Raw genomic sequence first — 121,896 nt, forward strand, 5'->3', positions numbered from 1 at the left:
GGCTGCTGACAGGGAGATGTTTGGCTGACAGGAGACCACCAGCATGGTGCACCTCAAGGGATGCTGCTGTCCATCTCCTGCTGCCTCTTCAGCGGGCTCTCCATCAGAGCTGGTGCATCTCCAAGCCTGGCAGAAAGTGCACAAAAATGAGGGCTACAGATGCATTTAGGAGACAGAGGAGCAAAGACCAAATTTCTAATAAAACGACTCAGTACAGGAAGGCACACATCAGTTAGTCCCACATCTCTGAGCAGCTCCAAAAAGGGTAGGTAAAGCTTGCACGGATTTTCTTATGAGCAAGTGTATCCCTTCTTCAAAAAATTTCCTTTTAGTTCTTTACAGCAGGGCTTCAATTAGAGAAGAAAGAAAAGTAAACAACAAACCAGAAATGGCTAAGGGTTATCATTTGAGAAGAGGGAGATCTGCACAAATGTTTCCCATCACTGCAAGATGTAAGGCTCTCTTTTACCTAGCTTAGAAGGCAAAACAGATTACAGAGAAAAGCCACCTATTTCACGTAAGACACTTACCCCTTGCTGAAATCCCATGGGTTTTGGTTGCCTCAGACCCCTTGTGGCTCCTTTAAAGTCCTGTTTAGCAACACAACATTGATGTTGCATCAACTCTGAAAGTATAGGCCCTGCATTTTCTTGGAATTTGTAACTCCAAATGAAGCTAACACAACTGATACCCCAGGGAGATATGGGCTGCATCTGCATTGGATGAAAAGAGTGGCCTTGAAGGCTGTTTGTGTAATGAAGATACTTTCTCTCTACATTACCTGGTCTATCCTACAGACCTGGCTTGGAACAGCCATGTCATTCCCAGGAAGCTCCTGGGATGCCTGTGGAAGGTGCAGAGAAGGCTGACAGTGAGGGCCACATATGTGAGAGTGGCCTACAGAGATGGTTCTTCACATCTGAACCGTGTATCTCCTTACCACAGGATCGTGTGGATGCTGACAGCTTATGTGGGCTCATAGGGAGACCAGACAAATTAACGGAGGAGAAATTAAGTGAAAATTGCTAAATGCACAGAGGACACATTCAGCTCAGCAAGTGTCTGAGACAACATGCCTGGGGGCTGGGAGGATCTTGCTCAGACACGAAGCAGCAGGCTTTGCTCTTCTGCCTTTCTCTAGGATCCTGCTTTTGGCCATGGCCAGACACAAGGCGTGGGGTTAGATGGATGTCCTGTCTGACCCAGCACTGCCCCTCTTATTCTCCTGAGTTCCATAGTCCTGCCCCTGTCCAGATGGCTCAGGCAGGATAAATGAAAACACAGATCTGCTTGGGCTTTGCTTCTACAAAGGACTTCAGAGATTATAATGTATATAACGAATAGCAAGACAGAGAGAAGGCTTGGGACTGAGTTTAGCTGGTAGCACAAACACAGCCCCTGGGATTATGGTACTGAGAGGCCTCAGAGGCAAAAGGCAATTGCAAACGATCAGTCTTAGGCTGCTGGTCAGGAAGCAACACATTTGTCAACTTGGTGAAAGCCGGAGCAGGCTTGGTGCGGAGCACTCTTTGCCTGACAGATATTTTGCAGTTAGCAGCAGCTGGGTCCAGGGAGAAGAGTAAAGGAAGAGGTTGCTTTGGAAAATGTTGCAGGTTACCATCAGAATCCACACCCAAAGAGTATTCAGTTCCTTTGTAGGGTGACCTCTGTATCCGCACCACAAGGCACCCCTTGTCCACTCCCTTGCCCCAACCCCCTCCTTGCCTCTGCTCTCCCAGCTGCTGTCTCCCAGCAGAGCCATGGTCCTGACTTCAGGCAGTGGATTTTGGTCTGCAGATCAGGAGGAGAAGCCTTTAAAAAAAATGATGATGTATCTGAAAATTGCATTTTCAGACCTCCACTTCTTGAAGTGAGGATGATTTCAGTGGCCCTAGGTCACCAACATGATCCCACCTTCCTACCTGAGCTACCCCACCTTGCACATACAAAGCTTTGCCAGCTTTTTTGGTCATAGCATCACATTGGGCACTGGGACTTAACAGGTCAACCCCCAAATCCTTTTCAGTCAGTGCTTCCCAGGCAGCATTCCCCACCATACAAGCATGGCTTACCTAATGTTTTCCTGGATGTCCGATATCACTGCTGATGGTGTGGAAATTAAGACTTTTTGGCCATGAGCTTGTATTTCAGAGGCTTTTCTGAGGTCTCTGAGACCAATCTTCTGCACAACATCATGTGCTGCTTTGTAGGACACCAAACTCTTTGTTGAAGAAACTTGTTTCACTCTCTTTGTAGCACGCACCTTCTTGGGCTGGCACAGGAACCTGTTGGGAATAGTAGGGCCACTATGCAGATGCTATGGAAGTCCAAAATGTCTCATGATTATTATATATTTCTTCTGATTCTTTCCTTCTGGGGTAGAAGTAAAGGAGACAGAACAAGATAGAGATATGCTCTTCAAATGGAAGAATTTGATGAATTAAGGGTTGGTTAAAAAAACCCACAAATAGCAATTGCTACTTTTATACCTGAGCTCAGATTATCCTCCACACATATAGAGCATGTGCTCACATTCCCTTCCCCTTCCATGTGTTTTCTCTTTGCTCATCTCTTAGCAGGCATACCTCCTGCTCAGCAAGGGCCAAGCGAAGCATTTTCAGTCCCCAAAACATGCAGCCAGAAAGAGATTTCCCCAAAGCCACATCTGTTCACAGCAAAGCCCTGTGTCTCCCGCTGACAACAGGCTTCTATTGCCAAACCCTGGGAGATGTTGCCCATTTTCTATGAAACCCACCCTGACCCTTGAGCTGAGCTCATTTCGGTACCCCAGAAGAGTGAAAGGATTGTGCAAGGAATGAGGATTGGGGAAAATCCATTCATTTATTTCTCCATCTGAAGTATTCAAACCCCCATGGCAGCTGGGGTTGCAGGACCTCACAGGAAAGGGAGAAGTTCAAGTTCCACTTGCTGGAATTTTTAATTATTTGTTCACAGAAAAAAATGAAAATAAAAAATGTTATTTTCTTGCAAGTGCTCAGCCTGAACAATTACAGCTCTGGTGTATGCACAAGCCTGTCTGTCCTGGGTGGACGCCCATGGGGGCATCCTGCCCTGGATTTTCTTCTTTTTCTTTGGAAATATCCATTGCTTTGTGATATCTGGGAGAAGCAACAGTGCTCGCCCTTGCAGGGGGAGCGGTACGGACCCTGGGGACCGCTTGCTCTGTGGCATGGATGTTGCAGAAACTCTCTGTCCTCCACCTCCCATTGACAGCAGGTGCCCAGGAGAGCGCTAACACCCTGCCGATAGTGGCACAAATTCGTCAGCAGTCTGTTAATTAACTGACAACCAGCCAAATTCATTCCCTTATCTGGCAGCACACAAATGAGGCTGTGAGGCAATTCTGCCTGGGAGGGGGCTTCGTTAATGCAACACTAAGAAGCCAGCCCCGGAAGGAAAGCATCCAAGGAAATAGAAAATATAAATTCTTACCCCAGTGTATGCATCCTTTCCACCTAGGGTGACAAAATACACCTCAGCCGGTGTCTGAAAGATTTATAATACAAGAGATTAGAGATTTAGGAAAGTTCCTCTGTCCTGGGGACCCTCACAAACAAGTCAGCATGGAGAAAATGCCAATTAAAGAAAATTCAGTGCTCTGAGAAATTTAGCAAGTCTTCCTTCACTCTCTTCTCACCTTTATCAAGGGGTTTCTGACCCTATAAATTGGTTCATTCCCCAGCGAACATTTTACCTGCATTTGACACACACACATTCAATATTTTCTTCTCTTTCTGTGGCTACAGAACCTTGTGGGAAAGTTTATTTGGGGCCTTAGCGTAAGTCAAGAATTGCAGCAGAAAGACAGAGGCAACATGCGGCTCCAAACATCCAAATGCTGCGGGGCTGCAGAAAAACATAAAACTACAATGCACATTTTATAGGCATTATGTTCATTTAAAATGGGCGTCAATAAAACCTGCAGGGTTTTTAACTCCCTCATTCAGAAGGGAGACTGGATGAAGAGTCTGAAAAATTGAATGATACGATTAATTCTCCTAATCAATAAAATGGGAATTGGTTTATGTGAAAAAATGCCAAGGTTACAGAGAAGGCTGAATTTGGATAAGGATAGTGGCACTGGATGGGCTGGGCTATGAATTTCTCTGCCTGTAACCTCACAATATTCTGATCTTTGGCTGTTTCAGTTCTACATTTTATTTGTTGAGCCTCTAATTAGGTCTAACCGTCCACAGAGTCAACCCTATGGGCTCGTGCATACCTTACAAGCTGCAAATGCATTGTGCTGGCCACCTCCCATCTCATGTCCTGCCAATAGCTAATGACTTGCACGGTTTGGGGGCTGGGGTTTTTTTTGAGTTATTAAGTCATCTTTAAAATGTTCACATGCCAACATCTTTGCCAAGACTTAGCCTGGAGCAGTTCTTCCCAGCAGCTGCAGCTTTAGTGCTTACGGTGCAGGGGACAGATTAATCTCTGGCTTCGCATCAATAAAATCAGCAAGCGACACAGTGGGTCCAGGCCTGGCCCCTCAAAGACTTTGCTCTTGGAAGATCTCTGAAAAGATGGATATCCTGCAGCTCATTGTCAAGTCTGCTGTGCAAAGCCAGGGTAGAAGTCTGCTGAGGAGGAAGGTGGTTTCTACAGGGGGGTTGAGAGATTCACAAGCTAATCACAAGATTAAGGTTTATCATGACATTTCTTCCTTGCATGCAGCTCATCAGACCTACTGTTGCTCACCGGTACCTGCTCTCCCTCCTGAACACGAGGGATTCAAGGTGGCTACGTTGGTTCTTGCATCCTCACCGTAGACATCGAAAACCAGGTAGGGTGAACCCCAGTTGTTGTGGTAGGAAATCAGTTGTTGCTCAAGACAAGCATGTGTTACCTGACAGCAGGAGCTGCCACAGCTGCTTTCCTCCTATATCTTCTTTGCTAATTTGCTGGCAAAACCCAGTGTTTTCCTAGAAAAGTGAAATATGAGAGGTCTTCTGTCTGAGAACCTCACTGGTCTATTTGCTGACATCATGCCTGGCATCTTAGTTATTCTGTAATGTCCTGAAAAAGAGGATTTGTTTGGAATCTGTGAAGATGAGTAAGCACTAAGCTGAGGACAGGGTGTAGGCATAACCAGGTTTTGAAGGGAGGGGAACCAATGGGTGGGAATAAAGTTTCTAATGGAGTTGAAAGGTGAGATATGGGGCCCCTTTTTAAAAAAATGTATTTTCAGCAATAGTTTTGACTAAAGGAAAAGCAGGGAGCTGATGATTGCTGTGGGTACAAAAAGGGTGGAATTTAATAAGGTATGAGAGTGTATACTGAGGGGATCAAACAAAAAGTTTGACTAAAAGGGAAAAAAATACAGTTTGGAAATAATGGAAGAGGTGAAAATGTGGAGATACAGGATATTTATAACCTAAGTAATTGAGGCACCTGTGGAAAAACGTCATCCTAGTACATACTGGGCAAGAAGTTTAAATGCTAGTATGGAAACCTTAATGTCATTGCATCAGACACTTGTGAGACCACAACTGAAGCATCCTGAATAGTTCTGATTATACGTATTTTAAAAGGCTGAACCCAAACTGTGATGCTTGGAGGAAAGAGGTGTTGGAGTGGTACTAGAGTAAGCAGAAAAAGCTAGGGGACTTGGAGGAGCCTAAAAAAGTCCTCCCTCCATCCCAGGGTGTCTGGCATGCAGGTACGTGCTGCTGGAAGAGAAGGGCACTGACTGGGAGAGGCTGCAAAGCTTCAGGCCAGGCTCCCAGCCTGGATGACCATGGGTCACCCCAAGCCTCCCAAACAAAGACTTAGAAAGGACTGGTTTTTCTCAAAACCATGCAGGGAAGCAGTTCTGTGTCAACTAGGGTGAAGGCTTGTTTAGCTGGGGGCAGGCGGCAGCGCGGTGTGCTAGCAGGATGGGAATCTGCTCAAGGGTAGAATATAGGCAGGAATTTAATTGGCAGGAATTTAATTGGGATCTTACATCGAGAGGAGTGAGGCTCCTTAGCTGCCCTCCAAGCTCAGTGACTCTGGCATGACCTGAGTTGCATTCAGCTATGGCATAGTGCCTTTAAGTTTGTCCAGCACATTTATCTGTGACAGCAGGGTCTCATCCAGACTCACATAATCCAGTGGTTCCTGCGTCAGGGCACAGATATGGGATTGCTCCCTGCTGCCTTGAATGGCAAGGCCATAACGTTGGCACATCGCTGCACCCATTGCCTCCGTTACCTGCCTCGGTCACAGCTCTTAGAGGCAGCAGCGGTTTCTTTCTAGGACTTCATCTACTCTGCAGATTTGTAGGGATAGCTCCCGTACCAATGATTTGCAATCTTCGCAATGCTTTGCAATGACGCGTTGCAGAGACCTATCCTCGTTCCCATGCAAACAGCACCGTTTCTAGCTGCTGTGTCTGTCTCCGCCACAACAAGGCTTTTCCCTCTGTCCCATAAGGGTGTGATTTTTGCAAACCAACGAAGTGGAAGTGCAGCCCATGCCTCGGGGCCTGAACAAGGCGCTGGTAACACAGGTTAAGCAGTACCAAACTCTGCGGTTTAGGGTCCAAGCAGGGCTTTTTTTCCAACACAGGTGTGATCTAGTGAAGTGGATGCGTTCTGGGAGAAAGACATCTCTGGGCACGTAACAGCTGGTGAAGGGTCAGCAAGAAGACAGACTGTTGAGAAAGTGGTAATGCTGCACAAGCTGAGCTTTTGCAGGAGAGGAGCTGCCAGATCATCCCAATTCACAAAACAGAGAGAAACTGGAGATCTTTTTTTTTTTTTCCTCCTGCCATGAAAGACAGATGCGCAAAAGCGGAACCCTGTAAAAACCCCTGAGAAGAACTGGTCAAAGTTTAAATAATCTGTCTGGGTAGCAGTTCCCACAGGCAGAACCAGAGCAGAGGACTCCACAGGAAAGGCAACAAGATAGCTCCCTAGGAGTGGCAGGGAAGAGAGATTACAAATATTTCCTCTGTTTGTTATTCAAACAATATAAAGATACTTGCTTTCACGCCTAGCAGCAATGCACAACTGCCCTCTATTTATGTGCGATGTGCACCCCACTACCCTCGGGTCCCTGTCCCTGCTCCCACGGGGACAACACCGAGCAGGGATGAAGATGACTGTAGTGGTTACATGGTGACTTATGGCCATTGCTGATTCAGCAGAGAGGGACACAGAGCCCTCCGGTGATAACAGCTACTCCTCAGACACCAGCACTTGTGGGCTAAGCATCCTACAGCAAACCTGTCTACATCTGTCAGACCTGGAGGAGCTGACAGGGCAGAGCTCTCCAGTTGCCTTCCCAGCTTCTCCCGTAACTTCCAGCCAAGTAAAACATGTCTGTGCTGCTTCCTCCTACCTTTTTTTCACCCACTCTGTGGTGCCAAAACCCCTCTGACCCTTGCTGCCCACATCCCCTGCACAAGCAGGTAGAAACTATCACAGATTGGGAGTAGAAATCCCTCAAATAATTTCTGTCAGAAAACCTCAACTTGTCCAAAAACAAATTAGCTAGGAAAGTGTGGTGCTGAGCAGAAAGGCTGACAGGCTGTGGGAGTGTTTCGGATCCCTGTCAAAGGTCCACCCTCGCTCTTCCATCTCAACCCACGGTCACCTCTGATGGCTGGAGCAGTCCCTGGACACCAAGGTTCAAGTCCCACCTCCAGAGCAGAGCAGAAGTCCAGGTCCACCTTAGCAAACACACACTTAAATTACTGTTTCAACACAGTATCTACCTTATTATCCTGTTTTAGACCTTTTCCACAGCTGTGTCCCCATAAGGATGGGGTCCTGCTTGTCACCTTAGGGACTGCATGCGAGGTTTGGAGATCCACTGATGTACCTAATTCAGGAATACCCTTAGAGTCTCCATTCACTTGCTTGCCCGTAGGAGATGCTGCTGCTTTGTACATAAATTGTTCTTGTTTTAATTGCTGACTATGTTTAAACTAAAGTGAGAATTTTTTGGAGTAGGGATTGTCCTCTTTGAGTGTTTAGAAAGCTCATGCTCCATAGCAGGAACTGCAGTTCCTATGAGCCAGTGGTTAAACACAGATGAAGATTTGGACCAAGTCACACCTGGCTTGTTTCTTTGTCTGTAAAACGGGCAGAAAATGGATTGTCCCATCCATCTCCTGGGGTTCTTCAGAGGAGCTGCATGTACTCTACTGCAAACGGAGTTTCCCCTGTTGGCTGCAGGTTTATGAGGACTACAGCTGCTCAGAAAAATGAAGTTTGGGCAAGACTGAATTTTCCTCTTGGAAATCAATCAATTTGCCATGGGGGGGGGGGGGGGGGGGGGGAAGAGAGAGGGGAAAAAAAATACACCTAATGGTCTGTCTGGGAAAATGGCTGGGTGCTAACTTCATCTAGGATTTCTCCTGCCTGCCTGCCTGCCAGTCCGGCTCCATATTTTTCTGTTTTTATTTTAGCCTGCGATCAGTTTTCCGTAATATTGAAAGCAGCTACTGCTCTAATGAAACATCTTATCTGCTTGTCTGAGGTGTGTCTTGCTGCTGGAAGGGAATTGTTTGATATTTTGACTTAGATGGTAAAATAAGCTGTTTCACTCAATACTAATTAGAGTAGCAGCTGGTTTGTGGTTTGTTTTTTTTTTAATAGAACACTAAGAGTAAATTAAAAGAAAAAGAGAGGCTGACCTCTCTTCGAGAACCTCAATATGCAGACAGTTTTTGAAATAGCTGAGAAAGAGGATTTCTGAACTTTTATTCCAGGATTCCTATTTACCTAAGAGTTGGTAGCTCTGAGTTGCTGTTTTCCAGAGAATTGGACTTTCCTGCAAGAAGGAATTTCTGAGTTTTGTCCGGTGGTAATTGTAACGCATAGACACTGCTATTAATTTTCATGTACTCCAGGGATCCTACAGATTACAATGGGGTTTAATGGGTCCGTGGAACTCCATGAAGAACGAGAGTTATGATTACAGTGCTGCTTGTTACACCAGCAACAATAATTAACCTAATGAAAATAGTCCTGGGGTGTGTATATCGGATCCCTAGCTGATGCCAGCTGGAATCAGTCTATTGCCTTTAAGCACAAAGTACACACATAGTCCTTCTAAAGGGAGCAAAACCCCTGGAAAAACTAAGCAGGATCTATGGATTCCCATAAACCCTGCATGACCCAAGAGGAAAAGAACAAGGCACTACACTAAACTGCACCTTATTGTATGTATGAACAGAAAAAGCACCCCTCTGCTCAGCTTGTTGGCCAGGAGTTCTCTGTCCCAGATCTCCTGGACACTGATGGGACCATCAGGAGAACATTTCTGTGGACATATCTCAGTCCTACACCCCAGTACCACAACATCAGTAGCATATGTGCTGTCCTTGGTCACCAAACCAGGAGAGGAGCAAGTCTCTGGTTTCAGAGCAAACAACAGCCCCACAAGTGCTGAGCAGAACCAGCCAGCCATGGTTTTTGCTCTTCTCCTTTGCCCAGATACAGCATGAGCAAACCACTTGCTGCTAAGAAATTGCTCTATTTTGTTGCTCTATTCCCCAAGAGGGTTTGACTGAGATGATGTTTACATTGAACATCCCATACTACAGACTGTACCTTTGCCTTATTGCTCTACAACAGAGACAAGACACTTTATTACCCACCTACTCCAGATAGAAGTGAATTTTTGAGCCAAAACAGCCAGTCTGTTTGCGGTGGTGTATCACCCACGCAGAGGAAACCAGCTTGTCTTCTCCCTTCCTACACCTCTCCAATAGATGGCATCCAAGGTACCTTTTCTGTTATTTTGGGACCATCAGGCCACAGAGGAAACTGTAAGTCAACATCACAGTCCAAGTACAGCCAATGCCAGACGTGTTGATGGCCAAGCTCCTGAGGAAGGTGAACATCTCCTCGTGAAGGAGAAGGACTGGATACTTGTCTTAGAGCTTTCTCCACCTGGAGGTTGTGCCAGGGGCTAGAAGCTGTCCATTTTTCTTGCAAAGTCACTTCTGAGCCAAATCAAAGCCTAAAATCCAGGCTTGGTGGTTTTCAAGCACAATCTTGCATTAAAATATTGTTATTTTCTTCCTCCCTTTCAATCTGCAAGGATAGATCATTTGTTCTTCCCACACACTCCATCCTTGCAAAGAAGAGACAAGCAAAAATAAACAACAGCAGCACATTTCTGGGAGCACATCTCGTTTAACAGCCTGCCCAGTCTGCTCTGACTCAGGCATGACCCACAGCAGATGAAAAGGAGACAAGAACCAGTGCAAAACCAGAAGACACGATATGGTGAACATTGCTAGTGCACGCCGGGAGGTGTATTTATCATTACACACCTGCAGGCATCATGCAGCCTCTTCGGCTGACAGATTTGCTGCTGGTGGTACGAGCAGTTTTGATTTGCAGGCTATCACAGCCCAACACCGTGTCTGGAAACCTGCTGTGGGGTCCACATGGACCCTGTGGACTCTCTGCCTTTCTCTGGCAAACAGACCTCAAGGACTCAGAGGTTTGGTCCTTAATCTTCCCCACCTTTTACCCGAGACTCACGTTTGGAAATTTTCCCAACACTGAGAGGCTTGCTAGATACCCAGAACATCTCATGTCATTTGGGATACTGTGCAATCATGAAGTCTTTCATGGTGCACCAGTTCCTGACTGGGACCTGCAGCCAGAGATGAAGGACAGTCATCCTCCCTGGCAGACCCGCAGGCAATCTTAGCACGTCCCCATGCATCAGCTGAGCCATGGGGACTTTTTACATCACCAGGCAAATGACCACAGCCAAAACCAACCTTACTGCTGCGTGTATTGCCAAACTGTCGGGAAATCCCATGTGTCATCATGTGCTCTGTATGGTAAGACGTGATAAGGTAGCAAAGCATGGAAATGCAGCAGTATATGTTCTGTCCTTGTCTGTGCTTCCCCACTACTCCAGCCTCCTCTAAACAAAATGGTCACTTACATTGTTCCTTCACTTTGTCTGCAGCAGCCTAACAGCTTCAGAACGACAGTACCAGGCCAGCTCAGTGATGTCAATTAAATACTTGTCCAAGCTTCAACGATTTTAGTGTCAGATTGGTACCAGGAGATGGGCTTCAAGAGGGGATGGCACTCTGCAGTGTTATTAGGAGCTCATCAAACACATTGTCATCATTGTGAGATGCCAGTGTCGTGAGTTCAGAAAGCAGAACGTGCCCAGTCTCTGTGGGATATTTTGTGCTTTTGATGAAAAAAAAACCCCAGAGTTGACTCATTTCTGGTTCAAGTATTCACCTGAAAGAAAGAACAAAACAAAACAACAAAGAAAAGGAAAGGAAAGGATGACGGAAGGGAAATGTCAAAAGCCCTGTGTTCTTCCTCAGTCTGCGAAAAATAACTATTCATTAAGAGAAAGCACTTGAAAAAGGTCATCAAAGACAGTGATGCATAAGATGAGGCAACTTGGTGACAGATGAGTCTGATGCGTTATTGCCCGTATTGTTCCTTAAAACGTACTTTTGCACCACAGCAGCTCCAGCTCCCTGCCGCAGGTGGGTGAGCTCTACCAAACAGGAGCTCACTCCCATCGAGAGCTCTTTCCACAACACTGTAAATCTGTTCCCTGTGCTGCAGCAGCAGGGAAAGGTCCCGCCCGAGCTCGGGTCCCCATGTGCCGAGTGGTCAAACGCACAAGCAGAGCAGGAGTTCGTGAGCCTGAGTCCCTGCAAGCGTGCAGTGAGAGTGGCTGAAAACATGGGCGTTTTCACCGGTGCTCCCCGTTTAATTAGGAGACACCAAGTCTCTGCGGTTTGTCTTACAGCCCCAGATGAGAAAGCAGGAATCCCAGTTTTCAATTTCTTTTTTCACACCTCTTAATCTTACTTTCATGAAGACTGTAAAAAAAAACTTTAAAATACAGCATTAGAGAGACCTCTAAATCAGAAGACATGCTGAAGCATCACCTGCTTGTCTCCTTATTTGTTTGGTTTTTAAATCTCATGCTTTCAAAGGCCACCCCAGAACACAAACCCTTCCCCACTGCGATTGCTGCAAACCTCTTAGATATGAGCAGCATCACTTAGACACTAACCCCAGCCCAGGAGGTGCTGGACAAACAGAACAACGAGGTGGCCCTGGCCCACAAAGAGTGCACATTTTGGCCAATGGCTTTGGAATCAAGCAGATGGGTGGGTAACCAGCAGCTGTCCCTTGTAGACTGGAAAAGTGCAGACTAAATAAATCAAGGGGTTTTAGCCACAAGAACAACATGGTGTTAGTCTCTGAGTGGCTGGGGTGAACTCAGCCCCTCCTGGATGCTTTGATTTGAGTTGGGGGTCCTGAAAGACACATTGCAAACACAGCTCACTGCTGGTTTCAAAACCAGCTGTGGATTTCCCTTCCTGCTGTGGGCTTAGGATCTGCCAGGCTAGGAAGGCTGCTGGCTTGAAAAGCCAACCCAGACCTACATTAGGTGAAGATGCTTGTCTGGAGGATTTTAAAATACTGCCTTGGCTTTATTTCCATGTATTCGTCCCCTCTTTCCAGGGAAAGAAGCTGGAAAAGCGGCTCACTGCCAATATCTGAAGAGTGAGCAATTCTCTCTTGTCTCTTAAATTCTGGATTCCTGCTGAGTGCTTTATAAAAAAAAAAAACCAAAAAATACCCAAAAACCAGCTCCCGGCTTTCGAGCCAAGAGACTCCCTGAGTCTGGAAGCCTTCACCAGTAAAATAAAAGATTACAATGAAAATTACTTTCTCAACCACGCTTTGTATGAGAAGGCTGCAGAACTGCTGCCACGATCCATACGCCTTGGTCGCGAGCCCATGGCCAGTCCCTCTCGGAGGCACCACGCTGGATTCCAGTCCTGCAAACCCTAAGTTGCTCGTGGCTCTGCAGAGATGAAGCAAACAGCATGAGACCAGCCCCAGTTTAAAGATAGATACTCGTCTGGCTGAAATTTCTCCTTGCTCTGCAATATTAGCAATGCCATGGCTCAGGGATGGGTACGGCCTGGGGGCTGCATCCCATCCAACGGGGGGGTTTGATCTGCTCCCCGCCATGCCATGCAATCAAGGTGGGGACAGCACAACTATATCTACCTTGGCCTGATCTCCAAAAACCCACCTGCAGCTACAACTGAATGTAGAACTAGGCCCTTTCTGCCATACACGGATAATTAGGATCAAATCTGCAGAACCTTAGTTGGTGCGGGCACTTCTTCTTACACAGCTGGAGCCTACACCCCTCCCACCCGGCATTTCAAAGCAATGCCCTCCCCTGCCCACCCACACAGCCCACCAGTTCATCAAGGCCCTTGTCTCCGCACAGGGTTGCTGCCACAGCCTCTCATCTGGACTCGTCTGATGCAAATTTGCCTTCATTGAGCATGCAAAATACCTCTCTGCAAGAGTGTTTTTAGCTCCTTGCCTTGGTCGGGTCAACTCTTTCTGTATGCTGATTCTCTTTGCACTGTTTCCTGCTGTAGAAGGAGGGAATAAGCGATTTGCCTTTATTATCTAAGGCCTCTATGCCCCACTCCTGTCTCACCTCTGATCCCGACCCCATCTCCAGGCTCACCTGTTGCTGAATCTCCAAACAAGCAATCTTGTGCTATTTTCCCTGTCTGCCTTCATGCTGAGAAAAGCCCCCAAATACAATCACAGCAATGCCTTGTCCCTCTGCTTCAAACCGGCCCTACAAGCTCACCTTTTCCTGCAAAACGCCATTGCCTCCGTTAGATGGTCAATAGAGCTGCCCAGCCATGGCGATTCATATTGGCTCAGCACTTTTTCTGGTGAATCCCTTGGTCTCTCTGGCGTGTGTTTTTTTCCTCCTAATTCAATTGCAAAAGCTTTAGTTCGCCCTTCGGACATCATCTAGCAAAGAGTCCCACAGCAAGGACAGTGACAACTTGCTGCGTATCGGATACCAAAGTTCAACCTCACCTTAGTTGTCTCATAGATGAGCCAAATGTGTTTCTGTAGCCAGTGGAAGGACATGGCCAGCACTCAGGTGAGATGTTGCTGATTTCCCAGACTAAAGAACCAAGGTCCCATTGACAGTGGGCTCCACCACAGCCAGACTGTTCTCCTTAGGTCTGCCTAGAGGCTTGAACTCATAACGTGGCTCCAAAACTATGTTAGCCAGGGGCATGTGATGCCTCACAGAGCCTTTTGCAGTGTTTCAGTAGGTCTCTCGATTTGATAGAGACCAGCACAGGGTCACTAATTGCAAAACAGACCCATTAAAGGCCACACGTAACTGGAAACATCTTTGAGCTGTGGGATCTCGTGCTCTCTTCCCAAAGACCCAGGACTTTCCTTTGCCAGCCTCCTGCTGCCAAAACCCACTCGTGGTGAAAATTTCATTTTGAAACCATTTTCTGCAAATTAGGAAGGTCTTGTTGCTGGGACCCAAATGACACGTTGTGCTCTCCAGCAGCCGGGTGTGGTGTCCACTGCATCCAAAACAGAGCCAACCCTGCACCAAGAGCGGAGAACCTGCAGCATCAGGATGCTGTGGTTTCTGAACCCCAGGTAAAGGGACTGAGCCGGGGGGGGGGGGGGGAGAGGGGAGCTAAGATCTGGCGGGGGGAGTTTAAATGAAATGTTTCTCCTCTTTTCCAAAGTAATTTCTTCTCCTTTGGTTCCCTCCCCACTTTCAGCCAAAAGCTGGGAAAAATTCTTCCAAAAATACATTTCCATTCAGTTGGCAAATATTTTTCCTCCCTTATTATTTCCTGTCTGTTTGATGAAGAAAATTTTCAATATTTGGAGACAGAGTCAAGATGAGTGAACAGAAACAAGGGATATGATGCCACTTAGTGGAACATAGTTAGATAATAATAAAGAACAACATTCCAACATCCTTGTTTCAAATTTTTGGTCATCTCTATGAGATGGTGTTCTTAATCCTGATGTGCACTGGCGACTTCCCAGGGTACCAAGCTAAAGACGAGGGTTGCAAAGCAGCCTGTGCTGTGCAAAGCCAGAATAAAAAGTTCCCCTTCCAATCCTGCAGATGCAGCCCAAAGACACAGGGAATTTTGCAGAAGAGTGGGAAAATCAGGGGTGCAATAAATTCAGGGCAGATGCAGATGATCGCAAAGGTGTTGCGAATTGCTCCGTGAGCATCTCATGAGACGGTAAGATCTCTCCAAGCAGTGCTAAAGAGCAGAGATGGAGAGAGGACAACCCACCAGCTCTCTGGATAACTGCTATTGGCTTTCCCCAGATCCCTACCAGGGCAAAGCCAGGATGGTGAAATTCAAAGCGCTATAAGAGCGCAGCGAAAGGTGCCCAGAAAAAAAAAAAAAATACCACAAGGCAGGAGCAACCCTGCAGAATCACCCAAATTGATAGGCTCCACTACCGCCCGCAGGCAGCTGCCCTCCCCAGGCAGGGGGGACGGACTCGAGCCAGCCAGGCAGAGCCAGCCACTGCTGCTCTGCCAAAGCCTGGCCGCTGATAAGGGAAAGCCCCTTATCTCTCCCCTGTCTCCCCTGGAAATACACCCTAGCCCCTACGCTCTGCAGAAGTGTCAGGCCTGCAGAGCCTTTGGTTGGCAGCAGCAATGTTAGCACATTCGCCGGCACTTTACAGTATTTTTAGCTCTCCTGACATTAGCAAGATGCCAAAAAAAAAAAAAAACCCGAACCAACCCCAGTCTCAGTCCTGATTTGGCACGTGTATAAAAGGGCTGGGGGCCCCGGGAGTTGCCTGCCTTTTGCAAACGGTGGGGAGCCACGGCTGCGTTGCGAGGAAGGTGAGTAGGAACAACCCCCTTTTCCAAAGGCTTTGCTGGCTCTGCCATTAGCCCGCGCACATGCACTGCTCTGGGTCTCTCCAGGGACACCCGCCACCGCACAGACCCCCCTGGAGATCATTTTCCAGAGTTTTGTCACCCTTCTGCATTAATTCGCTTAGCTGCATCCATGTCCTTGCCTGTACTATAGCAGGACAAAGTGCCACGTCCCCACGTGGGGTGGCCAGGGTCTGTAGTGGCTCTGCTTTGGTGGCCTCTTCATGGCCCCCCCCATCTCCTGACCACCTCCACCTTCCTCACCCCAAGCCCTCTGCACCCCAACAGCTCTTTCAAAAACTCAGTGCTCCCCACGGCCTTTCCCTTCCCTTCTCCACCCCCTGCCAGGTTCGGTACCATGGGAGGGATGCTGCAGCAATGTCAGACGGTCTCTCTCTGCTCATCTTGGGGAGAATCTTTTTAGCAAGGCCTGTTGTGACAGGACAAGGAATAATGGATTTAAACTAAAGAAGAATAGATTTAGACTGGACATAAGGAAGAAATGTTTTACGCTGAGGGTGGTGAGGCACTGGCAGAGGTTGCCCAGAGAGGCGGTGGAGGCCCCATCCCTGGGAACATCCCAGGCCAGGTTGGCCGGGGCTCTGAGCACCCTGCTCTGGTTAAAGCTGTCCCTGGCACTGCAGGGGCTGGGCTGGGTGGGCTCTGAAAGACCCTTCCCACCCAAACCACTCTATGATTCTATGATATTGTGGAGGTTTTCCATTTGACCCATTACACCTCTAAGCTGCTGCCGTTACAGCTCATAGAGGCAAAGCAATTCCCATACTCCCAACACTGAAACTGCACAGAGCTGCAGGCGATGATGTTGCCCCGGGTACGTTAAAATTGCATTTCTCTGCTTGGAGCGTGGTCAGGGCAGCAAAATGCCTGCCTGGGAACGTGAATCAAGAGCCTGCTGATAGCACAACCGTTCCCGGGAAGGCACAGGGCGCTTCTCCCGTTCAAACCCCAGCAGCAGCCAGCCCTTCTCCCAGCTCTCCCCGAGCCCTCTGCAACAGCCCTTCCAGGCTGAAACATCCCCTCCAGAGCTGGTGTTTTGTGGATTAATGTGTTACCATCTCTGGGGCACTACGGGATGTGGGGAAGGGGCTGGCTGCCCTGCGGGTGCAAGTGGAGATGATTGCACAGCGCTCTCTGAGATCAGTGCTCTCAAACACCCGTCCTTTCCAAGCACGGATGAAATTTGTGGGGGAAAGTAAGAAAGCAGCAGCCCCCTGTTATCTTCTTCTCTGAGTGATTTACAGAATTCTGAGCTAGGGGTTGTGTATTAAGTGTTGTATTTAAGGCACGGGGAGAGGAAACTGTTTAGGCTAATGTCAAAATGGTGCTTTTGCTTAAATTTCTTTTGAAGCCATACATACAGAAGCGACATGGGATTGAAATAAAACATTTGGTTTGAACCCAAGAAAAAGTGCTGAGATTAAAAAATATACTGAGCAAGTGAGGATTTTCACGTTTTCAGTCATCTGGAGAGAACCCCGTTGTTCCAATATTCCTGAGACTGTAGCTAAGTGCCGAGGGTGCATCTTCCACCCTGGTCCCAAGCTACTCCTCTCCCAAATGCCATGTGGGAAGGCACCAGAGATGTGCTCAGAAAGCACAGCTGCAGAAAAATTTGGCTTAGAGCTCCCCAGTCCCTCTGACATAGGCTACACTTTGCAGGAGCAAGCCCTGCCAAAGCAAGAGGACAAAGGCTGGGGTTCCTGGCATCTGCTGGGATTTATTTTTTTGAGTTACCATGCCCTGGTTCATGTCAGGTAATGACTGTGAAGGATTCAGAAGTGGCCTCTTGTTGCTCACTTAGAAAGTGGCAGGCAAAATCCCTCTCTGCCTGTGACAGTGGGTGTCTGTGCCTGGGGACGGGAGAGCAGCCCAGCAGCGACCACAGCTCACATGCACAAGGACAACTTGAACGTGTCAACAGCTGGGCACAAACAATTCATCTCTCTGGGCTCAGATGTGGTCCAGGAGTAAATAGAGGACGTATGGCCTCTGTGGGCCGTGCAAAAAACCCCCGGCAGTGGCACTGTCTGTGGTCCAGTATGGCTGTCCTGCAAAGAAAAACATCCCAAGCACCCAGGACCTATCTAGGGGACATCCTCCTACTGGGGCATCCTCTGGTTATTTGAGCATCCAGCGCTGGATTAACTCACTGGTGCTGCTTGCATCCTCTCAATATTTGCATGTGCATGCATTTGTTAATTAAAAAAAATTGATCAAGCCTGGAGTGGTCACGATCTCTTATCCCTTGTAGACAAGGCTGTCCTACCTCTACAAGCCTCAATCCCAAGCAGGGAGGGAAAAAACAGGGTTTCAGAGAGAGGGATGAGTGACATCCTGCTTTCCTGGAAAAGCGAGGCCAGTGCCCCAGTGCAGCTGTTGAAAACCAGTCTGCCTCTGCATGGGAGAGGCTGGATGAATATGGAGAGTGACATTTCTGGGCTACACTAAGTGGCTCACAGCAGGCTCTGCTATTTGCATTGCACAAATAGTCATTTTATGATTAAAAACAACAACAGCAAATAGAAGCTAAACCAAGATAAACCAGCAAGCGCTGTGCAGATGTTGAGGGCATGCAAGAGCTGGCTCTACCCACAGCTTTAACCCAAAACCCTCATCAATCCTGGATTTCACCTTTCTTTCCACTTTTTCACATATTTTCTTGTGCAAACTTCTCACTTAACACACCTACATTTCAAGTGCAAAGCAATGATACAAAGAATGACATTTTTCTGCAGAACCTGAATGGCAGAAGTGAACTGAGCAAAAAAACCCATACTGGGCGGGAGGTGAGGGTCCTCCTAAAGGAAAGATTTTTCTGGCAGAGGTACCTCTCTGGAGCACCAAACCACTAATTATATTAATTCTTTGTTCTCCTTGGTTCCTGGATCTGGGGGCAAGGAGAAATGCTACGTGATTAGTCCTGGTTTCATGTAGGGAAACTGAGGCACCCAGCCACTTGCATACCCTTCCAACACACATAGAAGTCTCCTTGCCATTTCTTCGTGAAAGGAATAACCCTGATTTTTCCATTCCCTTCCAGTGCAGAGATATAACTGCTGTCAGCCCACCACTGGATCTCCAACTATCCCCCAAAAAATGTATTTGCACTTGGAAACAGGCCAAGGGCTTCTCTGTGGCATTGCCATCCTACCTTACTTCTGGAATTAGGAAAAAAAATCAGTACTTTTGGCTAAACCCAGCTGACCAAGTCCTGATTTGTTGTAATTAACCATACAGACAGGTAGGCTCTGAAGTAATTGGTGCAGACTACATTCTTCTTTTGAAAAAAATCATGTCTTTCCATCCGCAGACCTCTGTGGTTTCTTCACCCCCTTACCCACTGCACGGATGAAGACCAGCTATGACAGAGGCAAGTCATCCAAATCCCAGACTATCAAAGCAAACGAGCTGATTCCCTCCCATTGCTCCAGGCATGGCAACCAACATGAAAAACAAACCACCCAAAGCACATTGAGACAGGCCAATCCCAGGAACCGTGGAGAAAACGCAATGCCATCCCAGGCAGAACACATCTTGCTTGGCTGGAGAGAATCTCAGATGTCAGATGTCTGTAATGGCAACTTTCCCTTGGGACACGTTTCTGAAGAGATCATCTGCAAGACCTCAGAGAAATTCCCCCACCAAGTCACCAACATGAACAGGAACAAGGAGGGGGTGCTAAAGAAAGTCTCAACTACACAAAAAGTAAGAGATGAGCCTGAGAATTCCCCCTCCAAGGCGGTTTTCATGTTTTGGGCAAATAAAGTTAACAACAGCAGCAAAAGGGCCACCTTTCAAAAGCTACTGCAGAAATCATCCGTGACTGCAGGAAGCTGCTCTCCAGCCCTCCTTCCTGAGGAAGAGCTTAGCAGCTTGGAAGAAGAGAAGCAGGCTAAAAATCCCCAGAGAAAGACCAGGAGAGAGCTCTTCTCTGACTCGAAGGTTTTCAGCCACATAGACACCCACGTCCTACACGTGAGCCAGCAGGTAGGTCCTGATGTCCTTCTGTAGGAACACAGATGGTACCACCAGCAGACGGTGCCACCAGCAGATCTATATCATAGAATCATAGAATCATAGAATCATCTAGGTTGGAAAAGACCTTTAAGATCATCCAGTCCAACCATTAACCTACACTACCAAGCCCACTCTGGACTAATCAAGGGTAGGCCATTCAACTTCTTACCATATTCTCTGCTGACAGCAGGGACACGGTGGTGCCTTACAGCAAAACTAGAGGACCTCACAAGGCCCTGGGCTGTGAATTTATCCTAACCATGGCCAAAGATCACTGTGCTACCTCTGAAGAGCTGCTGCCCACCCAGGACCCACTGCTGCCTGTTTCCAGCCAGCACCGGTGTGTAGCTGCATTGTACAGCGCTTGCTGCAGCTCATCATGCAAAACTGGGAAGAAGGGCTGGTTTCATCATGGGACAGGGTTTTTTCAGGGTCCCAAACAGGATTGCAGTGGGGTAGGGGGATCTTGGAAACCCTTCTAGGAAGGTTGCAAGGGGGAGAGGAAGGGACTCAGACCACAGGATGCCCTGAGGCAGCGCAGGCTGTGTTTAGTTAGCCTGGGAGCTGGTGAGCCAGCATGCTTCCTGCATAAAAAGCACACGGAGCCAGCAATAACCACACAGTCTGGCCATGTCCACCAAACCCTTCATATCTGTGGCAGCCCAAGTCCTACTTTTTCTCAAGCAGGAGGCATCAGATGTGCTCTCATTTCAGGCTGTCTGCCCTTATACCATGCTCCCACTTTCTGGATGCTTGGGAGCCCAGAAGGGGAGCGCTGAATTTTGTAATTCCTTCCTGTTACCTGAACCATGTGCTGCTGCTGTAATTTCTCCCCCAGGGTCAGCACAATTTGCCTAAGAAGCAAATGCTGAACCAATGCAGGGTTTGCATCTTACACGTCAACTTGTCAGTGAGAGCAAAGAGGCACAAGGAATAATTGTGCTCTCCGCTATTGTTGAAGCCTGTAATTTGTACCCAGCCTGAGGCTAATCTCCCTTCGGAATAAGGATGCTTGAGGATTTCAGAGTCTACCTAGTCTATTAAAAAGACAAGAGAGGGGGTGGGAGTTGGAGGACAGGAAAAAGAGGGTAATAAGCAACCAAAAATACCTCCAAGGCAACGGGGAGTCATGGGAACAACTTGTTTCCCTGTTTATTCAATGCACTAGCTCCACTAAAACCTGGTGCACTTCATCTCTTCCTCTTAGCCATGAATTATTGGTGCCAAGAGCAGCAGTAGAGTGGTTTACTGACCACCTATGAGTAGGGTATTGCACCTCTGGTGATGGCTACTGCTCGGCCAATGGTGCCATGGGGATACAGGATTGTCCCCTCTCACCATGCACCAAGCCCTGCTGCCTGTCCCCAGGGAGAGGGTGGTTGGTGCAAGAGCCCCAGGCAGTGCAGGCACAAAGCCAAACCTGTTTCCTGACCATTTAGGAGTAGCCTGGGGGACTGTTTGTGTTCATTCGCCTTAACCATGTGAAAAAGTCGTGGCAGGATCATTGCCTGGGTGGTTTTGCAGGAAACGGCTCCATCCTTCAACTCTGAACACTCTGGTGGAGCCAGCAGCTACTGCAACTCAAGATGCTCTGACCCATTTTTTCAGGGTCCTCAGGCATAGTCGGGACCAGGATTAATTGGGAACATTGCAACTCTCCATCCGGGGCCTACTTTTGACCATCTCTGACTGAAACAAAGAATAGGATGGACTTGGGCTGAATTTGCAAGATGTGTCAACAGGGAAGCAGGTAGCTAGATATTTAATGACAGAGTATTATTTATTTTTTTCCTTGGGAATAATTCATATTAGTTGGTTGCCTAGAAGCTGCACATTCATAACAACCTCATGACAGAAATGCAAGGGACCAGAAGGAGGACCATCATTTTGAAATAGGTGCTCTCCTGGCTGCATTGTCATTTTTAAACCTGCATCCCAAGGAAAATCTTCGTCCATTACAAAGGCAACATTTCCCCCAAGCAACAAGAAAGAAATTTCCATCTATGTGAGACTATCTTGCAGATGGTTGGGGCAGGGAAGTCATTGAGGAATGAAACAGCAGGGGCAGGAGTTTGGAGAAACGAGCTGGGCTAAATTTTACTCAGTGAAAGAAAAACCTGCTGCTAAAAATCTTTGTGCTATCATAAAGGGGGTAAGAACCCAGAAATGTGAATGCATGAATGGGAGGAAAGGGGCAGAAAGGCTTTCTTTGGGATCAGGTATGGATTAAAATGTTAGTGACATTTTCGTGGTAGGGGCAAAAATCCTCTTTCCACCCATTTTTTTGTGTGGGTTTGAGTGAGGTTTCACAGCCTCAAGAAGAGCATCTGAGCCACAAGTCTCCTCCTCTTTGACATAAATACACTGGGGTGTTAATCAGCGCAGGGCTGGCAACCTCCTGTCCCTAGTTAAGAGTTGCAGAGTAGCACCACTGGAGAGACCCACCTCTAGGACAAGACCTTCTGGGCCAGAGGACATGTTGGACTGGACAGAGAGGGCACCAGAGCAATGACACTGTATGTCCCAACCAGCTGCTCCAAAGGAATGGGAATTGCCACCTTCATTTCCTCCAGCTTGCAACTCCAGCCCTCAGGCTTTTGTAAAACCATGCCTAGGAAAATGGGGAAAACACCCTGTGCTACCATAAACAGTTTTTTGCATTTTAAATTCGGGGGGGGAAAAAAAAAATGCAAGTTTGGGGGTTTTGTGGTGTACATTTTCTTTCCAGCGAGCCCACCACGTGGAGCGGTCACCCACCCATGCAGTGGTGACACCCAGGTTCCCTTTAACTCACCCGTTCTCTCCATTGCAGCTGAAATCCAGGCACACCGGGCTGTCTGTCCAGGCCATCGTTCCCCTGATCACTGCCAAATCCCAGAGCAAACTGGAGACGGTGCGGGCAATATGGTTCTGGCTCTGCCACAACATCGGTAAGTCCGGTCCCGCTGTTTTGCAGAGATGTGAAAAGCCCTTTCTTCATATGCCACCTCCTGGATTTAGGCTCTTCATGCCCTGCAGAATAGAGACTCCACAGTATTTGTATTGCAGTCATGAATTGAAATGTCCTCCTCTTGAATTCAGGAAAGTGCCTGGAGTAGGAACTGGTTCCCACCACGGGACCCTGCATCCTGGAAATGACACCTGCTTCACTGGCACCCAGGTGCCAGACCCCCAGAGACATCGGTAAAGCCCACCTGCCTCCGCTGAACTCAGCTTCGATGCATCAGAGGCTGTTTCCCTGATAATGCAAATTCAATGGGCTGAGCTATGCCTGGCAGCAGTCATCTGGGGACACAGGAATCTCAGCACAATGCAGCCGCTTCGTGCCACTTTACCCTACTACATCCATGTGTGCGAGACAATATGATTGTGACTGTACCTCTCTTGAATGGCGCAACGGCTGTTTACATGCACTGGGAACCCAATTCCCCCAAGGCTTTGGCAATTCTTTGCTCATATGGGGAATTGTCAGACCCTTGAATAATGATGGATAGAAGAGCTGTCATGGCTTCCAGGGTGGGTAGGCAGAGAAATAGGGTTGGGCAGGAGAAGGAATGGGATCATTCTGGAAATAATAAGCCCTTACGTTGGCCTGAAATTGCATGGTATTCTCCCTTTTCTAGAATATGATGTGGACGGCTTCTTGGGGCTGTCTCAGAAGATCCACATGCCAGAGCAGGTCCTGCAAACAGGAAGAGCTGTGTGTTCTGGTTATGCCCATTTATGCCAGGAAATGTGCAGGTAAAACTCACCTTGGGCTTTCTTCTCCTGTCCCCTTGAAGATCTGAGGTGGGGACATACATCTGGCATGGGGCTTGCCACACAACCAGCATCATTTACCCACCAGGTCCCTGGGCAGAGCAGCTGCCTCCCTCCTCCTCTACTTGGATGGAGGAGTATATATGGCTTTGACAGATTAACCAGAACCAGAGATATGAGGGATGAGGGTTGGGAGTAGCTGTGGGGAAAGCAGGGGGCTGAATGAAAGCTAAATTTGGCCAACAGCTTGCACGAGTGATGTCCTGACTTTAAGAAGGAGGAGGTTGTACTAACCATGCAGGTTGGGTTGCTCTCCAAGACAGCAAGCACAAAGCAGTGTTTGGTTATCTGCAGTTACCTCCCCTCCTGGCTCTCCCTGGACAGGCAGGCAGGTTTGAGCTGCGTGGAGGTCCCAGGGTTTGGCCGGAGCCTGGGTTCCCGCAGAGGCCGGTGGTGCCAGGAGCAGAAGACCAGCCACATGTGGAACGCAGTGGAGCTGGAAGGGCAGTGGTGCCTCCTGGACGTTTGCTGGGGTGCAGGGACTGTGGATGCAGAGAACAGGTTGTTCATGCCCAGGTGAGTCTCCCCTTCCCCTGCCATCACTGGAAACATGGTCCCCAACACAAACGGACAAGGCTCAACCTGCCTTTGGAGACACCCCGGAATGGCCATCCCAACCCTTCCAATAGACCCCTTAAAGTCTGGGTTCACCAGGCCTCAAGCCCCTATTTCAGGTACACCCCCCAGAAGCTACGTGCAGAAGGTCCAGAGAACTATTCTGCTCCTCCTCAACTACGGTGGGTGCTCAGGGATGTCATGCAAATGTGGACCCTCTATATGTAAACATCTACATTAAGTGCCTTATTCCCTGAGCCGGGGCAGTAGCTTTTCAGATGATGCCTTCCCCCTGCAACTTGTTTTTAATCTGTAATGAGCATCACTTATGAAGTAACAAATCCTCATTTTCACAGCATCTTTGCTCTTATGTGGTTCCATATGTAATTACTTGAGATTTCTCAGCCCATGCTAAGCAAATAATGACTCTCATGAAAGTTATTTGTACAATTTTATAATTTTCATTAACTGTATTATGGGATTGCATTTTTAATTTTTTTTTCTCTAATAATGCATAATGAAATAATTGTGGAATTTCTAATAGGTAATTATCTTGCTGAGAACAGTTTAGAACACCAGTGAGTATGGGTTGTTCTTAGCTGAGCATGGGGAAAAGAGGAGAAGGAGAATGAAAGGTCACCTAGAGCAACTGGCAAAGATGACAGCTTCTTGTGGGTCCAACACAGTGGCCTCAAAACTTTCACATCAACAGATGCAACAGGGCTTCACAGGATGACCTCAACACAAGGCTGAGCACACATCTGCAGGTTGACCCACTCAGCAAACACCTAAGCAGGGGCGATGTTTGGAAAGTCAGGTTAGGCACATCCAAATTGGAACCAAGATGCTTTTTTTAATCATACCTAAATCCTTGGAAGAGCTTTAAACCACGATCAGATGTCATATTTCAATATATTCTCAAGCAACAGGCCTTGGTAGAGGAACCAAGAGTAAACTGAGAGTAAAATTATTTCCTCTGCAGCTCATTGGGTCATCTTAACTGGTTGCTGGAAGAGGTCTGTTACAGGGCTGGGAACTGCAGTTTCAGCTCTGGGTATCTCAGGAAAAACAGAGAGAAAATAAGGGAAGCAGAAAATGAAATGCCAAATGAGAGGTCGGTCCTCCCTTACTGAAGGTGGTGTAGCTCTGATGGTGTGGAGGAAGCTCCCTTCCCTTGCAGCGGTGTATCATGACCACTCAGGATGCTAAGGGTTTTCTTGCTGCTTTCATAGTGTCTTCTCTCACCTTGCAGGCATGATGATTTTTTCTTCCTTACTGACCCTGAGCAATTCATTGAGACCCACTGGCCAGAGGATCCCCAATGGCAGCTTCTGCAGCCCCCCGTCTCACGGGAAGATTTTGAGCAGAGAGTTTTTAAAACTTCAGAGTTTTTCAGACTTCAACTCTCCCTCCTTTCTCCAAACGCTTCCCTCCTCAAAACAGGTAAATGCAAAGCAAGGGCTAAATCCTAGTAATCTAAGAGCTCTCTTGCTTTTAAGAAGTCAGTTTGGGTTGAGGATAACATTTCTCCTTCAAAAATGGCCCATCTGTCTATTTTTAAGCATGTTTAACACCTGGTGGAGCAGAGGCACATATTCAAGCAATTTCTGGAATCAAGGCCATTGTGTGATATAGTGATTAGTAAACTGGGAATTAGGATTCATAAATTATAGTTAATTGAGCCAAATCACTAAAGCCCTTTTGTGCCTGGCTTTTCCCATCTAAATTCACCAACAGTAGCAGAATAGCTTCAACGTACCTGAGACACAATCCTCATTGTGTTCATAAGCTGGGGAGGGAGACTCCCAGATAAAACATGGCCTGAAACATTCGTGTCCCCTTTTTTGAAAAAGAAGGGAGAGGGCTGGAGTTGTTTTTCCTTGATTGTAGTTTTATGACAATTTTTCAGGATGGATACCACATGATCTTCTTTTTCCCTGGACACCCTTTGTACATCCATTCCCCTGGATGGTCCCAAGAGTACATGGATTTTTCCTGCAATTTATTTTATCGAGACAGCAAGCTAGGAGATAAAGCAATCTCAGATTGAGGGGAGTTGTCAGGCTTACAGAAAATGAATGTACCACAGACAAGGCACATTGTAAAGCTTTTGACTGAGAGAGGTTATTACTTTACACAGAAATCAAACTCCTCCAATATTTTCAGGGTGCTGGGGCTTTGCCGAGATGGGCTATCATGTGCCTTTTGAGCAGCAAGCGGCCTGTGCAAATCAAATTAAATCAGGAATAGCTGAAAGGTCGATGCTGCCTTCTACACAAAGCTCTTGTGGTGCTTCTCCACTGCAGAACCTCAGAGCAGGTAGGCTTTGTCTACCTCTAGCCAAGGTCACACAGCACCTACGTGGCAAATGCAGGAACAGAGACTTGGAGAAAACCCTTTCAGGTCCAGGTCACCAGGGAGGCTCCAAGGCATAAAACCAAACAACGCAACGTCTGTGGTCTCAGAAGAAAAACAGGAGATCAATAGTCCAACCATCCCTTCATCTGGGTGCCAAAGCGATAGATTGCAAAACATAGACTCTCACCAAGTACCATTAGTGGTGGTACAAAAGCCCAAAGGGAAGAATGAGGAAAAACAAGTATTTCATTATTCTCTCCCCTCCCTCCCCCAGTTTTTGATAGCCAAAAGACATCGGGATGCAGCCCAGAAGCAGCTCAGGGCTTTGGGTCCTCGCTGGCCACTAGCTGCCATGAGCCAAGACGGCCCTGGGGAGAGACGTTAGGGAAGCGAACCTGCCTGGCACATCCCAGCTACATCTCCCCTTTCACCCCCTTGGCTGGAGGAACTCCTGTCCCTCAACCACAAAACTCACTGGGTGACCTGGGCTAAGGGCACAGTTTTCTTTTTTCCTCTAAAACTGAGATGAAAGGAGATATGTTCATTAGGACAGGAAAAAAAAAAAAAGCCAACACTTTTTTTTTCCCTTGTGAATTTCTCATCTTGCGGAGGGAAAGAACTTTACTCCTGGACCTAACCTGAACAGTTTAACCACTGCAATTAGCCTCAACAGCCAGTCCCATATCAGAAGTGTGCTTAAAACACCGAATTGCAAAGCCAGATTGTGAACCAAAGCAGATGTCTGCTTTTGTTGATGCAAAATTATGGTTATATTGATCTAGGTTGATGGAAGTAAGCCATCACCTTACAGGGTACACTTAAGCATCTAAGGCAATCCCAGTGCAAAAACACTTGAGATCTTCGGTGCTAAATCAGCCCATTTTCCCTCTTTGGCTACTGTTGATCAGTTCCTGCTCTATTATATTTAAGCAGCTCCTATCTGCTTAAAACGCTTAAAAGCTTTCAGCCAAGATTCCTCCCATAAATCACTGTCTGATGGGACCTGAAGGTGGGACACCTTGCAAAGGGAGCTGATTTTCAGGAAATACCTGGCACCCATCCTCTGAAAACTCAGCCCTTTTAATTGCTAACGTTGCCCGGGTGTTAGGGTTGGTAACCACAGTGATGAAGGGCATTCAGTCCTATGGAGTTAAGACTTTATAAAATAACTTTTTTTGTACAGAAAGGCAGTCATTGGTGGCATGCTGTAGATACAATAGCTAGGGTGGGAGAGGGGAAGGGAAGCCTTTTAAACAAGGCTTTGAGAAATTAGAAACATGCCTGCACTTTAATGATGTTTTTTTCCCCCCCAAACAATTAATGCAACATACGTTGACTGAGCGTGCTGACATGGGAACACATCCCCAGCTTCACCTGGCTTCCCTGGAAACCAGGAATCTTTAGCGCATGGCTTGAATTAACTCAATAAAACAAACAAATGTTTGTTTTAAACGTAGCCATTAATTATCTCCTTGGATCTCCTTCCCAAAGCAAAATGCATTGCTGGCTTCCCTATCTCATCATCACTGGCTCCACTGCATACAATGTTCTGTTCTGTTCTTTTCTTTCTTCCTAAAGATCCTAATACGATGCAGCCGGCCAGGCCAGCAGCTTCGGAAACTAGCATAGAGCGAATTTAATAACAAGCAAACCTGCAGTTAATAAAGTCTGTCATCAGTAATGTCTCCACTGAACACTTGCCAGGAGAGAATTGTTTGCACTTACTGTGTGAGCCAAGTCACAGCTTTAACAGGCAAGGCACAAATAAAACCCAGCCTTCCCATTCTTTTCACATCTCTGTTTCAACCTACCAACAAAAACTGTGGGGCAAACAATGAAAAAATCCAGATTCAAACAGAAAAAAAAAAGTCATCCCCCCCATTATTCATTAGATTATGAAACATGTTTCATAATCTAATAATTAGCAAGGGACAATTTTTTCAGCATGAATCTGGAGTCTTTTGTCATTTTGTGTTAGCACCCAAAACAAATGAACATTGTGCACAGCGTGGGTGCTGATACCAGCCGTGGGCTCCCGCAGTGCCATTGCTCGGTACTCCCCTCTCTCCAGCAAAAACATGGTAAGGATGGGATGATGCAGAGCAGCCACACTCTGGATGTGAGACAAGCCATCCCTGGGCACTTAGGGACCCTGGGTAATGAAGAGCAGGCTTAATTTCCACAGACTTTGAGGATGGTGGGTTTTAAGTATGCATCTCAGTACGTCTGTGTGCCAGCACCAGGCTCTGTGAAGCGCTCTGGGATCCTTCAAGGGCAAAAGGATTTAAAGTCTTGTTCTCTGTGGCCATTTTTCTCAGGCTTGCACTGATAGCTGGAGAAAAAAAGGTATAAAATACCATTAAACCAGGGTTTTCTACCCAGGCTGCCCTGGTACCTGTGGCTTCACATGGAATGATGTAGCTCACCACATGCTGAAAGCAGCCTGCTGTCTGCTGGTTAGGCAGTCCCGTCTTCTTCAGGGCCAAGACTTCAGGGCTTGCGAAACCTTGCCCTGTCCCCATTGCAAAATCCACCAACCACCCCTTCTGCCCCGGCGCAGCTGGAAATCCCTTGGGAGGGCTTGCTGCGCTGAGAAGTGCCCTCTCTGACTGTGGTATGGGTTTACAAGCAGCAAGATGTGGTGCATAGGGGGTGGGGGTGAAACCAAGGCCACCGCGTATCTTCTCCATGGTCTCCCCCGGAGGTGCTTCCTTTCTGGCTGTGAAGGTGGGATCAGACTGGCTTTCAAGCCGCCTGCTGCAGCCTGCCTGGGGGAGCAGGTTGGTTTGCTGCTGGGGAGGAGTTGGGTGGTGACCCTGAGCAGGAGGCTGCTTCTGTCCACCAAGGAGCAAAAGTCATTGGGAAAGAGCCCCAGCACTTGTCTACCAACCATGGTTCCACCACCAGCTACCTGTACCAATGCACCTCTCCTTTGGACCTCCTGCTGTCTCTTCCTCCCCAGTTAGTATACACTCCAAGCCAGAAGCTTCTGGATTTTTGTGATTTCGTGAGGCCAAAAGTTAGAAAAAATATTTTAATAATAATAGTCATGGGGAAAAAAAAAATCATTTTTAAATTGTGGTAGTGATGTGGAATTTGCTAGCAGCCAGGGTGGGATATTTTCATCCTCCCAGCTGCTTTGCTGGTTTGACACCATGGTATAAGACCTGCAGCTTAGAGGAATGACTCCAGCTCCGGAAGTCATACAAGAATTATCCCCGTATGGGACATCATTAGCTTAGTTTTGGGTGACTCAGGGCCCAAAGGATAACTATTTCTACCTATCCCTTTCGTCTCCAGATCTAGTCGTATCATCACTTCTCTTTCAGCAAGGAGAGAAAAATGGTAAAAGGTGAGGAAGGGTCTTGCCAAGGTCCTTCAGCAGGTAGAGGCAAAAAGAGAAGGAGAATCAGGTCTCTGTCTCTCATGCAGATGATTTGGGTCAGCACTGAAAAAGTGAATGCATTACACTGCTGATGAAAGGGTTGTAAAAGGTATTTTGTTCACCGTTCTGCAGCCCATGGGGAGGTGTCAGTGATGCTGGGGAGCACCCACCCAACAGAGTTCACCTACCAGCTCTCCAGACTCCAGGGCACCACAACCAGAGAGGACATAGGCGCAGTTCACGGGATGATGATGGTGTCCGAGAACAACATGACCATCAAGGTGACTCCCCCAACCGAGGGCTTGTTCGAGCTCATGATCTTCGCACGCCATGCCGACTCTCAGGACCCATACAACTGGGTGTGCTCCTATCAGATCCAATGTCTGGAGCCACACAATGGAGAGACACTGCCTGAAAACCCATTTCATTTCTGGGGCCTTCACCAAAAGGTGAGAGATTTTGGCATCAAGGAGAGCAGCCACAAAGGGGAGCTTCTTGTTGCTCCACAGGGAACTTTGCTCTTGACTCTCCAGACGTCCCGACCCTTGCTTGCCATGTATGAGCTAGTTAATAAAGATTTAGATGCTGCTCTGAGCAAGAAGTGCTTGGCTGCTCAAGCTGAGGAGGAGAAATTGAGTTGCCATGTGCTCTGCCCTTTCCAGGGTTACTACTGGCTCTCTGTATTTGTGAAAGATTTAGGAGGCAGCACCTTCAGGAATGCAGCAAATTTCCTCATTCGTTGTTTGAGACCTGTCAACCAGAATGAACTCTTCCCCTCAGGGCTGAGCATGCACTGCGGGAGTGGGCTAAGCTCCAGTGGCCATGGCCTCTCCAACCCCAGCCACTCTGCTCCCATCATCACCACCAAACTGGGGAAGTGCAACATCACCTTCCACACACCCGCCAACGTCGAGGTGACCGCCAGCTTGACTAAGGACAAAGTCATCAGTGCCAAGTACCCCCTGGATAGGTATGTCCTGGTCACCCACCTGAGGACTAAAGTCAGTGTGTGCGTTGTGCTCCCCGAGTCGGGCGTCTACAAAGTGGGGCTTTTTGGGAGAAGCAAGGACAACGAGGACTTTGTCCATATTTGTGACTACGTTATACGCTGCTTCTCCAATCCCAGCTGGCCTCCCTTCCCCAGGGTGTACAGCCTGTGGAGGAGAGGGTGTGTGTTGCTAGAGCCGCGCACGGGGGTGCTCCAAGAGCAGAGCTGGGTCCGGTTCAGGGTCAAGGTGCCAAAAGCCTATCAAGCTGTCGTCCTCGGGCAAGAGAAGACGGTGCTGCAGAGGACCCCGAATGTGGTCTGGGAAGGGGACGTGTTCACCGGGTCTGCAGGGACGCAGGTCAAGCTGGCAGCCAAGTTCAGCCAGCAGTGCTCCTCCCTGGAGGTCATCCTGGTGTTTGAGGTGGAGGGTGGCTCACCTGCCTCTCCGGTGTGTTCGGGGTAAGCTACAGAAGTGCTGGATGTGCTGGGAAGGATTAAAAAAGCCGGGGAAGGAAGCAAATGCTCTCAAAACTGGAGGATGTTGAGGAGACACAGAGAAAACTCCCAGAACTTTATGGCATGTCGGGGGGAGTCTGGGTGTTACCCACAGAGCTTTTCTTCCCGCAGGATATCCAGATACTTGCTGGGGCCTCCTATCCCACTCAGAGATGTTGCCGCCGTTTAAATCAGCACCAACATATGGAAGGCTCCTAATATTTTGCTTCTGTCAGAGGAAACCATTGTTCAGCTTCTCTACAGGAAGGATGTCTCACTGCTTATTACCAGCTTGAATAATTGTTTGGAATGTTTTATTTGACATTTATTCAAGAACTTGGAAACCCACATAGTTTCTTTCTCTTGAGAGGATAACAACAACAACAACAACAACAAATGAAAAAAAGCCCAAACTGGAGCCAACAGCTTCAGATAGTAGCAAGATTTTTAAAGTGTAAATATATAGTAAAGCAAGTAAGACCTCCATGCAGAACAGCTCTGTGCTTGGGCAGAAGAAAGGGAAAAGGAAGTAAGGAGATGCTGTATTTTATCATCTATGTCTTTAAAATATCTTCCAGGTCTTTGTTATCAAGGATGACATGTAGATATATACTTAAGAGCACTGAGGGCTTGAAGTGAAGAGAGGGAACAGGGAAGGAAGCAGCTCTGTAGCCAAAGCATCTAATCGCTGAGCAAGAAGCACAAGGAGCTCTGCAACTCAAGAAGCACAAGGAGCTCTGCAACTCAAGAAGCACAAGGAGCTCTGCAACTCAAGAAGCACAAGGAGCTCTGCAACTCAAAAAGCACAAGCAACTCTGACACATGCCGCAAGGCACCACAAACATCGACTTACCGAAAGCAAACTCAGCATTCCTACTTAGGTGGCCTAGAAGATAAACAGTGAAAATACTTCTCCATGCCTGCACTGGATTGATGCTTGAAAGGGGGATTCTGGTTGCAGTAATGAAGAACAAGAACTGTGGGTTACTTTCAGATGTTGCACAAAAGATAGTGAGGGAACACGGTCTGCTTTCTTTGGGTTCGGCAATTTAAATTTGACTTGTAGCAAAAATTCAAGATTCGAATTTTTTCTGGGCCTGGAAATGAGTTAATGCAGCTAACGTATCGGGATCCACATTTCACAGCAAACTTGCTGGAACCACTCTGACATGTTGGAAGATTCCCCTGAAGAACAAAGTACAAGGACTACTTTGCACTAAGGGAAGCACTTGCAACGGTAGACATAGGCTAGACTCTTGCTGGTGGTGCTAGAAACAGTTTAAGAGGTATGGATCCCTAGATCTTTCTCTTCTGACCCGTGTTCTGGCTACTCCATATTGGGCCATCCACTTGGGTGGATAAAGGAAAGAGAAACACAATGTGACTCAGCTCCCTTGTGTGTCTTTCAGAATAACATAGACAAAAAAATAGAAAAAAAAAAATTCTGCTCCCTGTGAGGCTGAGCAGACAATCCAGAGCTCAGCCTGAAAAGTCAGAGCCTGTAAAGCTGCTGGCAGTCAGCGTTGTCCTCCCGACTCCCCCCGTCAGCTGAGTACATCTGCACACACCTTCCATGACCAATGGTCTCCTCACCACGCCGTGCTCCCTGAGCAATGGGGATGCTGCTGTGCAACCCTCCCGATGTCCTCGGTGCTTCCCAATCTGTGCAATGTCAACAGGTAGCACTGGCAGTGAAATTATATCTGCAGACCCAGCAGGCTCCCAAAGACTGTATTTTTTTGCTCGTGTTTTGTGGAAGCAGTCCAGCTAGGCGAACAAAAATGACTGACAAGTGAAATGACTCTCAGTTCCCACTGCCATCTTCCTCTTCATGTCCTTTTCCTTTCCAGTCAGTTCTGCTGTTAACTTTTCTGAGCTGTGCCCCTCTTGAGCCACTCTACGTATCTGTGTGCACACACACATTGTTAGCTGAAACTGTCCCATATTTGCCCAAATTTAAGCAGGCAGGTCATGATCACATGGATTTTCCTCCAGGGAAAATCCAGCTTCCAGCTCAGTGATTAATTCCTCTTCATCCATCATAATGAGGTCCAGATTAGAGTTACCTTGAATTGGGGTTCAAACAACTTATGTCAGAATATAATTACCTGGAGGTGCTGAGAACTTTAATGACTCTTCCATGGGGGATTTTTTACTTCAAGGCTCTGAAGTCAGTCCACTCATGTTACCTCTCTGTGCACACAGGAGTACAGCATGTAACCTATTTTAAATCTCATTCTTGTTTAGATTTACATACCTCGAAGCCTGCACCCAGGGCTCTAGGAGCCTTCACAATAAACACGAGCACCAAGTCTCCAAAAATAACAGCCCTGGGGCAAGCGTCACTCATGAAAACACAATTATAAGCAAAAGAACAAACCCGTATGTCTCTCTCCTCCTCTCACCCCCTCTGCCCAGCACGATTAAATTAGGTAAAGACAGATTACAACACATACCTGCAGCTATAAACCACACCTAGTTCTGAGCAAACTTAGTTCAAAAAGTCATTAGGAAGCCTCCAGGCATGCATCGAGCTGTGGACAGCCAAAAGCTGAACGGGCGTGTGGTGGGTTTACCCTGGCTGGACACAGGGTGCCCACCAAAGCTGCTCTGTCACTCCCCTCCTCAGCTGGACAGGGGAGAGAAAATATAACGAAAGGCTCGTGGGTCGAGATAAGGACAGGGAGAGGCCATTCCCTAACTACCGTCATGGGCAGAACAACTCGACTTGGGGAACTTAGTTTAATTTATTAGCAATCAAATCAGAGTAGGATAATGGGAAATGGAACCAAATCTTAAAACAACTTCCCCCCACCCCTCCCTTCTCCCCGGGCTCAACTTCACTCCTGATTTCCCAATTTTCTCTCCCTCCTCCCCGCCAGCGGCGAAGGGGGACGGGGAATGGGGGCTGTGGTCAGTCCATCACGCGTTGTCTCTGCTGCTCCTTCCTCCTCAGGGAGGACTCCTCACACTCCTCCCCTGCCCCAGCATGGATCCCTTCCCCGGGGTGCAGCCCCTCAGGAGCAGCCTGCTCCAGCGTGGGTCCCCGCGGGGTCCCAATTCCTGCCACCAACCCTGCCCCAGCCTGGGCTCCTCTCCCCACGGGGCCACAGCTCCTGCCAGGAGCCTGCTCCAGCGCGGGCTTCCCCCGGGGTCCCAGCCTCCTCCGGGCACATCCCCTGCTCTGGCTGGGCTCCTCCCCGGGTGCAGGGGGATCTCTGCTCCCCGGGGGTCTCCGTGGGTGCAGGGCACAGCTGCCTCGCCATGGGCTGCCCCAGGGGTGCAGGGGAATCTCTGCTCCGTGCCTGGAGCCCTCCTGCCCTCCTGCACTGCCCTTGGGGCTGCAGAGCCATTCCTCTCACATATTCTCACTCATCTCTTCAGCTGCAGTTGCACAGGGTTCCACCCCCCCCCTTCTTAAATACGTCGTCGCAGAAGCTCTACCACCGTTGCTGAAGGGCTCGGCCTTGGCCAGCGCTGGGTCCATCTTGGAGCCGGCTGACATCGGCTCTATCAGACACAGGGGAAGCTTCCAGCAGCTTCTCACAGAAGTCACCCCTGTAGCTCCCCCGCTACCAAAACCTTGCCACGCAAACCCAATACAGGGACACTGCACCCAACTCTATGAGCCATCTTGGTTGAGAGACTCCCTTACAACCAAAGTCAAAGCATGCAAGACCAGGAAGGTCTGAACCAGAAACCTGCATACTAAAAATGCGGGCCTTTCCTAAGTACAGTAAGATGGCAGTCACCAACTGGACTGAGCTTTTATCTTCCTCTACCTTCCTACCTTCCCATCCACATACGCGATGTCCACCAAACGTTGTGCCCAGACTCCTTGGCTTTATGTATTTCCCTGTGCTGTGCTTGTGTTTATCTTACCATTAGTGTAAATTATGTTAATACTTGTTTAGGCTGAATTTATCCAATGAGGCTGTACTGTTGAGGTGTCCATGCAAATTTGGTTTTCTTCGGCTTCTTCTTGTGCTTCCTAACTTCAGTGTTATTAAAACCCAAGATGGCCAACCTTTCCAACCTGTATTTGGACTTCACTGCGTGTGTTGGGTGGGGAGCAAGGGTGTTGGAGTTTGCAGAAACAGAGATGTGTAGTTAGCTGTCAGGCTGCAGCAAATGAGCAGCAGGACATGAGTTAAAAGCCTTCCCGTTTGCACGCTACAGTTGGGATGAATTGTGTGCTCAGGGCACAGCTGTGCCCATGGGTTTTCTACACCAGGAGGTCATGCCAAGGCTGCAGTACTGCACGTTGGCATGGCAATACAACAACGTTTCTTCCACCCTTGGAGCAGGTCACGGCTGCATACATACACCTACGTGTGCACTGCATGTTCATGCACATCATGAACCACTCTGGCTCGGCTCCAGCACGGATGTCCTTGTATCCTGTGCTGCTCTTACAGCTTAGGTATTGAGGGTAGGATCCAACCGTGGGGATATCTGCACTGGGGTGGGTTTCACTGACTTTGAAAGACCTGACCAGATTAAATACCTGCACATGATAAAGTAAGTCCCACTACGAGTATGAGAACAGCACAAAACCTGCTGTTCTTTGGTGAATCAGGTCAGAGAATATGCCAGGAAAAACAGTCCTTACATTGCCCAAATATCTTCAAAATACGGAAAGATGAAAAAAATAAGCTACTTCAACTAAAAAAATCAAGTAGATTTCAAACTTTTCCTCTTTGGCTTGAAAACTGGGATTTCATGGCAAAGATGCAAGAAAAAAATGGGTATAGACAACAAGAATATATGTAAGAAGCTCAAAGCAGAGCTAAGCTCCTTCATACAGTCACAAGAGGCGTGTAAGTGAGAGAACAATCTTGTTCAGCAAGTCCCCGGGGATCTGGCTGGGAAGACGAGTGGGAGGGAGGAAGGGTTAAAAATATTTTTCAAAGAAAGCTTGGCTGCGGCTTGTGTCTCCGCAGGCTGGCATACAAGAGGGACTGGAGATAAACAGACGTCTGCTGAAGGTACCGTTCCTCCTCTCCAGACTGGCAACATAATATTGATAACACAGAAAGGATGAATCTGGAAAATCCCTGAAGACGAGTACAAGGATATAGCACAAGTGACGCTGGTTGTGGAAGTCTCACTTTCCGCAGAAAAGGGCTGGAAACGATGAGCAGGCATTTCTGCACACAGCAGGAGAGAGACCTTCCAGAGCCGAAGGCTGGTGGGAAAGCCACAAAGGGCATTTCTATAACAACAGAACGGAGAGATTAGCTTCTGGGTAGGCTAAGCACCAGGCAAACATATCTCCCAAATCCCGCATTATTAAGGATTTAAGCTACAAACCCATTTTACAAAGCTATCCGACCATGGACACCTTGTTAGCATTTTGTGACTGCAGCCAAAGATGTTTCATCTCTAGGAGCTGCAAAAACAAATCGCCACAGGACATAAGTTGGGCAAGAACAAAAGAGAGAAGGAACAACTTCCCGTTGTATCCAAGAGCCGACCTCCTTGGGAGAGACTCGCCAAGAGCACTGGAGTGATGAGAAAACTGTGACATCACATTTACAACATTTTGCTTGCTTTACCAAAGTCTTCCTTGCCCTGGCTCTGCTGTTTTCTACCCGTGGGTACACCGCGTACTCAGTACGTACATAAGAAAAGGACTTCTGCTATCAGCCGTTCTGTTTACCACGAATAAAAGCGTGGTAACCAAGGTTACTTGGGTTTTGCTCCTGTGATTTTTGTTCCCAGAAAAAGCAATATACTCTCCTTTCGGTGGTGCACTGACAGCAACTCCTCAGATGAAACAGGGCTCCATTGTACTAAACCAAGAGTGCAGGAAGATGGGGCCCCCCCAACAGAGGTTGCAGCCAAGAAATAAGCAGGTGCCCTGGGGTGAGATGCTCCAGGGGTTGGCAGCATTCACAAGGTGGCCTACAGGAAGGATGGGGACAATCTTTTTAGCAAGGCCTGTTGTGACAGGACAAGGAATAATGGATTTAAACTAAAGAAGAATAGATTTAGACTGGACATAAGGAAGAAATGTTTTACGCTGAGGGTGGTGAGGCACTGGCAGAGGTTGCCCAGAGAGGCGGTGGAGGCCCCATCCCTGGGAACATCCCAGGCCAGGTTGGCCGGGGCTCTGAGCACCCTGCTCTGGTTAAAGCTGTCCCTGGCACTGCAGGGGCTGGGCTGGGTGGGCTCTAAAGGTCCCTTCCCACCCAAAGCATTCTATGATTCTATAAGGTGGCTGTGGAGGCCCGTGCCTCCTGGGCAGTTACCTCCAGGACAAGCTAAGCTGTCCCAGCTGTCCCCCAGACACTGCTGCAACATCTCCAGGAACGGTGTCACAGCCCTGCAAAAGTCCTCTCAATTCTTCCCAGGACCTGCATTTGCAGAAGGACGCCTGGACTGCTACGGCCATATCGCTAGTTAGCTTTTTGTCTTGAGGGGTTTCTGATGCAACAGCTGTCTTGGATCAGAGCAGGAGCTCACCAAGGCCAGGCAGGAGCCAGAACCAGTGCTAGGGGAAAGACTGCAGCCATCAGTGATGGTCACCTTGCCCTACCCTTCTAGTTTCCAGCAATCTGCTGTCCCCACCCTGGCAGACACCAAGTTTAGCTCGCCGTTACTCTGCTTACTAGCTCTCGATGGAACATTTCTTCTACAAATCAGGCTTTCTAGACCTAGTTATACTTTTGGCTTTGCCCCCAAGAAAATGTAGCAAGGAGTTCCCAAGCTGAACTGCAGATTGCACAGAGGAGATCTCAAAGAGGATCCTGATAGCTAAACCCAGCCCTGCCGGGAAATACTGCGTTGCTTCTGCAGGTCAACAGCAGCGAGGTCTTCTGACCTCAAGGCAGTTCCTGCTGCAAGGAGCAGCAAGAACTGGCCTAGTCCTTGCGTGCAATGATGGATTAATGGCAATGCTGACTATCTGGCTGGAAGACAGTATGTTGCGTTCTCGCTACTCGGCATGACAATGAGCTCGGCTACTGACGGTGCTCGGCCCCACACAGCCGAGTACGATCTAGCCAGTAAGGACCAAGCACCTGCGAACCTCATGGGAAGAGGCTGGCAGATCTCAAGCAGCAACAAGGGAGCCAGTGGTGAACAAACCTCCTTGTCTGGCTGCTTAACCCTGACCTTAAATTCCAAGGACAACCGAGCACATCTCTGGTTTCCCATTTCCAAGATACAAGAGAGGACTTGAGGGAACACCCTGCTTCTGCACACAGACCTTTTATGCACCTATGCATTATAATCACAGCAGAAAGGTGTGCTTTTTAAATCATTGTTGCTAGGTTTTTCTTCTCCAGAAATACTCCTTTCCTTGGAGAACTTGCTCCCCTGTGGTCAAGGTGGCATCACAAGATGGGACAGCCAGGCTTCGGGTCTATTTTCAGGTCATGTTACTGTCACAGTCCCAGCTCCTGTGTAAGATATCTTTTATTTTTTTTTTTTTTTTTTTTTTATTTCACTATCTCTTTGCTAGAAATGCGCTTAATCTGTTCTTGTTTTTTCCCTAAGCCTTCCCCAAAGACGGTCTGATTTGAACATTTCAGGTATCTCAAAATGGGAACAAAACATAGCTCAGATCCCCAAAATAGCTGCCATCAAAGAGGCAACACAGAAGGCAGGAAACAGCTGTGCACTTTGTTTTCTTTCTCCTACCTTCTTTTTATCTTTGCCTGAGAGGACAACAGAGTAACCTCTGCTCCTGGCCTTGCAATGCTCTGGTAATTTGGGGGATGGGCTCCATGCAGGGATCTGCAGCCCCACATGATTTCAGACACATGCTAGGATCTCGTGAGTGCTTTGACCTGGATTTATCACACTGAATCAAGGCTATCCTCCTCCTTACATCATTTGCAGGGGCAACTAGAAAGCAGGAAAGCAGCTGTTTGATGCTTAGAGTCTTCTTTAGCTGAGCTTTTCCTTCCAAGCCAGAGCGGAGATTCACTCAACGTCTTTTCCCCATTATTTTGCTTTCTTTCCTGCTTCCCTCCTACGGGTGTCAGCTCTACTACAGCATTTGGGCTAAGAGCGTATTATTTCTAACACAGCAGAGGTCATCTCTGTGTGGCACGGCTGTCTGAACACATCCATGGAAGGAAGGATGCGTCTTCACGTGCAGCACGGATGAGGGGGAAGCAGAGAGGGAAGGGTGAAGCCAGAGGGTTGCAAAGCCATGAGAGCTAAGGGCAGCCTTTGGCAACCCTGGTGCTACCAGGCAAGGTGGGCAAACCAGGCATGATACAGAGGCAAAAAGCTGGTGATGAAGCAAAGGTGCGAACAACTCAGCACCAGGATTGTGCTTTCAGTCAGCAACCATCATTTCCCCCAAATGCTGGCAGCATTTCTTTCTGAACAGGGTTTACCAGCTCCCTTTTCTTCCATTGGAAATGAAAGAGGAAATCTGGCTGCATATGATACGTAATTAATTGAAAGACTCTGACTTAGAGAGACAAAAGAAAAAAAAAAAGAGAAAAAAGCCAATTCAATTAAGTTACAAAAATTAATCCGTAGTGTGATGCCCTAGTTGAGACCAGTTTTCTATGAGCTTAAGTCTTGTACCGGTATCAGTTAACTCTTCAAGAGCTGACTGACAGCCTCAAGGCTTGCTGCACCGCATTAAGGAATGCCTGCCCCGGGTAAAGCTAAGAGCATCCTTCACGTCTACTGAGCTCCCCTTTTGCCTTCAAGCATGGCCAGTTCCAACAACGCCCATGCCTCACGGCAGGGGACTTCGGGGGCAACGGTTAGGAAGGAGAACATGGGTAGGGACAGCATTGCATGGACAACTGCACATCCACAGCAGGAAAACAGGGAATTGAACAATTACAAAACCTCTCAAATGTCCAGATCACAAAGAAAATATTGATTTGCTCCTCACCATCCTGTAAGCAGGATACAAGTGTAGATCGCTAGCCTGGACAGCAATGGGAAAACTGCCAGGAGAAGACTCAGGCAGAAGACCGTGAGACCTACAACCAGCAGCTTCACGGCTCAGCCTTTGAAGGCTCAGCCTTTGAAGGCTGTCTGCAACAGTGCACAAATTGTGCTTGAAGTGTCAGATGGGCAGGACTACCGAAGGCAGAAAAGGGACCAGAGCACCTCCGCGGTGAGCAAGAGACACTTGGCCACGGCAGACTTGCTGCAGACAATCAGAAACGTTCACTTACAACAAAGAGGTTGGCCCAGGGCAGGGGGAAAATGCCTTCCTGGCCCACTCCAGCGGCTGTCTTCCCCCGCAGCAGTCTTTGCCAAAGGAGTCCTTCGGGCTGCTTTTTGCACACATTAAACTTTGATTGAAAATGATCGTTATTTTCCTACCCTCACCGGCTGCCAAGAAAGCGGCAGATGGGTGAACTCAGCGCTGTCTGCGAGCCAGCTGAATCAGAAGCTCTCCGAGAAGTGAACTCCTCCATGCATCCCAAAGGGACCGGCGAGTTCAGGACAGAGTTTAACATATCCTGGATGACGCTGGTGCATCCCTCCTCTGTTACCACGTCCCATGGCATTGGGTAGTGGCCTGCCATCTAGATCTGTAAGGAAGGAAACTTGCAGTTTGAGTCTGGTTGAAACGGAGAGAAAGAAACCCCGTGGCTCTAGCCACGTGAAAAGACATTCACCCTGCTTCCCAGTACCATAATCCATTCCTAGATATCAGCACCCTGGGCTTGCAACATTTCTGGTTTCCCTTCCTCCTACTAGGGATGAGCTCTTGCCCTTCACCACTGCTTTGGGACATCCAGCCCATCCCAACAAGGCACCGCCAAGGGAGGCTCCCACCAGGGAGATGCTGCACACCTCAGTGCTTCTCAGCAGTGAAGCCCAACACCTTTCTTCCACACACCCAGCAAAGCAGCCCCATTGGGTTTTCCTGCAAGAGGAATCAGAGCAGAGACTTTCCATGCTTGGGTGCATTGATCTGGGCTTGGCCTCATGCTAACATCGTTGCAAGGCACTGGGTAGATGCAGTTATGCAGTCATCTCCAGATAAGACCATGAAAACACCAGTCCCCCGTGTCTCATATTACTCCAAAGAATCCTAGTGATACTTGACCCCCACGGCCAATCTGCCCCTCTTCACTCTAGGGATGCTGCTCTCATCTTTTGTCCACTTTTAGCAGTTCTGCACCAACCACGTTCTCACATCTGGAGCATATTTCCACTTTGTTATTGAATCAAACAATAGTTTGCTTGTTCATGCCGAAGTTGGCAGGAAGCAGGAGCCTGGCGCTCCTCAGGGTCCCCGGCAATGACAGCAAAACCTGACTGACAGCCCCGTCTCCGGGGGCTCAGAGGGATCACACCACCCTTCCCCAACCTAGACAGGCGATATTGCCCCAGGGCTGATCTATGGGTGTTTGTCAAGGAGCGGCACGAAGGGTTTGTTATTGGTTCACGGGATCTGTGCCCCTGCATGCGGTGGGGACTTGGGGTCAAACTGCTTAGCTGAACCAAAAGGACCCCCTCCTCCTGGGGTCCCCATTCAGCTCCACCATTCAAGAGAGGTGTCTCAGACACCAAAAAAAGCCTTTTACAGGGAGGAAGAAACCAATGCTCGGTTCAGGTGGAGAAGACTTCATGGTTGGATGCCCCAAGGAGCAGCAGTGACCTCGTCTTGGCGCAATGGGGATAAACAAGATGACTTTTCATGGGTCTTCCCACCCTTCTTTTCATCCCTTCTCCTCTCAATCTACACTGCCTTAAGCCCTTTAACGATCACTTAGCTTGGAGGAAGAGGCTGAAAGGCCCCAAGAGCCAAAGCAATGCCCATCGCCGCCTGCAAGATGGGCGAGACAACAGACAACGCACAGGGATGGTGGGAAGGAGCACGGCACACTTCTTTATGTGCCCACCCCATCCTCCCATGCTCCCCACAGCGTCCCATCCCGGCACCGGTGCTGCTTTGTTCCTTTGCTTCGACCTCTCTGTGAGCCATCATGATCCCAGGAAAGTTTATTCTTAGAGCTTGCACCCACCTAACCTAACCAAACAAACAGCCACTAGCGGAAGGGACACCCTTCCCAAACCAAGCCAAACCTAAAATGGTTGTGTTTCATTTGCTTTGCAGCAGTGATTTTAATCTGCAGCACAGACCAAGCAAGTGCAGTCATCCCTTCCCTGCTTCCCTCTCCCATTTTAGGGAGGGGAATTCAGGGATTTTACTTATTTCTCCAGTCTTGCAGCCAGAAAGAGAAGAAAGCCATAGGCCTTTGCTTTGAGAAATCTCTTATCAGCCCCACTTTGTCATGACCATGTCCCACTGCCAGGAAGCAGGTCCTTGGGCAGGGGGACAACATGGCCTTTTAGCAGATTTATTTTAAGGGGGAAAAAAAAAGGGCATAATTCAAGGAGCTTTTTAACCCCATCTCCTGAAGAAACAAAGCTGCAGGGACTGCAGGGAGTCACGGAATAGTTTGGGTTGGAAAGGACCTTTAAAGGTCATCCAGTCCAGCCCCCCTGCCATGAGCAGGGACAGCTTTAACTAGATCAGGTTGCTCAGAGACCCGTTCAGCCTGACCTTGAATAGGGATGGGGCATCTACCACCTCCCTGGGCAACCTGTGCCAGTGTTTCATCACCCTCATCACAAAAAATTTCTTCCTTAAAGAAAGGGAGTGGCTTGTAGTTTTGCCACCCTCCGTTAACACCTTCTGAGCTCCTGGCCAACCTGAACTGGGTATGGAGGAAGGGCTCAGGGCTCACGTAACTAAGCTGTTTCTGCAGAGGAAAGAGATCTGAGCCATGCCCACCACTGGGGATGCGTCGCTAAACAGCAGAAAGCCGGAGCCGGCCACCCTTGCATCCCTGCCCCAGGCTGGACCGGCAGCTGAGAGGGGTGGGAGGATGCGAAGATGCTTCCCTGCGAGCAGGATGGCTGCTGCCTCCTCTTTCTGCCGTGCTCAGGACCAGCAAGCAATTTCTTCATTTTCTTCCTAAAATTTAAAGCAGAAGTCTTCTGTTCTCTCCATGGCAACTTCTAAGAGCATCTGTAGTCACTAGTGCACATGAAGGCGTGTGGTAGGTAGACACATGTTGTCCTGGTGGTCCGTTCAGGGTGGAATACACCAAATAGGGACAGGTCACCTCTGACAGCACAAGGCATATAAGAGGCACCGTAATTTGTAATTCTTTGTGTTCTTCCTCATGCCAACAAAGGGAGAAGGGATGTGTCTGCTGGTACAGGATGAACTTCAGCCCTTATCTCAAGAGGTCCACAGGGAAATACAACAGAATTCTCTATTGTTGCACAGGAAGCACATCTTTCAACACTGTGGCATCAAACCTGCCTCTAGGACCTTCCCCGTCTGCTGGGGACATCCCTTCTGACCTCGAGCAAAGCGCTTCCTCCCCATTTCCCCACGACGAGGCGAAGCCTGCAAATAGCCTCAGAGCATCGGGAAGGCAGCGACCCCCAAACCAGCACCAGAGCCGGGAAAGGTGCGTGAAGCCTCCGCGTCCTATGCTGGGTTTTAGGAGAGAGGAGACTGAGGGTGGGCACATGGGGCTAGGACCCACTTTCCTTCCTGTGCTCGTACCGCCCAAGCTCCAGCAGCAGGACACTGAGCGCATCCTGGCTGTTTGCAACCCTTTGACTTCAGAGACAACCTAGACAAAGCCACCCAACTTCTGATTTGATGCACACAAGCCACCTTAGATATTCTGCATCTTCTCCCAGAAGATCCTGCAGCCCATCCTTACCTTATGTCTCCTACAGCCTCCCCTCTTTGCCAGCTCCTCAGTTATTCTTTCTCCGGGGCTTCACAAAACAAGCAGAGGCACAAGGAAAGACTGCGGACAACACCAGCTCTTAGGTTGACAAGATAAAGAGTTAAAGCGGGCGAAGCCAAAGCTTTGGAAGAAAAACGGTTATGTAATAAATCAGATATTAGAAGGCAGGAAGGTGCGCTATATAGAGGAATCAAAGTCCGGAACAGGATGTATATAAAGCAAATATTGAACTAACTTTGATAACACAGAAAAATAGAAGATTTTTGGTGGGGTTAACTGAAGGCTCAATTTTAACTATTATAAATTTCCTGTTTTACTCGTGTCGGGCGGTTTTACAGTGATCTATACAATACATTGTGTGCCTAATGATTTCCTAGCCATGAATGGGTCACTCAGATTTTACTTTCCATGCTTTTTTTTTTGTCTGTCCCGGAGCAATAAAGCTATTGAAATCCTCCAGGCCTTGCCCATTGGGTGTTTTCTTTCCTACCAAGACATCAAACTACCCTGAAGGTTTATTTTAAGCAAATTCAATAGGAGGGATCACACAAGCACCTTGTTGCAAACGTACAATGGGAGCCGAACCCAGGGCTATTCAATTAACAAGCGCTCCATTTTCATGCAATTCCTGTTGTGAATTCATTACTTTAATTAGGCTAGCAATTTATGAAGCTAACAAGGCACCATCTGTCTGCGGACACGTAGGCGAAGAAATTCCAGATCAATTCACACTGGAAGGCAGAGGAGCTCATGAAAAGCGAAGCAGAACTGGAAACCTCTGCAGATACTACCAGACTCACCAAAAATGAGAGAGATAATTGAGAGCAAGGAACAGGACTAAAAACCCTGACTCAAGGGATGCGTTTGGATTTATCTAGGAAAATGTAATTCATCTCTTTTAGGAAATGAAACTCATGTAGTAGGCATCTCCATTATCTACTCCCTTTCAAAGCATTTTAAGCTTTATGTTAGTTGAGGGTTTTGCTCTTCAGCTGCTCCTATTAGTAAGGGAGAACGATGCTCCCGCCGGCCATTTGAGACCTTCCTCCCAGCATCTAATCCGCATTTATCCTTGGCCACCGCATGCACTCTTTGTTGTCAGGCCAAAGCAAGGCTCATTTTTAGTGTCCCTGGATGAGACAGGATCTCCATCCACCCTGGTCACTCTGGCTTACATGTTTTTGGAGTATTTATTTTCTGAGCACAAGTGACCAGAAAAGCACAAGTTATCCCAGAGATCTGCAAGTGTCTAGGTCATCTCCTACCACACTGGAAATATCAGTAGCATTCACATCCCAGAACCTATTTGCATTTTTCAGAGATGCTTTTGCACCAGCCTCACATTCAGCTTTTCTTCCTTGGTTCTTTGAGTGATAGGAGCTCAAATCCCTCTACCAGTATCTTCATTATGTGATTTTCAGTGGTAGGTGCTCCACTTCATTCTCCACCACTTCTTGACCCTCCTCTGCCTATAAAAGTCCCCTCTACTTTACATCCTTAGTGAATTTACTGTATAAAAACTTTTGTGACTAAGATAATTTTCATAAAAGTATTCACTGCACACGTCCCTCATGAGCTCTACCATGGAACCTTCCCTTAGCCCAATTCTCTTTGCAACACTGACCACTCTCATCAAACCTTCAGCCAATTCCTGACTGACCTTGTGACTCTTCCACCAACCCCCCTGGCCTCCAAATTAACTGCTTCCCGTCTTGAAAAAATACCCAATATATTGCCCAAGTCCAGGTAGATGAAAACTTCCATGTTTCTTTTGCCTAGAAAAGGAGTTATTGAAGGAGAAACTCAAGTTCTGAGTTGGTAAGGGAGACAAACCAGCCAACCTCGTGAGTCCTTCCCAAACGAGATTTTTGCAGCTCCTAGGACACCCATCTGTGCATCCCTTCCTTCCATGCCTGTAGGCAGTAAGAAGTTATTCTGGACCAGAAAAAAAACCAAAACCAAAACAAACTAAATTTTAAGATTTTTAAGGCAGAAAAGATCTTGAGAGTCTCAGCTTGATCTTGCCTGACCTGCCACAACAGAGATTTTACCTGTTATGTTCCCCATGTCAGCAGTGAAATGTGGGTATAAGACATGTTACGTACATTAACATCCCTCAGTTGGCCAAATTTGGAAGCAGCTGAAGCCCAGGAACCTGGGGCTCAGCTTCTGGCATCCACGGGTTAGGCACCCTAGGTCCTCCTGCAGAACCCACCAGGCGAGATGACCCATCTGAAAGGGAAAATGAAAGGACAGAGGTTGAAGCAGGGAGATGCACAGCTACGGCCTGAGATCCTCCTTTGACAGGAAGGGGAGGAAAGAAGAATGTCCTCAAGATGAGGGGGACTGGAAGAAGGATTTGGGGAGGAATGGGACTTAAAGCAAGTGAAAAAGGATGCACCTGCACAGCCCCTTACAGGACAGGGAGAAGGGACATTCTTTGACCTCTGTATTTTATTCTTTAAAAAAACATGAGACCGCAAAAACTACAAGCTTATGAAAGGGCTCACAATAATAAATGCATTGCACGCTCTCCCTCTAAAGTTTTGGCTGCTAAAAATAAATCAACGTTTCAACAGTCTCAGCCTGAAGAAGAGAGCTGCAGATTAGGGTCCAAGGCGAGGGCAAGAGTGGAGACGGCAGCGGGTGAGATACAGCACCCAGTCAGCCGCCAGTTTACCCAGGGGATGGCCAGGGGTTTTAAACATGGGAGCAGATAAAACAATCACACCTTGTGTACTCTCCCGCTCAAAGCTTTTATTGCTATGTTTTGCTAATGCACAAATGTAAGGATATTTCCTCTGATCCTATAGCACAGGAATTTCCCCCCCAAACACCATTTTCTTGTAAGATTTGTTGATGTAACTTCATACTTTCACGGACACCTTTGCAGGAGCCAACCTTTGCAAGAACACTTCTGACATTTCCTCAGCCGTGTTAGCAAATGGCCACAAAACTGAGGCCACCGGGAGCAGAATCAAACTTGAGTCTCCATGGAGAAAGCACGGCTGGCCCATCGGGCGATTCAAAGCTGATCAGTTATGACTGCCACTGTCAGAAAATTTTAAGTTAAGCATTCTTGTGTCCTGGCTTTGGCTGGGATAGAGTTAATTTTCTTCCTAGCAGCAGGCACAGTGCTGTGTTTTGGATTTAGTAGGAGAATAATGCTGATAACACACTGATGGTTTAGTTGTTGCTCAGTGCTGCTTATGCCAGTCAAGGACTTTTCAGCTTCCCATGCTCTGCCAGGTGCACAAGAAGCTGGGAGGGGGCACAGCCAGGACAGTTGATCCAAACTGGCCCAAGGGCCATTCCATACCATACGGCATCATGGGCAGTACAGAAACTGGGGGGGTTGGCCAGGGAGCAGCGATCGCTGCTCGGGAACTGGCTGGGTATCTGTCAGCGGATGGTGAGCAATTGCATTGGGCATCACTTGCTTTGTATATTATTATTATCATTATTATATTGTTACTATTATCATTACTATTTTACTTTATTTCAATTATTAAACTGTTCTTATCTCACCCCAGGAGTGTTTCTCACTCTTACTCCTCCGATTCTCTCCCCCATCCCACCAGGGCAGGGGCAGTGAGCGAGCGGCTGCGTGGTGGCTGGGGCTAAACCACATCTTGGGATGGAGAAAAATGGTATTTTTGTCATGGAAAAATAATGCAATAGGATGGAGCACATCCGGACTACCATACAGGGGGCAAAAGCCGCAGGGAGGAAGGCACGTGTGCGTCATACGGAAGAGCCATGGGAAGCCCAGAAGTGGGGGGACCGGTAGCAGAGCGCATCAGGAGGCACTTACAGCACTTGCTTTAAAAGCTTCCCCACAGCAAATTTTACAGTACATTACAAGCGTATACAACAAATAAAACTGTAAAGACAGAAATTGCTACCTGCAAAGGAAAAAATAATTTAAAAAATCAACTTGCCCTGTATTTATAGGTGAAGTTTCCTCCTTTTAAGCGCTCCAGACGACGCTGTTGCAATATGCCTTCGTTAAGCCCAGGGCTGATGCCTGCAACGCGTGCTTGGAGAGAGGCACAAGAGCGACCGACCCGAGCTCCCAACTTTGTTCAGCACCCAGCGCGGCCGATTGCACCTCTAGCGCGCAACCGAAAGTGTGCCTGGTAGCACATCGACACGCCAGGGAGCTGTAATTCATGTTTTTGTGGAGGAGAGCATCCTGAATTCAGCCCAAAACGACTGCTTAATGCTGTGTCGTGTTGACGGAAGGGACCATAATTAAGCCGGTAGTCTCCACCACCAGATGTTCCAGCAAGTCTTGGTAAAGGACTTGTCCCTCTTCTTGAAAAAACCCCCAATACTTCAGTATTGGGATAATTTCTAGAAATTCCCAAATCACAAACAGCTCATCGCTTGTCACAGAGGTTTTTCTCTTTACAATCAAGCTAAAACAAGGGCTGTTACGAACAGAGCTCTACAGACGTACTCCTCCCGGCCAGAGCTCCAAAGAACTACGTGTACCGAGCTGACAGTCTCATTTCTGCAGCCTTCCTGTAAAAGCATTTCTCTGCAAAGAACATCTCTTACAGTCCTAGTAAGATGATGACTTTTACATTTTAATAGTCAACCACAAACCGATCTCAGGTTAAATCTTGAAAATCCAAAGGGAATGGAAGATGCAGAAACCAGGGCACAAAGGCAGCGAGCAGAGTTACGCACCAAAGAGCAAAATTCTCACCTGAATGATAATCCAGGCAGGCTTAAAAAAAAAAAAAGTAATAAAGAAGTCGCTTTTCTTTCATTGACCTTCAGCAACTTCGCTGCATTTGAAGAGCATCTGAAGAATAAACTCATGGCAAGACATGAATCAAGGCATGGGCCGAGACTCCAGATCTCCCTACCCAAGCACCCTGAGGGATGGTGGAACCCTCCCCCAGATCTCCCTACTCAAGCACCCTGAGGGATGGTGGAACCCTCCCCCAGATCTCCCTACTCAAGCACCCTGAGGGATGGTGGAACCCTCCCCCAGATCTCCCTACTCAAGCACCCTGAGGGATGGTGGAACCCTCCCCCAGATCTCCCTACTCAAGCACCCTGAGGGATGGTGGAACCCTCCCCCAGATCTCCCTACTCAAGCACCCTGAGGGATGGTGGAACCCTCCCCCAGATCTCCCTACCCAAGCACCCTGAGGGATGGTGGAACCCTCCCCCAGATCTCCCTACCCAAGCACCCTGAGGGATGGTGGAACCCTCCCAGCCACTTGGCCAGCGCTGCGATCTGGCCCAAAGGCTCGTATCGAGCTGTGCCCACGTTAGTAGTCACAGGACCCAAATGTCTTGGCAAAGCTGACACGTCAATGATGTTTTTTGATCTCTAGTCTAATACTGAAGCGAGAAGTGGCTGTTTCTCTCGGACGAGCACTATAGGATGATACAGAAGTTGTTTACTGTCCTGTTGACAGCATGTTCCACAAAGTCAAAGGCAACGACAGGTACTCAGCGGTTCAAAAGCAGCGGCTGCAGCCCGAGTGTATTTACAGGTTGATGTGTCCGTGCTTTCCAAAACTAGCTGCGTAGCAAGGGAAAAAATCCTGGATTTCAGTCAAAAGTCCACGCTTCAGAAGCTTCTATTTCTTGTGTGCGTATCCGGAGTACACAAAACACGCCGAATTTAACGTGCTGTTTTTACATAAACAGTTCATAAAAGTCAATCGAGTGCAAAACCTTGCTACCAAGAAAAAAACAAAGGCAAAAAGCATTCTCAAACTGCGACAGAAATCATCTGCAGATTTAGTTTAATCAGCAAACTGATCTGAATCACGCGCAGCCTCCCACTCAGCGACCGAAGCAGAAAAAAGGGTAAGGTGGGATTGCCCTCTCCATGGCAGCCTGATTTTAGTTCAGCCGAAGCTGATCTCGAAACTGCGGCCAATTTGTAAGCATACAAGGAGCAGGATTTAGCTCCTGCGTTTGTGTATATGCCGCTGTCAACTTACGGTTAAGCAGAGCTGTTGAAGGACAGAGATGGCAGGCGGGAAGCCGATTAAGCTCCTTCATCCTACAACTGGTTTTAGATTTTACCCAATTAGAAGCCCAAGCAAGAAGGTCTAAACCTAAACCAGCACTTAACCCCCCACAATTTCCTTAAATCTTTACATTGGAGTGTGAATATAAACTAGTCATCTTTCTGCCAGTTTAGAAAACTAACAAATTTTAAAAGAAAACTGCTCAATGCTTAAAAATTGAAGTTTACGACACAGTGAGTTTATTAAAGAAGTCAAAGGCAGACAGCAGATGGATACTGTTTATTGGTTCTTTCCATCACATCCGAGTTACAGGTGTAAAAGTCACACGAACTGCAGGTATAAACATGTAAAACAATACAAAAATAAATGGAAAGGTAATTTCATATTTATGGAATCAAGTTGTGTAATAAATACAATAGGCTAAAAGCTTCAATCACACAATTCAGTTTAACTGAAGTTACAGTAGTGTTTGTAAATACAAGTTTTTAACTTAAAAGTTGCAAATATTAAAGCATTGAGAACTAGTATAAAAGTGAATTTTGGCACATTGTAAAGTGAGAAGTGTTACATTAGTATCTGACCGTCAATAAACAAAGCAATTTCTCACTAGCTTTCTGAGGTACATTTTTAAACAATCTAAAATTAGATCAACAATGTGGTTCTAACAACTCACAGTTTACAATTCACTATACTAGTTACAATTTTTCCCTTTTAAGAATACCAAAGTATTCCAGAGCTTAAATCTGTGCAAATTCAGAAAAGTTTCAATTAAAAAATAGTAATAAAAAAAACTTATTAGGGAACTTTAACGTGCAACTTAAATCCTCCCTGCAATCAGTTTTGTTAATCACGAAAGTGTAAAATTGGACTAATACGAAATTGCACAGCGTAATATAAAATACTCCGAGATTGCAGCGCAGTTCAAGTTGCAGATGTTCCTCTCCTAAGTTTATCACATTTTTCTCCCTATAACTTCAGTAACTTCTGAGCACACTCATTCTCGGTGAGGGGAAAAAAAACACCACCACAAGCTGCTAACATGAAGGTCAGCAAAGCGGGTAAACCCCTTGAGGACTCTCAGCACTTCTTCACGGTATCAGAAATGCCTGGACACAAAGTTACTGTTATCAATTTTCAAAATACAGTAAAAGATAAAGGAACAGTGTAATGGCACTTTTTCTGTATCCAAACATTTGTGGTTGAGAAATGGTGCTTTTTTTTTTTTTTTTAGTTTCACAGTAGCTAAAAAAATTTTCAAAACTAAATCCTTAGAAGTATCTCAATCCTCACCTCAATGTCAAAAGAGTGAGGAACCCAGATTACCCTACAGATGGGGTTTGATACAGTACAAATATCTCTGACCAGAGAGTACAAAAGTTATGCTCTTCTCCTAAAAAAGTGCTGCTGATCGTTAGAAGGAACTCCAAAATAATCAGCAGCTGCTATTAAACTATCAGCAGCATCAGGCATTTACACATTTTAGTCCTCAAAGAGTTTTCTTTTAAACAGTTTAACCATTTGTGCTAATATTCTTCACTAGGTTAATTTTAAGTCCTTTCACCAAAACCGTTTCTCCTTTAAAAAAAAAAAAAGAGGGTGCAAGCAATACAACCCATGACATCCATTTATTTTACGCTTTGTGAATAAATGGTGTCATCTGCAAGGCACTACTATGTTTAAAGGATACCATTGTCACAGTTTCACTATTTCGGTATTTTTTTTTTCCTGTTTTAAAGTCACAGTTAAAAACTAAAAAAAAAATAAAATTGAGGTAATCAAATTATTTCAATACCAAAATATATTAATTGAAATAGTACCAGTATGGTGAAAGGTCTTTATAATACACAGCTATTACCACATAGCATGCAGTACAGTATATAAGTATACTAGGCCTTTGTTCTGAGCTCTTCTGCTTCAGTTTTTAAGGAACAGCTCAATTTGCACAGTAAGCACGCCAATTTTGAATACTTATTTCCTTTTTCTTCACAGGGCGTCTCACTTGTAATTACAACTCGCTACGCCAACCCCAGATGAATCAGCCCCATCGACATTTATTTTCGAGAGCTGCACAAATTGGAGTTCTTAAAAAGAGTTCAGCAGAGCAAAATAAGCTACAGTATCTTCATCTATCGTTCAATCAATTGCACTTAAACCTACTCTGTTATTGACTTACAGGTTGAGACGAAGCATCGACGAAGTGCCTGCTGCCCCAACCCCTGGTATTTCTTCTGACATTACACAGTCATACCACTAGTCTAGAAATATGGCTTTGCAGATTAGATAACTTGTACTGAAAAGGAGCACGCTGGGTTTACACTAAGTTTATTGGCAAAGAACTATAATTTGCTAAGAATTTTCTAATGCCCCTTTTTATTGCGGTGTTACGACCGGAATTTTCTACTCTAATAATCCCGGTCTGATAAATCGTTTCATGCAACCAACTGTACTTAGTTTGTAAACACCCGCTAGCCCCCCAAATCCACTGCTAGCTACGTTTCCTCTACCAGGCACTACAGTATATTAAGACTAAAGTATAGCCATGCATAGATAAACTCACGAGCCTTATCACGATGCTCTATACCTGTAATATGGGTTACCCCAGAAAGCCTAGAAACACAAACTAATCGCTGGCTTTTATTGTACTTTAACAGGATACAAGGAGTTTATAAAGTCTCGTGGTGTGCAAAAAAAACAACAAAAAAGATTTCTTAAATTCAGACAGCTTTTTAAATCTAGTAAGAAAGCTAGTAACGAAACCTTATCAACATCTATATCCCAATCTGCAGCACCTGGAATTCCACCTCTGCACTGTATAACCACCACAGCGCAGGCACCGAGCCAGCTAGTAGCAACGTGTACTGAAAGTCTACCTAAAAGGTGTTTCAGTTTTTGACAGGCTTATTATTAAATTTCAGCTATTTCAGATTCCAAAGGTAAAAAATGTATTTCTTAAGTAAGGCATAAAAATGGATGTAGCCTTAGCTTTGATGGCAGGAGTTAAATCTCATTTTCCTGCCACAGAAAGAGACTGCATGGACATGTTATATGTATTTTAAGTGTACTGTAAGAAATTATTCATTCAATTTCTTACTGCATTACATACATCTAACCAAAAAGAAAAGCTGCGGTTGTATTAAAAGATTGAGCTGTTCTTAAGGCGAAGGAATATGAAAATAAAAAACTCCTCCTGCACTGTTTTCACTTGACTAAATTCTGAACACACAGCAGGCTACAATAATCTGCTTATTCAAATAAGCTTCAATAAATACCTTTAAGTAGCTGCTAAGGTACCTTATAGTCCTTCAGTCAGTGAAGTCTCACTTAAAATTGTACTAAATTAAGTTAAAGGACAAGTTGCCAGAATTCCTGTTCTGATACCACTTAGTAACTATAAAGGTTTTGTTGTGAGTACTTAAAACCTGGTGTATCAGCTTAGTGAAATATTATGGCGTGCAAATTCTTCTGAAAGCTTTACAAACAAGTTCTGCCATATTTCAAGTATATCTTTTGATATTTTTTACCTTTGGAAATAAGTCATTTTCATGAAAAGGAATTCTTTAGCTAAAGAATCTTCCTCTTCTCCTGCTTTGCTTAGTTTTTAGTACTGAAATAAGAAATCCTTCCGAAATAATCTTTTAAGCAACAGCAGGTTGCAGATTACCGCCATTCATATCATATATTTTCTAGAACACCAATAACAACACTGGGAAGAAAGCAAGATATCTCCACTTATCTCGTTTCACCCTGAAATGTATAAACATCTTTTCTTTAGAAAAGTCAGAATTTCAACTGCAGATTCAAGCTGTGCACAGGCTATGAGACATGCTGTCCCCTTAGAAAAAAGCCGATGCCTAAGATGTTCCCCATTTCTCGCTTTAGAACACCCTAACAGCAGTAGCATTAGGTACTCTTCCGAGTTTTTGAAATGCTCCCCCATTTCTCGCTTTGGGAACACCCTAACAGCTGTAGGATTAGATACTCGTCAGAGTTTTTGAAATGTTCCCCCATTTCTCACTTTGGGAACGCCCTAACAGCTGTAGGATTAGGTACTCCTCCGAGTTTTTGAAATGTTCCCCCATTTCTCGCTTTAGGAACACCCTAACAGCAGTAGCATTAGGTACTCTTTGAAGTTTTTTTTAATTGTCCCCCCATTTCTTGCTTTATGAACACCCTAACAGCTGTAGGATTAGATACTCCTCCGAGTTTTTTAATTGTCCCCCCATTTCTCGCTTTGGGAACGCCCTAACAGCTGTAGGATTAGGTACTCGTCAGAGTTTTTGAAATGTTCCCCCATTTCTCGCTTTGGGAACACCCTAACAGCTGTAGGATTAGGTACTCTTTGGAGTTTTTGAAATGTTCCCCCATTTCTCGCTTTGGGAACACCCTAACAGCTGCAGGATTAGGTACTCGTCAGTTTTTGAAATGTTCCCCCATTTCTCGCTTTGGGAACATCCCCCAATCCCACATACTGAAGTACAGCACTGCTCATCAATGCTCCTGTGCAACAAGTTTCAAGGGACATCCAGAGATTAAAATGGTTTGATCATCTGCACGACGGACCAATTCCACGATTACATTCTGACCTACTAGGAAATAATAGTTTTGCTTCTTTTTCTTCTTCTTTTGAATAAGTTTCCACTACTAGCCAGAGATTCCAGGTGATGCTTTTTACAGTCTGGAATTAAGGTGAAGTGGAAGCAAACCTGACAGTACAAACAGCTAAGCAGTTACCATATTAAAATGCCAACCTTACAGGAATGATCTCTTATTAGTTTTAAAAGGAGTGCTGAAAACTGACATTTCACTTAATTTTCTAGTTAACCAGCAAGGACAACAGCATTTTTGGTTACTGACAGCAGGTGGTTCAGAAATGCACAGAACGCACGTGCTTATGTCTTCTGCTCAAAGAGATCATGATACTCTTGTTCTTCGAGTTCTCTGTTGTACTTCTCTATTTCCCTGTTGGCTTCTTCCAAGTAATCATTCATGAATTGGTCCATTACTGATTTTGACAAACTAAGGAAAAACATTTGTGCAAATAGAGTGTATTAGAAAAGAATCATAGAATCATAGAATCGTTGAGGTTGGAAAAGACCTTTAAGATCATCCAGTCCAACCATTAACCTACACTACCAAGTCCATCACTAAACCAATTAAGGGGAGAGTAGCAACCCCACGCCTCCTGGCTTGGTGGCTGGATCATTTATAATGAAAGTAAAAACTAGGAATCATTAAGATTGGAAAGGACCTCTAAGATCATCAGCCCAACCATCAACCCAACACCCCCATGCCCACTAAACCATGTCCCCAAGTGCCACCTCTGCCCGTTTTTTGAATGCCTCCAGGGATGGGGACTCCACCACCTCTCTGGGCAGCCTGTTCCAATGCTTGACTGCTCTTTCTGGGAAGAAATTTTTCCTAATATCCAATCTAAACCTCCCCTGGCGCAGCTTGAGCCCACTTCCTCTTGTCCTAACATACAGGTTTCAAGGATGTGCCAGTTCAGGGACACTTCCTGAGAGCAAAAATTCAATATACTACCTGCCCAGAGTTCCGCAGACAAACCTAACCCCAACTACTACTCTGTATTACTGGGGAATAAAGGAGCAGCACAACAGACATTTCCTAATCATGAGGAAGAATATAAAACCAGCAAAACTACAGCAGGTTTGCAGATGTTGACAGCTATTTTGGTTCAGTGGAAGTCTAAAACACTCTGTCCAAAATTCCAATCATCCCGAAGTGGTTAACCAGTGCCTGTATCTTTTATTACCAAACACCAAGATGGTGGTGGAGTAAAGACCCAGTGAATACTGAAGTCCAAATCTGCTGTTAAGGTATACTGGCAGAAAACAGCCTAACTAGGAGCTTACCCTGCAGACAGAAGTCTGTCGGTTTAAAATTTTAAAGTTGTCCCATAAGGCAGAGAAAATAACTTTGTTCTTATTCCAAAACAGGCTCACAGAACCCACTTGGATTTTTTTAAAGTTTGTCAAAGTTAAAAGTAAACTGGGAATATAAAACTAAATTTGAAATTTCAGTAATAGAACAAAGATAAAAGCAATAGAAAGTTATGGAAACAAGAAAGAACGGAAATACACTGGAACATTAGTATTAATCTAGCGTTTCTTGCCAAAGACAAAAACATGATCAGGTTTAAATTAAAAAATAAAAATAATTTCTGGAAAGAAATCCAAAGGACCCTACTTCAGCTGTAGTTCACGTTCTGTAACTGATACCAAACAAGACCAGCGAGGACAGCGCATTTACAAATGTGTATATGCCACAATTTGATAAGTAAATCATACTGCTTGCTAAGCTGAAGTAATTTTAAAATAAGGCTTTACTTGCTTAAGTGAGTTTAAAAAGTGAATACAAAAAAATGCACCTCCATGCCTAATTCTGAACACCCTGTTCATATTACTGCATTGCATCCAATAAGGTTTTTCTCGTACCGAGTTACAAAATGAGAGCGATCATTTAACATCAGCTTCACCGCAAAGATACATGGCAGAAAAAAGGATGCTGTAGTAAAATCTAAACCAACCCTGATTGTTTTTACTTCAGTGTGTGCATGCACAGGCATGCACACAAAATTATATTCATTTGGAAGTTTTATCAGTCATGACCAGGCATTAAGCAATAATACAGCACTATTTGGTTTGAAAATTATTTCTTTGACAAGCTGTGGTCCACAAATTACTCTCTGCGTGAGCTCATGTACAGTTTTGGGATTGTTTTGTTGGTTCTATTCTGCTTCTTAGATCGTATCTCTGAAAAAGTGTTCTCATAGTAAGCTTTAAATGGCAAGTAGCCATGCACAGATTTAAGGAACAAAACTTTTCACTTCATATTACTACCTGCAAATCAAACTGGCTCTTCACCATGTCACCTGCTTTGACAGTACATTTCGGATATGCATAGCCTGTTGCCTACCTAAAACCTTCACCAAAAAAACCCCACATTTTAAAGGATACATGGATGGTAATCCATTTTGTCACCAAAAAAATTCACAAATTGAGTCCCGTTGTAAAAATAACCAGCTGGAAGCGGATCCAAGTGGCGTTTCACCTACATTAAGAAAGAATATGCTGTACATTAAACATTTAAAACTACTGAGAGACAGTCCTAACAAACTTAAATAGAAAAAAGAAAAATTCCGTCTGCTGAATTTAGCAGCCGAGGAGGAAGGTATGGCTCCTGGCTATGAAGGAGCGCCCTGAAAAGACAGTATGACAAAGGACGTCCATATAGACTAGGGGAGTTAGCTACAGCAACGCTACTCATAGCCATGCCAAACTTCTAGGAACCCAACTCCAAAGATAGCATTTACAACCTAAAGGTAGTTGATGAGGGCAGGATTAGGCATTTGGGATCCTAATTTGCAAGTGACAACCTGCACAGGACAGAGCAGGGAGAAAAGATGGGGAAAGACCACTACAGTAACCAAAAGCATACGTTTGTTCAACATCGGACAATTCCCTCTGCTTTTCAGAGTTAACTTGAAGCCCTGAGACAACACCAAGATTTATATCTCAAATCCCCCCTGGACAGTCTCAGTTGTGTTTCAAGCATATAAAAAGACAGTAAGTGCCACAATAATTTAGTGCTCAGCACACTTGTTATGGCAAGTATGAGAGGTGCTCTATCATACAAATGGATATTTAAGAAAATCAGCCAGACGAAGGACTTGCTATTAATTGCTTCTACTTACGTGAATGTTCTTTATTTCCTGAAGGGTTAGCATTCCTCTGGTTTTCAGGGCTTTCCTCTGAGGTTTCTGTATGAAGAATTAGACCCCAGTTATATACCTACTGAGTGACAATGTCATATTACAGCTTAGTTGCATTAAGAAAAAAACCCCTTAAACACAGAAAAGTAAGTTCTTCTTGAAAACGTGGGTAAAGGCAGTGAAATCCATGATCACATGCTATCATGCTCAAGCCCAGCACAGAAATGCTCCTTTTAGAAGCATGTATTTTAAAAATTAATTTCTAGACAGAATTATTCAATTATATTAAGGCACTCACAACTATGTTCTGAAAACAAAAGTAAAAATTAAGTGATCTTACATAAGGCATCGTTAGCGATGACAAACCTAAAAGGATTTTAAATAATACAATTTTAATACAGCTCTACCGCAAAAAAAAAGAAAAAATTGGCACATGAACAGAAAAACAATCTCGTTTTTAGTCTGAAAAGTTTTATAATTCGTTTCTTCCATGCAGCATACAGTAACTCTCAGAACTATCTGAAACCCTTAATTAACCGTGACTAGGAGACTGTACAAAGACTATTTGTAGTCTTGAACTGCTCAAAGAGGAAGCACTTCACACTTGAGGTAGCGTTTGTTTTTAAGTTCCAAGTTTTCTAAAATTAAAACAGTATTCCATACAGTGCTTTCTTACATATCAAAAGCGTTTGTCTCCATATATTACCCATGCGATATACACAGAGCATGACATATCATCACCAAAAATGTGTACTTCACGGAAGTAACACAACCTGCTAAGAGAATAGGGGTGAGAACCTGAAGATCCTTAGAAACAGCTCCAACAACGGTCTGCAGGAAACTTGTTTCCCTTCCTACTTTAGAGATACTATGCAAATCCTAAGCCATAAAGAAGTAACCACGAGTATTAAGTAACAAACGTTCCAAAACGGGCATCACGAAAGGGCACAGTTGGAGCTATAGGCTCAGGTTCCAACTTGACTGCTAAAACACGCAATCTGTATGGTTGAACAGTTTCTGTCCAAGTATATTTCTGAATCAAACCTCAAGACTCACTTCCTAAGACATTAATGTGCAGCCTGGCAAAAGTCATGCCTACTGGTATTACTTAGTTGCGTAGCAGCGAACCATCTTGTCCTGCACTCCTGGTCAGGTCATGCCAGTCATTGCAGGAAGTTAGCAAGACACCACAACTGCAAAATGCGCCTTCTAGGCTCCTTGTGACGCGCATATTCCCTGTTCCCTACTCCGACTTCTATTGCATAGGTACATTAGCCATGCAGAAATACATGAAGTCTTACATAGCTGCACACTTGACAAATTAAGCAAGACAAAATGAAAAAAAAATTATACCCTCCATTTCAGTGGATTACTTCCAAGGAGGCTTAATTTAGTGAATCAAAACAAATTTTCAGCTTTGCAGTGTTCAGGTACTTCAAGAAGATTTATTTCATACTACACTTTAGCTTTTGGCAATCATGCCTCTGCTAAATCATCTTGTGTTTATTCTGGACATACTCCATTTGCTCAAGCGTTCAAAAGCAGACCGATCCATGAATATGCTGTAGCAGATATTAAAACAATACACAAATTACAATACACATTTGCAAGTTAGTCCTCTGTCTGAAATACATTTACACCCTGGCATGCTAATACCTTGGTAGAAGAGAAAGGAGATTTAAAAAAAAAAAGTTTCATCAAGACACTCAGATTTCTCCTTTTGTCGTTGAGCAATGCCAAAACAGATCAGACTGAACAGAAGTAAACATGCCCACGAACCTGTTTTGCAGTTTCTCTGAGCCAGTCTTTTATATCCTCTTCCTTAAGAGAGCAGCCAATGAACACAAGGAAGCACTCCTGTTGACTGCTGCAATCTCTGGTATCGCTTCTTGAATCAGGAGGAGTTGGCCCCTCCTGAACAGGCACCAGGCTTAGTGAATTAGATGATGTGTTGTGACACACTTCAATTACTTTATCAGAATCTAACAAGGAGAAGACAGAAGAAAGAAATGTCTTGATAATTGCTAATCTAATTTAACATCAACACATTGGTGTAGGCAGAATACAGTACATAAAAAGGTTTTCAAATAAACAAACATGCAGTGCAATCACAAGACAACACACAAGCAGTAATTTGCCCTTACCTGAAAACTTAACTTTGCCCATGATGTGATAAATATTTCCAGAAAATGGACTTGGCTTGAGCAATGACTTAATTGCTGTTTGAAACAAAAGACAAACAGATTCTCTCACTTTTTTTTCCTTCTTGGTGTAGCTTCTGGTCAGACCTATGCTACAGGTCTCTAATCCACATCTTAGTGCTTCAGGGGAAAAAGCTGCAGTGTCCCCCGGAGCCCCACTACATAACATTTCTATACGTTCTCATTTCTTTGCTATGGGGTAGGTGGGAAATAACATGTGTTTGGCATAATGAATGCTTACAGCGGGTGTGGAAAGTAAAATGGTGCTCCTTAACCCTGTTTTGCTAAGGAAAGAAGGAAAGGTATGATTATGTATCTGCTCTAGTAGCCTAACACACAGAGTTGAGCCTATTTTCTAACAACTACAAAGAATTATTTGGCATAAAAAGTAGAAGCTGATGCTCACTTATAAACTGTATTTCAACACTACTAAATAAAATCAAACATAAAATGAAAAGCAAACATATAAAGATAAGTGTCTCAGCCTCCAGAAACCAAAAATTAAATTAGATTTTCATCTGAACAAAATCATGGGCCAGTTTTCCAGAGCAGACACTAAAGAAGATGATTTACTGTATTTTAAGGAAGGAAAGCTGAATTTTCAATTAAAAGTTTACTTCAGCGATAATTAAATAACTGTGCTACGTCAATGCCCACCTTCCCCTCTATTCCTCAGTATTTCAAACCTGGATTTATATCAAGGCAGTCAAAGTTCATTTGTACCTTTACATTTGGTCACAAATCGTGTTTTTTCTAGAGGACGGTTAAACCATACACAGATCTGAACCATCGGAGGGAAGACCGACCCAGCTCCATATTTACCTTCATACCTTAAACCAAAAAACAAACACACACCTTCAGCATAGAGAAAACACACACACTTGTGCTTTTCATCTAACAAACTTCCTAAAAGGAAGAGCTATTATTTCACCACAGGTAAGCCTTGCTCATAGGAAGAAAAACACAAAGCTTTCTTCTTTAAAACTTCCATGAAAATGTGGTATTCACAGTATTAGGTTGTTCAAAGTGCTCAGGACTCCTTTTGATGCTCTTCCTATTGCAATTGTTTTTTTCTTACATACTCTCTACATGCTACCCTTGCATACTATCATCAAATAGATTAACAGTTGTCCAAAAGTTTTAAATACTTGCTTTTCCTCCTTTCTCTCTCCCCCTTTGGCTCCATGCAGTCCACAAGCAGCTCCGACATCCCAGGCTTTGTGCCAGCTTACTTTAGGAGCCTTACTTGCATCCAATTTAGAGCAAGAATTATGCATAAACATACATACATACAGGACTGGCAAGGTATGGTAAATAAACCGTGCGTCCAGCACTATAAACCTAACTAGAAAACAGTCTGCCAGGAGTTATAATGGCTGACAGGTTTACATTTTCTGCCAAATAGGTGCAGCACAGATAACTGCAACAAGATGTGTACAGAACCCTGAACCGTGAAAAATATCCCTCATTATTAAATGGAAAGCTTGGTATCATGTATTATCGTGCCCTTAGCCTCTGCCAAGACTGTCAATAACGTTGCTGGGTTTTATGAATAATTGTTCTGCTAATAGCTAGACTGACATAGCAAGTTCATTCCAGTAAGGCTGAATAGCTGTCAGAATGAAATTACTCCAGTCATTATTGACCTCACCCATCCCAAGCCTTCCCAGCTTACTCCCAGAGGGTTCTTTTCTATTCTTCTGAAAAGCAACAGTAATCTTGCCATTGATTTAAATGGTGTCCAGAAAAGATCCTTTTCCCCATAAAAGGACGGCAAACGTGTATCTACTAAGAATACTCATCAGCTCTCTTTTAAAAATGATTTACAAAGCTATTGCCTGTTCCAAATGAGTAGTCTTGAAAAAATATAAATTAAGTTAGTGAGACTTTTTAATCTTCAAGTTAATTAGAAAAATAGTTTTAATATATCTCAGTCTAGATACTTGCCAGCCAGGATACATTAAATACCGAGCTCTCATCATCTGAGGATTTGAAAAACTGCTTTCTGAAAGAATTAATTCAATATCCTCGTTCCTAGGAAGAGATAAAGATGAAGATTTTTAATTTTTTAAGTTCAATAAAATGGCTACTATCTGTATGCTACTTACATAAACCAGAATGTGTTAGTGACAGTAAAATTAAGAGTATTTTTCCCATAGTATGACAGTAACAGTAACATAAGTCATACTCTGCAAACAAAACCATACATTTCCTAAGCCATATATTTATATGACCATAAATGTGAAGGGAAGATGACTTTTGCATGAGAAGCAATTAAGAAAAATCTGCATCTCCTTTGTATAAGTTATGAGAGTAAAAGAAGAGAATACAAGTTTCTAAGTGCATGTGTCCCATCTGACAAAAGTGACAAATACCGGACAGTGATTAACGTTACCTAGTTACAACTCCATTTTCTGCCAAGATGAATGAAACAGCAGGATTTGCCGCCCGGATAAGGCTCTGCAGTTGCATAAGGAGTGGATGCTTCTGATCCGTAGCATGACTTGTGAAAACCACGTTACTCACTAGTCCTGCGTAAGGAAATCAGAGGATAGTTCACAGAAGCCAGGTATGCAACAGTGACTAGTAAACAATTAAGTAATATAACAGCCGTTCTTCTCTTATTTTCCTTCCATCTCACTACATTAACGTGACTAAGGAAAAAAATCCAACAAAAACACACAAGCAAGGAACTTTTCATCTCTTGCCTGCCCAGCAAAAACCCAGAAGCCCATCTAACTTCACACATGAACACTGTGGAATAACCAAATGCAAAATTATCGTTAACTATTTATTTTGCAGCTGCATCTAGAGGGCAGCCAGCTCAGAAGCCCATTCTGTCACAACCCGTAGACACGCAGGAATGACACGTCCTGATGGAGACAACGCTTTCAGTCACTGGAATGACTCAAGGGGAAAGAGGCAGGATGTTGTAATCTGTGGGTTCTTATGATTCAGTGAAAACAATCTTACAAAAAAAAAAAAAATCAAAAACATGAGCCTACCAGTACAGTGCAGTCACTGAAGATGACTCAACTAGTGAGGAAGACCTGCTTTGCCAAAACACAGCTATACCAGGTCAAGGCATTTTTCTTTCAATTAGACAGTCCGTGTAACAGAAGCAATTTAGACTCAATTAATCAAAAGAATCAATTACTTAAAAGGATAAATTCGTATGAGAACCAATTTGAGAAGGACTAGTTTAATAAAAAACAGTAACGTTTAAAGCCTCTTGGCAAGTTCAGTGTGTAAAAAGATAGGCTAAACAGCTAAAAAAACCAAAACAAAATAAAAAATCAGTATTTCAGACTGTGACAGTTGCCACTTCCAAAAACAAGAAGAGTTTGGCGTTTTTTTGTCTCTGTTTTTAAAGAAAGACCCTAAAATGGTATTCCGACAGCACATCTGAACCCGCAGGGCATCAAAAAAAAGACAACAAACAATAGGATAACTATTTGTCCTGAGCCCCAATTCCCAAAAACACTCAGCTGTGTCACCAGAAAAGCAATTCCTTTTTCAGACTTAACAGTATCCCTTCACCTTGCACCTAGTGCCACCAATTTCACTGAAGAAACGGTTACTCTTCTGAAGAAAAAGCTTTCCGAGATTTGAAGATGGCAATAGAGTCTTCATGTTGTACCTGCTGTCTTGCCAGGTATAAGACAAGTTTTGCGTTAAGTGAGAACCAGCTGCTGCTACTGCCGATGCCTCTGAAGGCAATCAGAAATAACACACCAACCATCCCAGCCATCAAGCCTCGGGCGCTGGAAGGGACCTCATTAAGGAAAAAAACGCGAGATGACATATCATAGAATCATTGAATCGTTTAGGTTGGAAAAGACCTTTCAGATCATCCAGTCCAACCATTAACCTACACTACCAAGTCCACACTAAACCAATCAAGGGCAGACTAGACTAGACCATGTCCCCAAGTGCACTTATCCAACTAATTTCAGTGTCACAAGATCTCTGCTTTCCAATTAGATCAAGAAGGCGTTACATCAGAACGAACTTCAGCCTAGCTCCTCAGAGAGATTGTAGTGCCAACTCTCCGGCACTCCCTGGATGTCAATATTGTCCCGAATGTGTAAGGAATGCTATTTCTTTGCTCAAGATGTGCAGCTCATTTCAGACGCTTTCCTGTAACTACAGGTACGGTGTAGGACAGAACAATAAATCCTTGACTATCCATGAATGATTGAACGGGGATGCATTTCCCCTGCCCCCAACTCGTCGCTATTTGAAGTGGAATACGTAATGAACCTCACACCGTGACCTGCTGCCTACAGTTATTCCTGAGCTTTACAGACGCCTTTAAAGTACGCTAATCCTTGCAGTACCTTCTTTACGCAGACATTTCTATACCAAATGTTTCTGGGCTACTTATGCCATACGCTCCCAGTCACCGTTACTTGCTTCACTGACCCTTTCAAATGAGAATTTTAATAATAGCCCAAGCAAATTTCCATCATTAGTACTTCTCTTTTTTTAATCCCCCACAGAACTTTCCACTCCAATTTCAGAAACATCTAAGTTTTCTCCAATACGCAGTTCTCGAGAGAGACGGGGAGGGGGGACGGAACAGCAAGCACGCTTAGAAATGTAAGTCACATGCATGCTTGAAATTATTATGTAGATCATGCAATTAAGATGAGCAGCATGAATAAGCTAATCAACAACCACCACATTGCGGGTGTGCGACGCGCAGAGGGTTTTTTCCTTAATATCCCCAAACTTGATATTGATTTAAAAGTCAAGTTTAATTAAAAACACAGTTATACTTTCTGTGAAGTTGGCACAGAACAATAAAAAGGCTGTATTACATGAATGCAACGAAGCATATATTACAGTTAGAAGCGCTATGCCTTGGAGAGAATAGGTAATCGTCAAGGACTAAGCTGGCAAAGCTTAAAGTTAAGAAGATTCAAGGAATAAAACATCTAGCAAACCAGAAACCTATGCATCTTCTCTCACGTTCCTCACCCATACTCTTTCTCCATCACTCCCCACTTTTGCGCTTGTCTAAGGGGAACAGTTTTTGGGCACTGGCTGTCATTCTTGCTTGTAAACTCCCACGCAACCTCGGCAGTAACAGAGGACTGCTCAGAGCCGGGGAACCTGCAAGCTTTGGCTCTGCACACACCTGTGCGTAAATCTTGTAGGTGCCGGTATCCCACAAAAACTGGCCCTGGGTTAGCAGGCAACAGACCACGATGCTGAACTTATTGTCTCCCAAAGGGAGTTTGGTACCTGGTGTGCAACACTCCACTCCACACGCTGAGTCGAGATACCGGTTTTATTTCATTTCTGTGCGGAGATGGGTGCTAGGCGGTAATTCCACAAAGCTAGCACACCAGACGGGACTTTCTCTGCCTTATTTATACACAAAACTTACAGAGTGAGTAATTGTCCTTTTTACACTGATTGGTTAGTCATTACCATCCTATCTAAATTGAGTCGGTGGTTGTCATCTCCCCCTGCAGGAATTACCTTTCCCCCAGTTACTGTTTTGGGGCAATTGTCCAGTTTTTCCAGCACCTTCTGGGGTAGGATGTTCCCTTTTAGCAGTTTCTCAGTACTTCTTCAAGGTCCAGCTGCTCCAGGATGTCTTTGGTTAAAGGATACTGAATGTTTGTTCTTCTGATTAGGGATTATTAAGTGTGGTGGTCATTCCACAAAGCTAGCACCCATCTCTGTGCAGAAATGAAATAAAATCGGTATCTCTGCTCAGTGTGTGAATTGGATTGTTGCATACCGGGTAACGAACTCCCTTTGTGAGACAACAAACTGACCGACAGGTCGTGTAATCCAGAAAAAAAATTAGCTTTCTGAGAACGGGGAACATGCCTACATAGCTTTAGTAACAAATAATTTTGACCTTTTCTATTTAAATTGTCGCTGCCATCTCTGTTTCTACTGCATTTTGAAGACCACCCAGTTTTGTTTAATTCCTTATTTATACACTCATGTAAAGAAAAAAGAAAAAAAAAAAATCTTTGCAGCTTGGGGAATAGCATGTTCAATAGAAGCAGCAATGAAACAGGAGGCATAGATTAAGAATATGTATGCTTTACAAAAATAATGGATCCTCTTTGCTCCCAAACGTACAATGGGCATATTTAACAATGGTGATGTTTTAATCTGTAAAACAACTTCATGTAAAACACAAGAGATGCCAACGTGCCCTTAGACTAGTAAGGTGTCATTTTACAGCTTCTGTGCAAGAAATTAAAAAAAAAAAATTTAAAAAAAAAAAAAAAGAAGAGAAGCATATTTGGAAGGAGCGAGACAAAAGGAAATTACAGCAAGGTTGGTTTTTTTTTTTTGAAAGTTTACACGAGCATGCAAGGAGAGAAAACAAAACTGCTGAAGTTGGTCACTCTGCTCAAGGCTTTATCAGTTCTCCCTGATCTTCACCTGTTTCCATTAGTCTTGTGGCTTTCCAAGCAGAAAGTGTCATGTCATGCTGTCAAATGATGTCACGTTGACAGTATGCACAGGGACCCTTTCAGAAAGCCACATGACAGAAGGGCCCTGGAAAGCAGCAGCAAAAGGCTAACCCTACTCACTCCAAAATGTGCAAGATAGCTACGTGGACAAGGTAAGCACCCAAAAGCCTAATTCCTACTTGCTTATAGCCATACTTGTCTTATACTGGCATTGCAGGTTTCTGTTTTCAGATTTCTACAACACCCGGTACGACACTGTCTTGGCCCACTGATGCTGCAGTAACACAAACAATAATATTGGGGTGCATGACACAAAAAAAAGTAGGACAAATATCTGTCAAAGCGAATGTCTCATTAAATATTACTATTATTGCACTAGAAATGAATTCTCAATTATGCAGAAGTAAATTCTCTACTATACATGTGGTACAATTCTGCATTTGTCTGGAAAGTTTAACAGTGTACCACATCTCAGTTCAAAGCATACTTTTCCTCCTAAAACTTTTTTTACACAGAAAATGCCCCTGTTCATGGGAAACAATTTGCTTTACACAAACAGACCTCTAGGCTATCTAATGTCACATTTTGTATCTGAAAACTAGATGACAAAACCTTGCAACATGCAGAAGTAATTCACCGCCCGAAGAACATTCTTCTAACCTCCGGTATTTTCCCTTCTTTCAGCATTTGGACCATAGGAAAATTAACTATACTTGTCCTAAGCATTTTCTAGTTCCTCCTTGAACTATGACAAATTCTCACCCAATCAGGTCTGTACAACTGCACTTTAAAAAAGATAGCTTTGAGTATTTTTTTTTTTTATTCTGTCATAAAACAAAAAGGCATGCTTGCACTCTTCTCAGTAGTTACTGATACTTCATCATATTCTTAACTCTTAACATTCTCCTGCTCTCTTCAATTTCACCCATGGCTATAATCACGATAGCTATCTATGGCTCAGTTCCCCAATTTGTAGCAGCAACCTTTTTCTCCAAATAACAATAAAATGCTGATTTATACAAAAGCACCTACATACTTTGCAGCTTGTTCACAACTTCCTTCTTTTGGATTTTATTCTTTTAGGCTTCCTTCACACATGAGTAGAAGCTGGCATAATTCTGGCAGCAAAACAGAGCACTACAGAGTCTAAACAGTCACAACAGGCGTGCAGCATCCTACTCTGACAACTGTATTTAAATACAAACATAAAAATTACAGTCCTGCAGTTCACTTGGGAAGACATGAGTGTAAGATCAGAAAGTCATGCTGCAGTAACTGCAGGCCAACAGCAACAAAAAAAACCCCCAACCACAAAACAATCTCAACCATCAGTGGTCTACCCAATTTCAGGCTGAGCTTATAGTCTGCCAAAAATAAAGATTATCTGACTGGAGAGATCTGTTCTCATAATGTACTCATACGTACACACCACATGTACTGGTCTTAATGCTGTGAATCACCTATACAACTGTTAAAAACAACTGTAAAGGTGCTATAGCCACATTTGCTTCTGGTCTTGAGACTTAAAGAACTTATTTGATGGTAGGTCAGGAAGGATGGCATCCCATTTACACCAACAAGTTCCAAGCCTGACAAGGAGGACGATGCATTTCAGAGTCAGGATACAAAACTGAATATACAGGTAAGAAACAGTTCTTTTGCAAAAGTGAGCTTTTTTGTCTGCTGCAATGTCAAATGAACCCTGCAAGGATCCTCCACACTGCATTAATGTCCTGGTTTCGTGGCTAAACCACGACAGTTAAGAAGAGGATATGGGGAACAAGGTAACCAGCTCATTTTCCCCTTTCTAAAATAGCAGAAAGCAGAGCTCCATTTCCTCATGCCTCCCCAAAAGAAGATAGAACTCAAATCCAATCGATTTTGCTCCTACATTAACAACACAGCATGAGTTACAACAGTTCAAGGTAAGCAGTTTAACTCATGGTATTAGGAAACCCATCCTGCAGATGAAGACAACCAGAATGCACCTTGCTCCATATTCTTACATCTTCTCCAGGCACCTATGGTGTTTCATAATGTAGGCAGAGAGAGATTGTCTGTTCTGCACAGATGGTTCTTACCTCCAAGAGTTTATCAAGATCCTTTGACTATATGTATTTACAGTGTATTTATTTGGCCATATGGCTCAGCTACTTGTTCTGTACAGCTCAAAGTCAAGAAAAGTGACACATACCTTGTGAACACTGGTCCAAGAACTTGGGAAAAAGAAGCCTAAAAGAAACCAGAAGTTTGTATATCAAGAGTGGATATTATTATTTAAGTAAAGCATTTACATTCATTTGGACACTGACAGCTAGAGTCTTACTATCCAACCCATTTTCATGTTTTTCCTCAATCCATATAACAAACATCCCCACAGGTTATGTCTTTCAGGTGTTCTTCCCCAAAAATTAGTTTTGTAGATGGTTTTAATTCTTTAAGAGCTAATTCCCACCACGCAGTCTATTCTGTATTCTAGGAAGTCAGAAAAGCTTCAACATTACTTTAATTCCTATTTAAGCAATAGAAATGTTAAGCTTGCCCTAAAGAATTGTGCCTTCCAAATGCGGTGGGAACTCTTCATGGAAAGATTGTACGTACATAATGCTTTCTGTACATATCGCACCGATGTCTGGTACTGTGTCAGACAAGGGACAATTATTTTTATAAGCTTTATCATGCACACAAAAGCTCCAGAGATAGTACTTTATCTGTCCCCCTTCAACTACCACCCCCCTGCCCTGGCTTGCTATTAACACGGGGAAGAACTTCATCCTAGGCTCACGAAAGAGCTAGGTCTCTACGGTAATGAACTTTCTGAGACAAGAAATGGTTTTGATTTTCTTGACTGCAAAAGTTTCAAGTCAGACATTAAAATCACTCTTCTCGAGTTTCACAGTGAAACCACCAAAGCTTCCCAACTGAAAGATTTGTCACTGGCAGTACGTGGCTACTTGGTAAGTTCTTATCAGAAGAAACTTCAAAATGAGACACAAATAGTCTGCAGCATAGGCTAAGCCTCTTCCTTCAATTGCTACTGCACTTCAGGAGACAAACAATGTTAGTCAAAGGATTGCAGGCTACTGCTGCTATAAATACTACTCAGTACCATGACCAGTAACACATTAGTAAGTTAAAAAAAAAAAAACAAACAGAAAAAAACCTAGGAATGGAACTTGTCTTTCCTATAATTATGGAAAGCACAAGTTGAAACCATACTCCAGCATCAATTCAACAATATTTTATGTAGTCATTATTTATTTACAATCTTTGTCACTGTCCTGGTTTCAGCTGGGATAGAGTTAATTTTCTTCCTAGTAGCTGGCACAGTGCTGTGTTTTAGATTTAGTGGGAGAAGAATGTTGATAACACACTGATGTTTTTAGTTGTTGCTCAGTACTGCTTATGCCAGTCAAGGGCTTTTCAGCTTCCCATGCTCTGCCAGGTGCACAAGAAGCTGGGAGGGGGCACAGCCAGGACACTGCCCCAAACTGGCCCAAGGGCTATTCCATACCATATGACGTCATGGGCAGTACAGAAACTGGGGGGGTTGGCTGAGGAGGAGCGATCGCTGCTTGGGAACTGGCTGGGTATCGGTCAGCAATTGCATTGTGCATCACTTGCTTTGTATATTGTTATTATTATTATAATTATTATAGTTATTATTATCATTACTATTTTACTTTCTTTCAATTATTAAACTGTTCTTATCTCAGCCCAGGAGTGTTTCTCACTCTTACTCCTCCGATTCTCTCCCCCCTCCCATCGGGGTAGGGGGAGCGAGCGGCTGCGTGGGGCTGAGCTGCTGGCTGGGGCTGAACCATGACAGTCACGGAACAAAAAGAAGCAGTAAGGTAACATCTATTTATTGACTAGTGCAAAGCACAAGAAGCGTATTGGTTAGCGTTTTAAAAAATAGCTAGGAAGTTTAAGGAATGCACTTCTTTATAAAATGACTGGGCAGTTCACCTCTAAGCTTTGATGCAGAGAGTTTTATCACAAATAGCAGCAATGCTAAGAACTCTGAAAATTCTAACTGCTTTAACTTGCTTTTATCAAATGAGCTGCAAGGCATAATTGAAAAACTTAAGCATCATAATTTTACAGGTAGGTCTATGAAATTAGTTCCATGGCTGCTGAAGTGTGGAGTGCATACATATACTATGAAACAGCAACCGTACCACACTATTTTAAAATGTCAGTGACTTGGCTTTGCTACCGTTTCCTCCCCACCCTGCCTCTGCAGTAACCCAGGATATCAGATTTTGATACTTGCAATGCTTTTGCTTCCGTGCTTTGTCATTCTCTTCCACTACATTTGGGACTGCTCCCCATAAAATCTGTATTTTAAATCTGTAAAATCTTCATTTAATATCCAAAAGTAGTGACACAATCAATAACCCAAACTGAGATGCATATCTCAATTTTTAGTCACATTCACAAAAAGATCGTAAGAAAAAGAATGATTTAAAAAGCACGAGAGGACAGTGGACAGTCAGGATTTTACAAAGTTCTTAGCCAGCATATATGTATTTAAGCAGTATGCTAATGACAATCTTTGTTTATTCTTCCACAAGCTAAAATTTTATTAATATAATTATATACCTAGTGAAAACCAAGTACCATCCTTATAAATCAAACAGCACTTCAAAGTTCATCCAAGATGGATGACCTAGCAGTTTTATGAGATTTAAGACAGTTCAATGGCATTTAACCATCATAGCGCTCTAATTATTATAAAAGCGATCTCATAAACTTACATATCAATTTCCAAACTAGTAAAAATATTTTAAAGTATACCTGTGTTCCATATAGCAACTCAGTGGCTCTACACAAGTGTTAACTGCTCCAATGATGAAAGCTGACTTCACATCCGGGTCAGGATGAGTTTGCAGAGCCTGTACAACATCAATAACATCAGTATATCTGTAAGAAAACAAAATGAAATATGGCTTCAGAGAAACAGAATGACACATTTCAACATCTAGTAAGAAATTGGTTGCTTGCAAGAAGGTTAGAGTTCTAAAAAAGCTTACCAAAATAGTTATAAAGCAGTTCAAAACTTGGCAAATCAAGACAAATTAAGCAGACTGCAAGTAACATCAGAAATAAATTATTGACAACTACAGAGAAAAGCAGTATAAACTTCGCACCGAACAACTGAAAAGTCCAGCTTTCAGGAAGCACAAGAAGTATAAATACAAGCATGTTACCCCCGCTGCAAAGCATATTAAGCACTAAGTATGATTCAAGTAAAATATGAAATTAAAAAGCAACACCCTTCCCTTCTCAGCATTCCAGTTTAAATGTGCTTCTGTAATTAATGCATCCATTATTTATCAGCACTGCAGACACTGCTGTATTATACTTCTGTATGATAGCAAAGTTTAGGTGAACCTGAGTTTTTATTCCAGATGTTTATTTCTCAGCCAGTCACAACCTTCTCTCAAAACTGTATTGTCATTTATCGGATTATGTCAAGAATTCCAACTACTTTAAAAGCTGTCTATACCAACACTCGACTACTCAGAAGAGAATGGAAAACCTGTAATTAACCATTTCTGAAGCCAGTGCTGCTACCAGAATATCAGTTACTTCGTACATCACTGGACTTTATACCACTCCTACTAACTTTAAGAAAAAAACCAAACAAAAAACCAAACAACCACAGAAACCAACTCACTCTAACATGGAAAACACCCATGCTTTGTAGCACTGTCAGAATGGATCATATTGAAGAAGATGCTAAGCTCCATATACGTGCCCTTAGTGAGCAAGATGAACGCTCGGTAGCCTGGGAACCACAACCGTACTTCCCCCCAGCTAGTCTGTTACCTGCTCATGACTCCGAAACAGAGCGGGCAAACTGGCTGTAGATGACACCAGTTCAAGTGCTGTGTGTGAGATGGAAATGTCAAACAGAGATAGCTCACAGTCTTCACCTTTATACCACAAAACCCTGGCATTTATCTGAAACCTGTTCAATCGGCCTTACTTCAGTAGCTCCTGCTGTCTCAAGCAAACAGCAGTTTTTGACAGCCTGCTTCCTGCTAGTAGTGCAAGAGGTCAGGATCTTTACAGAGCTGCTCATTCTGAAGTATGGAGACTCAAAACATACCATGTAAGAAGTGTTGTGCAAAAATTGTGCAAATGTTTATTAGGATAACAACTCACGTGCAATATTGCCTCTCTTTCTTCATATCTTAGATCAACTGGAACTTTGAAAGTTTGTGTCACATTTTTTGTAGCTACTAGTACTGAAGAATCAAAGCAAGGACTACCAGAAATGCCAAGACAAAGCAAGCATCTATGCACACAAAGATGCTAAATACTTGGAAAAACGCAAAGACTGGTTTTTATGCTTACTGTAGCACACTCGTTCTCTGTTTAAAAAATTCAGTAACAGTCACAGTACCTTAGGCTTTTAAGCTTTTATTTGGAGAAAAAAAATATTGCAAACTGAATGGACCATTTAATTCTGGAAACTATGAATTTATTTATCAAAGATTCTCTAGTACTCACTGAACTTTCGAAAGTTTTAAAGTACTGTAAGCACCTGAGAGATATAATTATAGTCTTTACATCACACACACACACACTTCAGAATAGAAATTAATTTTAGGAAGCAACTCAAATTAAAACTTACCAAAACGTGCTCTGTCACCTAATGCCTTAAAAAGAAAGGCTTTCCCTCTGAAAGAAATAGGGAGGTGCTCCACTCCCATTTTTCATCAAAACAATTTCAACGTTTTAGCAAACTTTCAAGGAAAATTATACATGAAAGGTAGGGTGAGAACTCGGCTAACACACTTTTCTGCGTTCTGTAAAAAGTTGTACATTTATTCCATGGTTTTCTGGTTTATCAGCAAAATACAGGTCTGTTGGGAAACCGTAGCAATAACTCATTTGTGTTCTAACAGGGACTGCAACATGCAACACTCCCTCTAAATATAAGATAATGCTATAGCAGGTAATAGTAATATTCACCTGCAGCTCTGGAGCGCGACTTGCAACGCAATCTCAAGGTATCTCTGCTCTATTCCCCTCATCTGAATCTATGGCTTTAAAGACAGACAACCAGTACTCCAGCAGTCTTTAAAGACAGATAACCAGCATGAAGAAGTCTCACCAGACTTTGAAGGGCAAATACCTCTCTATCGAGGACCTCGGGGAGGGGGGACCAAAAACCAAAACCAAACCACACACAGCTGCACCAATAAATAAAATATCATTTAACAACAGTCTGAGATGCAGCTGGAAAGGGCAAGAAAACTTCTTTTGAGAAGCCAAAAATCACAGTCAATCTCCTAAATAGGGAAGAACAACCAAATGCAGTCTTCTTCCTTCTATATGATTGAAGGAAGGCTACGGACACCTTTTTTCCAGCGGAGTAACGAGCAATAAAATTAACAGGCTGCAGAAAAGCTGAGTTTAGTATGTGCGTAAAACGGAATTCACAGCGTACCACACTTTAGCACAGAAATTTGACTGCTTCAGAGTGATGAAAAAGTTTAAAAATGCCTTGGAAACGGAAGGGAACAGAAAATCCCTTATTCTATGCAACAGTTCAAACAGTTTCAAACATTTACCCTTGCAAGACCACTAAGAGACGCTTGTTCTTCTTAGCGTAAGTGGACTGACGGACGCTGTGGTTTTGCTGAGCCTCCAGGACACTGGAGAGGTAACGCTGGAAGTGGGTTGCACTGAAACATTCCGGACTATCCATAGTTTGCCGATAAACTATCCACCTAAACAACAGAAAACAAGGAAAGAAGTTAATGTTCTATGACATAACGTTTCTGTTTTCTTTTTATTTTGAACCAACAGACCAAAAATAAATTTGACAAGCCCTAAGACTCCACATCTCTCATACCACATGGGAAAGAGGAATTTACTTGGCTTTCTATCATTTCCAGCATAAGCACATTCTTTACATTACTGCCAAAAGGGTTTGTGGTTTTTTGTTGTTGTTTTTTAATAAAAAAAATGTTCAACAGCTTCTTCAAAGCAGCACATCATATGAGCATAATTCTGATCTTTGTTAGTGATGCAGTAAACAAAAATTATATGAATCCAATTCAAAAGGCATGAAAATATTTCACTGCAAAAATAAAAAGTAATGATGACACTTGCAAGAAAACACAATTAAATGTATTATTACAGAACATTCAAAAGTCACCTTACATGTTTGTCCTAAAAACAGAACCACAAAACTGTTCTGAATCAACTTGCTAATATCAAGACACTAAGTTAAAAGTAATACAAAAAAACAGTCCAGAACATCACTAAGATTAAATGCTGAGGTGTTTGGCTCTAAGATTTAAAAGGATAAGAGTTTCTTTTTTTGATTTTCCAGAAGCTGTATCAATACACGGAATGGCAAATTCCTACAGTAGATTTATCTTATTGCCATACAATAGATGTCCTGAATATATCTCCTTCTCTTGTAGAATAGAAACCGGGTCAGATTAAAACCATGCTGTAGCAAGGACTGTTAGTATAGTCTTTTCTCCAAGAAAAATGCATTTTAAACTCACTGCCACAAGTCAATAAATGGAAGCTCTTCACCTGTTTCCTTCAAGTTGTGATGACTTCCATACTTGCTTAAGGCAGGATTCATCTGGCCCTTGTAAGATTATTCTTAACTGTTTGTAGCATCAGTGATGGTTCCAGACACACGCCATAGAGCTAAAGTGATACCTGTGGTATTCTTAATACGGCACATCAACAAATAAAATCTCCTGTGCTACTTTTCTTGTCTAAACATCTAAAATCTAAGGGCAGATCTACCTGGCATAACACAGTTAAATGAGATACCGAAGGTAATAGAACTGAAGTAATATACTCTACCCTACAGTCTGCTGTAGAACTCGTTAAGGTGCCTCATAATATTTACTGAATTTATTCTTATAACACATCTGTTTACAAGTTAGGAACTGGGGTATAATAAATAAATAAGTGAAGTGAAATGCTGACAGTTTCACTTCCTTCACGCTGCGTAGTTCTTCGCTGATGATTATGACCACTGCTTTGGACTGTAAAACCAGAACTGTACGAACCTTCCATACTCCTTGTTAAAAGTTACAAGAAAAGCGCACAGATCGCTGGAACGACATCCTGGAAGACCAGTTATAATGGTGATAACCACCTAAAACACAGGGAACAGGTAAGAAGGGGGGCAACTTGAAGACTAGAAATGAACTACAACAATTGCACATACATAAGGCTATCGCAATAAACTCTTTAAGTCTAAACACAAAATTCAGTGACACTAACCACAGCAACAGCTAGATAGTGTGGAACTGTGTTTACACAATTACTCAGATACGCATCATTTTAGAAAGATGCGTTTTCTCTTGCTTTTCGTACCTTAAATACAATGAAAGGACAATTAACAAATACAGCAAACAGTATTATCAAAACCTTTACATTAAAATCTAGTCTGCAGTGTAAGTATTAATACAAATGTCAGAGAAAACACTGCAAGAGACACCAAACAGGTTATGTTTCCTATGATGAAAAGGGTACGTTCAAATCCACAGAAGAGTATTTGAGCAAAATGTTTCAAAAAGTGATGGGGTATGTCAAGCAGCCTTGTCAAACACAAAGAGCAACTCTAGGTTCCTGATACCGAGCTGAGCATGCTATACACAAGATTTGCTCCAGCAAAGCTGCATTTTGAGTAGGATTGGTAGGAGGCTGCACAGTAACAGCTCTAACATACCAGCAGCCTTTCTGCATAAAGCACCTCTGTTTCCATTATGGTATTTCTTATGCTATTTAGAGAGGGACCATAGCAAAGAAACACTGATAAGAAGTCAGAGAATATCTCCAAAGTATATAGATACAGTTCTACACTATATACTGGAGTGTGCTACAGAAGTAAGCACATGAGCTCTGGAGGAAGCACGACTAAAACAACTCTCTGTGCTGTGAACTTAAGACATTATGTCACCGGTAGTCAGCCATCACACTGCATATCATCCTGTTACGAACAGACAAATTACCTCTTCCAGTCTCTACATGATATTTGAAGATAGCTGGCTGCAGACTATTTGTACCTTATCCTCAAAGTCACTTGCAGATGCTCGCAGAAAAGGAGTATTCACAGTAATACACATAGAGAAGTAACTCAGAAAAATCAGAGGTACTAAGTTTGTGTGTTTTATAGAATTTGGTATGAACGTTTAAAAAAAAAATCTTTCTATAAACATACACAAAAACATTTAATCTAACCTTAAAATCAGACTTTTAAACATTAATAAAGGTTTATTAATTAAGACTTAATTTAAGCATCAGTATGGTCCCTGAACTATATACCCCAGGAAATAAGGCTGCCACCCTATTGCAATATTCAAAGAGAAAGACTATATTCCTGCTGCTTTGACCTTCTTGCTTAGAGCAGATTTCAAATGCTGGAAAGTCACAAGGAAATATTTTCTCTGAAAATGATATTTAAAGCACCCCTTAAGTTTGACAATTGTTATTGCCCCTATAGAGAACTGAGTGTTCTACACATAATATCAGCAAATGTTAAATATCATGTGCTACCTGTATGCTATTTAACAGACTTTTATGTTCCAGAGAACAATTTAGTTAAATTATTCAGCAATTCATAAAAACAAGCTACTGCTTTAGGGCTAACTCTCTCTGGACATTAGAGAAAACTGTTCACTTGAAGATCTATGCCTCATATTCTGCCTCTATTTTATCAGGCTGAAGGGCCATTAGCACTTCCAAAAGATTGTTTAAATGAAAAAAAAAAATTATGTCATCAGGAAAACAGGGCAGAGCAATTTATTCTAAGAAACAGACTGGAAGCAAGTTCAGTGTGAACTGGTGGTACTGGAGGAGGCAGAGAGCATGGTTAAACATTACCTGCGACAGAATGAATGACAGACAGAATATTTGCTAAATATTCTATACTAGGGATAGCAAGTGTTGTTCGGTTGCTTACTTACCTTATCACTTTCTGTTTTGCTATCAGGAATGACTTCTGACTGTTGCAATAAAATAGGAAGATGTGCTCTCATTATTGGCTCGTGACTGACGCTGCTGACGGTAAAATGTTGCACAAACCTTTCAAAAAACAAAAAGTTTTATTTTCTTACGATCAAGACCAAAAGACTTCATTCATATAAACAGTTGGGAAATTACTAAAATAAGATTGTTAAAAGGTCAAACAGAGGCTTCCTAGAGAGGAAATAATTCATCTCAGAATAAAAATACCTAGTGTGAAGACAGACTTATTAAATAAGCAATTTTTAGACGAGTATTACATATACCACAATATTTTTGTGTTATTTCCGACAAAACTGATCCCTTGAAAACAAAAATAATTTCTCACCTCTCCAATTCTGGAAGGGCAGCAGATATTTTAAGCTCCCTGCATCTTTCCCCAGAAGGAAATGACAAGGCATTAAATAGCTTCTGAACATTGGAATGCCTAAACGAAGCAAATTAATGAATTGGTTAGTTAAAAAAGAAACCTAGAAATTTATCTTCTTTAAACCAGATGGCTACATATTAACTAGTAAAAAAAAAAAAAAAATAAAGCCCGTGTTGCACTAAGAACGCAACAATTCCTTTTTGAATGTTTATCAAAATCTTCAACAAGTGACAGCATTTTTCTAATTGCAGCATACAGTTAATGTATAATTACACTGGAGTAAGTGGCATGAACTTACAGTCTCTTTTGCTCCATAGACAGGAATTCTTCCTGGACAACCCTTAAAGATAATCCTGAGTTTGTCTGGTTTTGCCACGAAGAGAAAACCTGGAACAAACCAGACCTATGCATAAGCATCATTATTTTGCAAAATTTGTTTTGAATTTGTTTTAGGAATTGTTTTCGTTCACCTAAAAAAATACATGCATTTTAACTAGCCATTAAATATTTCACAATACTGGTTTTGCTGCAAGAATTCAAAATATGGAAGAAGTCTCCACAAATCAGATTTTGTAAGCTTCTCTTTGGCGAGACTGGAACTGCTTTAAGAATTAACTTCACTGGAATGGTCTAGTTTTTCCCCATCTTCATAGCTAGGAAAAAAAATTCACCCACCAAAGTAACAGTAACATTCATGTGTATCTTTTAGTTATAGCATATGCTAGGTATTTATAGTCCAAATGCAGTACAGCAGGAACTGAATTAATGTCTCCTTTAAGTAGTATTGTAATTTTTTCATGAGGTAAGATTGCAGCAATCATTTCTAGAAATTTAAGAAAAACGCCGTTCCTTCGCAAAAGAAAAGGGAGCCCTTCGTTTCTCTAGGGAACGGTGTTTTGGCTCGCATCCTATTGCTCCAGCCAAGTCACATTAATATGAATGGCACTCTGAACCTAGAAATCAGATTCAGATGAATCACACAGTCATTTAAGTGTTCGGTATTTCCCTTCTCTGAATAAGTAAAGGCAGCAGCCATTGTCATTTTTCACAATAATTTGCTGCAAGACAAAACAACTTGGGGGGGGGGGGAGGAAGACTGCTTTCCATTAACAAATCGGCATCCTAAACACAAGGGTACCGAGATAAAAAACATCAAAATAGAATAAACTTTTGATATTAACAAAGACGATATTGCTTGTGTAGAAGGATCCGTGCGACCAGACAAATAACCACTTCAAGACACATATAACAGACTGAGGAAAATGCCTACAAGGGACGGAAAGAAGGACTGGTCAACAAAAAATTGTATCCTTTAGAAGGCAAAGGGCTAGGGATACAGTGAAAACGCAGGTCAGACTGAGCCAGAACTCAAAGGAAATAAATCTGTCCTTTTTGTATAACTTAATGAACACTTAAAAACAGAGCTGCTATGGTATTAGAAAACGTGAAGGAAACCAGAGAAATCAATGCAACCCAAAGCCTAAGCAAATTTTCCTCCACTACCAATTAGAGTGAGGACAAGAAAGGCACTGCCCTGTCTTTGCACGATCTGCAAACCAGATTCCAGATCTGCGTGCTCAAAATCTTGCAACTGTCTCTGTTACAAGGAATTTAACACACTCCGAGCTAGAGGAAGGGGTAATTGCCGTTCCCTATTTCAAGAGGTCTTGGAATAATTAAAGCATAGGTCCAGTAAGCGAGGTGTCATGCCATATGACTTTAGAAGAGTAAAACTAGTACCTACATTTTAGTGAATCTTTGTAACTGCAGGTCTGTAGAACGACTACTATGTCTGTGCAACCTCAATGGCATGCAGACTTTTAGAAAAAAAATTTGGAGGAAATCAATAAATACCTGAAGGTAAATACTAACAAAATACAGTAACATGTTTCCGCGGCTTACACAATCAGGTACACTTGATCTTATGAATACTTTTTGCTTATGAGATAACATCTTCAAGACAAAAGATCTGTTTCATCTGCTTGAACTTGAGCAAAGCAACTGGCATGGTTGAGATGAGAACAGATGAGAAACTGTTAAACTGCAGAAACTGAAACTCAGTATAAAACTGTCTGGCAAAAAACTAACTCAAAGGAGGGCTGGAATAAATAGCACCGAAGAAAAGCAGCAGAAGGCTGGGGACATTCACCAGCAGAGCTGCTTAGGGAATGCCCATGACACCTTTTGCAACAAATCCGGCATAGACTGAAGTGAATTGACAGCATCTGTGGGAACTAAGTTTGGAGACAGTCTACACAGCATGGAGACATTTCATAGCAAAATAGATCTAACTGTAAGAATGGAAGAAACAAAAAGATAAGTAGGAGGAAGGTTAAGTATGAAAGCAAGAACGAGCACATAAACACTTCTAGAATCAGCTGGATCATCAGTGCGTAGCAAAAGAGAAAGGACCTGAAGGAGCTTCTCAAAAAATGAGCAGTGTCTATTAATTCAAGGCAGCAGTGAAAAGTAAAGGCAAACCAAGGGTACCTCTGAACATGTTTAGAAGAGGGAACTGTTATTGCCTCTGTACAAGAAACAAATACCCTCATCTCAGATACTACACACACAGTCCAGAAATCTACAGCCAAAAAACACATCAAAAGACAAGTATTACAACAATCAGAAGAAAAGAGAAATTTTTATAAGCATAGATTAAAAAGGATCTGGTTTTATTTTATCAGGCCAAACAAGCCAGAAAGAATAGGTCCAAAATTTCTGAATACCCCAAGGATGTCCACTGGTACAGCAAAATTAAAAAAAGATAAAAGTAGACCTAGTAAAATAGGCTGAAAATTCAAAACCAACCAAACAAAATATTCCCAACTCCTCACATAGTGGAACAGTGGGAGGAATCTAAACATTTAAGATAAAAGGAGGAGAAATTTTATGGTAACATTAATACTACCAGTGGGGACTGTACTCACTGAGCTAGGTGGTCTTTTCCAATCCAGTGTTATGATCGCATACTAAAACCCTTGTGAAGTCCTAAAATCTCCAGGCTCATTTCCTCAAAAGTGCTATTGTTAAAAAGTTTTGTTTATTAAAAGCCTCTGCATTACAATGCATGAAGCCAATCTACTTAGAGAATAATACAATGCCATATGGGATACTTAAAGACTTTAACAAAACTTCCCTAAGGATCACGATCCAAATGTGTCTAACCACAAAAAAAAAATACAATAGAACCTCTGCCACTACATACAATTGCTGTAGCCAATTATACGCCAGTGCTACATTTAAAATGCAACTACTAGAAAACAAGCTTTCAGAGCACTCACTGCCTTCAGAAGACAAAATGAAAGCACATGAGCAGCACTAAACTTAACGAGCAACACAACCGCTAGAAATGCATACATAAGTTAAAGTTTCTCACACATGCAAGGTCCTAAGATCAGGAGCAATCACGCTCCTGGGAAGGACTTGGAAGATCTACATGGCAGGGCAGTCTGTGACGATCTCGAGTCTGCAAGGTAGATGCCACAGGCCGCAGAGAGAATCACAGTTCCTGGTTGGAAGAGAGCCTCTGGAAGTCTCCAGACCCAACTCCTGCTCAAAGCAGGACTATTGCTGGCAGTACCGATCAGCTCGGCCATCGCGTCATCCAGCCAATTTTTCAAAATCTTTAAAGGTGGCGATTCACTGCCTGGTTGACCTGTTTCCGTCACTGCACCAACCTCCTACTAACATGCAGTCTGAATCTTCAAAGCTGCAATCTATGGTTACTGCCTCTTGTTTTGCTTTCTGCCACTACTGAAAAAGCTACCTGTAACAGTCCTTCCTACTGCAACCCCCTGATTTTATATAAAAGATAAGCAGCCTCAAAATCACACCAGCCATCTCTCTCAATATCCTCTGTGAAAGGATAATCTTGAATTCTTGAAAGGAAAAATCTTGAATTTTAACCTTTCCTGTACTTACTTATCAGGTGACAAGCTTTAGTGGGTCAACTAACATGAGAAATAAACCCTTTCTTCCTTCCAAATTTACTTAAGACAGACACCAACAAATTCACCCTTGCCTCATCTGAAATGCAAAGAATAATTGTGTGGTTTTCCCCCCACCCAAACCAATCCTTTTTTTACTTTACCTGTGAATAAAAAGCTTTATAAATCTTTGTTTTGGGGAAAAGTGCAATCATCAAAAAGTTGTCTCGGGTATGGAATTCAATTGGTAGATGAGCAAGCAAGGAACTTTTGATGTCTATAAAGAGAGCAGCAACAATACTGGTTGAATCCTACAAAAGGAAGAAACAGGACAAATTATAATTAACAGTTGCTGAGAGTGAAAAAAAGGCTTAATACATTAAACAGCAGAGATCAGAAGAGGACTACTACAGTCATAGCTAGGCATGCCTAAAGATCTGAACATTCATTAGCTTGCACAGTGCAGGTACGGAGCAGAAGGATCAAGTGCAGCCACTTACAGTACTCCTCAGTTGCTGCCTTGCAGCTACTAGAGGTATCACAAGCTTTCAAGAAATCATCTGAGATGGTTCTAAGCACCTAAGCTTTGCCTTGTCTTGAAAAGGAAAGCTTGCATTTTAATATCTACTCTTTTCCTTCCACCAAAAGCCAGACCTTTAGCCCTTTCCTCTGTTAATGCTTCACAACAAAGCCACCTTCATCTGTACCCACACATCTCCCCTGACACAGATACCCTGGAAGAATGAATTAAATGCCAGCTAAAAAAGATGAGAAGGGTGGCATGGTGCTATTGCAAACTTTTTTTATACCATGCACTTGAGTTTCTGACCTGAAAGGAACCACGCTGCAACACGATACAACTACGAGGCTTGCAATTTAAAGTGTGGGTCACCTGGCATGTTGGAAGTGTCCTGTTTCTCTCAGATTCTTTAATGAGCACAAGTTCTACTAAATCAATTGCTTCTTCACCTGAATTATTAACAGGAAGCTGAAGCCCTCAAGATCAGTCTCCCTCAGAAGCACCGAACTCAGGCTGTCCAATTTTTGTTCTAATAGAACACTGACCCTTGGTTTTCTGGATTTCAAGATAGGCATTTATGTACAACTTTGCATGATGTTGAAGTGGTTTATGCTCAAGCTTTGACTTGTATCCCTTTTCACACCAAACTATTACAAAACCAGTACAATTCAGCAGCAGTGAAACATCCCTGGAAAATGGGGATTCCGTTACTTCGGGTTCAAATCAGAAATTGAGTAGCACCCATCTCCCTTTCAACAGGAAAAGTGGGCAAAGAACTCTACTTACTAATTTTTGAGAAGAAAAAGCTCAAGTTGGGGAACACTTACATAAGAAGCAGTATCAATTCAGAGACATTTGCAAACAGAATCTCCACCCTTTGCTGACTGAGGGATTAATTACAGAAGTAATCCTCTCAAAGTCATTGAGGCTACTGAAAAACATACAAAAAGTGTTCTCCTGAGAGAGAACAATTTCTCTTAAGAGAAAATGGTTTTTGGAACATGGTCCATAGACCCTGGGTTCTGCAGGATAGCTTACAGATTTCATGAGAAGTGACTAAAATGCCTACTCATGCATGCTGCAATCTGCATGTGAAGTGTCCAACAGAATGTGCTCCTCCTCCTGGAAAATGTTTTGGGTTCCACAAATTGAAAAAAGCTGAAAAGCAGCAGCAAAAATCTCCACGGACATTAGGTTAAAAGAATCCATTTCAAAGTTTTAGAAGGTGTTAATGTTGTTGTGAAATCTAAGTATTACTTAGTAATATTTGTTCACTTGATTAATGGCCAAAACAAATGCTGGATTCAGGTACTTACAAGCTGAAATATTTGGTCTTGAGTAAGACCTTAAAACCAAGCATATAGCACCTTAAGCTCTATAAAATAAAGATGCCTTGATACAGTTTATTGAGCCACTGAACAGCTAGAGAAGAAAAAGAAACAAACCTGGGAGTTTGGAGACTGAGTGGCAGTGGAGCCCATTGGACTTTCTTTTACTCCCAGGACGGCTGGTACTAAGCTAGAATAGCGCTGCCTTACGAGATGGGAGATTTACGTTTGACTCTGCTAAGACTGCGATGGTTTCTGCTTTAGACCTTCATGGTACAGGTTTGTGAGGAATCTACCCTGTCCTCCGTGCACTTGATGTCTATGAGCCTCAAGGACTTCAGGAGCTTAGGTGGCAGCCAGGTGCCCAGCTTCTCAGAATAGAGAAGCCTGCAGCACGTATTGGAGGCAAAAATGCAGACATTTTCAAGTTAAAGAGACACATCAAGCAGGCACGATGATAGAGTTGCTAAGAAACTGTACTTTGCTTAAAGTCTTTGTATCTTTTATTTTAATCCTAACATTAAATTATCCTTTCTTTTCCATCAATATTGTTGTTGCAATAACTGTCAGAAAAAGCATACTAACAATTACCCTTCTCCTGTCACTTCTTAACATTTTAAGCTCTCCACCCTTGTATTATGCCAAGTCAGTGGAACAATAAAATGCTCTCTGTCAAGGTTTAGCTTTACACAAAAATCTGGCATCAGTTCAAGAATGATAGCCAGGTCCCATAAATAGCTAGTTTTATGAAAGTGAGTGTCTTGAATCAAACAATAGAAGGAAGGTCAGCGTTAAAATAGCTTCTTAAACTACCAAGGGTCAATCAATATGATATACAAGAAAAGGCAGCTAAGGTAAGATTCTCTTCACTGTTGTGTTTTCATCTCAATTGAACCACACACTTTTATTGTATTTTACTGGTTTCCTCCATTATATGATGAAATCATAGCAACACAATGCTTTCTGGAGGTCACTGAACAAATGTGTAATACTGTACCTGAAGAAAATAGAAACTAAAGGAAACTGAGTTGGGGGGGGGAGGGGGGGTTCAGTGCTTAGGAAACAATAACCAACCAAAATAATCTCTTTTCCATTCTGAAAAAGTGATAGTTAACCCAGCGTGTCTGCCTTGAAGTGGGGGGGAACCAAACCAAAGCTGAACTGCCATCATTAGCCTAACTCTCAATTCCCACTAAGCCAGAAGATCAAACTATTAGCGTGGCAAGTTGGCCAAGTGAAGTGATATAAGTTGATTACAGGAATGGCAAAAATCTATGCCTAACGTTGTGTCTTTTAGCGTAATTACTCAGAATATGTGTAATTGCATGCAACATGCATTTGCTTCTTGCTTCTCAGCTTGGGAAACATCAACCAGCCATTCCCTTCACCCTGTCAGTTACACAACGCTCCATGACAGTAGACAGACACTGCTCGTGACCTCTCCAGAGATAACTAGTACACTGCCATGAACATTTGACTGAAGGTTAAATATATTTTGAATAGAAGGCAGTATTTCACCCTCCAATACACCATACGACTTCACAATGCCTTGAACTTTTCTCCATCCATCACTTAAGACTGCTAGATGTTTTATGAATGCTATGTTCTGCAATTTTTCTTTTAATAAAAAGCCATTTTCCACACTGTTAAGACCACATTGATAACTCAGTCTAATACAAAATTCTCTCCTCCCTACAGTTTAGCTAATCAGTAATTGGTTAAGCTAACCAATGCCAAAAGTGTAGAGATTTGCATCAGTTAATTAGTTTTTACACACACACTTGTAAAACTGGACTGAAATCGAAACTTTGTACTAGTATCCTACAGGAGTACTGTTAAAATTTGATAAAAAGTTTATGACAGTAGGAACAAACAAAGTACTCACCCCATCATAGAGAGAAATGGAACTCATATGGTTCTTTGAAATGGAAATGCTGCCATGGTGGGGATCAGAAAAGAGAATGCCATCTGAAAAGAAGTACAATTTGCCTAGAATTTGAAAGAAAAAAAATTGTATTAGGTATTTCTTCTGAGGAAGCAATCTATGTTCTTGCAGAATTTTGTCATATTTAACATGCAGTACATTTGAGTAAAGATTTGGGATAGTATCTAGACACCATTCAGAGCACAACCATTCGTTCTTGACTGTATCTCACTATCAAGGGCAGGAATCATGACTATGACTGCATTTGATTTAATCTTATCCCCTGGAGCCCACTTATTGTAAATATTCTGTGGCTTTTTTTTTAAAGCCAAATAAAAAATTGGAGCAAGTAGAATGGAGACAAAGCCATACATAATTACATAGATGTGGAGGTTTAATAGTGTATATGCTGATGCTTCCAGTGCTCATGAAATCCAAGGCATAGCACAGGCATGTGCCTTCTATTGAGTGGTCAAGGACAAAAAATGCAAAATACAACACTTCAAGCACATTTCTGTCAAATCTCACAGAATATCACACTTCACAGAGAATGTGTCAATGCGGAAAGGAAGGAAATCAGAGATGTTAATTCTTTTGTAAAAGAAAAGCAAGCCAAAACGGAGTATTAATTAATCCAAACTAGAACGGCTTCCTTTAACATGGAAGTCAGCAAATTATATCAAGAACAATTTGATATACTACTTGCATATTCTCCACAAGTGATTAATCACAGAAAGAGAGTTTAATTGGCAAGACTGATTGACTCAGTTAAGTTCATCCTACAAAAATCCATAACACAGCAGTTGTATTAGCATACTAAAGGAAAAGGCTGAAATTTTTTGATGCATTTTAGTCATGAATGTATACCTTATTACAGTAGGACTCAAGTGACAGAGAGTGAAGATGAGCACCTGTGTGACAGCACCTTTTTTCACCTAATCTTGCCAAACTACATAGCTGCAACCTCAGTAGAGCCCAAATTAGACAGCAAACTGTCCTGCAGCGTACGTGCAAGGGAACGAGATCAAGTTCATTTTCACTTGACACCTAAGAAAATATCTCGCTCGTTGAAGCGTTACATAATAGTCCTTATACCACCTACTTAAAACTCTCCATCCCAAGAGTTATCAAAACATTCAACTTCACAAATCTCCCCAAAAAAGGGAAAAGGTGAATTGCTCCATTGGTGCAGACACAGCCAGTTTTCACAACACCAAAAAAAAAAAAATTTCACCATTTTTTTTTCCTTAGTTATTTACTGAGTGAACCTGTGCCCACCACACTGTATTGCAAAATAGCTAAATATGTTATTCTGCATTAACCTCCTTTCTTTAAAATCTGTTCAATTAGAGCAAAAGCAAATTCTGCTGCGTGAAAGTCCCTATTTAATTGCCTTGTACGTCATTATTTATCCTCAACACTCTTTGCATAACTGCAAAACCAATAAAGCTAAAGACTTTCCCCTAAAGATCCTCAGCTTATACTAAGCACTTAGATGTCAGATACTAGTTACCTTTTGTTGTACATCAATACTGTGACAACGGTACCTCCTCTGGACAGCGGAATACAAAAATATTGTGCCTTAAGAAATATGTTTTGATTCATCAACTATTTATTCTTCTGTGAGTTTTCTCGAGGCAAAGCAAGGCACATTACCGCAAGGCTGTGGAGTGAGGGGAAACCCCTCCCAACAGTCCTCCCAAATCATCTTTAGTCATATTATTGGGATATTCATGTTACTTAAGTTCTTGAAGGAAAAGGCACCAAAAGAGGAGGAATCATCTAAGACTGTTGCCAGTAATCTCGTGTCAGAAAGCAGTATCTTGGTTGAATCTGCAAAGGACCAAGACCGAACACCTTTCTGTAATACAGTGAGCATCTGTGCCAATAAACACTGAAGTTCCTGAGTGAAAATGACAATGGAAAAAAACTGGAACAGCATGTCAGCTCCAGGAGGCAGCTTCAGTAGGAGCAAAGAACACAAGGCTGTAAATAAATTTAGAAGCAAATCATTCCAATCCCCTCCTACATCACAGACACTGTATCACGTTGCCCAAAAGGTACACAGGAGAGGAGAAAAGGGCCTCAAACTGCGTCGGGGGAGGTTTAGATTGGATATTAGGAAAAATTTCTTCACAGAAAGGGTAGTCGAGCATTGGAACAGGCTGCCCAGAGAGGTGGTGGAGTCACCATCCCTGGAGGTGTTCAAAAAACAGGTAGACGTGGCACTTTGGGACATGGTTTAATGGGCATGGGGGTGTTGGGTTGATGATCTTAGAGGTCCTTTCCAACCTTAATGATTCCTAGTTTTTACTTTCATTAAAAAATAAACCAGCCAGCAAGCCAGGAAACATGCAGTTACTACTCTACCCTTAACTGGTTTAGTGGTGGACTTGGTAGTGTTAGGTTAATGGTTGGACTGGATGACCTTAAAGGTCTTTTCCAACCTAAATGATTCTATTCTAAGATTCTATATTTGCCTTCACTTCTTCAGCTGAGAGCCCATGGCATACTGTCAGTACTGTAACACCCAATCTTTCCAACCTAATGTTCATATAGGTAAGAAAAAGCAGAAAACACGGCACACCGTCCATTAAGGATAGAAGGAGCCAGTTTATGCACGCTTTTGAACTTTGACTATGGGAGAAAGCCATCTCCCAGGTCTGCAAAGACTCATTCTCAATCATGTGAGGCACGTCCCATGTGCCTCAAAAGCAAGCCTATAGCTCTGACAGGAATCGCTCTTCTAGGACTAGAAGTTTCAAGTAGAGGTTGGGGACAAAAAAGTAAAACAGGGAGTTTAACAAGAGAAAGTTGCAAAGGCAAATGGAAAGAAAGTTTAAGACGATGGCAGAGGTATGCTCACCAGGCGTGTAAATCCCAGAAACTGTGCATCTCTCTCATGTTTTTAAAAAAAAAAAAAAAGTGGACCAACTCTGTAAGTAATTGAAAAAACACATCTCACCTTCTGCAGGCATGGCCTGTGGATTGCTGGAATAAATATACGCTCCATCACCTCCAGTGAGTAAAGTGCCCAGAAAAGATTTGTCTTCCTAAACAGGAAAAAACAAACAGTAATATCACAGACTGCATCATGGACTGTGATCCAGGCAAGAACACTTCCTCATGCTTTTGCTTCAAGAAAAAAGGAATTTTTTTTTTAATCAGCATCTGTCAAAACTTTTAAAAGAGTTTTAAACTGCATTGATACAGAAGAACTAGTGAAAGACAGCACGTCAAGAGTATAATTTTTAAAAGCACTTCCCCCTGCTTTTGGTTTTGCCAGCCGCTATTAAGTTACAAGTTATTGTCACACCCACAAGGCATAGCTTTTTGTTTTTAGATTGTCAATCTACTGAACTAAAAGTATATTACAGGAAAATAAATCTATTTGTAATGAAGATTTCTGGTAACCACAAATTAAACCACAAATGTGAAACTCATGTAGTTTAAGATGTTCCCAGATCCCAAATTCTTTTCTTTTTCATAGTGCTTAAAGTGTTTTCCTTTAGACATTTAGCATGCTAATTAAGTTAAAAGAAAGTTGCATGTAGAGTGGCATTGAGTTTTGGGGTTTTTTTGAAACACACAAGCTCCACGTGTAATACTTAGTGAGATTTCCATGAAATCATAGCTTTATTAAAACTCTTTCTGGTCTTGGATTTTGTCGTCCTTCGAAATAAGGAAAACCTCAAACTTTTACACACAATGTAATTTTTTTGTAGGTTGAACTTGGAAAGAGAAAGGGTAGAACAGGCAAGTCTTTTGTAGAAGAGGAATAACAAACACAATAAAAGCCAGTTTTACTAGCAGCTAAGGTTTTTTGAATATTGGTTCTTGAAAGTGTAACTTACAGAGTTTAACAAAAATGTTTCGTTTTACCTTCAGTATATGCTGTGCCTTTTCAGACAGTTTCACATCACTATCTTCAACCTGTAGCCAGAAACAGTTTCCATTTGTAGTGTTAGTAGATGAAGCAAATCTAACATTAAATAAAAAGCATTAAAGAAGATTCAAGGCAAACAAGAACCTTAGGTACCACAGATAGCTAGAGTCCAGAGACCAGAGTGCTTCAAAGACAGCTTTGTGCTCTGCAATACTCTGTTACCATGGCACTGCAATAGTTCCTTAAAACACATTCAAGGGGATATTCCCCATTAAATTGTTTCATAGAATAAAATTATATTGTATAGTCACAAAGCAGTGTACCCCATTCAGTCTTATTTTTATTCCTGTTAGAGTGTTTAAGAAGTATGGATTGCCAAAGGGCATGATGTTGCCCAATTTCGTTAGAATTATACCTCTAACACAGCGTAGTACATTAGAGGTCTGGAAGCAGGCCTTTCTTTCTGCTGGGGCAGACATTTAAGTGATCTAAAGTCCCCCAGAATAAACACAATTTTCAAAAGTCACACTGTGTACTTGAAAAACACCCAGGCCTTTACATAGCTAAAAAAAAAAAAAAATGAAGGGTGAAAATGAAATAATTTAAAACTTGTATTATAAATAGAACCATCAGCCTGTTTCCACTTACTAGTTTTTCACTTCACGTCCAAATTCAAAAATCAGAATAGTATTAATATAGTGATATTCTGTTTCAATGCCCAAGTTCCATACTTTTTTCCTCATACATCCATACTTTTATAACAACTTCTCATTTGTGAATCTGTATGTATAGAAAAAACACTCAAATATGGTTTTGTGTACTAACCAGCCAAGAAGCGTATCTGGGGATAGCTGCAGTCAGTATTATGTGGCTGGTTTCTGAATTAATGCTGCCATCTGCAGGGAAGTAAATGAAAAGCAAAGCAGTATAATACCATCCATATACTTCAGACTGTTCGCTAAGTTACTTTTACGACTTGAAATTTCTTTAGGAGATACGAAAATTTCCTCATTACTTTAAGGACTTAGTAGTGTTTAAGTGAAGCTTTCACAGCAGACTAGCTCCCAGTCTTCTTGTGGTGTAATAGACACAGAGCTGCTATACAATACCAGAGAAACCCTGCTTTTATTCTCGTCTTAGCATATGGCTTCTTCCTTTGCTCTCCTCCCCAACAAAAGTGTGCCAACTCCCATGGTTAAAAACCCACAGCCTGTCTGGATACAAGAGTTCATAAATATTCTTTGGACAACCTCCATAACTATCTATCTTTGTCACACATAAACAATCTGGAAAATACACACTTGCCTAAAGTTATGGAAATTACTCAGTATCCTGTATTTTAAATGCAAGACTGTTCCAAAAACAAGCTTTCTAAAAATCATACCCAAACTAAATCATACCCAAACTAAATCATACCCAAACTAAAAGTTTCATTTCATCTCTTCCAAACAAAGAGCAACTGAAATTAAAACATATTGTATAAAATGAGTGTTACAAAAGTGATGGAAGAGAGCTGTTCAAATTTCCTCATGCAATAGGAAACGTTCACTAAGATTGAAGACAATTTAGGAAGGGTACTATTACACTTGGAATTTTTTACACCTCAGCCCTGCTGTTATCACAAGGCAGCCATAAAACCCAAAGTCCTTTCAGTGAGATTAGAGAAACTTGACACTTAAGATATTGATTACTAGCAAGCTATAACATTTAGGTCTTTTAATTAAACCAAAGGCTTAAAACCATAATGGTAATAGTAATAACATCCATCGGAAGCCCCTTTGCTCTTTCATCACACCAAAGCTAACAGAATAACAGCATTGGTGTTAGAATTTAAAATAGTTACCTTTTTCTTTTACTTGTATCTGTGATGTTAGAAAGGACTCTGAAAAGACAACGGATCCCAAGCATCCTCTCCCTGTGAGCACGTCTGGAATGTCAAACACCATCATAGACGCCTACAGCAATCAAACAGTTGGACACAAAGGAAAAGAAAGCAGAACTTGAAACATTTCAATTGCAGCAGCAAAATCGGTGTGTTTTAAACCTCCTAAAACGCCACTCCTATACTGTGGTAGAAAGTCTGAGATCATAACATCTATGTTAATGTTTTATTCCAAATTCCACTGTCTGGCTTCATGTTAAAACTCAATCTTACCTCGGTTTCAGCATCTGAAATCTCTCTCATCTCTCCCCTTACATTTGTATTCACACAGATAAAAATCTCAGCATGCCCCGTAAGAAAAAGCCACTCGAGTTCTAATTTCTAATAAAATGTATAATCAGAACACTGAACAGCTTGCTTACCGTTTTAATCAAGCTCAGGCTATCCTCATTATCTAATGGAGTAATTCTAGAACAATAATGATAATTAAATATTTAAAGGTTAGATCATTTTGAGTGAATTCATAGCAGCCAAAAAAGCTATTTAATTTTAAAATAAACTCTTATTTGTGTAGGCCATTTCAGTCAATTAGACGGCATGGGGATTAAAAGAGCACAAGCTTGTGATATCAATGAAGTTAAAAGCATGGTTTTAAAAAGAAACTCTTAATGGCCTCATGCTGCTTCTACTCATTAACAGTTAATAAAATTGGTCTGCCCAGTTGTCTTAGATTTTTTTAAAATGTTTTTAAGATTCCACAGATTTACAGATATGAAATCATTAAACTGTCTCATGCACAAAAAGCATTTAGCGCACCTTGTATGAAATAATCAAATGCAGTGTATTCTCAGAAGTTCCAAGGCAAGAAAAATAAACTTATTACTGTATTAAAAACACTAATTCATAACAAGAAGCGTAAGACAGTGATACAAACCTTCCATGATTATTCACAGCCTGAATTTGAAAAGCGATTTTGGAGCTGTAGAACAGAAATTGTATGGGTGAAAAATGTGTTCTATACTTCTTCTACATGTAAAAAATAAGCAATAGTAGATTTAAAGCAAAATAACCACTAAAGTGATTAAAAAAAGCAGGAAAAAAAATGGAATAATTATAATTATTTTAAAAGTCTGAATGCATTATGAAGTCTTGGAACTTGATAGTCATGCAAGTTCAGTTTAAAATTAACATTTGACATATTTTTTCCCCCCAAAAGAAGCTAATGCATTGACACAATACATAATCAATAACTATGTGAAAATACATACCGTAATGCAGCTTTAAGTTGTGTTAAATTGAGGGTATCTAACACAGACATGAGCATCTGCTCTGCTACCTCCTTTGCCTGAAAAAAGGAAATTGAGAATAAAATATCTTTTCCCATACTTCCAAATCCCAGCAACTACAGGAGCACGCATAAGATAAACAAGAGACCATACACTAAACAATAACACACTGATGCACCAGGCTAAAATTTGTTCTTTCCCGTATCTGATTTTCCTTACTATAAGGTCAGGAAAATTCATGAAAGATGGAAAAACAATTGTAGATGGATAAGATTAGATATACTCTGAAATTTCTCTTTTTTAAACAGAATTCAGAGAGACTGGTTGGAGGCCATGGTATTAACTTCATTCATGTCATGCAGTTGACTGAAACATTTATTTTTTAAATTTTGGTTTGCATGTGATCTTATATTGCAAGCAATCCAAATCAACAATTACAGTGTACAGAATGGGTGCTTCATTTACCTTGGATTCAGTGGAAGTTTTAGCATAGCACTCAATGCCAGCAAGCACAGCCTCTACAACAGCAGTATATATTTGCGACAACAGCGTACTGAAGAGAAATACAAACACAACATTTACTAGACAGATAGAGTTTTCTTCCTCCTCTGTTTAAAGGAGCAGTTTTTCCTCTCATAACACAACTCCCTCATACGGAAAGGGTCCTTGTTCAAGTAAGTGTAGAAATAACTTTATCCTTAACCTTTCGTTTTAAAAAAAAATAAATTAGAGCAAGTAAATTGCTCACATTACAGAATATCTTGGGGAAAAAACCTCTTGGCACAAATGTACCCCTGCTCTCCAAACGTTTCATTGTTGACTTCAGCTGCAGTCGTGTTGAGGATCACATCCTAAATATTCCAACAAGAACAGAATGGTAGCCCCATGTTCTGCAAAAGCAAAACTGGAAAACGGAGTGAACTGGCTTCAGACACCGACTTGTTCTGGAGCATGTCAAGCAAAAGAGGATACCGAAACAAACCAGTCACCACAACCTTTTGAGCACATCCGCATCACAGCTTAGTCCGATTCCCTTCTTAAAAGGGAACTGAAAAAATTGTACAGAAATAAAAAAAGGTTAGGTGAAGCCAGAAGTGACTTACAGCTAATGACATTTATAGCTCCAGAACTGCTGAGGGGAAAAAAAACCACCTGTGCCCACCTAAGAAACATCAGCCTCTGTCTTCCAGCTAAATTGGAACAAAAAGACAAGTAGATGGATGAAACAGTCCTACTTCCCCAAACTTTAACTCCTCTCATTACTCCTCTGCAACTGCTAGATGTTGAGGGAGGGAAGAGCTGGGCGGAAAGAGAAGGATACAGCATTTAAGCCATATGCAAAGCATTCCCGAAGGATGGAAAAAAAGCATCTGAAGCTCCCAAACATGGAGGAACCTCAAAATGCACCAAAGCTTGTCTTTGAACTACAACCCCAATAGCAGCAAGAGATTTTAAAAATCAAACCTTCTTACTACTTTTTGAGGTTTCTTCTATGTAATTTAATGTACCAATACATGCATTTATGTTTTCAGTACACACTTATTACAGAAAATGTGCATAATTCTTCCTAACTCTGTAACCATTCCTATTTTCATGCAAATTCATATATGTATTTGCAAGAAAACACCTCACAGTGGGCTGCGCTTTACATTAATACGCTACAGTTACCTTACTCTTCTTCCCATTTTAAAATTTTAACACTAACAATGCAAACCAGAAAATGGTATTTTCTTAAAAAAAAAAAAAAAAAAAAAAGAAAAAATACAGTTTACCCCAGGGATACTTAAAGTTACACAGCCAGTTTATGCACTCCAGTCAATCCGCACTCTAGGTTGCAGTTGTGCTTCCTAAATACAGCCAAATTTCGACTGAATAGTGCTTATGAAGTATTTTTCCACTTTTTATTTCATTGGAAAACATTGACAAATATAAGAACCAGTTACAGGACTCAACTGCAAACTAATTCCAATATCATGAGGTCAAGTTTGCCAGAAAAGCTAATTTTGCTGCTGTTGCTGAAACTAGATTATTTGATCCAATATGGGGACGCTTCCAAGCAAAAGATAAAAAATACTGCCACTATCAACTGACCCTTGCTTTTGCTTAGAGCTTCTCTAGCCATCTCCATTAGAACTGTATTTAGTACAAAGGCTTTTAAAAGTAGAACAAGAAATATTCTGTATGTTTGAGCAGAACATGTACGTAAGAAAAAAAATATGTGTCTAAGTAAACTTTACTATAAAAATGAAAAATCTGCTGCTCGGTCCAGTAACTTCACTTTTATGTCTTTGAGAAATGTATCACAATTGCCAAAAGTCAACAGTACTTAGCATGAAAGGTCACCACCACTGGCTCCCTCTGACACATCTTTAATATCTTGCTAACATGTCATGCAGGCTTGCAAACTGCTCCGCTGCAGACGCAAGAACAGGCTCCTAAAATTATCCTAACTAGCAAGGAGGACAAAATCTCTAGGGAAAGGTCTGGTTTATCAAGATTGAGAGCAGTACCAAAGCAGATTATCTACCACGCTCTTAAAGCTTGACAGGTATCTACAACATGCAGAGAAGTGGACATCCACATGGATAAACAAAGTCTTATTTTGTGAAGGTCAAAATGTGCGGAAGCTTTGTAGCTTACTAACAAAAAAAAAAAATCAGAAGTTAACTTTTATCTATCCTTTAACACAGTGAAATTTCTTTGCAAGTTTGAGTGTTGGCATTTCACTAACCATTATAAATCTTACACATTGTTTACCTTAATGGAACTAGTCTAAAAATTACTTTTACTTCTATCTGTGGAACATGCTTCCATTCAGTTATAGATACTTCCCCGGCAGTGTATATGAAGTACATTCTAAAGCGATTCAAAGAAGCGTAAGACAAAAAAGTTTCATTAAAATTTAAGCAAAATTTACTAATATTTCCTTTCATAATTTGCTGTACAGCAGAAGGGATGTCACACTAACAATTCCTAGCTTGCTCACTGAAACTCTCAATGAGCAATTTGCCTTTGAAACCCTCTCACGTTCACGTTACTCTAAATAAAAATGTTGCTCTGCAAATGCCAACAGCCACTGCTGACTAAAGGTGGCTTTGCCCTACTGCCACAAGGTAGAAAGAGCGAAGAGTTAAGGAATAATAAAAAGTTGGCAGCTTACACTTGTTCAGCTTGCTTGTGCATCTCATTGTCATTTCCTGTATGAAAAACAAAAATGTTGGTGTTAAGCACTTTCAGACGCGTTTACACAGAACTTCTTGGGCATAACATTTCTGCTGCGTATCTTCCATGACATTTATCCAGTATTTTATATAACTGCAGTTTGCTTGCAGATTTAAAACAGAGCAAAGCACAGGTTAACTTGTATCAGTACAGCCAGTACATACGAGGGCCAAGACTAAGAATTGCATTCCCTAAAACCGGCCGCATTGGCTCAGAACAAAGATCCCTCCCACGCTCTATCCTGTCTCCCAAAGTGGCCATTCCTGGATACCCAGGAAAAAGCACAACTAGAGCAAACATATGCTATAACTCTTTCCATTTTGCAAGCCTCCAGCCATTTTCTCTTCAGATACTTTGAGCTGAATATGGTTTCAAGATATACAGTAACCCTAAGTAGGACTGACTTTATCCATGGACTCATGCAGCCATTCAAAATGGGTAAGAAAATTGTTTTTAAAGCTTTCACATGGCTTGTTTTTATTTGGGAAGACAGCTATTCTAACACACTATATTGGACCCAAACCAGACAAGAAAGGAAAAAAGTCAAAGAATTTTCTCTATCCTTTGAAAAATCCTCAATTATTTTGTTTAAAAAAAAGCCAAAAAAAGCCACACTTATTTGACAAACTACAACTTTGAATTCCTATATTTTTCAGGACTGTTCTTCTACCAACCTGTATGGAACATGGACTTAAATGTTTATCTAGTACTTGTAAAAGGCTTGCACACTCAGGTGCTCTCTACCTTCACACTGCATTCTGATGCAAACACAAATACACTTCTTGACTTTTCAATCATTCTTTGCAAATATCCAACAGGTTTTCGCACACGAAGGTAGGATGTGCAGCGGAACAATGTTCTGCTATGGTTTCATGCACTGGCTACAGAACTACACAGCATCCACCACTCCATGGCCTAATGCTCATAGAGGAATCACAACCATCTTTTAATGGCTACAAATTTTAAATAATCAACAAGAATAACTGCCTTAAGTTACTGCTTGGTATTTTTAATATACTTACCCAGGAAAGGAATGTGAGTGGTTCCAAAAAAATAGGTCCTTGAACAGGCCAGAGGTCCCTTTGGAGATACACACTGCACTACCTAGTTGTCAGCATTAATGAGATACAAAAAGACCTTAGTAAAAAAAAATTGGTGTGATAATTAACAATAAGCTAAGCTCCCCTTAAGTCTTCTAACCACTGCCATACTACAGGAAGTGTACAACAGACTTAACCGATTTTAAAAAAGCAACTTACGTTTTCAAAGTTATATTTCACTTTTGACTTGACCTGAATGGTTGAAAGACTTTGGAAAGGAGATGAGCTCTGACTTCCATAAGCGTTAAGCATCTGTTTCCAATTTCCTACGTCAACTGCTCTTTTCATGAAGAGGAAAGTGTGTCAGGTTCCCATAACTATGCTTGCACTTGGTCTTATGTACTATTTTCATGACACCCTATTAAAACAGTATCACCTGTACCTGTAAATAAACCACCTTTTTAAGAACAATGTCAGAATCCGAGGGCAACAGATGGATGGAGCAAGTACCTCAGAATGAAATTGTACTTGCATTTTGAAAGAGCTCAAGTGGTCGTAACGGGAATGTTAACAAGGGGAGAAAGAAACCAGAATTAGAAGTGTTTTTACAGAAATAGGGTTAGACAGAGCAGAAAATGGAGGATGACATTTCATCGGGATGCTAAAACAATCCTTTCTCAGGCTTTTGACACATGCAATGTGTCCAGAATACCCACGTCCATCCATCCCTGAGGCAACTATGCATGAAATGTTGTCATGACAAGATCATAAACTCATTCCCTCAATCATACGTTCACTCCATGATGACCTGTACTCAACCACATCCATCTCCTCAGCAGCACAGACTCTGGACTCGCACAACTGACGGACACTCCCAGAGCCCACGGAAATCGGCTAGCAGGGAGAACTACACAACGCAATCTGCACGCTACCTCTCCTCCTTCGCTGCGAGTTACCTTCTTGATGCACCCAGCCCAGCCAGCCAGAGGATCTGAATTCCCTGGGGTCGCTTCCCCAGTTACGTCCCCTGCACGGCGGTGCAACAAGCCATCGACCTCATCATATGTTTTAAAACTAAGCTTTTACTTGAAAATGGAAACAAGTTAATCTTACAACTTGATTTTAACACACTTTGAACACCAGAAAGATTTTCAGAGTTTCATGAACTGTTCAGTTGCTGAAGCATACACTGAAATTTGGATACGCATAAGTATCCTGTGTCTATTCATAAATGCATTATCAAAAAAAAGTGTCTTTCCATTCCTTTTTAAGAAATGGCTAAACAATTCTGATAAAGATAAAATCTATGTGTCAGAGTTAAGTACATCATATGCTACCATCAGGAAGATTTTCACTTTATGGCTAGGACAAACGTCCTCAGAAACAGCACTTCCCTCTCCCCCACCCCACACATCTACAGCAAGCTAATAAAAAGCTGTCTTTTTACAGCAGAAAAAGTATTTTAACTCGTTCAGCAGTCCCTGATTAAACATCCAGTACAGTTTGACTTGGAAAGAGAAAGAAAAAGGAAAGTCCTTCCTTAAACTGACTGATTGTTAAGGTAACATATGTTCTTATACGTTAAGAAGAATTTGGTACTTAACTCATAGAAGGTAAGCATTTTAAGGGCACAAAAAAAATACATGAAGAAAAAGAAAATATACACTGCTTCAAAATATCACGTAACTACTTAAAAGCCTTACCATATGCTTAGCAGTGCTTCCACCAAGGCCAGTGTTTCGAACAAGATGTCCTTCTGATGGAAAATTAAAGTTACCAGAGTTCAAGTTTTCCTTAGTTGAGTGGCTACCAAACAGAACAAAGGGCTGCCGGCTAGGGCTAAGGGGAAAAAAGGGTGTATCACCACCAAAATACTTGAAGAAAACTTACAACAACAAATGAAATCAACACTTTCAAGTACGATAGACCAACTACTGAATTTCTCACTAAAAGAGTAGGACAAAAAAACACTTACTAAAGCTGCAGAAAGCTTCCCATTGAAAATACCAAGTTCCAAAGCAAAAAAACTACTTGAATGAACAAGACTGTAATTTCTTTCATACACGAGAACATCTCAAGGCTGTTGCCCAAATGCTCTTAGGTGGTTGGTTTCCGCCCCCCTGACTTTTTTTTTAAAGTAAATCGCCTTGAAAACCTGACTAGTTTAAAATTTACCATCTTGAAAGACCCTGAAATGACTATATTAGAATTAAACAAAACTATTTTGGTTTCAGTTCTGGATTTGGGCCCAAGACTCAACTGGAGAGGTCAAGGTTTTTCTTTTCATTATTTAAATGCAAACAACATAGGATGCTGAAAACAATAAAGGACATTGAACTCCAGTGTTTAATTCCAAATAAAGAAGAATCTGCAGTGGCATTCAAGTAGCTAAGCAACCTTTATTTAGTTCAAAACAGCAGAACGCTTGGTTTTCAAATACGACAAACAACCTTCCCCTCAGTTAAAATTCTATGCTGATACAAAACAAAGCTGACCTGTATTGCCCAGCTTGTATTGGCTAAGATTTGGGTTTTTATCTGCCCTGCTTTAAGCATTGATCTTGTGCATGTTGTGACTCACAAAAGTAAACTGACTTCTTCAACCTTCATATTTTAATTGTTCTTGAGTATTATATAAATAGGACCAACATTTTCAAACATAGCTGTCCTGCGGAACAAGTTCATGAGTTTGTTTAGGTATCTGACCATAAAGAAATTGATCATATTGGAATGCGCAAGGTGGATGGTTTCAAACACATTGACAGTGAGCATGTAGTAACTACAGCATTAAATCCCATGAAAATTCAGCTTATCTTTCCCAGAAGTGCCTTTGCACATTTTTTTTTTAAATATGCAAAGATGAGATGTGATATACTGAGATGGTCCCAAAAGGAATTCTAAGCGTTATGGCATCAGAGATATGAGAATTTCACAGGGAATAATGAGTAATACCTGTTATCTGTTATATGGCTTGAGATCATTCCGTGACTGAAGTAACTTCTGAAAGGCTATGAAGAATTAAAAAAGAAAAAAACCCAAACTGATTAACAAGTAAATTAACAGAAAGTGTGATATATCCTTACCAACATTAAGAACAAACCTGAACTATCCTTCTCAAGAGAAAACTCCCGAGTTCTCAAAAACTACTTCCAACCTCCATAAACAAACCCAATCACCATTAAATCTCATGTATGCCTAAAAAGCACAACTGTGCTACTTTCACCCATGCCGTATGTTACCAGCAGTTTGAGATCTGACATGTGCAAGCTCAACTTGTTAAGAAGTACACATACCGGAGCTTCCACCAAAATGAAAAGTCAATCTACCTACAAATAGGGATTCATTGTGCGGATGTAAATCAACTAAGTTCAATTATCAGTGAACAAACACTCAACGGAATTACACTGGGCAGTCCGAAGCCATCTTACCATGGATACGTAAGGTGGGTGGTGAACTTAAAAAAACCAATAGGTTTCTACTCCTCAAACATGAAAGGTGAGACAGGGTAGAGAGGGGGGGGAAAAAAAAAAAAAAAGAAAAAAGAAAAAACGATACAACCCAATGCTGAATACTTATTACTTCTGCATGGATGACACTAGCATTTCAAAGGATTACTAAAGCAGGCATACCTCTCCCGCCTGAGATTCTGATAGTTCCAGAATGAAGGGAATTTCAGTATCAAAATTAGCAAAAAAGTTGGTCCACTGGCGTTCAAAAATCATTAAATCCTAGAAGAAAAATATTCAACATTACTTAGTACGGCAAGTGTTATACCAGAGAAAGGAAGTTACAGACTGTACGGAATGAATCCCAATTACTTTAGAACAACATAGATTACATTTCACTATGCAGTATACTGTTGCAACCCAACCAATGAAACAGTAAGTACAAGAAAATAAACGTCTTTTAAAAGATAAGGACTTTCTGCTGGGTTTTAGGGGGCCTTTGGGGAGGGGCGTTGCTTGTTTGGGTTTTTTGGTGGGGAGGGGGGTTGGAGACAGAAGAGGCAGGAGAGGGAAAAGGACCAGAGCCCCGCACTATCTGCTCTTAACCTAAGGAAGTACACCATTTTGAGATCGCTCAGACCTCACGATTCCCGTAAGGCTTCCAAAATGTACACTTGGACAGATTTAATTTTTAATTCTTAAATCTGCATATGGTTCTGCAGTAATTGTATCTGACATTAAGTAGGCTTATGGTCAGAAAATGAGGAACAGGGTGGGGAATTTGGGAAGCTCATGATATGCAAGTGGCAGACAGTCATTTCTTTATCTGCATTTGTAAAAAAGTTGGTAAGTGGAAAAGGAAGTATTAGTACCCGCCTCACTAAAGCAGAATAAAAAAGGAAGATGACTACAGGTAAATGTTGCATTCAAATTAATTAAAAAAATCAGAGAATCAAAAAAAAAAAAAAAAAAAGCAGGAACCTCACAGAACTAGGTGATTTTAAAATGCTCTCAAGATTACTCTCAGTTATTTGTCACATACTAACTTGGAAGATAAGAGAGACATCCTGATTTTAGAAAGTGTAGCTTTTCAGACGTATAACAGGCAAAACTAGAACTATGATTTTAGCAGTGGTATGAGTATTATGCAGTATTTGACTTCAGCCACTTCATTAAAGCAGTAATGAATGAAATTTAGAGAGTGAATGTTGATGAAACCTTACAAGCCTTCCAAAAAACTAACAAAGCTTATATTAAAGGTTTAAAATGAAAGTTTACATTTAAGGGGAGAAACTAATATTGGAGAATACTCCAGCCTCAAATAAGCTTTTCATAGAAGCTAAGTACGAAATAAGCTGACAAAAGCACTTTTTAGAACATGCCAATATTGTACAGAATATTCTTCTAAATTCCAAGTAGAGATAAAATCAGAATTTCCTGAAATCAAAGCCGTGTTAACAAAAAAAAAAGTATGAACGTATACCAGCTTCAAATGCTCTTTAAGTGCACCTAGCTTCATCCTCATGGAGAAAATTAATCATTTTTAAAATCACCGATTTCTATGAAACCAGAGTTGTATGAAAACCCCATTCATTAATTGCCCCCCCCCCCCCCCCAAAAAAAAAAAGTTGGAAGTCAATTTAACAACTTTCAGGCTCAAAACTTCAAAATAGGATAAATAAGTCTGCTTCAGGGTAGACTTACCAGGAACAAGAAAACAGTCCCAAACATTTATCTCACTTCCACAGGAAGGAGGAAGTGAAGTATCATAGAGTGACTATTTAGACTGACAGCCTTGTGAACTGTATGACATTTTAATTTTCATTACAGCAGTTGATTAAACAACCAAATTGGTGTGAACTACCAATATTTTATTAATAAAGGATACCTACTGCTGAACTTGCTACATATTAAGAGCCTACTTTGCTGCCAGTCTAGAACCTGATGAAAAAAATTAACAAAATTATATATACACTGATACTCATACATTGCTTTCTTCTCTACCACTGAGATCAGACCGTTGCATTAAAATGAGGAATCACTTGACACTGCATGGCTGTATTTCACAAAGCATCAGGGCAGCCACTGTGTGTCACTGTTATCCACTTAAAGCAGTTACAACGTGATCGTGAAAGTGTTTTTTCCGGAAGAATGGCTGTATGTATGTTAAAGGGGATTTTTCCCCCACCCTTGCTGCAAAAGGATTAACACACACAAACATACCAACTTGCTGTACTTTGTACATAGACCTGAAGAACAGTCACACCATTTAGAGAAACTTTTAAGAGAATTTCAGGCAAATTAAGAAATTCAAGGAATTCAAGACAAGCTATCTTCAAGTTTTGCAGACTTTGTGGTAGATTTGAAGAAAGGAAAGAGACCCTGAAGAAATGACTGTCTGCCACTTGCATATCATGAGCTTCCCAAATTCCCCACCCTGTTCCTCATTTTCTGACCATAAGCTTACTTAATGGCAGATACAACAGTATGCAGAGCCAGCAAATTAAGTACATAAGCACTATTAAAAACAACCAACCAAAATAACAATTTTGCTCTGCAGCTACACTAACAGACTAGAAGTTGATTCAGAATATTTCCCCCACATTACCTCAAAGAGCAAGTCCTCCAAGGAAACAGGATCCATTTTGCTGTACGTCTTCCACAAATCAATGCTGACATCCATTAACTGAAAAATATTTTAAACACAATTCTGTGAAAAATGCCATGAAGAAAGCCACAAATTCAGGTTTAAGACAAACTGAAACAGACTTGCAGCACACTGCCCAGTCTAACGGTCCTCCTTAACTCTGAATTCAGAAATATTTTTTTACATTACTGGTTACAAAAGAATTGACCAGATATAAGTGCTCTGGGTGTTTCAGAAACTCATCTCCTCAAGTGAGGGTTTAAAGTACGTGCAAAATTTTGCTTGCATCTCTCAAACAAATCATTTCAAAGTTTTTCAAAATTGAGTTAATAACAAAAAAGTAGTATCAGCTTGTGCAGCCAAAAGGGAAAGATCAGTTTTCTGAGACAAGACGGACAAGAAGCAGATTCCAAGGTTACTCGTCCTACGCACCAGCCAATTCTCGCTGTAAGCATAATGTGAACTTAAGCAAAGCTAGTTTAACTTAGCAATTAGCGATACCTTCTGCCAAGTAGTAAGATCATGCATATGAGAACACTCTTCAAAAATACATTCTTAAGGGACACTGGTACATGAATAATTTCTGCATTTACACGGTTCCCCATCACCCACTTAATTAAAAATGCAACACTGACCGGAATTTTCTTAAACCACTGCTTTACAGTTATTCCAGTTACTCGTATTATTACGTATGGCAATAATGATTTCCCAGATATCACTTCCCTAAACCTATCAGCACAGTAAATTCTCTGGATTACAGCACCTTGACCAACTGTGCCTTCTGTAGTAATAGAGCAACTGCTCTTACAACACTGAAAAAAAATATTAGTAAGTTAGCATCATTAGATCATCTTCAAATCTAACCGCATAGAATGCACAGCAGAGGGAAAGTCAGAGAAAGCACCAAGAACAGCCTCTTTTAATGCCAGAAGTATTCCTTTATGGGTCATTTACAGCGATCCCGAATGTACTTCCTCCTATAGATCGGTTTTTCCTCCCCATCTGTGACATATAGCAGCTGCCTAACAGATAACCATGCATAAACAGTTACGTAAAAAGTTAAGAATGCCACTTCCCACTTGAAATCCCCTTATGACTTTAAGGAGAAAGAAAGCAAGAACTCAAGCTGGAACTGGCTGAACCGCCAGAGCTAGCATGCTTACTCTTAAAAACAGATACCGAGAATTTGCACTGCTCCTTTTTAAGTCTACAAGAGTGCCGTGAAGACGGTATCAGCTCCCACAATCAAATAGAAGAGGCTCTGTCTTCACAAAGTCATTGCCACGCTGCGTCTACACATTTTCTCAGAGCCTTTACGGATTCATGAAGTGAATTGGCAAGGGTAATTAAAGAGCCAAACAGTCAAATTTTCGTTGACTGACTTCAGACATCAGGAAGGGCTATTGATACTTAGGCAGACCTCCACAAGAATGCTCATCTATTTACACTTCATATTTAATGATTTTGACAGGTTCACACAACAAGATGACTACAGTAGCAGTGATGGAATGAAGGAAAGGAAAAAAAAAAAGGCGTGAAGAAAGGCATCAGTGGAAAGAGTACAGTGCTCAGAGAAAGGCACACTTGAACTCACATAACAGACTTTTGAGCAAGCGTGTACAGTACTACATGTGATGAGATTTTAACAATGGTACTATTAATTCCTTGGGTTTTTTCCAGTTGTCAGAAGTCAAAGAACACTGTGGCTGTAAAAATGGAGGAGTGACAAGAAAAATAGGACATCTGCATTTCTGTGGCAGAGGTCCAAGAAAATTTAATGAAAGAAGCTTCAAATAAGTACATAAATATAAAGCTGTCCTCTGAAGATGCTGTTAGAGTATATTTAACAAATAGGCAAATCAAATGACACAAGTTGCTCAGAATGGAACAGCAAATCATTATTAAGACTAGGAGCATCACCCAAAACCTTGACTGTTGTCGTATTCAGCAGGCTACGATGACCCAAGAATATATGTTGATGAGAAAAGTAGATGCATCTCTTGTGTCAAAACTAACGACCCAAGAAATACAGGCACTTCTGATTTTTCCAATTCATTTCAAAGCATTTGTCACTAACCAGCTTCTCTTGCACTGCTCTTGAAGATCTATACCCATCTAGCACAGTTTAAAAAAAAAAAAAGTGTTTTCTGTTGTTAGAGGAGGCTCTAGAAGAGAAGGAAAAAGAGTTCTAAATCACAGCAGGGAGGCTGGGGAGAGACGCCAGACAATCATGGTTTATCCAGGACAAGGGCAGCGTAGCTCCTAACAGTCTCTCAGCAAGACTGTGGTGTCTCCATCCTCGCACATTCAAAACCCAGCTTCATAAGATCCTGAAAAACTTCATCCAGCTTAGAAGCTGGCCTCCTTTCAGTGGTGAGTCAGAACGAAATGATCTCAAAAGGTACTTTCCAACTGAAACTGTTCCATGATTCAATTTCTGCTTCAGAATGAAAGTGGAAGAAGATGAAAAATGTAATTACTTACTTCATATTTCATTGTAAAGAAGCCATCACCCCCAATTCCTTCCAGTGCGAAAGCCTGCACTATTGGCCACTTTTCAACAATGAACATATCAAATATCTGTAGATGACCTGCAAAAGAAATGTTTCACAAAAACATTCTCTTACAAATACTGGCAGTTTTACTTTCTGTGAGATCTTAAGAGTTGTTCTGAGATTCTAATAAAGGATCTCAATGATCCTGTCTTTGTACAACTGAAATTCTGTAACTGAAAAAATGTTTTTTGTGAAGATGGTAGCTTTTAGAAACTCCTTTTGTCCCTTTTCTCCAGCTATCACTCTAGTAAAAGGTATTATGCCTCCTTGCAAATTTCATTCCAAGACCATTAGCAAAACCGTGCCCATTAAAATTCAAAATACTAAACAGGGAGCTTTGCTGACTCCAATTTCTTTAAATATTTGGCCTTAAGTCAAATATTGTCAATGTCATCCCCACATTAATCAGAATTTTAAGTCGGGGGAGAGGAAAACTATTCAGCCTGGTACTCATGGGTGAAGCTGTAAGCCATCTGAAGTGAAGTGTGATCACCATCCTTAAGCTACACACCTTCTTTAGAGACTTCCTAACAAAGAACCACCATCCTCCCCCATGCCCTGACCCATTAATAGTTCTTCAGGCAGTCACAGCATATCACCTTTTCTGGAGAGAAGCAATGAAGAATTAGGAATAAAGGGGGGAAAAAAAAAAAACCAAACCAAACCCACAAAAAACCAAAATTGAATTAGCTCGGTTTGAACTTACAAGCAGTCTTCCTTTTTTTGTTTGCCTCTCACCTACTGTACCACAGACCAAAAACCCCACACACTCGTGCTGCACAGTGAAGTACATGCACTGCGCTGCTTTTGCATTATTCGCTGTTGGGGATACTGCAAAGTACACTTTACTGAACAACGTAAGATTACACTGTCCAGGCTGCAAGGCTGGCTACAGCTCGTAACAGGAAGTCATGCAGTCCAGTTTTTTCAGCGCTAAAAAAGGAAACTTGCATAACGAAACGTTTATTCTTTCCTTAAATAAAGAAGTATTTATCTGGAGCTCCCATCTGAACAGAGAACTTCTGTAGCAGCAGAACACGCTTCTCTGAATGCAAATTATTTCTTTGCCTCACGCTGTGAATGTTCACTCTTCAGATGAAGTCTAAGGGCTTATATTTTTCAGAAAGAAACCCAACTCTTAAGTAAAAAGAGGCTAAAAGGGAAGGATTAATATGTCAAGTTATTTCTTACCAAAGGCAAGAAAATCTTCATTCCCTGAACTACATGACTTGCACGCTGCAAAACACTTACGCTATAAGCATAAAACAAGCTAACCTACCCTGGCAGCTGTATGGAATACCAATGCGACTGCAATCTCGAACCATGTCTACAAAGCTGGAAATTTTGAATTCCTCTGCAGCTTCTTCATCTTCATACTGAAAGAAGTCATTTAAAATGAAATTTGATTAGGCTTGCCTAATTTGATTGTTAGTTTTGCACTAAAGAGAATATGTATTGTACTGTTTTAATTCCATAGCAAATGTCATGTAATCCACTAAAATATTATCTACAGGTTCCAGAAGCTAAAGAACGTCTTCAGTCTCTGTATTTCAAAAACTTGGTCATGGCAGGGATGTATTCAAGCCAATGGAAATTGTTCTTTTTTAAAAAAAAAAAAAAAAAAGAATCAAACTTCAGAGCAAGGTTTTTAATCAGGTTATAGGAAGGCATATGTATATACTTTATTTTCAGCTTTCAGTGAAGTCTTTCAACATCACCTACTAGATTCTGGACAATTTTTAAACAATAAAAGGTATTTTGTGAATATTAACCGGTCTGCCACAAAAAACTTGCTACTGGGGGGGTGGAAATTACCAGCTTAACAACACTGAACTGGGCAAGCCAACTGACGAGATATGCCCCAGGTCACAGAACAAGCAATGAGAACCAACTGCTGTCTGAGGGAGATGTATATATAGGAAAAGGAGGAGGAAAGAAGAGGAGACGCCACCATGCAACACCATCTTGCTGTTTCATGCTAGTAGTGGACTGAAGTCGTCTGAAGACTTCAGCAGACTGCAGAAGAGGAGTGAAGAACAAATATCATACTTATGGCTCAGAAAAGCATAAAAACTAGACTGACAAATCACATAAAAAATCAGTTTCATAACTGAACAAAAAGTTAGAAATGCACTCTGATTTTTATCAGAAAAGGCACAGTTTAGCAGCAAGTCTGAAACCAACAGGCCTAGCACTGCTGGGTACTTCAAGAGTCACTTGCTTTCTGCAGCAAGATCAGAAGGAGGTGGCATTTTGTCTATTTTTTTAGGTACAGTGCTCTGAACTTAATATCAAGGTAAATTACATGATTATGAACTTTTTACATATAGCTCTTGTGAGCTTCAAGGTGTACCCAACAAATTTAGGTTAAGAACAAGTTCTTTTAAGATGAGCCTGAATTTAAGATGCAGCCCAAGTTCCTCCACGATGTGTTCTTTCTTCAATCCCAGGAAGCCAGATCAAAGCGGCAGTTCAAAGCCAAGCCCCATACAACTGCCAGTTTCTCAAGACTTAAAATGCCATTAGAATAAGAACTTGGGTTTTGGCAGGGTGCTAGAGGCTTGCTCATTATCTGCTATTGCAGGTATAAATACAGCCCGTTCCAGAAATGGTACAGTCAAGACACCCAAAAAGCTTACACAGTATGCATCAAATGTCAGTACTTTATCTTATCTGACCATTTTGAAAATGGCATTCTTTAATAGTATGTTTTCTCTTCCGATAACTAGGATATTCACTTAAATTCCTATGGTCTAGTTAAAGGCAAGTAGGAAGGAAGAAAGGAAGAAGAGGCTATAGGTTTTGCCAGATTCATCAAGAGCTGCACAGAGCCAGGTATGGCATTGCTTTCTTTATTTCTAAGGCTCTTGAGCTTTTTAGGTTTCATTTTTACAACAGCAAGCAAAAGTTGCTTCTATCACTGGGGAAAAAAAAAGGGGGCTGAAAAGCCACTACCGGCAATCCTCCTGTAAACAGGATGCACTTAATGCCTGACAGAGCAACGTTTTTTGGTTTCTCTTTCAGAAGTAATCTAGGAAACTGGCAATTCCTATACATTAGAAATGTGACTGGAAGCACATCCTTCAGCTCGTTCACATGAAACAGCAATGCAGTAAACCTTGTATTTTCAACTTCAGAAATCTAACTTTTCCATTCACCTCCACAAATAGCAAGGCATGTGGTTTACCTTTCTAGTTACACCATTATTTCAAGCCAGTACTGTGTGGTTAAGGTTACTGCTTACCACGATGAGTCATATAAAAGCCCATAAGCAGATGCAGCTTAAAATTTAATAGCTGAGATTGCAGTTGTGCTAGCAATAGCGTGTTAAGAACTACTCCAGTCTTGACTCCAAAACACATGTGCTTTACCACCCTCCGGTACGCTTCAGGATTTGCCCTTTCAGTAGTGGTTTTGGCAACAGAAAAACCTTATAAAGCCAGGCTTTAGATTTTGCTACAGCATGCTTTAACCTGTAGCTCGGCTGTTTACATCTTAACAAGAAGTCATTATCCCCCTCTCTGCAGCACTCATGGGACTGTATCTAGAAAACTGCATCCAGTTTTGGAACGCACGTACAAGAAAGACATTGACAAACTGGAGCGAGTTCAGTGGAAAACCACCACGATGATCAATGGGTTGGAGCACTTGAGGAGACACCCAGGCTTGGTCAGCCTAGAGGAGGCAACGGCTGGACCTCATAGCTGCCTTCAAATACCCACAAAAACATTACTGAGATGGTGAAGCCAGGCTCTTCGCAGTGGCAGGATGCCAAAGGGCACAATTTAAAACAAGAGCGGTTCAGACTGGATAAAAGGAAACACTTTTTCACTGTTAGGACAGTCAGGTAAAAGTTCTGCAGTCATCACCCTTGGACACTTTCAACATCCAACCACAAAAAAAAACTCGAGTAACCTGATCTGATCTCATCGCTAACCCTGCCCTTAAGCAGGAGGCTGGACAAGATGATCTCCAGAGGTCCCTTCCAACCTGACTTATTTCACAATTCTGTGATCTAAACTATCAAACAGCCACATAAAAACACAATCAATCGGTCATAAGCCCCATTGCTTTCAAGCTGGAAACTCAAGGGAACAAAAGGTTTCTCTCTGTGACCTCCCCATTCATTCTTCCACCAGCTTCACCCATTGGCATCGCAGGCTCCTAAACCACTCCCTTCAGATTTCAGTATAATTCTAATTTAGAAAAGGAACTACACAGAACTGAACGGGGAGGGGGGAGCTTCCCATGATGGCATTTAGGAAGAAGCATTTCCAGTCTCAACGGGAATAAAAAGGTTCTTATTCTACACCTAGACAAACAGTATTTTCAGTTTTTACTCCTCTCACAGTACTTCACTATGATAAACACAGCTTTTCTAAGCATACCTTGACTTTTAAATGCAAGGTGAAACTCACATCACTCACACAGTGCAATGAAAGCAAGGTTAATAGCTCTTGAAAGGAAGAGTTGAAAGTTAAAAGTAAAATACATAATAAAGTTTCTTGATTTTAAATGACTTACTAAGCCTATCTTTTCTAATAGTCTAAAACTACTGGCAGACAACGCATTAAAACACTGCTTTGGTAGCAAATAAGGCTATCATTGAAAATCTCGGTGTTGACCGTGGTACTTGATTCAGATTCTGCCTTTCTCACAAGCCACATGTTTTTCCTCATTAAAAGATCATTGACTCATGTCAAAACAATAGCAATTAGGGTGAGAGGGGAGCAATTTGTCTTCATGCGCCAACAAACACAAAGTATTAAAAACATATTCTTCTTGCACACGTTAGCAAAACGATTAATACCCCTATAGATACGCAGATCACTCCCCTGCTGAGTATGAAAAAGAAAAAAAGACTTCTGGAAGGAATGTTAAAAAAAAAAAGTTCCACTTTGAGTATCAGTTCATTAGCAAGTTCATTAGCAATTCTCATCTGCATTCATTTTCCACTTACCTCATTTTCAGTTAGACAGTGAAAATGCAAGTTCCTCCAGTATGCCACATATGGCAAAAGATGATTATAATTCACAGGGTTACAGTACAGATGGACACTGTCAGGTTTTATTAATATGATTATATCTGCAACAAGCAGAACAAATATTATTCCAGCATCAACACTCCACACACAGAAGAACTATATGTGCACAAAAAAACACCCCACAGAAAGTGAACAGAAAACTCTTTTCCTATAATGTACCTCATTAAAAGAAAATTGTTTAACTATTTGAACACACAATCATTCCCCACTTCTTTAAAAAAGAAACAGTTGGCAGTCATATACAGTTCCAAGTACAACAGTACTTCTTACTGTTCAGAACAATTGTGGGTTTATTCTGAAGTCTTGCACAGAACTTGCATCAGCCTGTCCTTCAAAAAGCCAAGAGTGTCAGTGACGAGTCCTTACAGAGCACTTACAAAACCGTAAACTATAGTTGCTCTTGCCCAAAATTACACTAGGTTACTCCAACTAAAAACTAGCACTACAGCCTCTGGGGTAGATACTCAAAGGTTCATGCAAGTAAGGGAACAATAACCTACGATCATGGCGATTGGCTACCTTTCAAATATTACAAAAGTGAGTTAATATGTTAAAGTAAAAAAGAGCTTAAGTATTTTAGAACTCCGGAGGCGTGATCACACAATAATTGGTAACGCATGTACATACATACCATGACTGAACTAGGACTTCTCATAATGGGCTGTATTTGTCTAGGTTTAGAACACATGGGGGAATGTATGGAGGGGGGACTTGTTGAAAAACAAGAGGTCTTCAGCAGCTTTTTTAAGAACAGTTTTTCAGGTGTGTATACACAATTAGAGATTTACCAACTTTTTTTTTTTTTGAGGTATGCCTCTTTTTCTGCTCGCCCTCCCTCCAGAAAGTGAAGAATAGGTAAAAATACTGAGTATGTTACTCACCATCAAGAACTTCTTCAGGGAACCCAGTTCTTTCAAAGTCGTTGTTATTCTGGTTATACAGGCCAAAAAGCAGATAGTTTGCCAGTTCCCTGCAACCTTCATTGTATCGACTATCTATTCCTGCAAAAGCAAAACCATATGTGAAGTGTCACATGTTCTAACGTTGTATATTTGAAAAGTTTCTTTTCTTCCCTAACAAGAAAATTTTAAACCAGGAGTATTAACTCCCTCACAGAGTCTTTGGGCACTTACGCCTGTCGAACATACTAGGAAAACAGAGTAGGGAAAAAGGAGTTTTTGCAAGTTTGTTGCCACATGCTGACTTTCCACTCTTGACCTAAATCCACAGGCACTGCTTAAAAAAAAAAAAAAAAATTACAGAAGCCTAGTTTTCTGCAGTGCTCTGCATCAACAAAAGTTCAATTTTATTAGTAATTCAAACTTCAACATCTGTCTGTATGCACTGTGCATTCTAATTAATATGTTCTTGATTGAAGCTTCCTAACAAACTAATCCTGTGACCTAAATCTCCTGCTTTAGAATACATGATTAAACATGATCTTATCAGTGTTATAGTGCAATCCCTGAGTCACCAGAAAGCCAGCGCGGACTTTAACAAATCATGAAAAGATTTTGTCATATACATATATTACATATTCATATGCGTATACATATATTACATACGGTATATGAACAGCTTCTAAGGAAAGCCTTTTCTGGTCCTTGGGAAAATAAAATTAAAACAATTGAAGATGTGGAGCATGAACAGATAGAAAATAAATACAAGAAGAAAGGAAACAGGCCACAGTTTTAGGAAGTCTTTCATCTCTCTGGAAGACAGTCACCATCATAATTCCTAATTCTACTGTAATAAATCAGGTTTTCTCCACAAGTAAAACTAGGCATGAAGCAGCATTCTTGACATCCGCACTTGACAAGAGGTCACCGGTCCTGATGGCTACAAAATTTCTCATAAACACCAACGTCAAGTTTTCCTACCGAGTTATATTAGGATGCAGCTGGATGGCTGCCAACAAATCAAGATTTGTTACCGCTGTCCAAAGGAGAGATCAGTACACTGATAATGTAATAACACAGCCTGGATGTCTGGGTTTCAGGACCTGCATCAGAAACCAAACTACTCAAGAGTCACTTGAACTTACCAAAAACCAGAACAAACCCTAGGTTCTCCTAATTATGTTCCTTTTTTTTATGTTATGCTTCAGCTTTAAAGTGCTAACTGTGTCTGCATCCAGCTACTGAATCCCATATCTTAATAAACTCCCTTGTTTGTGTAGTAAATGGCCTTTGGATAGCTCACGTATATTCCAAGGTATCAGATATTTGGTTTAAGCCTACAGAGGGGAAAAAAAAAATCCACTTCAAATTGTGCTGAAGCTATGAACCTCTGTAATACTGCTCCCTGCTCACGGCTTCATGGTTATCAGCACCGATGAGACACTATAGCATCGCATTCCTCGAACCGTGCTGGGAAAGGGGGAAGCTGCATCACACCTGCCCCAGCTTTCTCAGCCCTCAAACCTCTTTCCAGGCACAATCTTCGTGTCCTCTTTCCTCTGCTATCTAGTTACTAGCACTGATCTCCCATTCATATATACATATACATCCTTGGAGCATGCTCTTTTTAAAACAAGTCCAATTCTGTGTGTTAGGAGGCATCCCTTGACAAAGGGAGTACCAAGAGCCTTAGCAGTCAATCCGTAACTCAGGTCATGGCATCGGTAAGACCCAGCTAAAGAATGCTCAGACCCAGTCACACATTTGTGTGTCATGTCCCCCGCCCACCCCCGCTGCAGTGTTCTGTCTTTGCTGTGCCAATAATTTTCTGCATAGCCAGACCACCCTGGATCTGGGAAATTGGAGAGAGAGAAGGTACAAAGAGGGAGGAGAGGGAGAACACACTGTCTCTTTATTTTATTTACGTTTCCAGCCCCATGAAAGCAGGCGTACCAATGTAATCTACAATTCAGTGGCACTCAACACACTAATATGGTGCCAAAGCCCACATCTTTAGGTGGGATTTTAGTTACAATTAAGTGTGGAGACTCTGTTCTTCCAGGAAGCAACTGTCCCATTGCTCTAGGGAACTCCAGTGAAACGTAATCAGTCTCCTTGAAATAAGTTACAGCCTTAGAAAGCTAGCACACACGACGTCCTGAAGCTAATCTGTTTTACTGATTATTTGCCTAACTGAGGCAACTTTTGAAGGCCATCAGACAAGCAATAATCTGGCACAAAGTAGGAGTTACGATAGCCCCTTTCAGTGGCAGCAAGCTGTTGGATCAGTTGTTCTGCAAGCAGCATTACTTACATTTCACAAGCAAACATCACCTATCATACCAAATGTTAATCCATCGAGACACCCTCAAGGACAGGCCAAACAGCCTGGATGAAAGTGGCCATGGAATTTGCACTTTTTCCTACCAGGCTCACTGCGAGGGTTTCCAAAGCCTAAACAGCCAAGGTGCTGTGCTCAGGGATAGGCTAGCAGAATAACACATAGTGAAGCAGGAACAGGAACAGATGATTATAAAGTCTGGAAGATCAGAAGAAAAATGAGAAACTGTCCTCATTTAAAAAAAAAAAAAAGTTGAGACATCACCATCACTTGAAGAGTTTGAGGTTTTATCTGGGTGTGGCAGGTCTTTCAGGTTTGAAGCAGAGATGACCTTCAAAGCTAAACACCAAACCCCTGCTTTTTCAGTTAATGACAGAAGGAGGGGAAGAGAAGACAATAAGATGTTAACAAGGGAGGCAGCTGATAACCTTAACTCGTATAATAGAGGACACGGGTGAATTCATTGCTTGCAGAGCACTGATGGCTAGCAGGGAAGGAATTAGCTTACCATGAAAGAATTAACTCTGTAGAATAATTGGGTTTTTGGGGGGTTTGCTTTCGGTTTTAGTATCCACTACAGACAGGAGTTTCATACTGAGGCTTTAACACTATTCTACAGAAACATATGGAGTTAAATGAACAGATACAGTTAGCGGAAAATAAACAGGAAATGAAACAATGACAAAGATAAGATACCTCCAGAAAGCGTATCAGGAGTCCTCAACAGAACAATGGGGAAAGCTATTTAATTAGGAAACCCCCACGCCTGCCTGGAGCTGAGCTGGGAGTTTAGTAACCCCCAGCCTGTTCCCAACTCATCACAAGGGTGTAGTTGGACAATGACTCGGCCGAACAGCTCCCTGCTGCCCGAGGAGCCATTCCTGCTCCTTCTCCTGCAGCCAGTGCTCATCTGACCTCTCGGCGAGCTGATTCCCTTTAATAAATTGGCAGAAAACTAGTCCAACCAAATATGGGGCGGGGAGGAAGAAAAAGATCTGTCAGTGGGATAAACTGGGTTCTTGCTTCTGAAAAAGTACATGGGTCTCAGAAGGTGTTTATGAATTTGAGAAAAATAACTTCCTGCTCACGAAGTTTGCAATTTCTATTTTAATTTTTTTTGCAGCCCTTACAATCTTCACACATTTTTTACATTGTATAGTTATTTTCTCATGGTAAGAATAGACTGGCCATACCTTTTAGTCTAATCAATAGTTATTCAGGTTTGGGGTTGTTTTTTTTTTTTCTTTAAAGTCACAGTTCTGAGAAGATGTCTGGGGTTTTATGGATTAATACGCACTTCAAGCCTTTACGTGGTATCTGTGATGCTCTAAAGTGTCTATACGAAGAGACTGCAGAACTGAAGATGTGTTCAAAAAACAGGTAGATGTGGCACTTCGGGATATGGATTAGTCTGGTCTACCCTTGATTGGTTTAGGTGGGCTTGGTAGTGTAGGTTAATGGTTGGACTGGATGATCTTAAAGGTCTTTTCCAACCTAGACGATTCTATGATTCTATGATTCTAAGATCTTTCTAGATAAAGATCTCTTCATGTAACATTTGAATGCAGTGGTATGTGATAGTGTTTCTATTAGTTTTTTGATTTGTCAATCTAGTATTTTTCAGTGAAAAATTAGCTTGCTTCTAAAATAAGTTCTTTGTATTCTTTGCTGTGTGGAAATCCATTCCTGCATAACAAACCAACTACCAGCACTGACGCAAAATGCACGTGCGGAGGAAAGAGAGGAAAGGGAAGAGGAGCAGACTAGGGGCAGGCTGAGACTCCCCTTTTGCGCTGCAAAAAGTATTCAGCTCAGCCATCTCTCGCATCTGCGATTTCACAGTTGCTAAGCTGACATAAACATAGCCTGCAGGTAAAAAAAGTCCTGCTGTCTTTGTCCCAGCCATGTATTTCTGACCCGCCCTTGAGAATCAAACCAAAGAAGAGTTGTTCCATAACAGGCTGAGCAGCCACGCGAGCTCTGGGGGCACCAGGGAGGTGGCAGGAAGGTGCGGCTGGAGAGAATGGACAGATCACCTTCAGACAGCTGCCGAAACCCAACATGCAGCTGTGGAACTGCCGTCTAAAAGAAGGAGCACAATAATCATTAAAATAGTCTCCACTGGAAAAGGAAATGGGATGAACAATCAGTCCAATGTACTAAACACTGGTGAGGTTTCTCCCACATCCTAAGAGCAAGAGTTCTGTGTAGGACAGATATAAAAACCAAGGTAAAATAAACTTAAAGATTTACCGGCACAGCCTCTGAAGTATTCCTAGCCTCCTCAGGGAGGATAAAAAGTAAATATCCAGGTCTGTAAAAATTTTGCTTAGCTATGCTGAACTTCAAAACAGTCTGATTTACAATCAGAACAGCTACAATCAGATTTATAGATATAACCTATTGAAACTAAATACACATCCTCAGAAATCAGATCGACTTAACCGTGAGCTGAAAATCTCTGTTGAAAGGTGAGATACAAGAAACACCACTGTTACCAAAAAAAAAAAAAGTATAATTAAAGTAGTTTGATCTGTGGTTTTCTTAGCAACTTTAACAGCAACACACTCCAGCTGAAACATCAGAGCTTTTTAAAAGAAGTGTGATATGCCAACCTCCAAATTTCTTTTTCCTGCCGTTTCTGATGTCTTTTCTCCCCAGCAAAGAATGCAGGAATGCTACCATTCAAGCACTTTAAAATAAGATGACAGGATTCTTTTTTAAAAAAAAAAAAAAAGTCAGCTGTACCTACATTTAAGTAATTGTATCAATAATTGGTCAGTTCTCATCTCTCTTCAGAATCTTACAATGCTGTTTCTAATTTCAGTATAAATATTAACCTACTTGAAGTGAGACTATGACAGTTTATATTGGTTTTATCTCACAGCCCAGTATGTGAAATTAAAGTTGGGGTGAGGGAAATACATTAACTCTAGGACATTCAAGACAGCCAAGCGAAATATAACATGCATGGACTGTAAAAAAACATAGTTATGAGTATCTGCTTTTTATGGAAGTCAACAGGACTCAAAATGTAAGACTACATATTTTTTGTCTTCTGAAGCTTGTATTTGAAGACAGATTTAATGCATTTATAACAGTGACATGCCTGCTTAATCACAAGTTATGCGAGAAATTCTGCAGGCCACATTAAACAGGTCAGATCGGACAACAGTCCCATTGTGGGTGCTGAAAGAGATTAGTGCAAAGCACAAGCCGAGTAACAAAACACACTTCCTATATTTCCGTAACAGAAATGCTTATTGATCAAGAGGTATGGTCTTATGCATGGACTTAAATATTCCACATTACACTGAGGATTACACAAAGCAATTCCTTTTGCCTGTAAAGTTTATTCCCTAAAGCTGTACAATGTTTTGAGTGACTATTCTTTGCTTGGGACTTCCTGCAGCTTCAGAATTAAAAATAGTCAAGAAATACTACAGTGTCAATGGCGAGAATTAAGAGATGTCGTATGTTATGAAATCAGACTGGCAGCAAAGGCAAAAAACAAGTACTGTATCCCGTATGATTAAGTTTATTGGAAGGTTGACACAGTGACCTTATAGACTTTCTAGCTGTAAGGTTACTACTTAGCCAAAGACTTCACAGAATCACCGAATCGTTTAGGTTGGAAAAGCCCTTTAAGATCACCCAGTCCAACCACTAACCTCACACTACCAACTCCACCACTAAACCAATTAAGGGGAGAGTAAGAATTTCATATTTCCTGGCTTGCTGGCTGGGTTATTTTTTAATGAAAGTAAAAACTGGGAATCATTAAGGTTGGAAACGACCCCTATGATCATCAGTCCACCTGTCAACCCAACACCACCATGCCCACTAAAACATGTCCCAAAGTGCCACGTCTGTCCGTCTGTTGAACTTCTTAAACTCTTACCCTAGAGAATGCGGGATAGGAAGAGTCATGTTATACAGTTAGCATCAACCAAAAGAGAACTAGGTTATACACATTTACAACTTTTTTGTGGTTCAGTAAATGAGCTTCTTCAAGTTTTCTTACTACTTTTCATTAAAAAAAAAAACCAAACCACCCAAACACCACCACCCCCTCCCAAACCCCCAGGCTTTTTTACCATTTAATGCAAACCCATTACTACACATAGCTTCTTTAGGGCTACATTAGATTTCTCCATCTTTAGCTGTAATACATTATTTAAACAATCATTCCTTAGTCCTATTCTCTAAGGAATTTCAGTCATCATTGCTGAATTTTTCCTTTAATATCTTGATGCCGATTACATAATAAGAAACAAGAGTCAGTGTCACATACAGAAATGATATTAAAGCAGTACAAAAAAAGCTGTTACTTTCCTACAGCATACTTGCACATGTAGCTTTATTTTGTACCACCCTTTTCTCCCAGAAGAAATAAAGCACTGAAACCACATGTTCTTTATATGCCACCATTTAACTCGTAACTGCTTCCCGGGTTTCTCATGTGACTCTTTAAATGTACCTTGAATTATTTCTCCTGAGGCAAGACCTTCCTCCCCCTAAACTAAGGTTTTATTAGTTCCGCCAGTTTTCTGATTATTCCCACCCCCTCCCTGCCAAGCCTGTTCTCAACCACCACACTGGGCAGCTCAGCATATCGTGATCCCTAACCGAGGTTAGGGATCCTGCAGGTTAAAGAACCTGCTCTTCTCCAACCCCGTAACCTCAGCACCTTCTAATCCCTGCCACTTCCCCGCCTCCACAGGGAAAGCAGCTGCAATGCACGGGCCTTCAGCCTCAAGCTTTTATGCCAAGCACCAGCCAGAAAGCAAACACCGCCTAGACAGCTGAATATTTACTCCAAATAGATATGGATTAAAATTCTCCCCATCTTTTCTTCAATTTGGACATGAACAAAGATTCTCTCTTCCCTCCAGCCACTTAATTTTCACAAGGCTTGGAAGAATGTTGATGATACTACTATTGTAGCAAGTTTGCCTGAAATCAGTAAATAGGCCTAATAATTATTTTGGGACAAAAGAGTTTAACAGTCAGATAGCTGTAATCTTGCTGAGAAACAGGGCTGGGACTTGGGGGAGGATGAAGGAGCTGGTCTTCGTCTTTCTGAAACTCATGGACTCTATCAGTACAGTGAGAACAAAAGGGGGGAAAAAAAAAAGTAAAACTAACCTAAAATGCAAAGGATTCCATCAGGCTGAGATTTGCTGCTCTGTGTCAGGATACTCTGTATGTTTCGAAGGCGGCTGCAGCTGCAAAAGAAAAAGAATTTGTCCTTAAGGTCAGTGTTCTGAAGTGCTCAAATTTGGTAGGCCCAACTTTTTTTAGTTAACCTAGCTTTTTTCTTTAGTATATGAAGTAAGTGGACACACTTCAACTTGGGCATCTTTTGTTTGAAATACATTTAGACCTCATATCAAACCATCCCCAGATTATTTACTTTTGTCCACTAAAAGACGAAGTACACAGCCCTGAGAGAAGGCTAGAACCCGTAACTATCCCTTCTAACCAAGTGCCCTGTTAATCTCTAACCTCTAGCAAGAATTTCTGTTCACGTTTCCTCTCCCCAAGCCAGCAACGCTCCTTTCTCTGGTAGGGAAGTAGAGAGCAAAGCAACATGGGGCAGGTGATGCCCAAGTAGAAAGCTGACAAGGGAAGGGACTGCAGAAGCTCCTACACCAGTTTGCAAAAGACGAGTTTCAGCACCTCCAGCATCATCAGCCCGCTTACACCTTGTGTAACTGCGTAATAGGGACACATCCCAGACCTCTTACAAGATCAAAGTGAAAAGCATGATATTCGTGTAGGGGAGAAGAGGGAAAGGCTCAGAGAGCTCTGCCTCCACTTGCAAACCTGCAGGCTCTCATCCGTGTCCTCGGTCAATAAAGCACCAGTGTCACGCTGTCCGCGGTGTCCCAGCGGTGCCTTCGCTTACCAGTATCACGAAGCCTCAAATGGGTCACCCCGTCATTATTACAAGCACATATATAAGCAGAAAGGCAGAACCGAGGGCACTTCCAGACAGAAAAGAGAAAGCAATTTTAGTGAGTACTCTGAGATAAACAGCTCTTGACCAGGGGATTTTCGCTTATTTTTTAAGTTTCAGGTGCTACAGCTCTTCCTTGCATCTGGCATTACTCTCTAGAATTTTACGTAGTCCATAATGGAAAAATATAGAGCCAATACTCTCATTTAACATAACAAAAGCCGAACTCCAGAAGAGTTCCACTTTTTAAGGAAAATTTCTTTTCTGCAAGACAAATTAACAAACTGAACTTCTGACTGGAAACCCACTAGTATAAAGTAAACCACAGCTCAAAACAACTCTAAATGAATAATACTTAATGCAATCACAAAAGCAGGAAGTTTTTCCCCTCTATACCCAAAGAACTATCTGGATCATTTTCATAAGATGCATGTTACCTCTCTCATGACTTCCCTACTAAAACCATGAAATTTTTCTAAAATGAACAGCTAGGGAAATGTATGAGCCTGAAATATAATCTTTGATAATCTACATTAAAAACAATGAAACAATGCCAAGATTTTCATAATCAAAATGAATTGTTTATTATATAAAAGTTTAATTTAGTTGTCCAATATGCATCTTTAAGCCAGGCAAAAAAATTCAGCTACAATAGCCAGAGAGCAACATAATTTGTGCTTCTAGGCAGCATTTTGTGAGCTTGTTTTAATACAGATAGAGGCAAGAAATTTCACTGCTGGTTATTACTGAATGTGTTTTCTTGTTTATGTAACTATGAGCTGTTCAGCTCTAGGAAACAAATGTCTCCTACAGAAACACTTAAATAGAGCAAAATTTACCATCAGCTCAGACAAACAAGAAAGTAAGGTCAGGTATTCCTATTTTCATAGTTACTTAAGCCAAGTAAAAAGCACGTAGGTCTTTTCAGTAATACTACGATTATCATGCTCTACTTTCCCTGAAAGACAGGATGAACCCAAAAGGTTTACATTATAGATAATCTAAGTGCAATTCAAACACCCACAGTAAAAGACAGACAACATTTGAAGATACTTTCATAGGAAGTACAAAATCAGTGCAAACAACTCCAGTTTTATTTTTCCCCGGTTTTAGGTTGCCTGATTGAGTTCTGAATCCCTCAATTATTCTTTTGGCTTGAAACTTCCCAATTCCCATTATACGCTGTACTGTATCACAGTCCACTGTATGTATAAATAGATATTTTGATCCAGTCTTAAGATAGAAACAGAAATTAAAGCCACGGATGACAGCAAAAAGACCTAATCGGGTATTATCAGGTTTTCTTGCCCGTGTAGGTGATGTTGTGAAGTCGGTGAAAAAACATTGAATTTCATGTTGCACTTCTAATTACTAGTTCTTTAAAACCTAACCTAAAACAGGATCTCACAGCTATCCAGCTTCAGCTTTTGTATCTTATTCTGGAAGATTTTCATCCCGTCACTAAACAGAGCCCCAGACTAAGCTAGGTGAGAGATGATCCACTATGGCAAGCTACACAGTGCTCGTATTTTTTACACTTCCCATGTCACAAGATCAAGAGTAGAAAAAATTGCTACACTCTTCACTGTGGGTACAAACAAATTTGACTTATTTCATTTGTTAGTATGCAAACAAGCCTACAGTTATTTAAGCAGACCAGCTGCAGGCAAGTAGAATTGCTAGAGCCTCTGTAAAAGACAAGAAAATGGTGGCAACCTTACAAAGACTGCATGAAAACAAAAATGCTTCTCAACCTATCTGCAAAAGACAGTTTAAGAGCAACCCATGCTTCCCGAGACTATCCGAAGGACAGACTGAAAGGACTGCGAGAAAGCATGCCCAAGGACTTCTGCAGGACAAGCAGCTTCCAGACTTTTATTAAAACATTTACCATATAAGAGGATGCATCTTTCTGCTTCTGCTCAGAGTGAGAACAGAAAGTGTCATCAGAACAAACGTTATGAATGCTTCCAATGTGAAGGCACAAGAGGGAGATTTTCATTCAGCTCCTCTCGGAAACAAGATGCAAAAATCCCTCTACTACTCATGTTCAACTTTTACTCTCAAGGCAAATGTAAGTAATCCTCCAGCCGAAGACAGGTTTTTCTGGATTGTAAA

General features: G+C 42.4%; 1 protein-coding gene across 1 annotated transcript; it reads right to left on the bottom strand.

Annotated features, from left to right (window-relative positions):
• Nucleotides 1–54,989: 54,989 nt before the first annotated feature.
• Nucleotides 54,990–121,232, bottom strand: DNAAF9 (dynein axonemal assembly factor 9). Its single transcript, XM_075709879.1, has 38 exons — nucleotides 121,187–121,232; nucleotides 120,673–120,736; nucleotides 118,965–119,044; nucleotides 111,458–111,577; nucleotides 110,493–110,617; nucleotides 106,812–106,908; nucleotides 105,462–105,568; nucleotides 102,939–103,016; nucleotides 100,514–100,612; nucleotides 99,837–99,892; nucleotides 98,589–98,724; nucleotides 96,868–96,949; nucleotides 95,784–95,820; nucleotides 93,089–93,176; nucleotides 92,606–92,682; nucleotides 92,272–92,316; nucleotides 91,760–91,805; nucleotides 91,299–91,410; nucleotides 90,281–90,351; nucleotides 89,452–89,502; nucleotides 88,535–88,622; nucleotides 85,531–85,634; nucleotides 81,962–82,108; nucleotides 78,170–78,258; nucleotides 77,830–77,928; nucleotides 77,444–77,561; nucleotides 75,542–75,630; nucleotides 74,072–74,230; nucleotides 71,283–71,408; nucleotides 68,677–68,714; nucleotides 62,429–62,564; nucleotides 61,981–62,067; nucleotides 60,757–60,863; nucleotides 59,977–60,051; nucleotides 59,612–59,814; nucleotides 57,815–57,880; nucleotides 57,078–57,171; nucleotides 54,990–55,102 (listed from the first exon to the last, which is right to left on the bottom strand). The coding sequence occupies exons 1-38, from the start codon at nucleotides 121,230–121,232 to the stop codon at nucleotides 54,990–54,992; spliced, it is 3,555 nt and encodes a 1,184-aa protein (XP_075565994.1).
• Nucleotides 121,233–121,896: the final 664 nt, after the last annotated feature.

The sequence above is a fragment of the Pelecanus crispus genome, chromosome 4 (assembly GCF_030463565.1).
Source record: "Pelecanus crispus isolate bPelCri1 chromosome 4, bPelCri1.pri, whole genome shotgun sequence".
Lineage (NCBI taxonomy): Eukaryota > Metazoa > Chordata > Aves > Pelecaniformes > Pelecanidae > Pelecanus > Pelecanus crispus.

Coding starts and splice junctions, on each gene's coding strand:
- DNAAF9 (XM_075709879.1), bottom strand. CDS start 121,232: ATGAAAATCTTCCAGAATAAGATACAAAAGCTGAAGCTGGATAGCT. Junction 92,317..92,605: donor CAACTTAAAGCTGCATTACG/GTATGTATTTTC, acceptor TCTGTTCTACAG/CTCCAAAATCGCTTTTCAAA. Junction 62,068..62,428: donor GAAAATGGAGTTGTAACTAG/GTAACGTTAATC, acceptor ATCTCTTCCTAG/GAACGAGGATATTGAATTAA.